At 38.6% G+C, this 117,997-nt stretch overlaps 2 protein-coding genes across 7 annotated transcripts; one reads left to right on the top strand and one right to left on the bottom strand.

Moving 5' to 3' along the window:
- The first annotated feature begins 469 nt into the window (after positions 1-469).
- On the top strand, positions 470-57,661 carry Abcb4 (ATP binding cassette subfamily B member 4). 3 transcript variants are annotated; one of them, XM_090332870.1, is made up of 28 exons: positions 470-540; positions 771-856; positions 3,822-3,876; positions 7,656-7,806; positions 11,776-11,833; positions 13,203-13,394; positions 14,802-14,973; positions 15,878-16,002; positions 18,751-18,922; positions 20,632-20,745; positions 22,195-22,305; positions 22,417-22,542; positions 24,590-24,793; positions 25,256-25,426; positions 30,428-30,589; positions 31,153-31,329; positions 35,651-35,797; positions 36,685-36,789; positions 38,762-38,839; positions 39,488-39,571; positions 40,568-40,771; positions 44,382-44,482; positions 45,569-45,709; positions 48,319-48,475; positions 50,964-51,161; positions 52,395-52,601; positions 55,961-56,107; positions 57,409-57,661. In XM_090332870.1, the coding sequence occupies exons 2-28, from the start codon at positions 777-779 to the stop codon at positions 57,613-57,615; spliced, it is 3,846 nt and encodes a 1,281-aa protein (XP_090188996.1). In that variant the 5' UTR covers positions 470-540; positions 771-776; the 3' UTR covers positions 57,616-57,661. The 3 variants fall into 3 exon arrangements, with proteins under 3 accessions (XP_090188996.1, XP_090188995.1, XP_090188997.1); XM_090332869.1 differs by having other exon boundaries at positions 473-547; XM_090332871.1 differs by lacking the exons at positions 470-540; positions 771-856; positions 3,822-3,876; positions 7,656-7,806; positions 11,776-11,833 and having other exon boundaries at positions 13,324-13,394; positions 14,879-14,973.
- A 5,432-nt stretch (positions 57,662-63,093) lies between these two features.
- Crot (carnitine O-octanoyltransferase) lies at positions 63,094-94,062 on the bottom strand. 4 transcript variants are annotated; one of them, XM_090332872.1, is made up of 18 exons: positions 93,977-94,062; positions 93,314-93,406; positions 89,208-89,343; positions 86,567-86,691; positions 84,117-84,298; positions 83,863-83,987; positions 81,741-81,849; positions 80,879-80,972; positions 79,673-79,798; positions 77,683-77,784; positions 75,772-75,855; positions 75,587-75,694; positions 74,841-74,971; positions 71,718-71,841; positions 70,544-70,622; positions 70,365-70,458; positions 70,118-70,237; positions 63,094-64,494 (listed from the first exon to the last, which is right to left on the bottom strand). In XM_090332872.1, the coding sequence occupies exons 3-18, from the start codon at positions 89,320-89,322 to the stop codon at positions 64,374-64,376; spliced, it is 1,839 nt and encodes a 612-aa protein (XP_090188998.1). In that variant the 5' UTR covers positions 89,323-89,343; positions 93,314-93,406; positions 93,977-94,062; the 3' UTR covers positions 63,094-64,373. The 4 variants fall into 4 exon arrangements, with proteins under 4 accessions (XP_090188998.1, XP_090189001.1, XP_090188999.1 ...); XM_090332875.1 differs by lacking the exon at positions 93,977-94,062 and adding an exon at positions 93,787-93,860; XM_090332873.1 differs by lacking the exon at positions 93,977-94,062 and having other exon boundaries at positions 93,239-93,325.
- Between the last annotated feature and the right edge of the window lie 23,935 nt (positions 94,063-117,997).

Here is a 117,997-nt window from a genome sequence, read left to right on the forward strand (position 1 = left end):
ATGGACCACAACAGAGGATGCAGAAGGGATGCATGCGTGTGCAGGGCAAGCCTGGCGCTCTCTGTCCTAGCCCTGGGGGCCCGGGGTTGCTGAGGGTCTGGGAACCGTGCCCCACGTGGGTTACCAAGATCACACTGCACAGGCAGCCTGACTGTGCCCAGCAGGGGCTCAGAGGATCAGCCAGGGCGGACTAAACTCACTGGCGGCCCTGCACTGGTGGCTAGCTTATCGTTAGCCTCAGCTGGGGCACCCAGGCCGGCGCTGGCAGCGAGCCCAGGTGGGCGGCAGCCCAGGCCGGGCGGCCCTGGAGGCGAGGGCGGCGCTCGGAGCGGAGCCCCTGGGCGCTCCAGGCCTGCGGAGCGAGCCCCGCGCGCGGGCGGGCCGGAGCTGCTCCTGCGGGTCCGGACCCTCGCCCCCGCGGCGGCGGGAGGGGGCGGCCTCGCGGGGACCCGACGCGTTTGGGGGGCGGGGACGAAGCCCAAGGAGCAAAGTCCAGGTCGCAGCAATCAACAGCTCTGCCCCCGAAGAGAGAGGAGCGAGGTCGGAGGTGTGGGAGGCCGCAGCCGGGACCCGGCGCGGGGCAGGGGGCGCGGGCGGCCGCCGCGGGAATCTGTCCTGGAACCTCCCCGGGTGTGGGTCTCAGACCCGGGCCCCAACCTGGGGAACCCCCGGGCGGGTACGGGAGGAGGCTGGTTGTACCCCCAGTCCACCCCTCCGCCCCCTACCCCGTCCGGGCTCTGGACCTAACTAAGCTGGTGGTTTCTCTCCAGGAGGAGATGGATGTCGAGGCAGCAAGGAATGGAACAGCCCGGCGCCCCCGGACAGTGGAGGGCGACTTTGAACTCGGCAGCCCCCGGTACAGCTCCAGAAGCCACCTGCCTCTCCCTTCCACGGGAACCGACAGTCAAGTTCAGTCCTGAAAAGAAGTTTAGAGAGAGAGAGAGGGAGAGGGAGAGAAAATCCGTGGCTCTGATACCTGTGGTCTTTCAGAAGTGTCTTTGGAAATTTGTGTGAGAATCTGAGATTCTGACCTTGAAGCAGAAGTTTCAAGTGGCCTGGAGGAATGCCAGCAAGGCTCCCGTTTATTTATTTATTGAAGAGGGGCAGAGCCAAGAGGAAGGGGCTCCCTTTACAAGTACCCCCTTCCCTCTCTTCAGGGCTGATCCCATGACTGTAGATGCTGTATAATATTCTTTGTCTTACACAACTGTCACATGGACACATGATTTTCATTGCTCATCAGCTAACTATTCATGTTTACAGGCATCTGCTGCTAACAGTTGTGACTAACACTTCTCTTTCAATTATTTCTCTTCCTCTTTGTCTCACCCTTCCTTCCCCTCCTCCCCTGTAGGCCAGTTCCTTATTTCTGCTTTTGTGGGGGGGGGGGGTTAGGTAAAGAGAGGGAGCCTGACTAGGGTCAGCCTAAATCTTCCCTAACTTGTGTTTCCAAGTCAGTCAGTGTTGACAAGTGAACGCTTTGCTCTGCTGGTGAGTCTTTCTCCAGGCCTGGATCTGGCTCTGGGTTTGGCTCATTACAGGCTTCAAGACAGAGGGGCCCCATGTGTGCCTGTTTCTTCTTCAATGGTGGCAGTAATGAATCATTTTTTGTCCTTGTCCTAATTATGATGCTATTATAGTTCATATTAGGCCACCCAGAGCTAATTGACCCTGTGTCGTGAGTTGTCACCCAGAGACAAATTTATCAGGTTCTGTATTCTCTCCTCAAGGTGCAAGGGGCATGATAGGCTAACTGAAAATATGCCTATCTGATGCTTAAACTGAAGCATCGTTTTAGTCGGTTAACTTTTTTGGATAATGACATTGCTCTGTTTCTTCTGAGAATCATAGTATTTATTTCCAGAAAAAAATTAGTTTGGGCCATATTGAACTGGGAGAAAAAAATGGAAGAATTGTGTTAGTTCTCATTTTAAAAATGTGGCTTTTATCAGCTGGAAATTGAGGGTCAGGAGGACTGGGGATCTATAAATAAATGGCATGAAGAAGGCTATTTCTGGGTTGCACTGGCTGAACATTTGATGAGGGTATAAAGGAGCTGTCCCTGCAAGTGGAGGCAAGGCCTAGGAGTGGAGCTCTCCGGCTTCTGTTGAAAAGAAGAAAGCAGCTGAAGAGGGAAACACAGAAAGATACAAACAGGTTCCACTGTCAGGTGATGAAATTAAATACAATGAGACAAATTTTATGAAACCAGGGGAGGATTATGCACTCAAAGAAAGCTCACTTGAATATCTAGACAAATAGATTGTCTGTTACATGCTGCTGAAGCCTGTTTCTGGTTCTTTACCATGCTTAGTGATGGCTATTCATCTAGTGATTGTAAAATATATTGTATATAATTTAGGATTGAGTCATACAGTGTAGTGGTGTCAAACCTTTTATTGCCAAGGACAATGGTATGCATGTTGTTAGCTTACTGATGTTTATGTTGCGATGAGAAAAGCTCCTGGATTTACTGAATTTCAAGTCCTGCAGATGATTGCCTTGGCAGGGCTAGAAAAAATGAGTTCTTTTGTCTTATGCAGTCCACTGGCTGGATGTTGCCCACCCCTGATTTACCTGAATAAATGTATCCTAGGCAAAAAATAACAAGAGTTTACATTTTTGCAGAGAGATCAAATATGAATAATATATATGCTAACTAAGCAATCGATTGCTTGTTAGAAGGTAATGAATCTTGTAGAAAACATAGCACTAGGAAATCAGCAGTGTCGTCAAAAGTTCTTAGCAATTTTAATGAGAGTGGTTGAGTTGGCCTTTTTCTGAGGCCCGTATTTGAACAAAGACTACCAAGAAATGAGAGGCTAGAGTAGAGCAGATGTCTGAAAAGAGAGCCTGCTTGGCAGGGGTGAGAGACAAAGACCCTGTGATGGGAACATGGTTCCTTTGGGTTGGTTTGCTCACAAGACCACAGAAAGGCCACTGTGACCAGAACAGTGGACCAAAAATGGGAGTAAGAGATGTGGTCAGAAGGGAATAAGGAAATGGAGAATCCAGGGCTGTAGAGGCCAAATATAAAGAGCCTTGACTTTCACCCCAAGAAAAAATGGAAGTCTTTGTGATTTAGCAGAAAAATTACATCATAAGAGTTGAATTGGTACATTATCGCTATTGGATGTGGATAGACTTATGGGGGAGCAGGTGCAATTGAAGAGACCAGGCCAGTTCTGTGGATAACAAGAAAAGTAAATTCTAGATGTAGTTTGTATGCAGAACAACATTTCTCAGCACTACTCTCCATAATTTTTAGAAAAGTGGTCTTTACTAATTTTTGATTAACTAGTACTGTTTAAAGAATTGTCCTGGCAAGCAGTGCGAATGTGTTCATATGGAAGTATGAACCTGCTTGCAGGTTCTGTGAGGCAGGTAATGATTTCTCATCCTCCAGAGGTGCTTATAGTACCTTGGACAGTTACCCGTGGACATTAGCATGAATGGCTGTCTTGCACAACCAGTTAAACTGGTTACTTTTTTTTTTTTTTTTTTTTTTTGCCAGTCCTGGGCTTGAGCTCAGGGCCTGAGCACTGTCCTTGGACTCTTTCAAGGCTAGAGCTCTACCACTTGAGCCTAAGCACCACTTTTGGCTTTTTTCTATGTATGTGGTACCAAGGAATTGAACCCGGGTCTTCATGCATGCTAGGCAAGCATTCTACCACTAGGCCAAACTCCCGGCCCCTAAACTGGATACTTTTAACAATGTTGGGTATCACATTTTTGAATTGAAAAATACTATATTTAACTAGTAGAACTATTTAGGCATGTTTGAACCATTTCCTAACCAGTTATATGTAAATATTTTACAGCAATCAAGACAGGAGAAAAACAAAGAAAGTCAGTTTGACTGGATCATTAACCCTGGTAAGTTATGAAATATTAAATGGAAATAATCCTACTTTTCATTCAAATTTGGAGTTTGAATTTATTGTGATAGAGCAAGTACCTAAAGAATGGAAGTCATGATGGTTGTCCCTACTGTCCCTTTTAGCTCCTTGTACACAATGGCCCAAGATCCCAAGATGGATGATAAAGGAGTCAGGGGGTATCTGGCTGAGATATGGGCAGAAATTAAAAATATGAAGTTTGATTCAGGTGCCAGTGGCCTATATCCCTGATCCTAGCTAGTCCAGAGGATGAGATCTGAGGATCACAGTTTAAAGCAAGCCTGGGCAACAAAGTCTGTGAGACTCTTATCTCCAGTGAACTACCCCCCAAAAGGCCAAAATGGAGTTCTAGATCAAGTGGTAGACCACTAGCCTTGAGTGAAAGAAACTAAGGACAGCATCCAGACACTGAGTTCATGCTCTAAGACTGGCACAGGCACACACACACACACACAGCATGTTTGTCATAATGTGGAAACTTTCCCATTTCAGAAAGCAAATTTCTGCTTTGTTTCACACTCCTATGCCCCGCAAATCTCAAAGTTATCTATCAATAAGCTTACATTTAAAGAAGATATTTTAAAATAAGAAATCTATGTTCATATTTGATTTGCAGGTAGGTTGGTTAAATACAGAATACCTATTAGGAATTCTGATTCTTCTTTAGACCATTTTTCATGTTTATTACTGATATATGAAAGAGAAATTCTTTGGGAAGAAGTCTGATGCAGTTTTATCTTCTTCTCTATTTGGGGGAAGTACTGGGATTTGAATTTAGGGCCTTGCACCTGGATGTTTGCTTTTTGTTTTCTTGCTGCTTTTGTGATGTTCCAGGTGACTCTTGAATGTTTGTAAAGAATGGCCTCAGATTTTCCTTCTCCCTAACCCTCTCATGAAGCTGACATACCACCTTAAGGTGCATACCACCTTAATGGTCTTACTGATTGAGAAGAGGCCCCACTGACTCTTTGCTCAGTTTGGGCTCAAACCATAAGCTTCTCAATCTATCTCTGGGATTACCAAGTGTGAGCCCCACAACTGGCCTAAATTCTTTTTCATTTGTAATATATCTCAGAGAGGCAGCCAACCAGGTGTTTGTCTACTTTTGGTAAATGCAATGTGTTTCAAACTGACAATATTTACTATCAAAGAAATTAGAATTAAGTCAGTTGAAATCTCTTACTATGTCCAACATAGTAAGTTAACAGATAAAAAGACATATCTACTATTGCACACTTTTTAGGTCACTTCAAAGCCATATTCATTCTCTTCTTCCTTGTTTTAATTAGAGCCTTGGAAAATATACTGGTTGTAATCAAAATCTTGTTATTATACAAAAATTTAAAATCTGTGCCTTGTAGACAATATAATAGTACATGCACACTATAACATTGAAATTTTCATTTGTACTTAAATTTTAGTTTAAATTGAAATTTAATTTAATCTTCATTCCACTTATAAAGATATGTGTGTATATTTATAAATGTCCTCAAAGATTTTATGACAAAGCTGTGCAATCATAAAATTTTTAAATAGCTTAATTTTTTAAAAAATCACTGAACACACATCTAGGCTTACTAAAGATGTTGCTATGAAATTCACCTAATGCAACCTTAACCTTAGAAACTGATTTGATTAATTTGCAAAATATTAAATCTATCCTCAATATCATGCAAGGCCACTAAACACAGCCATATGAAATAGTCTGACTCTATGCTTTGAGCCATGGCTTACAGAACAAAGTACTCTCTATCCCTCTTTCCTTGAAACCACTAAAAATGAGCCTTGGTGACACTGTTTCCTTTTGTAGCAATTTTTGGAGTCTTTCCCCATTTCCTCTTATTTTACCTGCTCCTTTTGTTTCTTTCTGTCTGGCTCAGATCCTAGTCTCTGTTGATACTCGTGCTTGCCCTATGTGATTGATGATGGAATTTGACCCTAGGATCACAGTGAACTTTTGGAACTCTTTGAGAACAGTTTGCACACATACTCAGTTCCTACCATGAGCTTCCAAACTGAGACTCACCTGGGTATTGACCCTGTGTGACTCAACTTTAGCCTTCAAAAATGCCATTCCACTATCATGACTCATTCTGTATTCTCCTGAGAACTATTGTCTCCAAAAGTGGACAACAGTGTCAGGGAAAATAGGCAGAGTAAAAAGTACAAAAACTGAAGAAAAATGCAAAAACAAAAAAATGGAAGCATAAAAGTAAGATTTTGACAGAACGAATCATATGTCAATCAGAACAGTTGAGGAAGTGGGGGAGCCTGTGGCTCTCACCTGCCATTCTAGCTACTCAATAGGCTGAGATCTGAAGACTGAGATTCAAAGTCAACCCAATTAACTACCAGAAAACTGGAATTGGCACTGGGGCTCAAAATAGTAGAGAACTAATCTTGAGTGAAAAAACTCAGTCAGGAGACTGAGATCTAGAGATCATGGTTCAAAGCTAGTACAGGAAGGAAGGTCTCTTATCTCCAAGTGACGATCAAGAGAGGCAGAAGTACAGATGTTGCTCAAGTGGCAGAACACCAGCCTTGAGTATAAAGCTAAGCAACAGCACCCAACACCCAGGCCTTGAGTATAATATGGAGAATTGGCATGTGTATGCACATTAATACACGTCACACACATACACACACACACACACATACACACAGAGGCATGCAAATCTTGAGGAAAGATGCAGATTAGAGAGGATTATAAAGATACTGAGAGCCAGGCAACATGGAACATGCAAATGTAATCCCAGCTACTTGACAGGTAAGAAGGAGGAGGATCATGAGTTCAAGACCAGACTGAAAACTTGTGGATACCATGTCTCAGAAACAAAATGTAAACAAAAGGGTTTGGGGCGTGGCCCAGGTGGTAGAGAGCTTTACAGGCAAGAGCAAAGCCATGAGTTTAATACTTACTTAAAAAATAAAATAAAACAATGAGTAACAAATACTTTTAAGAGTCACAGGGTTAGTTCTTGGGAGTTGTGTACTTCTCAAGACATGTCCATGTCTTCTTTGTAGATATCTTGAATTCAAATGTTTGTTATAGTCCAATAGGCTCTGTATTATCTAATCTCTAAATCCTTTCCCCACCTCTCATTGGGTTCTTCAGGAATTCTACTTCATAGAATCACTTAAACACTTTATGTATCTTTTAGTGACTTGATATTCTACGCCCATCTCCCACCCTCAATTTTCCTCTCTCAGTCTTCAAGATTCTACATGAGCTATCATGATTAAGACTTTCTCAAAGTCAACAGTTCCCAACAATGGTATCTTTGTTGCTCTTTACTACTGAAAGAGAACTAGTCTTCAAAAATCACACTGCTGCCTTTTGAAATTCTGTCTCTGAAATACTCTGAAGGCTATGTGGGTCTATCTGTGTGTGTGTGTATGAGTATATTAATATCTGCCTAGGTGCTTGTTATTCCCTATGCTCAGAAGTTCTGAAAGATCAAACAGTATTTCATAATGAAACTAAACATTTATCCTTTCTTATATTGAAATTATTCACCCAAATCAAATATTTTTAAACATAAATAACAAGATTGAATTCATCACAAAAGCACCAAATAGAATAACAAAATTGATTTGCAAATGATTTATATTGGAAATATCTTTCTCTTCAATATATTTATTTGCAAAAAAATGGTGCTGACATCAGATGAATTGCATTGCAGAAAAAGAGAAATGCCACATAACAAGCTAAGTGTTATTTTATTTCCCTATTCTTTCCTTCTTTCTTTCTTTTAGTTCCGTTACTCTGACTGGAAAGATAAATTATTTATGTTCCTGGGCACTATCATGGCCATTGCTCATGGATCAGGGCTTCCCCTCATGATGATAGTATTTGGAGAAATGACGGATAAATTTGTTAAGGATGCTGGAAATTTCTCCTTCCCAGGTAAGCAAGTCTCCTGGATTTTTCAAACACGAAATGTATGTAGTTGGGTAAAAGATTAAAATTTTATTTTTTAATATTCATTATTTACTTGTTGATTGATTAGACATGTGAATGATCCCAAACAGAACAGTAACAATTGTGAGATGTCAAAATAAATCTTTATTTTCTCATTTAAATGTTAGGAAATATCCTGTACAAGATTACCCATGTATGTCTGGGCACAGGAAACTGCATCTGAATAAAACAGGGAAGTTATTTTCCATAAGAACAAAGAAACTGTGGAAATGTATTTCATAGTGTCCATCCTGTTATGATTACTACTGAGTTTTGAAGCACATTGGTTACCTTAGACTATATTTCTTACATGTTTCTCCTACATAGTTGAGATGACAGTCACCAGTCACTATATTCTTATGTGCTTACATGTTAAGATAGGGCCTGGCTCACTTTTGCCTGGGTTGGCATCACACTGTGATTCTCTTGATTCTACTTTCTGAATAGCTGGGATTAGACTGTATGCTACCATGCCCAAAACAAATTAAAATTTTTAAAAAATCAGATTAAAACAATATGACTTGACTCATTTACAATTAGTAAGTTTGCTTTCAGATCAATTTCTAGGGTCCTCTTTTTGCTTTTCCAACAACTAGATAATTCTATAACTTACTTATTTGAAGCAGCTTTTATCTTGTTGCTTATCATGCAATTGAATAGTTTTTTAGCTAGACACATTAAGCAGGTACTATGTGTTATGCCCAGGGCCAAATTCAAGGTCTCCCTGGGGAACACATAAGCAGTGATTTCTCAGGAGAGCTGCCAGCTTGGTCTGTGTAGTCTTCAAATTAGATACACTTTGAGACATGACACCTGATTCTCTATGGCCACATTGTTAATAGGCCTGGAGGATTGGAGTAGGAAGCTCCACAAATGTTGTGAGTATCCAATATTCATTCTTTGGTAGCATTTGGGAATAGTATCATCATACCTTTTAGAAAACATAAAATATTTAAGGGATACACACTCTAAATTCAAACTTATCCAAACTCCTGGGGGCAGGAGATAGAGTTCTTACTGAGGTCCTAGCTCATCAAATAGAGATGATTTTTTTTTTCTGAGTCTGTTGGATTCTTGGGTAACTAGATCACATGGAAGCCAAGGGAGAATGGAATGTTAGAAGGGAAATAGATTTAAATTACAAGAGGGTCTAGACAATGACTTACTGTGAGTACAATAAGCTCATCCTTGTCAGCAGAATGAAGCTACTCCATGACAGAATTTTTCCTCACAATGATTCAGTTGTGTGGATCCATTATGTGCAAAGTATTTTGTATCCAAAATCTTAAGGACAGAGTGATAGAAAACAGTTCATCTGCACAATATCAAAGGACTTGCTATCTTTATGCCAAGTCAGTTGGCCTATATTAATCTAGAAAATTCTATGGGGAAATTGCCACCCCCATCCCACATGTACTGATATTGCCTTGTGGTTGAAGGGAAACGGTATATTTGATCCCCAAGTTTCATTGATATAAATAATACCTGAACTTCCTGTACAAACACTAATTCTTTAATGTGTGCTGAATAGCTCTATATAATAAAAAAACGGCCCAATTCATAATCAGACAAAGCAGGTATTGATTTATTTAAATACATCAACATGACCTTGAGGACTGTTTCTCTAATCCTGAATTTATGCCTTTATTACTCCCATCTCCATTTACCAAGTGTATGAACATGGGCCAGCTAGTTAATCAGTATTGTCATTTTGGGTCTCATTTTTGAAAGGTAATCATGTATTTACTGATACTATCAAATTGGTGATTTATGTAACATATGTAGAACATAATAAATGATCAGAAATTATCGAGGAAAACTGAGAGCTTGGAAATGAAATAAACAGTCTAAGATCAGAACCACAGACCCAAAAGTAGTTGAAGTTTTAAATAAATCTGGCCTTATCTCCCACTGGAAGGAGATAAGGAGAATTCACTGAATTCAGAGATGGGTCTCCCAGGTCATTTACACATGACAAAGCAACAAAGCAGATCAATTTCCCTCGTGGGGAACTCTCAACCTTGGGCATGGGATTTTCCATCCTACCATTTCCTGAGTGCAGTCTCCATAAACCATTTCCCTTTTTCATTTTTAACAGTGAAAAGAACTGATTTTTAAACAAGTAGTATGGTAGTTTTAGATCACAGGCCATACCTGCTGGGCTGACTTTCAGCTCTGCCGCTTACTAGCTTAGTGATTGGGATAAGTTTCTCCCTTCCTCAGTTTTCTCTGAGAAACAAAAGAAGTTTCTTCTGTAAAATGAGGTTTTATAGAAAAGTGAGGGAAGGGTTGAGTAGGGGAGGAATAAGTAACAATGGTGAACAGGGTGACATATTGAATTCATAAACTGCTTTGTTGAATGGCAGCCCCATTTGTACTACTTAAATAAAGATTAGAAGAATGTTTTCACAGATGTCTCATAGTCCTTACTGATGTACATACAAAGTGAATTCTTACATTTGGAGCAGAGCATGCTGGCTAGCAAATTTCAATGACTGTTAGCTATGATTAAAACGTAAAGCTGAGTGTGAGACACACCCCTGTAATCCAGCACTTGACAGGCTAAGTCAGACTGAACTGAGGCCAGCTTGGCATACACGGCTAGATCCTGCCTCAAAATAAACAATAATTTTTTAAACCATGAGAACTGGGAAAGGCTCACTGATATTATCAAATTCGCTCAAATGAGTAGATAATATGTGCCATTTTGCTTCTTCCTGCTTTAAATCTAGCGGATTTACTACTCTTAGTAAACAGGGTATGGAATGTAGAAATGGACACTGACAGCAGCCCCTTGGCTTCTCTCTGAGCAACTCAATCATCTCCTTTTCTTCCTTTTCAGTGAATGTCATTTGGCCTTTCTCTTGCTTATGTTGTAAGGAAGTATATAAGAGAAAAATTTTAAAAAAAAGTACAGACTTGGGTATTTGTAAGGTGTTTTGAACCACCAAAAAAAAAGTGCCCATTTAATCTTGGGTTTTCAGCTTCCATCATTTCATCATTCCTCTGCCCTCTGTTTTGTCACTTCCTGTCCCTCTGCACTTCATCATCCCCTCTATTTTATGTTAGGCTTTCTTGAAGGCCCAGGAGTGCTGAGAAAGGAGAGATTGGGAGAGCTCATCTTCTTACCTGGGCCTGCCATATATACCCTGCTCAAAACCCTTGGGTTCTGTGCTTGAGTAAGTGAACAGTGGGCATGAGTATGAAAAAAAAAGATATAGAGACTTTCCTTAAACAAAATGTTAGCATCTTTTATATAGTGTTCTCCTCCTCCTCCTCCTCCTCCTCCTCCTCCTCCTCCTCCTCTGCCTCCTCCTCCTCCTCCTCCTCCTCTTCTTCTTCTTCTTCTTCTTCTTCTTCTTCTTCTTCTTCTTCTTCTTCTTCTTCTTCGTTCCTCCTCCTCCTCCTCCTCCTCCTCCTCCTTCTTCTTCTTCTTCTTGCCACACACCTGGCCCAACATATTTCTTTTTTTTTTTGGCCAGTCCTGGGCTTGAGCTCAGGGCCTGAGCACTGTCCTTGGACTTTCTCAAGGCTAGAGCTCTAACACTTGAGCCTCAGCACCACTTCTAGCTTTTTTCTATTTATGTAATACTGAGGAATTGAACCCAGGTCTTTGTGCATGCTAGGCAAGCACTCTATCATTAGGCCAAACTCCCGGCCCCATATTTCTTTATTATTATCTTCAAGTAGATGCACTGAGGGGATTCAATTCAACATATCAGTTTATGAACAATCTTGATCAGTATCACTCCTTTTATAATTTTCCCTTATTTTTTCCAAACCATCCTATGTAGTTCTATATTTTGATATTTAATATATAGGTTGCATATTTACATAGTTACATTTTCAAGAAAGTTTTAAAATATGGCAATGTCTATTCAAACTTAAATGTTATTTTCCTTTTCCTTTATTTAGTGAATTTTTCCCTGTCCATGCTAAATCCAGGCAGAATTCTGGAAGAAGAAATGACTAGGTATATGAATATATATACATGTATGTATATTTGTGTGTGTATAGATCAGTGGCAAGTTCTTTTTAACATTTTACTGAAAAATAATCTTAACTATGGAGCTGTAAAAATGCATACAGGTCAGCTGTAATTCATATCCCCTCTCCTCATTTATGCCCTAACTCCCATTGAAAAAGTTACATACATCAAATCTTTCACTTCAATGGTACTCGTAGAAATAAAGTATTTTCCTACTTAACCATGATACAGTTACCAACTTAAGTAAATTTAATATTGATACAGTACCCTGATCCAGTGTTATCTGTAATGTAATTTTATTATTTGAAATAACAGGGTCATTTATGCATTCCTTCCCCTGACAATCTTCTAATAGAAGTCCCAAAAGCCTGTAACATGATGTTTATATGGCTGCATATTAGTTAGCTTTGCTGATTAAAATGAGGACAGTCTGCTTTTTGAAGTAAGCCTGAAAGATGTCTATCTGGAATCAGTTTGAAACATTAGGTTGAAAAATGTGTCTGAAATAAAGAAACTCATGAGAATGTTGTTCTTGGGTAGTGTGAGACAAGTATTGAAATTACATTTTTTAAGATAATTTTTAGTTAGTTGCTTAAGTTTTCACTCCAAATTGACCTGGATCATTCATATTTAAAATATTTTCAAGCTATAAAATCTAGAGTTTCTGAGGTCTTGTATAAAACTATTATGAGAAGCTGATGGCTCGTACTAGCTGCTAATGAGGCTGAGATCTGAGGATTGTGGTACAAAGCCATCCCAGTCAGCAAAGTCTGTGAGAGACTTGGCTCCAATTAAGCATCGAAAAGCTGGAAGTAGAACTGTGGCTCATGTGGCAGAGTCCTAGTTTTGAGCAAATAAGCTTAGGGATAGTTCCCAGACCCTGAGTTTAAGCCCCAGAGTGGGCACAAAAAGAGGGTTAGGGAGGATTATACTGAGAACCATTTTATTTGTTCTGTTTACTCCTATATTTTCAGTATGAAAATAGTTGTGAACTTTTTCAGCACAACAAGATATGAATCTAAGATCCAGTTATGTAAGAAGAGTCAGATAACAAGTTGACATCAGTTTAAAATAAATTGGCATCTTTTTTTTGCCATTTTAACCACAAGCATGCATCTGTTTTCATGGAAGGATAGTTCAAGTCCGTAGATTTGCCATTGTCATGAGCTCATCATCTTGTCATTTAAAAAAAGAACAAATTCAAAGTGTATTTGTTACAGTGTCCTTCACAGTCTTTGTATTACACTGCTTAATTACACTTATTATACTGCTTAATTTATAATTCTGAAATAATCCCCCAGAAAGAAAAGAACAAGAGATGGTAGTAAAAAGAGCCTTTCCAATTCTTTTCCAGGTATGCCTACTACTATTCAGGATTAGGAGCTGGAGTTCTTGTTGCTGCCTACATACAAGTTTCATTTTGGACTTTGGCAGCTAGCCGGCAGATTAAGAAAATCAGGCAAAAGTTTTTTCATGCAATTCTACGACAGGAAATAGGCTGGTTTGACATCAATGGCACCACTGAACTCAATACACGGCTAACAGAGTAAGTGAGTTACTGTTAATATCACATTTTTGTTAAAAATGAAGCTCTGTGTGAACATTTGTTAGGGGAAGGAAGATTTTTAAACCAAAAGAATTTTGCCAGATTAAGTGCTTGATATAAATTGGAACTATAACAAGAGGTTTTCTAAATCTGTGAGTCTTTTCTTCAATTATGTAGTAGAGAACTTAAGTGTACATTTTATACCTATTTATTTTTCATAGAGCTTACTGTAATGTCTGACAGGCATTTGACCTGTTGGTGGTTGAGGGAATTAATAAATGATTGCCTGATTACACAGAGCCTTGCCTTAATTAGGTGTTGACACTTCTCTTAATAAATATTTAAAGGCCCATTATATGCTAAGCATTGCTCTATGGGGGCAGTGGTGGGGCTGAGGGGATGGGATCTGTCCAGGAACAAAGCAGGTGTGTTTGTCCTTTTAGTCTTAACAGGACATCAGGGGGAGAAAAGATGCTAGACTCTTCTTGACAGGAAGTTCTGGCAAGAGCAGGGTGAGCAAATGAGGTCAAGAAAGGAGGGAAGATCAAGGGATTCAGGGCTGTAAAGGCCTTGGTAAGGACTTAGTGTTCACACTGAAAGAAACAGAGGTTTTTTTCTCAGACTTCCATTTTCAGAAGATCACACAGTTGTCATAAAAATAAGAGCAAGGGTAGAAGGCTGGAGTTCTTTCCTATTACCTTGCCATTTAGGTTGACCACCCCTTGTCTCAAACACATGTGACCAGAAGTGTTTTCCATTTGGGAGGGTTTTAGATTTTGTACTATATACATAGACTTTACTTACTGAGAATCTTCTTTCCAAAAACTTGAAGTTTGTTGAGCACCAATGTAATGGTCAAAAAGATTACATGTTGATAATAGTGTTGAACTAAAGTCCAAGCTTTCTGGAGACTGGCAGGGGAAGGTTGAGGCAGAGAGGCCAGCCTATGTTATATAACAAGATTCTATCTAAACATAAAACAATAGCAAATTAAAAGAAGAGAAAGGGGATAAATTTTGACCTTTTTGGATTAGGAAGACTATGTATTAGGAAATGAGACTCACCTAATAACATTCTCAGTTATTATTGCTCAGCTCTTCCTAACTCCTGCTTTTAAACAGAATGATTCATTTGTTCAAAATGCTAATGCTTCCCTAGTAGAATTAACTAATTTCAAAGTGTCAACTTTAATAGAATTAGCCTCTTAGAAATGTGAATTAATCCTGATTTCCTTCCTTTGTGCAGAATTTAGGTGGGGAAAATATCATTCACAAGACTAAGACTCTGAAAGAGGTTTACAGTAGTGTGAACATATCTTTTATTTATCTATGTTTTTGTTGAATATCTACTTCACCTTTCTAACTGAAGACCTCCTGCCTGTAACCATGTAGGTGTGATCTTTTTTAGTGACATCTCCAAAATCAGTGAAGGAATTGGTGACAAGGTTGGAATGTTCTTTCAAGCAATAGCCACGTTTTTTGCAGGATTCATAGTGGGATTCATCAGAGGATGGAAGCTTACCCTTGTGATAATGGCCATTAGCCCTCTCCTGGGGCTCTCTACAGCTGTTTGGGCAAAGGTCTGTGAAACATGAGCATTTTCATGAGGGTTAACCCGCCCCATTTAAAGTTCTTTTTAACATCCAGAGGGTTGGTATTTGTTCAGTGCTAAATGTCAGCAGAAAACCACATTCAGAAATGTGTTGCTCATATGAAGGACATTAATTTCAATGGACTCAAAAAGTCAATTTTAACCACAGTTACAGAATATTGAGGACTTTTTGATGTTGTTCTTTTAGGGGGATTTTGTGAGGGTTTTTGCCTTGTCATGTTACATGTTTGGTTAAATCTCATGGCACGGTAGTTTAAATGATGCATATGGATATGTCTTTAAGGAAGCACATCTTAAATGATACATTTTGTTTATTTTCAATTGTTACTCATGAGAGTTTTGTGGCATTCCAGCAGTTTTGCTTTGTAATTACATACATACACACACACACACACACACACACATCTTTTACTTCAGTCAATACTTCAGTGTAGCATAATTTTATTTGTAATATTTATCTGTTCTGAGGTTGATGATTTACTAGGTGAACTTTTTGTTACTTGTGTCTTTTCATGGTTGCCTCTTGGTTCCTTTCAGGAAGCATCTTATTTAGATATCCCATTATTTAGTAGAATGCCCTCGAATAAGTCTGAAGGTATTCTTCTCATATTTCCAAATCATGACACAACAGAGGAAAGCAAGTGAATCTTCTTAAAGAAACACTTAGATATGAATGATGAGAGAATTCTGTATGGATTTCCTTTTCCTGACTATGGCTAGGCTATCAGCCTACGAGCACCATTGGATCTAGTATATGGAATGTCGTTTGCTACATGACTTTGATTTGGAAACAAAAAGTAGGTTAAGGAGCTACCCAGCCTTTTAATTTTTCTCCCCATGTGAAAGTCATGACTGTTTCTCCTTCTGTCCAGATTCTCTCTACATTCAGTGATAAAGAACTAGCTGCCTATGCAAAAGCAGGTGCCGTGGCAGAAGAGGCTCTGGGGGCGATCAGGACCGTGATAGCTTTCGGGGGCCAGAACAAAGAGCTGGAAAGGTCAGGAAGGTTCTTTGTCCACCGGTTCAAAGAACCCTCTTTTACATTTTGTTGTTCCTTTGTCTGTGGTTTCTGTTTATTCCTTCTCTTTTCTACTATTATCCCTTTCATCACAAAGTGAAAGCACCCTTTACTGCTGGCTGTGGGGATGCAGGCTCTGCATAGGAGCCTCCCCAGGTTCTCAGTCTCCTGCATTCAGACTCCCTTAGCAGCCTGCCGATCTCTAGGGATTTCCTTCCTGGAATCGTTTGTAAGTGCATGATGAGTAGTGTGTTGGGTTATAGAGGACACAACATACATTGAGATCATTTATCAAAATGTCTATTTTCTCACCTCCTTAAAGACCGTATGTTAGAATACAGAAGGGGGAAAAAAGAATCCTAAGGAGATATGGATCTTTATGTTGTAGCCTAGGAATTTTTAAGGGCCATATGAAGTCTTCCATAGAACAAGGCAAAGCTTCAAACAAAAGAAAAACATCTGATTGCGGTACAACTGATACATAAAGAGTGGATCTATTTAATATATACATTCTGACCAGTTTGGTAATAAATATATATATCTATGGAAAATAATTTCTGCTTTATCTAAATCTATATTTCCTTTTGGTAACAATAGTCCTTAATATAGTCAGAATATGGGCCCCTGAAAGTACTTCTTTTGCTATAAAATTCTTGATAATTTAGCTCTTTCAAATAAAAACTCTCTGGAAAGTCTCCAAAGTTAAAGCAAGGCTTTACCCAATCCCTTCCATTTCAATTCTATTTTTTCTATTCTTTATGCCCTCTTCCCATCAACATGTTTCTGGTTCTCTAACATCTTCCTTTTTTCTCTCTCACTGCTGCTTGCTGTACACAATAGTCCACACAGACCACACTAACCCTCAGTTGGACCTCAGGATGTCAGTGTAATCTTGCTGCTCCATTAGCCTTGGTAAGCAAGCCACCTAAGTGAAGGTAACGATGGCACTCTGTCATTGGCTCTCTGTGTCACAGTGGGGCAGGTAGAAATCTTTGCTGCATGCACCTGGAGACTTGGCTACACAGAGTGGTTCAAGTCCTGGATGTCTCATGTTGACTGTCTTCCCAGAAACAGAGCTCTGCTCAAAGAATGCAGGGGAAACACACACACACACACACACACACATACACACACACACACACACATAGGAAAGTACCCTGAAGAGTTGGGTGCTTTTAGTCATTAAAATGTCAAAATTTTTGAGGGCAGCACACACTTCTAAGCGTGGATCAGGTTGTATCAGTGAAAAAAGCCAAGTAAGAGCATGAGGCCCTGAATACAAGCTCTACTACTGGCACAAAGTAAACATTAAACCGATTATAATTTTAAAATAAAACCTAACCATTATTTTCTGTAAATAAAAAAAGAAAATAATAAATTTATATGTTACATTTGGTTAACTAGAAGTGAATGGTGTTGCTGGACTATTTGTTTAAAAAGAGAAATCCTCAGCCAGGCCCAGTGGCTCATGCCTGTAACTCCTAGCTACTCAAGGCTGAGACCTAAGAATCGTTGTACAAAGCCAGCCTGGGCAGGAAAACCCATGAGACTCATCTCCAGTTATCCACTAAAAAGCCAGAAGTGAAGCTCACCAGCTTTGAGTACCAAAGTTCAGGGACAATTCCAGGCCCTAGTTCAGGTTCCCAAATGGAAACACATTTTTTAAAAAAGAGGGTAGACTTGTGAAAATGACCCCTACCCCTTCATAACTAATATAAGTCAGTCATTAATTTTGATCTTGTAATTTAACAGAATCGTTTTAACGATTTATACCTTTAATCTGTAATTGTATAAGTTAGTAATAGTGATAGTAAGTGATAAAATGAGCAAAAATTAGGAAGAAATAATATTCTAATACAGATGTATAATAATAGGAATTAACAGATTGCCAACTATGTACACTTACTACCTTTACAATTATCTATGAGCTTCACAATTGCCTTGCTAAGTAGGCATTCTTCACTTTACATAGTTCCACGAAATGAAACAAAACAGAAAAATTAAGAAGAAACTTATATCCTATAGTGACCACTTAATAACTTGTGCCTAACTTGTCAGTCAAAGGTGAGACTGATTAAACCGCCACCAACAAAATCAAGACAGGCCTGCCTAGTGGTGCATGCTTATAACCCCAGCATGTGACTGAGTCCAGATCAAGGGGAGCTTCCAGCTATGCAATCTAGGCTGTGAAGAAAAATCCTCTTTCCCAAGGAACAACAAAAAAGATCCAAACAAGAAGTCCCAAGTTTCCACAAATAAATCTCTGCTCCTCAGACAATAGGGCAGTCAAAGGAAGATTTTTTTTTTCCCTCTAGAAAAGAGAAATGCACATAAGTTTAGGATCTGTTTAGGAGTCTAGAATAGTATTGGTATTTTGGTGCTATTGTTTGGCTTCTCTCCTTCTTGATCCTGATTTGTGATATTGGGCAGGAAGGTGATGGAAAATGACTCATATCCCAGTGGTGAGACTTAAATTCTAAAACAGCCACAGGAATTCTGGTTGCCTTGTAGGAACTAAGTGAATTGGGTCCAGGCCAGCAAGGAGCAGACTTGAATCTGTGCAAGGACAGGCTGACCCTGAATTGAGTCAGGTCCCAGGAAACTGGGTCTCACAAAGGGGTTATTTCCTTGCTGGCTTTGTTCCACAAACCTCCAACTACACAGGAGGGGAATACAGCTCACATTTTGTTATTCTTCTAATAACCTTCCCCCCTCATTTTCTGGTAGGTACCAGAAACATTTAGAAAATGCCAAACAAATTGGAATTAAAAAAGCTATTTCAGCCAACATTTCCATGGGCATTGCCTTCCTGTTAATATACGCATCCTATGCACTGGCCTTCTGGTATGGATCCTCTCTAGTTATATCAAAAGAATACACTATTGGAAATGCAATGACAGTAAGTAACTTTCCTCGTATTTGTGAAGAATCTGAAATTTTTATTCTCCACCTACGTTGTCTTTCCTTTCATATTCCTCCTTTTGGGAGATGAGCCATTTCCTTAGGTTTTTGACTTTTAGTTCATCTTTGCTATCCTATGGACAGAGCTAGCTTTCTGAAACACAAGTTATAATTAGGAGTGGGAACAAAATAATATCCTGAGGTTAGGCCACTGGAGAAATACAGACAAAGCAAATAAAAGTGGAACATGTTCATGAATGAATACATTTGAATGGAAAGCTTATGCAGCCTGAACTTCTCTGTCATCCTAAACATAAGATCTTGAATATGATTTGGTCCTATGATGATGATAATGATGTGGAGTAATTTGACAGTTGGCATTTTCAAAATGCTTCTTACAGTGGAGTTATATAGCTTCACAGAGGGGTTCAAAGCTGTTGTGTTCGATGGGTGTCTCCTTTTTCTCACTTCCATTTCTTCTTTAGCATCTAGAATAGCAGTTCACCCCCCTTTTTCAATTCCTCATTCCTATTGAAATGCTATAAGAAAGGGAGGTTGAGTCCCTTCTCTCCCATTCACCCTTTATGAGTATGTCCTCTTAATTTCGTCATTTTTAGCCTGTGGATGATGTTGGGCTGAAAATAATAACTACCATGGAGGAACATAAGCAAAGCCCACCACAAGGAGGGCAAGGCCTCTGTCACAGTAATTTATGACACTGAATTTGGTAGAGACATTTTTCTTACTGGTCCTTATCAATAATTGCACATAAAGGGTTAGATGTGTGACTGATTTAGGTTCTGAATACATGAATATTACTTACTATATAATAGGTGGATATTTCATCAGATCTGAAAAGAAAGAAGTAATTTCTCTTCATTGATAATTTTCTCTGCTCAATTATGTTATTAATCTGAATTTCTAAAGCTGTATTCTGGATCTTTTCATTTTAGCTATTTTCCTAATTTAAAAAAATATAAAAGGAAATATGCCATAGTATAGTACAGATTAGCCATGTGAAGGAATTATTAAGCATTGCACTCAGGAGAGGTTTACTGTTTTATAAATGCGTGAACTCCTATTTTTATGTTAAAAAATCTTACCTGTCTGTCCATTTGTATATCTATCCATGTTCCATATTTAATATTTTATGAGTAGCTATGTATAAATTGTATAGGATTTAATAATAACACTGATGATAATGTTAGAGTCAAATAGTCCTAAAAACCCCTTATGTTATACAATAGGAAAAGACCAACTGGTAAATTGGGAACCTAGATAAAAAAAAAATTACCTTTGAGTCTGGAGAAACTCATTGGGGCAGTAAAATACTATAGTAATCTTGTCAATTTTTCACCTTACTAAAAGCTTTTTTATTTTTAATGTTCACTTTTGAAGCAATAAAAGTGCTTATTCTCACCATTTGTTCATTACATATTTTGTATCAAGCTATTATAATCTATCTGTTCCACAAGATGTACACCCCCCCCCCAAAATTGAAAGTTTTTAAGAAAACTTTAGTGGTTCTTTCTAGAGATAAAACTCAGATTCTTGAGTATGGTAAGCAACTTCTTTACCACCAAACTATATCCCTAGTTCTAAAACTACCTGAAATTTTTGAAAGGACAAACTTAAATGTAATCATTTTGATTATACGTTTCAAATGCCAGAGGGTAGCATGATTTTTCCTTGTGTTCTTTTTCTCAGGTCTTTTTTTCAATTCTAATCGGGGCGTTCAACATTGGGCAGGCAGCCCCCTGTATTGATGCTTTTGCCAATGCCAGAGGAGCAGCATATGTGGTCTTTAACATTATTGATAATGTGAGTCTTTTTTATTTATTACTTTAATGCTCAAACATTTCTTGATACTTTAGAATACACACTTCGAATCAAGTATATAGTATATTCAATACATTATACTGAATACAGTTAAACATTTCTTTGGATGTATGTCAGTACTGGAGATTGAACTCAGAATGGAGACCCTGTCCCTTAGCTTTTTTTGCTCAATGGGTGACACTTGAGCCACAGCCCTATTTCTAAATTTTTGGTAATTCATTGGAGATCAGAATCTCATGGACTTTTCTGCCTGGCTGGCTTTGAACCTTGATCCTCAGATCTCTGCCTCCTGAGTACCTAAGATTCTAGACATATGCCACTGGCATCTGGCCTAGCGTAAGACTTAATAGCATGAAATTAATGACATTTTCATAGGAATTGATGACACAAATTCATTTTCAGAAAGCACATTTGTACTTGTGTATTTTTATTCATGCTAGATACCCTTTTTCCATTTTTTCCTCTTTTTTATATTATGTCCAGATTAAGCAATTATGGTTACTGTGCATGATGGTTAGGTAGAAAGCATACAAATTATAGGTAGAACCAAAATTAATAACATGTTTTACTGTGTATGGTCCCATAGATCATTAGGGCATTTTAAATTTCCCCTTCAGACTTTCATTTTGAATCTGTTATATTGAATGACTTTTAACTACAAGTAAAAAGAAAATACTTTAGACATATCAAAGTATATCACTGCGTTTTTCACAAATAAAGTACATAGATCATTATTAAAATTTAATAATTTGGGCTGGGAATTTGGAATAGTAGTAGAATGCTGCCAAAGACCTTGGTTCGATACCTCGGTACCACATACATAGAAAAAGCCGGAAATGGTTTTGCGGCTCAAGTGAGAGAGCTCTAACCTTGAGAAAGCCCAAGGACAGTGCATGGCCCTGAGTATAAGCCCTGAGAGTGGCAAAAAATTAATAATTTGATCTAAGTAATACCTCTGTTTTGTTGGTTGAAGTCATGAGAAATTTTCTCAGCTTATGAATATGTTGAAAGTCTGTATTATACCTGAATATTGTGCTAATCATTCAATCAAATCCATTACATTTACTATTCGTGAATAAGCCAAAGTTCCCCAAATGCTGAAATACTGAAACATCAATATTAGTTTATTAAAGTTATGTGTGTGTGTGTGTATATATATATATGACCCTTTGGAAAACTTATAATGATATATAAAAAACTTAAAGCAAAATATTTCATGGGATGGCATGAATATTCCTTATGTACTTTTCAGAAAAGCCTATTTATTTTTGAAAAGGGATGTTTCCTTAAATACCGCACACATTACACATTCAATTGTCACCTTCAGTTCTATGTAGCAGAGTCTATTTTGGGAGTTTGCTGAATCATATTCTTTTATCATGTAATTGTTCATGCAGTGATAAAATAGTCATTGAATTTTGTTTTATTTAGAATCCTCAGATTGACAGTTTTTCAGAAAGAGGACACAAACCAAACAACATCAAAGGGAATCTGGAGTTCAGTGATGTTCACTTTTCTTATCCATCACGAGCTAATATCAAGGTACTGTAAAGTAATATCTATAGATTTCCTAACTCAGATAAAGATGACTATGCTGAAAATATTCTTTGTCATCTTTCTTTTTCTGTTTTTTTTTATGCTTTCCCCTTATAGGTCTTGAAGGGACTCAACCTGAAGGTGCAGAGTGGGCAGACAGTGGCCCTGGTTGGCAACAGTGGCTGTGGGAAAAGCACGGCAGTGCAGCTGATCCAGAGGCTGTATGACCCTGATGAGGGTACGGTAAGTGGGAAGAAGCAAGTTCTTCAAGGTGGGATGCAAAGAGGGTACAAATTGCTCCTTAGAAACTGATTTTTTGCTTCATTTTGTTTTTTAGTGATAAATGTGTGTGCACATTTAATTTCGGTAAAGGGGATATTACAGTGCAACACATCTGAATTAACCCCCACCTCCACACACACAATTGAGCCAATTTAACAAATGTATGCAATAAAAGCTATAAAATTCACAGAAGCTAGACAGTGCTAGCTTTTCTCAACATTGAGAAAATTGTTTCTAATGAGTCATTACACACATCAAGTATATTCCAAGTAACAATTATTGACAATATGGATACCAGTTTATTTTAGAATAGAAATTAAACTCAGCAAGATGTTTAGTTTTCTTCAATATTGGAATATCTAAGGAAAAACTGGGTAAGAAATGTACAGTAACATGCTTGGACTACTTTATCTACCCTTTAAAGTTCCATAATAAATTGAAAAATTGAAATTAGCTGGACATGTGTGGTGGTTCAGTCCCATAAGCCTAACTATGTAGAAGACAAATACAGGAAGCTCCTCATCTGAGATCAGATGAGACATTTAATATTACATAAATGTAATAACATTTAAGAATTAAGTGTAATATTTTAGAAAATAATGCCTGTTTGAAGATGCTGCTGGTCATCTTCTATAAAGAGATATTAGCTTGAAAATTTTTATATTTTAATAATGCTGGGATTGGAAATCAAGGTTTTGTATTTGGTTGTCAGGCACTCTACCACTCCAGCCACTCCACCAATCCCTTTTTGTGCTGATAGTTTTGGGGATAGATCTTACTTTATGCCCTGACTAAGCTGGACTGTGATCTTCCAATTTGTGTTACTCCCTTGTGCTTTTTTTCTGTCCCTGTGCTGGGTTTGAACTCAGGACTTTTTGCTCTTGCTTGGCTTATTCAGTTAAAACTGATGCTCTACCACTTGAAATATGCCTCCACATTTTTGAGCTTCCCTTTGTTGCTGGGGTGAGAGGCATACTCTACTTCACCTAGTCATTGTGCTTCCCTCATAACTTAGAGTGCTCTCGTATGCCAGGCATTGGTTAAGTAAGGCACAGGAACTTTTTTATTCCTCAGGCTGGCCTCAAATCATGATCCCCCACAATATCTGCTTTCCAAGCAGGTACAACTACAGGCTTAAGACTCCATACCTGGCTGAGCATGCAAAACTTTTCAGAACAAATAGAATTCTATAAAATGTTTCAAGAAATGGAACATTTATGTACAAATATATGCAACATATATGTGTAATATATGCAAATGAAAGCAGATATAGGCTATTGCCACACAATTATCAATTAGAAAACAAAATGTAAATCCCAGTATTTTAAAATTATAATAAAGAAAATGTGTGTGTGTATTCTTTTGCCATAGTGAATTTTTTTAAAATAGTTTGAAGAGTTTACTTAGTCTTCATTCATCAATAACTACCCTGAAAACCCCAATCACTGTACCAGTTAGCAACCATTGCCAAAAGGGAAAAGTAAATCATTCTTCAACTTGGTAGTTCCTGCTTTCACAATGAATTTTGAAAGAAGCCAAATGTCCAAAAAGTAAAAAATGCTAAAGTTGAAGAAGGTATGTTAAGTATGGCAAAACACCATATGCTGGAAATCAAGCCAGGGTCTACCCTAGTTATGTGTTTTTACTATGGCTTTATTTCTGCTGACAATGTTAAAACAACAACTTATCTACCTAGTCTATATATATTTGTGAAGGGGCTATCGTGTCTGTCTAAGGATACCATGACCCTGGTTTGATCTCCAGCATCATAAAGAGAAGGAAACATAGAACCAAAAATAACTTCTGGAGAATAACTATATGGAAAAACTATAAATCAGATATCAAAATGTATGAACATTTTTAAATTTTTGCATATTACTGATTTTCATTTGTATGTTCAATATAAACTAAATTTTCGAAAAAACCCACAACTTTTCATAACAAAGAATCCTGATACTTAGAGGTCATGTAGTTTAAAATATTGAATGGGGTACTTTTTTCCTTTCAGGTTAGCATTGATGGGCAGGATATTAGGAACTTTAATGTAAGGCATCTGAGGGAAATCATTGGCGTGGTGAGTCAGGAGCCAGTGCTGTTTTCTACCACAATTGCTGAAAATATCCGTTATGGTCGTGGCAATGTCACCATGGAAGAGATAAAGAAGGCTGTCAAAGAAGCCAACGCCTATGAGTTTATCATGAAGTTACCACAGGTAAAGATTCTGATAATGGAGTTCTGAAAATTAGAATTGTACCTCATGGAACTGAGTTCTTCAAAGTTATGCTAATATTTGGCTTGCAATATTGTCCAACTTTGTTAGCTAAGTCTGGAATTATTCAGGTTTTAGGAAAATATTCTGTAAATAAACTATATACAATGTCACATAAAGAATATACATTAGTAATTTTAAGTAATTCATCATTTGTTTATTTTGTTGTAATTTAGGATACAATGGGATAGTCAAGATCACCCCCTAGGGGTCTTCATGTATTTGTACTCAACTCCTTCATTATTCTTCTGTATTTAAAAGTACTTGAAGGGAGACTGAAGATATAGCTCAATGCTCCAGTACTTGACAAGCATGTATAAGACCCTGGGTTTGAACAACAGTACAGTAAATTAAAAAGTGAAATAACATGAAATACTTCATAAAATACACTCCCACATTTTGTAGAAATTTGAAACCCTGGTTGGAGAGAGAGGGGCCCAGCTGAGTGGTGGACAGAAGCAGAGAATTGCCATAGCACGTGCCTTGGTTCGCAACCCTAAGATCCTCCTGCTGGACGAGGCCACGTCGGCCTTGGACACAGAAAGTGAAGCTGAAGTACAGGCGGCTCTGGATAAGGTCAGTGCATCCAAACACCTGGGGTCTAGTGAACTAAAACTTTATTGCAAGTTCTTGCCAATTCTTTGAGGGTCTAGATTAAGAAATAGGTACACAGGGTCAGATGAGGCTATTACATGGGACCTTATTGATTTCTCCTTTCTGTCACTTCACATTATCTGACAGAGGTAAATGGTCCTGGCTTGTTTTGATCAAGGTGCAGTGATCCCAGATCCAGTTTCGTGCAATTGTTTGCCCTTTCCCCCACTTTTTGGACATGGTCTGTGGTTTAATTCAAAAGTAATTGGGTTAAACTGGGCACTACAGTGATTCATACCTGTGATCCTAGCTACTTAGGATGCTAAGATCGGGAGGACTGAAGTTCCAGGATAGCCCAGGAAAAAAATTCATGAGACTTCAGCTGAACTGCGGGCAGAGAATGGAAGGCATGCACCTGATACCCTGCTAAATCAGGAAGCCTAATAAAGGCAGATCACATACCAAGAAGGAAGGAAGGAAGGAAGGAAGGAAGGAAGGAAGGAAGGAAGGAAGGAAGGAAGGAAGGAAGGAAGGAAGCCCCTGTCATAGAAATAACTGGAGTTTTGAGTTTCAACTCTAGTACTGGTGGGGAAAGAAAAAACTTACTTATGGTAATCTTAGTTACTTGGGAGTTGACCCGAGAGTCCCAGTTTAAATCCTTTCCAGGATTCAATCAATGAGTAAATACTCTCACGGTGCTAGAAGAATAGAGATGTTGTTTTTCTGATATGAGCTCCACTAGAGAACCAACAGCCTTGTAACTTCACTTAAAATTCACACGAATCACATCATTTAGTTTCAGCAATGTCTCTGTGTTCTGTAGGATTATGCCACCTTTGCTTGAGAGAATCTTTCATGTCTCTACTTTAAAAGTAACCCACTGTCTAGAGATGCTTGGAATCTCTGTAGCCAGATTTACAAGATCACTAAATGAATTCTCTTTCCTCCAAGGAATCACAGGACACGAGGTTGCGCTTTTTCCAAGGTTTCTCATTAAATGACTCCCTATCCAGCCTCCATTGGCAATTTCCTCAGGTGTGATTCAGTACCGAGTGATAGTGCCAGTGGTAATTAACAGCATGATCATCTCCTTCCAGCCATTACCTGCCACTCAAGCCCAACACTAACGTCCCATCTGTCTGGTGTTACTGTGATTACTATAGCTATTTTGTTCTAGTTACATCCCAATTCCTAATATCATTTCGTCATGGCTTCAAACACAATTCTCCATTCTCACAAACCTGTGAGTTGGCAGGGTCGATCCTCAGTTTTGTCTACTCTCACTTCGTATCAGAATCAGCTAGGATCAAATATTCAAGACAGCCTCATTCCCATATCTGGAAGTTGGTTATGGCTGCTTCTTATTTCCTAAAATTAATACACATGGTTATGTTTTGTTTCCATAGCTCTTATCCTAGGGCCTTGCATATAGTTGGAACTAAATAGTAAGTATTTCCTCATTTGAATCTGATGATCTGGCTCATTGATATAACACGTATCTACATTATAATAGTAACAATAAACTGGCCACTGGGGGCTCATGTTTTTAATCCTAGTTACTTAGGAGGCTGAGATCCAGAGGATCAGAGTTCATTCAAGGCCAAAAGTTCTCTGGACTTGTCCCTAAAATAAGCAGCAAAAAGCAAGGTGAGAGATGTCACTTAAGAACTAGAAAACCGCATCCAATCAAGAAAGCTGAGAATGTGCAAGAACCTGAATTCAAACACCAATACTGGAAATACCCCCTAGAAAACAGAAGCAATGATTATATCATATAATATTTTGTTCCATATAAGCTTTGAAGAAAATACCACAGCAGCTTTGCAATTTGTGTCTATTAAAGAAAACCAACAACAGTTTCATACCTATGTACACACTTATTCTCAGTGTCAACATCCTAGAAGCGCATGTAAACAAGAACCAAAAGTTAGCTTCTGTGATGAGTTGTACAAAAAGACTCCAAGAGGTTTCATTCTAGTGCTGTTTTGCCAACACTGCAGAAAGACTAGTGGATTTGTACTCTCTTTGTGTAGGCCTATCTTTCATCCTGTGCATACAAATTAACAGAAGGTCCAAATTTTTTAACAGTTGGCCTTCGAATCTGGAACATTTAACTGCCAATGTCTTGTTATCATTGCGATATCTGAGAACTTTGAAAAGAACTTTATTTGAAAAGTCGTATCTTTACTTTGGCCAATTTTTCTTTGAAAAGGGTGTCAGTTCCTAACTTTTAAATTCACAGGTACTTTATTCCTCTCTCATACCAGTCATTCACTCACAAGACTTATCAACACAGTCATTGCTAACAATCTGTTCATTAGTCATGGTAGTATGAATATAATTTTATTAGTCAAATTGTTTTTATATGTATTATATATAGACCAAGTCCTTTAACTTCCAAATCAGTAAGTACTCATGAATGCAAAATTCTTATAAAAAACTTGGAGCTTATATGCTAAAAATCAAATAATAGTCTTAACTGTTGCCCATGTTCTAGCATTTGTTTGTTTGTTTGTCTGTTTATTTTGCTGCCAGTCCTGCAGCTAGATCTTCTTTTTTTTTTTTTTTTTTTTTTTTTTGCCAGTCCTAGGCTTGAACTCAGGGCCTGAGCACTGTCCTTGGACTTTCTCAAGGCTAGAGCTCTACCACTTCAGCCTCAGCATAACTTCTGGCTTTTTTCTATGTATGTGGTATAGAGGAATAGAACCTGGGTCTTTGTGCATATTAGGCAAGTACTCTACCACTAGGCCAAACTCCCAGCCCCTCCTGATCTTGTTTTGCACAAGACGACCACTTTAGCTACAACTCCACTTCTGACTTTTTAAAGATAAAAAGTCTCATGGACTTTCCTGCCTGGCTGGTTTTCAAATTATAATCCTCAAGTCTCACCCCTTCTGAGTAGCTAGGATTATAGACATGAGCCACTGATGCCCAATCTAGTATTTTTTATGGTGTTGCTCTTTCAAACTTACCTCAACACGACTAATTCATTTGAATTTTAGTGTTAGTATTAAGGTCCAAATGCCATGGGTTTTTTTTTGGGGGGGGGTTGTTTTTTACAGATTTTTACATAGCTTTCCCATGCTATGTATTATATAATGCACACTTCCCAGTGTGATAAATAATATTTTTCACAGATTAAATTCTTAAATATTTGTTGCCTGTTTCTGGATTCCTCATTTTGGTCAATTAACTAGTTACCTATTAATGTGCTAGATTACATTCAATTTTAATATTTCAATCACTGTAGATTTTTATGTTTTACTGCCTGGTTAAGGTATTCCCTTTTCATTATTTTCTTTTGCAGACTTTACATGACGATTGATTTTTTATCTTGAAATATAAATCATATGCCACAAAATTTACTCCTTGAGAATACATAATTCATTGGATTTTAGTATATTCATGAATCATGCATTCATCACCACTATTTTTTTGGGGGGTCAGGGTAATGTATAGAGAGGTTATAGTTACAGTCATCAGGTAGTAGGTGCATTACTTCTCATATACTGATACCCCTTCTCATGTTTTTGTCCCCATTTCCCTTCCCCCACCCCTCCCAATCAACTTGTTTTCCCCCTTCCCTTTTCTATTTCAAATAAACAAATAAACGTATATATAATATACCAGGTAGCAAAGTCAGATACAGTAAGAATATGAGCTTCACCATAAGGGCAAAAAAAAGAGAAGAGAAATAACATAGTACATTAAGAACAACAATCACACAAGATAAAGCTCTTGTTTCCATATCCTAGACACCCTTTCATTTAGTCTCACCCTATATGACCTTATGTATCTAAGTTTTGAGCTGTTGTAATCCTCTGCTAGGAGAGTCCTAGATGTGTACTAATTATTACAAATGAGGGAAACCATTGAGCCTATGTTCCTTTGTGTCTGGCTTACTTCACTTGATATGATTTTTTCCAGGTTTTCCATTTCCTTACAAATGGGGCGATGCCATTCTTTCTGATGGCAGCATCACCACAATTTAATTCCACAACATTTTTACTACTTCATTATCCCTTTGTGCCCTCAAACCCAGGGCACAAAGTTCCTGTCAGTTTTCTTTAGCATAGTTTCATCAATATTGTATACTTTCATCCCTTATTATGACCCTATGATAGTCCATTCATATAGCTATATTTTTGGTTAATTATTCTTCAACTGATAAACATTTAAATTGGTCATACTTTTTGGTTATTATGAATCTATCCTTTCATTGTTATTTACATCTTGACTACTTGGGTGATGTTTAATAAGTGCATCCTAATGATATGGATTTATTGCTTCAGAGTAGACACTGGTTTTCAGAAGCTGTTAGAAAAATAGATTACATAGTATCCATTGTTAATGACATTAATAATTTAAGGAACATTGCCCAAGAAGTCAATGGTCATTAAATTTACCAATTAGTTTGGGGAGGCTCTTAGACTACTTAGAGGACAGATCTACAGATTGTAACATATATGAAAATACCTAGAGAAACTTAAGGAGTAAAGGTACCAGTCTTTCTCTAGAACTTGGCATCTAATAATCTTGAAGCAATATTTTGTATTCTCATAATCCTGGTACATTTTCAACTAAACTTTGGCCTTCCCGTGAGAATTACAATTAAAATAAAGCTCTGGCAAAAGCAGATACTTGCCAATAACTTCCCTATTTTTGCTAAAGTCTCTAGCAAGCCATACAACTCAGGTCCAGGGCTCTCAAACAACTGGGAAAATATCTGGCGAGTAAATGTTGTTGTTTTTCTTGAGTAATACTGACACTGCTCTTGAACGTTCTATGTTCATACAAAAGGTTGACCTTAATGTTTTTGAAGCTTGATGCCTGTGTCCTTATCATACTGAAATGTAGAGTATAAACAGTTTTTTCATCAACCATAAACACTATCTATTCAAGGGCTTCATTGTGCATGGTAGCTGACAGTACACCAGTACTGCAACCCTGATGAACCACAATCTTGTCCTTTTGCCCTTGAAGGCCAGAGAAGGTCGAACCACCATTGTGATAGCTCATCGACTGTCTACAATTCGAACTGCAGATGTCATTGCTGGGTTTGAGAATGGAGTCATTGTAGAGCAAGGAAGCCATAGTGAACTGATGAAAAAGGAAGGGGTCTACTTCAAGCTTGTCAATATGCAGGTATCTGTTTCCCACGATGTTGTCTGCTGTTTGGCATATAGTATTTTGATATGATATTTTTAAGTGATTAAACTAGGATATAGAGAAGTAAGAATCATGAAGAGGTTTAAGAGTGATGTGTACATATGACCTCAGTTCAGAATCTTTGCTAAGCAGAAAAGGCTGGGTAAAATAAAAGAAAGTGACAAAAGCATTGTCAATGTCTTCTTAACTTAAACATTCTTAATTTTTAATTGCATGTGGAAATCTTTCCAATCTAACAGAGAGAAGATTAGGGATCCTATCACCATAAAATTTGGGATGCTCTAAGTGATAGGAATGAGATCATGATGTCAGGATCTCTAGTGGGAGGGGGAGATCCCACATGATTTTAAAAAGCTTCATAGATGAACATAACGAGACCAGCAGCAAGATTTGTAATTCTGGAAAGTGAATAGCTTTTCTGTTTTATTGATAATTAATAGTGTTATCTTATGCAGTGTAATATAAATTACTGTATGATTTTTAAACATTTTATTCACCTGGAAATGTATACACAATTTAATGTCTTGTTGTTCTTATAGATATCAGGAAAGCAAATCCAGTCAGAAGAATTTGAAATGGAACTAAGTGGAGACAAAGATGCTACTCTCATGGCCCCAAATGGCTTAAAATCTCGCTTATTCAGGAATTCTACTAACAAAAGCCTTAAGAATTCACGAGTACATCAAAATAGGCTTGATACAGAAACCAATGAGCTTGTAAGTTATCTTCTAGTTAAGTTCTTTACTATTTAATTTTGTTGCTGAACTTCTTAGCCTTACAAATATGTTTCTGATGTACTATTAGCCATACCTTTCCTTTTAAAAAAATGAAATTCCATATTTAAAATGATCTTGTCAATGAATTAAAATAAATTCCAATTTAAAGTAGATTTACAATATGGGCACCAGTGGCACTAGCTACTCAGGAGGCTGAGATCCGAGAATCAAGGTTCAAAGTCAACAGTAGCAGGTAAGTCTAAGAGACTTTTATCTCCAATTAGCTAGTAAAAGGCTAAAAATGGAAGTGTGGTACAAGTTGTAGAGTGCCAAACTTAAATGAAAAAAAGCCAAGCAAGAGCAGAAGGCCCTGACTTTAAGCCCCAGTACCCACACATAAAATTGGAGTCTAGGGCTGGTGATGTAGCTCAGTGGGAGGGCACTTTTCTGGCATGCCTGAGGTCCTGGTTCAATCCTCAGCACTACAAAAAAAAAAAAAAAGAAAAGAAAAGAAAAGAAAAAAATGGAATCTACTTTTTCCAAAGGGAAAAAAAATATTTAAATTTTACACTGTGTGTTGAGATGCTTCATACTAAGTTAAATGGTCTATTCATCATTTTGGTCTAAAGCTAATAAAACTAATGTAAAATGAGAAATTTTGATATTGCAAAGCTCAATTAGATAGGATCCCATGATTGAAACTCAGAACAACATAATTTTAAACAAATGAACTTTTTTTGTTTCTCCTTCAATCAAAACAGTCTTAGATGAGAAAAGCTCAGGTCTAGAATGGTGGTTTTATAATCACTAGGGACTTGGATTCCCTTCATGGTTCTTCCTCTTCCAGTAGGTAGCATCCATCCTCAGGTCACTTCATGGTCTAAGATACTACCTGAAGCCTAGCAATCAAACCCATGTTCCAAACAGCAGGAAGGAACGAATGGTTTTCCAGAATTACCAACCAAGTCTTTTATTTTAAAGTCATGTGCCTCAGCTTAAGCAGATAGCCATACCTACGTGCAAGGAAGTATGGGAAATTACATCATTTTTGCTACATGCACTGATACTCTAAACCTAATAGGAATCCCCTTACTGAGTAAAAGGAAACTTTGGTATGGCAGATTAAGTTTAAAATCCTAGCTACTTTGGAAGCTGAGATCTAGAGAACTATGGTTCAAGACCAGCTGAAGCAAAAAGAAGTTCACAAGATATCAGAACCAATGACTATATGCGGTGGTTATATGCTTTTTATCCCTGCCATAGTGGAAGCACAATGACTGGACCCAATGTCTCAAACCTGTCATACGAAGTAACATAATTATGTACCGGTGGGAGGATGGCAGCTCTGGCTAAAAGAAGACATGGTATCAAAAAATAAATGAGTGGGGTTGGGAGAAGTGAGAGAGAACAATATATGGGGTGACAATGATCAAGATATATTGTACTTATAAACTGACTTGTGGAATTGAAACCCCTCTGAAAAACTACTTAAAGAACCCTCCCAAAGCCTTTCCAATAAAAGAAATTAACCAATGTAAAAAGAGGCTGGAAGTGTGGCTCAAGTGAAAGAGTGCTTTTCTGTCTATTTTGAGGTCCTGAGTTCGATTTCCAGTATGTCCTCCCCCCCTCAAAAAATGAGGAATGAAGTATATCCAAAAGTAGCAAAATTATCTATTCTTTGAAATTCTTCACCTGAAGACATAGGATATTATTAATTCAAATAAAATGAGTTTATAATAGAAAATGCATCCCTCCAAATACATATTTTCTTATCCCAAGGCATAGTTTTGGTACACTTTAATTCTTTTTAATGGCCAAGACTAAATTCTGTTTTATTCTTATTTTGGCAGGAAGACACTAATCAATTGCTTTCTATATCTCTTTCTTTATATTATTTACTGCATATTATTATTTACTGCTTAAATTACAATAATTTTCTTAACACTTATTTTTTGTTTATAGAGAAAATCACTATGTCTATTGCTGTGGAGCTTTACTATCATAAGGAAGGCAAATAATTTCTTCTTTTTTCAGCTATGTAATTATCTGTTTTTCATTTCTTCATTTATTTTAAGAAGTATTTTGATAAATATTTGGAATCTACTTTTTTGGAAGGGAAGGCTGTCCTGGGGTGAAATCAGGGCTGGGGGGGAGGGTTGTTCCTGAGTGTTTTTGCCAAAGGCTAGTGCTCTACCACTTCAGCCACAACTCTGCTTCTCTATTTGGGGGTAGTTAATTGGAGATTAAGAGTCTCGTGGACTTTCTTGCCCAGGCTCGATTCAAACGTTAATCCTCAGATCTCAGTGTCCTAAGTAGCTAAGGATTATAAGTGTGAGCCACTGGCACCCCACTAGAGTCCACTATTTTAAAGAACACTTTCCTTGAAAAAATACACAAAGAAGAAGAGAGGAATAAAATGATAAAAAAAACAACAGTATTGTTCAAAACACAGGGATAAATAATGGGCTAAAACAGAGAAAGAAGTTGTGCCTGAGTAGAGGGGACTGGGAAGTTCATCTTTTGTGAATTGAAGGACAGTCATCTGAGGAAGCATCTCACTCATCATGTTGGGGACCACTGCTTAATGATAATGTTAACTAGTGAGGAAAATACCCAAAATTCAGTGAAAACAAGTGGTTTAAAGGGAGAGGGCAATATGGTAATATAGAACTTCTTCCTTCCTTTCTTTCTTTGCCAGTCCTGGGGCTTGAACCCAGAGCCTGGGCACTGTCCTTGATTTTTCTCAAGGCTAGTGCTCTACCACTTGAGCCACAGCACCACTTCCAGCTTTTTCTGTTTATGGGGTACTGAGGAATCGAGCCCAGGCCTTCGTGCATTCTTGACAAGCACTCTACCACTACGCCACACTTCCAGCCTGGAGAACTACGTTTACTGTTTCAAAGACGTGAATGAATGCTTTAAAATTCATATTTCATAAAGCAAATTATGGATGAAGAAATTGAGACCTAGAAGTGGCACTGTGGCTCAAGGGATAGGGTAGCCTTGAGCTGAAGGACTCAGGGACAACGCCCAGGCCCAGAGTTCAAGTCCCACAACCAACATATATATATATATATATATATATATATATATATATATATATACTTTAAAAAATAAAAGAAAGAAACAGAGACCTGAGAAGACAATCACACAGCCAGTCTGAAACTGGAAACAAGTTCTCATCATTCCAGTTTACCATACTTCACAACTAAATTCTAACAATCACCTTCAATCGTAAAACAAAATACTGCTCTCGTATTTTAGACTATCAATTGATGAAATTATTCAATTTAAAGGAAGAGGGCAATATGGTAATATAGAACTTCTTCTTTCCTTTTTTTCTTTGCCAGTCCTGGGGCTTGAACTCAGAGCCTGGGCACTGTCCTTGAGTTTTCTCAAGGCTAGAGCAATACCACTTGAGCCACAGCACCACTTTCAGTTTTCTCTATGTATGTGGTACTGAGGACTCAACCCCTGGTCTTCGTGCATGCTAGGCAAGCACTCTACCACTAGGCCAAACTCCCAGCCCTGAAATTATCCAATTCTTTAACTGTACATGAACTCCTACAAATCAAGGTGTGAGCAAAATGTTTCAGGCACAATGGTCATTCTGTCATGCTGATATCCTGATCTTCAAAATGAATAAAGGGTATGTGCAAGAAAAATAAATTTTTATAAACCCACAAAACACGCTAAGTTGTGTTAAAAAAGAAAAAGGAGTCTTCTCTGGGTTCTATGGTAAAAGAAAAAAAAAGGTATAATTCCAGTGACAGAGAAAAAGGTAGCACTGGGCAGGATCTAAGGGCAAGGAGGTCAAACCCTTATTCTTTAATAATGCTGTTCCATACTGTGGACATTGGCCATCTGTTCACATTTACTGCCTCATTTGACCTCAAGATCATTGCTGATGGAGAGATATAGGCAGGATTATTATACTATGATGAAAAAGCCACAGCTCAGCTAACATAGCCCAACCATAACTTTCATAAGGAGCAAACATTGAGTCCAGATCTAAAACTTAGATTCCAGGGCATTTTGTGCCCAAATCTTACCCTTAATTTCCTAAGGCTAAACAGAAATACTGGCTTCACCATGAAGATTGCCTCTTCGGTGACCAGTTCCTACTTAAGCTTGTGCCATGTCACTGGTGGATGGGTTGTAAACAGTGTGACATGTTGTCTTTCTCACTAGTGTTTACTGGTCATTCCTAGAGCTTCTGTGAAGATTCTTGAGGGCAATTGTCATGTCTTTTCTGTGTACAAACTCTAACAGGGTTTCCAAGGGTCATGTTATCACTTGTCCTGATGTCTGTATGTTCTAGGATGCCAGTGTGCCACCCGTGTCTTTTCTGAAGGTCTTGAAACTGAATAAAACTGAATGGCCCTACTTTGTGGTAGGGACACTCTGTGCCATTGCCAATGGAGCACTGCAGCCTGCAATTTCCATCATACTTTCAGAGATGATAGCAGTAAGTTGTAAAATGTCACCCAGCAGCATAGATTACATGAGTTCATCTGTTTCTCATCCTTGTTGGCTCCATTCCAGGTTATATAGCTTCTTCAAAGTTAAATTGACCCTAAGTCCTTAATGCCTTTTGGGGGGACATTTCCCTTATGGAAGGAGAGCAGGGGAAATTGTATAACACAAGTTATAAAATTAATGCACATATAAATTCAATAAGGAAGAAATTTAGTGAGCTGAAGCTGGTATGTGAAGCTGGTGTCAGACAAAGGTCTTCATCTGTGTGCAGAAAGGGTGGATACATAATGGAATGGGGAGGAGGAGGGAAAAGAGAGCACAAGTTATAGTATTTGATGAGACCAGGCTCTAAGAGAAGACAGATCTCAACACCAAGTATATGGGGCACCCCAAAACAGGTACTTTACCATTCTGTAATTCCATTTCTTCATGTATGGGACAAATGTACTAAAGGAAACCTGAAAGGATGGCTGAGGGTTCCAAGAAATTATATGAGAAGGATCTAAGAGTATCTGCCTGCTGGTAAGAATTCAGAGATAGCTGCTGAATCTGCTTTAGCAGTCCTTCTGAAATGGAGGGGGGAGGGAAGGTTCATGAGAATAGGAAAGAAAGCTCATATTATCCAATCATCACATTCATTGGAGGGAGATTTGAAGAAGTTATCCTTGTGTCAAATACAGAATGTATGTTGTCTAGCCACCTTAAGTCAACTTCTGGTGTTACTGAAGAGACTTTGGTTCAAGGATGGAGTATCTTCTGTAATGGTAGGATACTTGAAAGGTAGTTCCAAAATTAGGATCCTCACACTCTTCTTTGGGAGAAGATAAGCAAGGGTGGGAGCAAATGTGAAGTGGAAATTTCAATGTTCTTTCGTAGATTTTTGGACCAGGGGATGATGCGGTGAAGCAGCAGAAGTGCAACCTGTTCTCCTTGGTTTTCTTGTGTCTGGGAATTATTTCTTTTTTTACTTTCTTCCTTCAGGTGAGAATCCATGGTTTGCCTCTCTCATGAAGTCTCTAGTCTTATTAAAGAAACTAATTAAGACCAACTGGAACTTTCACATCCTTAGATGGAAGTGAGTTGCACAGATGATTAGCACAAGATGTGACTTCTTGTGTGCAAATTACAAGTTTTCTCTCAGCAGTTAATTTCACCAAAGAAGAACGCTTCAATTTACATCACACAATATAAACTTAGCTGTTTGCAGATTAGGAAAATGTACTACAATGATATGGGTCCTTTTTTTGTCTTGGTTCTTTTTACAGAGTATAAAGTAACTTTTTTTTTTGCAATACTGGGGAATGAACTCAAAGCAAGCCTTGTACATGCTAGACAAATGTACCTCTTGATCCACACCTCTAACTCTTTTGATTTGAAAGTAGAGTCCTGCTAACTTTGACTGGGCCTACTAGAGTTATAGGGATGAACCACTATGCCTGACAATATACATTAACTTTGACCTTGTTCTGTTTAATTGACGAACCACTGGGAAAAATACACATTTTATATTCAGACATTATACACCTGGCCAAAAAGAACTCATCAAAGCTAGATTTATGGTACATACCTATAATACCAATACTCAGAGGCAGAAGGATGACATATTTGGGATGACCTTGGGCTAGATTGTCACAATCAAACAAAAACTGGCCAAACATTCCAATTGATTTGTACCCAGTTAGACTTTTACTACAACTCTTTAGTCTCATTCAATCCAGTAGACATCACATAGGTGTTTCAAATGCAATCCATGAAGTTGAAAAAGTAATATTCCCTAGTCCTATCCAGCAGGTTTCTCTTCTATCATTGTGGAACCCATGATAAAAATAGCCAAGTTGTTTTACCTGGGCACTAGTGGCTCATACCTATAATCCTAGCTACTCAGAAGGCTGAGATATGCGGATCGTGGTTCAAAGCCAGCCCAGGCATGGAAGTCAATGAGACTCTTATCTCCAATTAAGCACCAGAAAATCGGAAGTGGTGCTGTGGCTCAATGTGGTAGAGCCTTAGCCTTGAGCTGAAGAGCTGAGGGACAGTGCCCAGGCCCAGAGTTCAAGCCCCACAACCGCAAAAAAAAAAAAAGGAAAAAAAGAAATTGTTTTTCTTGTAATATCTGAGTGAGTGATGTGATGCAGCCCCAAATCCAGACACATCAGGGAGTGGAGATTAGGGGGCTGCAACATCAGTGAGTTACCAATCAAGGCTCTGGATAAGGAAAGTGGGGCTACCCCACCCACACACTAATCTCTGGTTGGCAAAATGTTTTTGGTGTATGCCACCAGAATACTTGCGTGTGTTTACCCACACTTATGAACTGGCTGGAGGCCACCCACCTCATATGCCCACAAGCCAGCCCAGCTAGACATCCTGGCTGCTATACAGTTTGGATGAAAGAAGGAGGGGAGAGAGAATTGTCTGGTAAGAAAGGGTAGGAAGGAAGTGCAGCCTGCTGGTTCACAAGTTAGGGCTGCAGTGAGACCAGAAACCTCATTAGAGATTAACATTAAGAACATCTTTCCTCTGCAACACCTGAGCCAAGATGTTTTCCTAAAGACGATTTTGTCACTTTTGTTTTCTTGTTTCATTGAAATACTAGGAACACACGGACACTGTAACTAAACATGCATTTTTTTTTTTTTTTTTTTTTTTTTTTTTAGCCAGGGAGATGTGGCCCTTGAAAGTTAGTTGTTTTTTTTTTAAGGCTTTTTAGAACCGAACAATGGGCCAAACTTGACACTTGAAAAGTTTTCAGTTTTACAATTGCAATGCATACTAACAATTCTATGCATAGAACTCATATTTGAAGTTGGGACTTTGAATTCGGCTTTTGCTATGTGAGGAGCTCATTAGCATGTAAATGTAAAATCAGTGTGAATATAAGCACTTGGGATTCGGGGTACCTAGTGGCAATCAAGAGGAACAAGAGTTTTTTTTTTTTTTTTTTCTCACCCAGGGCTTCACTTTTGGAAAAGCTGGTGAAATCCTCACTACCAGGTTGCGGTCCATGGCTTTTAAAGCAATGCTAAGACAGGTGGGTGTTTGTGCTCAGTACCCTAGGTTTACAGATGTCCCATTAAGCTTGTCTGTTTTTATTGGTGTGCTTTGTTTCCCCACCAAGATGTCCATGCATGCATGGAAAATGTAGGAAGATTCATTCTCTATTTCTGAAGAGACCTAAGAAAGTAGTAGAATGTCATTTATCCAGTTGATGGAAATGTATTACCTTCCTGCTCACATAGGTCACACAGAGGATATTATATTTAAGCTTGTAGATATATCTTTTTTTCTTATACTTGAATCCTTCTCTAAACAAGACAACAGCAAAGGCATGGTAGGGGAAGCCAAGGCTTCCTTTCTCCTGCCTGAAATTTACAAGAAAGGCTTGTAAATTTTTGCCACCCTTGCAAAGAAACCACACTGGATTGAGGTGGAGTTGTCTGCAGGGCAGGTTGTGATGGTGGGTGCATAAAATGCTCACAGGTACCCTCATGGTGCCCTGGAACCAGGATGAGAGCTGTCTTCTTGGTCACCAGGGAGTCAGCATGAAAGCTAGGGCTCCACTCTACACAGCCCAAGATCAGGGCAGATATTCCCACCCCCCACCCATTGAAACTTCAGGGAGGTTTATCTGATTGCCTTGAATTCTGGCTAAGTTAAAAAGATGTATTTTGTGCCGTAGGACATGAGCTGGTTTGATGATCCTAAAAACAGTACGGGTGCACTTTCCACAAGACTTGCTATGGATGCTGCTCAAGTCCAAGGAGTATGTAGACTACACTCTATTACTGTTCCTTTTTGCACAAACAAACACATGACCTAGCTTTGTCTGTTCAAACATTTTCAGTTGGATGCCGCAGAAAACTCAATCTGAAACTGACCTAAAAGGGAAGAAGACAATTAGACCTCAGAATGATTGAGCCCCCTGCTTAAAAGCTGTCATCAAAACTGGCTGTAGCTCAGAAATAGAGCTCTTGCCTAACATGCTCAAGACCCAAGTTCCCGTCCCCAATATTAGACACTTGCAAGTATGTGTGCACGCGCACACACATGGGCCCAGGCTCCTTCTCTCTGTATGGTCTGAGTTTCTTCTTTAATATCAGCATCTTCCCCAGGGTTCATTCCTAAGTGTCATAGGTTGGTCACCAAAAGCAATTTTAGCTGCAAAAAAAAAAAATCTACTGGGAGTTAATGTAGCCCAACCTTGCACCAATAACTGTCACAAGGAAGGCTGCACCTTGACTGGCTCACATGCCTAGCCAGAAGGTTGCTTCTGCCACACAGTGGAGGGGAGGAGAAGTGCATGTCAGGACTGATTTCAGTGTCTTTAACTGTAGTCCTAGTTTTCTGAATGGTACAGACACTCCTGATTCCGATGTGTGTGCTGTGCTAGATGGTCTCCTTGGAAGTGTACACTTTGTATCATAGTTTCTAGCACTGTGTTTTGGATTTGAAGCAAATGCTCTTAAAAATTGCTGGAGTGTATTGGGGTTGGTTTCCTCTTTGAATGAGGACGTCTTGAAAATTGGGTGTGCCCTTAAAGCCAATCCCCAGAGAAGTGGTGTGAGTTGCTTGGTTCTGCTGTTAGTGATGAGAGCAGAGAGGAACAAGTACAACAAAGCAAATCTGCGGAGCCTCAAGAGTTAAGCATAGTCACCTGGGGTTTATAATAATATCACACTCTTCCATCATTGTGACCAGGAAACCTATAGCTAGAGCTCAGGAACTTGGAACTTCATACACACTACTTTTTCTCTTACAGGCCACAGGAACGAGGTTGGCTTTAATTGCCCAGAATACAGCCAATCTCGGAACTGGTATTATCATTTCATTTATCTACGGTTGGCAATTAACTCTTTTACTGTTATCCGTTGTTCCATTTATTGCTGTATCAGGAATTGTTGAAATGAAAATGCTGGCTGGAAATGCCAAAAGAGATAAAAAAGAATTGGAAGCTGCTGGAAAGGTAAGTTAGATAAAGATCTAGTGTTACCAGTATGCATACTTTATTTGAATTGTCACCGTATACCTATTTTAAGGATTTTTGCTTAGTACAACTAATAATTATCAACACTTTATGAAATATTATGCCCAGAACTTAAAAACAATGTGATTACTGTAAAGGTTTAAGTCTTCATAACGTACTTAGCATGTGGTTATTATAAAGAGCTCATGTATTTATTTTTCTGTTGTTGTTGTTTTGTTTTGTTTTGTTTTGTCATCAGTTGTGGGGCTTGACCTCAGGGTCTGGGCCCTATCACTTTGAGCTATAGCACCACTTTTGTTTTTCTGGTGATAAAGTGGAGATAAGCATCTCATTGACTTTCCTGCCAGAGCTGGCTTTGAACTGAGATTCTCTGATCTCAGCCTCCTGAGAAGCTAGGATTATAGAAGTAAGCCACCAGTTCCTTACAAGAGCTCATGTATTTTAAAATTACTTTTCATATTTTCTTCATATCCGGACTCCATGCTTAGAACAGATATCATCCTGTTTTATTGAAAACAGTGACTCTAAGGCAGAGAATAAAAGTGAATTGTTCAAGATCAGATATTCACTTGCACTTTTTTTCTGACTGTAATTTCTACCATTATTAGCCACCAGAGGGCAATAATGCCTTGACTTTTTTGTTTAACCTCTTTACAATAATCCAATGAGGCAGGTGATAGTGTTACCCCATTTTTGCAAGAATGGAACTTGAGACTCAAACAAAAGTTTGAGGTGTGGAGCTAGCTGTGTACTGCAGTGGTAATATGATTACATAATATCTGCATGGCTCCAGGTTTGAGCCCCAGCATAGTGAAAGAAGAGAAAAACAAAGATGTAGCTTTCAAAGTTCTTATTTCTGTTTCTTTACAGATGTTTAAATGTATATAAATCTACATATTAACACCCATATATACATTACTACATCCTAGTGTAGATTATAGTATGAAATTTTTTATTATTTATTTTATTTATTTATTATTTTTGCCAGTCCTGGGCTTGAGCTCAGGGCCTGAGCCCTGTCCTTGGACTTTCTCAAGGCTAGAGCTCTACCACTTGAGCCTCAGCACCACTTCTAGCTTTTTTCTATATATGTGGTACGGAGGAATAGAACCTGGGTCCTCGTGCATGCTAGGCAAGCACTCTACCACTAGGCCAAACTCTTGGCCAAGTATGAAACATTTTTACACTTGTGGATGTACTGAACTATGAGGAAGTAAACAAGATACATGTTGTGATAACTTCTATAGCACCACACTTAAAACCCATTCTCAAACATGATGACAAATTGATCTTTTCACTATACTTAAGTGAGATGAGAGACAGTAGTCTCCTCCTCCAGGGTGAAATCCTTTGAGTTTGACTTGTCCCTCATCTATGGAGTTTAAGGGTTTGATACAAATGACAGTTTATTTCCAGGAAATCCATCCATGTCCTGTGAAACTCTTGTCCCTCCTCCCCCTTAACTGGCATCAGAGACAGCTCTGTGAAATACAGATAACATCCCCAGAATTAGAATACTGTTTTTCACCCCATCTTCCCTCCTGAAGTCAGAGCTGTCTGGGAGCAAGTGTGAGTCCTGGACTGGTGAGTGCTCTAGGGCATTCACTCCATTCTTGAGCATCACAGCATACTGCTGAGAAATACCCTCCTCACCAAACTTGATTCTTTCCACACTCCAGGAAAATTGCCAGAATAAAAACAAAACACAAAAGAGCTATCTTGAATCTAGTTAATGTAGTAGTCATAACTCTCTTTAAAAATGATTGTAACAGGATTAGACAGCCTGAAACTTTTGGCTTCTTGTTTCTTGGCCTTGTGATTCAGAGTGTTCTCTGGTAGAGACAGCCCTTACTTCTGCCAGCCCTCACTTTCCACCTCAGTGAAATGAGTGTGAGGCATTGTGCCATGCTCCTTCCCAAACTCCTGCTCCAGGGATCAGAGAATGAAGAATTCCACTGGCCCAAATCTTCATAGCTACTTCAGCCTAACAGGTTTTTGGTTCTTTGGGTTTTTTTAAATACATGTATGAAAGATTGGAACCTTTCATCATTAATTACACATAATTCTATTTTTGCTTACTTTGTTAATTAGGACAATTAGAGGTCTGGAAAGAAGGTTCTGGAAAAAAAACCCTAATCACAGTAAATGTTCTCCATTTGTTCAGTACAGATTTAAGGGTGGTTAAAGTATATTGGCATTTAGGGTATTCTGATTTTAGTTTTCCAGAAAGGGCTTGGCAGTATAGGAGGAGATAGAGTACAGTACTAAAAATCATTACATCCACAATGAAATGTGTGCCTGAAACATCATGCACTATAAATATAATCTGAGTTAATACATCTGTACACAGCCTACTATTTTACCAGCCTGTACTCCTTGTAATCTAATTTGGCATACAGAACATTTAACTTTTTCATTCCTACCTAGGCAAGGCTCTATCAACTGAAATTAGAAGCCTGTATGCCGGAGCTAACCCACAAAGCAGTTAATTCATGACCAGAAAATCAAAGGTTGAGTGTAAAGTTGTTTACAGATTTTTTTTCCTTGTGTAAACTACAAAATAGGGGAACAATATAGCAAGGACACTGATTTGGCATCTAGAACCCTGACAGCAGCCTCTGTCCTCCTACTTTTTAATTTAAGATGTATGCTAGCCATCAAGGAAACTTTCTATACCTTGATTCCCTCCTTCCTAAAAGTAGGAGTAATGTTTACTCCATAGGACTGTAGACCTTGTCAATGAATGATGCAACATCATTGCTCTCATCTGTTAGGTTTTGAATATATATAATAAAGATATAAAGCTATTTAGACTATATACAGTATCTAATAACTTTTACCTGGTTATAGAAATGAACTTAGATTCTATCGGTAAGTCACAAACATTATTTATCAAGGTTGGCTACATGACTGTGAAAACTACTCTGGATAATTTGGTTTAAGACTTGATACTAGGACACCCAGAAGTGCAGAAACAGTTTATGTTCTTTGTCTTTGAGTCTCTCTACATATCTGTTCTATTCTCGATGCTCTCTACTCAGATGAGCTTCCCATTCCCAGCATGCTCTTCTAACTCAATAGGGTTCAGCTCCAGGAAACCAAATCTGAATGACCCACAGTCAAGTGAGCTTGGCTTAACTAGAGATTTAAAGCAGTGTTGTGCTTGTGTTAATGTCACTTAGAATCTCTTCCTTTCTGAGGGGTGGGAAACTTGGCTAAGAAGGGGTGTAGTCAAGAAGAAAGGAACTGACTTCTGCAGTGGACCCCCAAAACCACAACTTAATTTTTTCTTATGAAGAACCTAGGTCCTCAGAGGATTATGACTAAGGTCAGTTATGTTACTCTTGGTGGCTGGAACATAAATCCTGCCCTGGACTGCAAGCCTCCTGAGCATACAAAGATTTATCCACTGTACTTAGCACACAGCCTTTACCAAGGCCTAGTCTCATGGAATTCCCTCTTTTAATTGAGGGGACCTAAAACCCATCCACATTATCTTCAGTGTACTTTTTACAGAACCCTTCAAGTCTTACATGTTTCATTTACAAAATAAAAGTGCAACTTCTAATGAAGGTCAATTGTGTTACAGATTGCAACAGAAGCAATAGAAAATATTAGAACTGTTGTATCCTTAACCCAAGAAAGAAAATTTGAATCAATGTATGTGGAAAAACTGTATGGACCTTACAGGTAATGAAAACCAGCTTGCTGAAACCTGTTGCTTTGTCGTCCTCACCCCACCAAAAATAAAAAATAATAGTAGAAGCTCTACTTCCAAACAATAATCCAGTGATTGTCTCACTGGAAACAAGAGGCCTTTTGATAGGGCTACGTAACTGAGGTTTTTATGTCTCTTGTAAAAACAGTAAGATTAGGTCTCTAAGACCAAAAAGATTCAGAAGTTGCATAAGACCTTGGTCACTGGTGCAAGAAATATTATCCATCCTCTTAAGGAAAAGCTCAAACCTTGGTTTTCTTTAGAGTTCTTATACTGATCCAAAGATGAAGGTATTTGTTGCATTCCAGAGGGACTTTATTCTCTGAAATGAGGACCAGATCCAACCTGCTGTAAAGCCACCTCTTTTGGTGGCTAGTATTGCACAATTCAAAAAGTCCCAGTGCTCTGTTTACCACTTGTCTCTGCCATGGACTGATTTTTATAAACAAATGCATTTTTTCACTGATAATATGCAATACAACTTGAATTAAAACTTATAGAATGGAGTACAAATTCAGATGAGGATCCTTAAAATTCTGAGTTTGTTACATTTCTATAATAACCCACACACTTCATATGAAACTCAAGACCATGAGATTATATTGTTTCAGTATATTTCATTGTAGACATACACATGTATGGATGAATGCACACTAGTATTACTACTTTATGGTTTACTTTGACTTCAAGTAATTAAGAAGGAAAAATATAGCTGAGTCAAATTACTAATTTGGTTAGAACTGAACGACATACTAGCTTAGGGAATTGCATTCAGATAACCAAAAGTTTAGTCCTAACTTTGATGTGCTAGGTTTGATATCATATCACAGGACTTGAGCACTATTTGAGCAACAACTGTAGCTAGGCACTGTGATATATATATATATATATATATATATATATATATATAATGCCCTGCATTATATCATTCCAGTGAAGAAGTCAAAAATCAGATGCTTATAGAGATTGAATCATTTGCCCAAATTAAGATCAGGTTGTGCAGGCCAGAAGCTGTGCTCCTCATAGACTGACTGTGAAGACATTACTTTGTTTTTCAGAAATTCAGTGAAGAAGGCACACATCTATGGGATCACGTTTAGTATCTCACAAGCGTTTATGTACTTCTCCTATGCTGGTTGTTTTCGATTTGGTGCCTATCTCATTGTGAATGGACATATGCGTTTTCGAGACGTTATTCTGTAAGTAGTCTTAAAAATATTAAGATTATTCTTACGATGACCACATTCAGAGGCTTATGTAAAAGTTTGAACTCAACAAAACCCTTCTGTCCATGAACTAAGAAAGTTAAACTATTTATTAGTAGTAATAGTAGTATTTTAAAGTAGTTGTACAAAGGTATTTCAGTTTAACACGCCAATTTATAAGAACAATGAATCTTGATCAATGTCCACTTAAAGATGTCTCCATTCTGGCTGGCCCAGAATTCTGATCTAGTAATTGTTCCCAGGTGCATTTTCTTCTTGCCAGTGAACCAAAATTAATCATACCATAAAGTATATTTTCAGTTATACATATAATCCAAGTCAAAAGGACTACGGATTTATTTTTTCATTATAGCACATAGGCAGAAACAAATCATAATCAGAAACTTACTGACAGAGGGTTAAATCGTTTGCTATTTATCTGCTACCAAAACATGGCCTTGTTAATAGACAGGAATTTCTCGACAGAGGCTGACAAAGTTGCTGCTTTCTCTCCTTGCCAGGTCTAAGAGAGCTCTGCCAACATTTTTTTCTTAGCCTCTTCTTTTTTCTTGGTTTCCAAAGCTAACCAGAGGCTGTTCCAATTAACACATTCTTTTTTTTTTTTTGAGAATACACTAAATACATTCAATTATGTTGTAGTTTATGTGTGAAAGGAGGAAGCAACTCTTTGTTTTTAGTCTTTGGATTTATAAGAATAGTTGATCTACAAGTCAAAACCCTCTTCCTTTAGAACTGTTTCTGTATTTTGTTTTACTGAGAGAATTTGAAAGCAGTGCTGAATAATCTTTTCTGAAATGAGATAAAGACAAGAGAATTGAAAGTGTTTTAGCACACTTTCTGTTTTTAATCAAAATAAACATAGCATGAAAATAGTACTCATAATATTTGTAGCATTCTAGACCCTAGCAGGAGACAAATGGAATTTCAAAAGGAGTAATTAAGAACTGCTAAAGAATCTGTTTACAAAGGCTGGGAAGTGTTTTGGGGAAACAGGCCCCAGACAAACTTCTCAGCAGTGTCTAGTTAGGAACAGCTACCACCAGAGCCTGACCCAAAGAACCCAGACTGGGGGCCATCTATGACTGCCACAAGACAGCAACATGAAGAGAAAGGAGTCAAATGCCATGGCCCTTTTCTCTCTTCCAGCCCCCATGCCCTGATAGTACCAACCCCATTGGGTTTTGTTGCCTTTGTCAAAGTTTTTTTGTTTGTGGGGGGTTTGTTGTTGTTGTTGGTGGTGGTGTTTAAATAGGTTTTATTAGCCAGGCTGGTCTATAACAGAGTGTGTAACCCAGACTGGCTTCAAACTTGCAGTCTTCCTGCCTCAAACTCCTGAGCCTTGTGAGTACAGGCATGTGCACCATACCCGACTAGGAAAATCACTTAATGCTGTTCATGAATCACCTTGATAACCCAAGATGAGAGACGGGGATCTGGATAGAGACTAGAGAATTGAGAAAGACAAAGGGAGTATCAGATAAGAGTAGTATTCTAGAGATTAACTTTATTGTCTGGAAAAATACTGAAAAAGACAGGCCCTTCCTTTACAAAAAAATAAAAATAGTACAAATGTTGAATTTTAGCTATTGACAATTTTTTGATATTTTATTTTGGAACTAGGTAACAGCCTATGTAGGGAAATTAGCAGCTAGGTGTGGATCATTGGGGCTTCATATATGATCTATTCTAAAAGTTTCAGGTACTCAGGAAAGTTCCATGAATTTTGAGGTGTTTGTATAAAATGTTCTGTAAATGTCTGACTAATCAGGAAATAGTCCAATATTTGGTTCATATTTTCACTTTTGTGTTGTTGATTTGTGTTTTAAAATAAACATTTATGCTTTTTTTTAAAATGTCTTGGGCCAGGAGTTTGGCCTAGTGGTAGAGTGCTTGCCTAGCATGCACTGACTCAAGTTTGATTCCTCGGTACCACATACACAGAAAAAAAAGTCAGAAGTGGTGCTGTGGCTCAAGTGGTAGAGCTCTAGCCTTGAGAAAACCCAAGGACAGTGCTCACACCCTGAGTGCAAGCCCTATGACTGGCAAAAAAAAGTAAGAAATAAAAATTTAAAAATGTCTGACTAAAAAACTTAAGTCTAGTGCTGTTAGCAGTTGTGCTGTAGCATGAAATAAAGCACAAACTAGGAATCCAGCCATAGATTTACTAGAAAGTATCACTTAGTCTGAAACTCAAGGAGCCCCATAAGTACTTTGTACTTTGATTTTGTTCACCCTTAAAAGGGTTGTAAATGGACACTAAAATTAGTTGAGATCACAAGTCAGACTCGATCATAAATCACTTTCTGGAAATGAAAAATCAGAAGTCTACATTAACTCAAGAGCATCAGAAGCTCCTGGAAGCTGGAAATTGAATGCAGACAAAATAAAATAAAAATCCCTAAGAGAATGGATCTTAATTCCATTGGAGATTTCTTTGGTTATGGGGATTTCGTGGAAATATGTGTCATTTGAGGGGAAAGGTGACAGAGGGAGTAAAAAAGTAAATATTTGCCAGCAGTTTGCCTTTGGACTTTGGAATTATTTTTATAAGCTAACTGTTTAATTCCTCTGCTTTGGTCCAGGGTGTTTTCAGCAATCGTGTTTGGTGCAGTGGCTCTGGGACACGCTAGTTCATTTGCTCCAGACTATGCTAAAGCCAAGCTCTCCGCTGCCCACTTATTCAACCTGTTTGAGAGACAACCTTTAATTGACAGCTACAGTAGAGAGGGGTTATGGCCTGTGAGTTTTCCTCTGCCTGGTGAATGTTTAATTATGTTTTTCCCCTAAAGGTCTACTATCTGCTAAACAGTAACTATATAAATAAGTTGGTGGCAATTACACCAATATGCACTCAAAATTATTTTGTGTCACTTATATAGTATTTGACTAATCATCTTCACAGAAAAAAATTTTATATGAAGTCTTAAGGATTTTGAATTTTAGTACTTCAATATTTCACCAAAAGTGGGGCTGGGAGCATGGCCTGGAGGTAGAATGCTTGCCTAGGATACACAAAGCCCTGGGTTCAATTACTCAGTACCACATACACAGAAAAAGCCAGAAGTGGTTCACGTGGTAGAGCGCTAGCCTTGGGAAAGACCAAGGACAGTACTCAGGCACTGAGTTCAAGCCCAGGACTGGCAAAAAAAAAAAATCAGCAAAACTAAAACCATATACTAGCACCGAATGATTTCAACAACAATTTGTTTCTGACTGATGGTATCTGAGTACAATTTAGTCATATCAATGAAATTAGTAATTTGACTTTAATCACTTCAGTGTTTTTCCTTTTAAAATTTTTATTGTTATTTTTAAGGAATATTACAAAGAGGCTACAATTTCATAAGTCAGGTCATGAGTTCTCTCCCATTTGCTGTGCTCCTGAGACTTCAAAAAGTTCTTGCCTAGATCACTGTTGTTTTTTAAAGTTTTGCTATGTAGCTCAAAATAATTGTATAGCCTCAAACTTGAGATCCTTCTGCGTTAGCTTCCTCTACTCCTTGGGATTTCAAGTATAGACTACCATGCCTGATCCCTAAGTCATATTTTGTAATGGCTGAGTTATAACTGGAAGAAGGCTGTCCTATCCACAATTAGAGTCCTAAGCCCATATTTTAAAGTTAACTGAAATTAAACTTGGATCCAGGTGATCTTTGTATTTTATAAGCAACTGCACAATTTGATACCCCAAAGACAATGTGTATAAAAAAATCAGAACTTGCCCAGTCCTTCTAGGATTTTCCAGGTATTTCAGTTACAGTGCAAGGAGACCAAGATGCAGAAGCTGCTAGGGTTTGAGGCATGGCTGGCCACTGAAACTAGACGGTTTCATTTTGTAAATCTGTCAGACTTTGTCCACTGGCTTGTCTCCAGCCTTAGAATCAGAAAATGGGAAAGAAAAATGTTTGTCTACAAGAGCCAGAAACTGGGTCTACAAAACATATCTTTGTAATAACTTTTTAACTTTTTTGTGGTCAGTTGTAGGGCTTCAACTCAGGACCTAAGTGCTGTTCTTGAGTTCTTTTGCTCAAAACAAGCACTCTACCACTTTTAGCCCCAGCTCCACTTCCAGCTTTTGGTCCTTCAATGGAGATAAGAGTCTTAAGGGGACTTTTCTGCCCAGGGCTGGCTTCGAAGCATGATTCTCGGATCTCCGCTTCCTGAGTAGCTAGGGTTGCAGGTGTGAACCACCGTGCCCAGGTGTAATGACTTTTTGTCTTATATAACCTATACCCCATCTCTTCCTCTTCTCCTTTTGTTCTTCAATACTGGGATTTGAACACATGGCTTCACATTTGCTTACCAGGGGCTTTACCACTTGAGTCATGCCTCCAGTCCTTTTTGTTCCAGTTATTTTGAGATAGGCATTCTTTTTGTCCCAGGCTTCTAAGAACTACAACACTCCTATTTGATGCTTCTTGCATCAAATAGGCTAGGATGGCAGGTACATGTCACCACCCACAGCTTTTTATCTGTTGAGATGAGGTCTCTTAAAAGGTACATTTTGTCCAGGCTGGACTGGAACCCAGTCTTCCTAAGCTCGGCTTCCTGAGCAGCTAGGATAATAAAAGCTGCACTCAGCTATTCATTGTTTGAGATTGGGGTATCCCATACTTTTCTTTTCTTTTTTCTTTTCTTTTTTTTTTTTTTGCCAGTCCTGGGCTTGAGCTCAGGGCCTGAGCCCTGTCCTTGGGATTTCTCAAGGCTAGGGCTCTACCAATTGAGCCTCAGCACTACTTCCAGCTTTTTTTCTATGTATGTGGTACCAAGGAATCGAACCCGGGTCTTCGTGCATGCTAGGCAGGCACTCTACCACTAGGCCAACTCCTGGCCCCTCTCCCATACTTTGCTTTGCCTTGGATCGTTTTGTCTTGGATTGTTTAGTCTTTCTGATTGCTTCCCAAGTACCTAGGATTATAGGCCTGAGCTGCCAGCATCCAACTTTATAGTAACAATATGCACACTGCCAACTTATGCCAGCACTGTCTGGAATATACATTTCATGTTTCTCTTATACAGTTTTGGGGCAATCATGGTGGCCTAGGCCCATCACACATTGCTCGAAGACAGAAGTAGGTAGACTGTGATCTCAGTCATGGCCAGCCCAGGTACATAGAGATACTATCTCTAAACAAATAAAACATACATATATATAATGATTTTAGTAAAGTATCCTTGAAATAACAGTTCTTATTCCAATAATTAATAATAATATGATAATGTCCAGGATAAGTTTGAAGGAAATGTGACATTTAAGGACGTGAAGTTCAACTATCCCACCCGGCCAGACATCCCAGTGCTTCAGGGACTGAGTGTCCAGGTGAAGAAGGGCCAGACGCTGGCTCTGGTGGGCAGCAGCGGCTGTGGGAAGAGCACGGTGGTGCAGCTCCTGGAGCGCTTCTATGACCCCTTGGCCGGCACAGTGGTGAGCACGCTCTCTTGATAAACTGTTGGAAAACTGCATTTTACTTGGCCAAATAATATTGTCATTATGGAAGAAAGAAAAGATGTTTCATTCTGTTTGTTGGGATGATCACGGGGTTCTACAGACCCCATAGGAGCCCCTGTCTCTGACCAATATATGGGCACAATAGAGCAAGGTATTTGAAACAATGTAACTAAAAAGTTACTCTAACTGCTGAGGAAAGACTAACCTCTAGCTTTCCGTGGGCCTTTTAAGCCACCCTGAGGTGCCTAAGGGGTTGGAGGTGGCAGGGAGAGGAATCACTTATAATCAGGTTATAAAGCCAATAAGGAGAATCACACTTCTTATTCAGAACATGAAAAACAAGACTACTTCTACCAAATATAATACTGCCTTTTGTAGCTTCCCATTCTCTAGTGAATTCTTATCCTTAATCCTGTGAGTAAAGGGGAATGGGAAAACTGAAAGGCTGGCACCTCTCAGGGAAAAAACAAAAGAGACAGGAACAGAGTTCATCATAGACTTTCAACGTAGACTGCTAGGCCACACAGATTCACAGGTGCTGCTGTTCTGCCCCACCACCTTCTGCTTTGCCTTATCTGTCTAAACCTGAACTTCAGCCTAAATCCTCCAGCAATTTCATCATCAATATCTGGCATAAAGTTCCCTCACTCTCTCCTTGCAGTACGCTAATATGTCTACACTTGTCATTATTGCAAGATGTACCAGTGACAGCATAGGACTGTGTTCTCAATCACCCACAGTGGGAAAAGTGAAGACTAGGAGGTCTCGGGGCAGCTCTCAGGGAAGCAGAGAGAGTAGGGTCAGCTACCCAGCGCTACTGATCATCTGATTTCCCTAGAGAGGAGTTGGTAAAGCCAAGCGGAATAGTTGGAATCATTCTATGGGAGCAGCCGTGAGTGGCACACCTTGATGGGAACTTTCTAAAAGGCAGGGGCAGATAGAAATGCTCCAAGGCAAACAGATAGGCACAGAAGCTTGTGTTATCACATGCCAAATGTGTCATCACTGAGCTGAATGTGCCATGAGATGGATGGCCTAATTTCCACTAAAAAGAAAACATGAGCTGCCACGAGGCCTGAAAGGCATGGCCGTTCCCATCCTCCAAAGTCCAATTGCAATAACCATGTAGGCAATTTAGTAACTTACTCTTCAGAGTTTTCGTTTGCTTTTTTTCAAGTTTCCTTATTGTCTATGGAATTTGTTTTTCAGCTCTTAGATGGCCAAGAAGCAAAGAAACTCAACATCCAATGGCTTAGAGCCCAACTTGGAATTGTGTCCCAGGAGCCCATCCTGTTTGACTGCAGCATCGCTGAGAACATCGCCTATGGAGACAATAGCCGAGTTGTGTCCCAGGACGAGATTGTGAGCGCAGCCAAAGCAGCCAACATACATCCTTTCATTGAAACATTACCTCATGTTAGTGAACATGCTTGTTTTTGTGGTAAAGTTGATAGAATGTTTATTTGAAAAGAAATATGGTGGGCTGGGAGTTTAGCCTAGTGGTAGAGTGTTTGCCTAGCATGCACAAAGACCCAGGTTTGATTCCTCGGTACCACATACATAGAAAAAAAATAGCCGGAAGTGGTACTGAGGCTCAAGTGGTAGAGCTCTAGCCTTGAGAAAGTCCAAAGACAGTGCTCAGGCCCTGAGCTCAAGCCCAGGACTGGCAAAAATTAAAAAGAAAAAGAAATATGGTAGAGAAAGAGATTATATGGCATAGACCTGTCACATCTGCCATGTTGTCTGCTTTCCTCCATTATCCTCATTACAGAGCTTGGATTTGGGTTCACAAGTAAGAATTGGATGGCTTTCTGATTAGTAGGATCCTTTGTATTTCCTGTAAAACTGTGATGCCAAAGTTAACACATTTTTTTATCTCCCAAACAATACTCCAAAGTTATACCAACAGTCTTATAGCAAACTGGATCTAGTGACTAACACTGTAACTGTGTCGAAAAGACACAGACCTAAAAGATAACAAGTTTCCTTGAAGGCAAATGTACTAAGAAGTGAAGGGGGTAAGGTGAGGTGAAGTTCAAAGCACCATACTGGTGGATGTAGACCACCACTGGACTGTACTCATATTTGGCTTTGCCCCTGGACTCATTTTTTTGCACATAAACTTTTTTCACACGATTATAAATTCACATGCAATTGTAAGGAATACAAAGATCTTGGGTAATCTTTATCTAGTTTCCTCTAATGCTATCATGTTTTCAAATTGTAGTATGTTATGCCCAATATATAAACATTAGTTCTATCTGTTATTCACACCTGTTTACTCCTACTTATTTACCTACTTTTACTTGTTCTTACTTGTATAGGTGCATATATAGCTCTGGGCAATTTCAGTGCAGTTATACACAGATAGATTCCCATATCAACCATACACAAGATACAAAACATAGCCAAACCTGGTGTTATATGTCTACAACTCCAGATACTCAGGAAGTGGAAGCAAAAGTATTTGAAGTTTAAGACCATCCAGGACAAAGTTCATGAAATCCTGTCTCAAAAACAAGCAATACCCCAAAGGACTTGGAGCTGTAGCTCAGGTGGTAGAGTGCTCACTTAAGTACAGGCCTTTGGTTTGATCACCTGTGAACAACATTCCCTGAGAAAACAGAAACAACCAAAGTAATGGAGAACACTTCCACCACCATAGGAATCTTCACTGTCCTTTCCAGTAGCTTCCTCCCTCTTTTACTCTTCCTCACCTTAATTTCTAGGAATCATTCCTCTGTTTTCCATTTATACAGTTATTCTGTTTTAAGAATATCTTTATAAAAATATGTATATTGTGTAAACTTAGCATTTCTTATTCAGCATAATCATCTGAAGTTGTATGTACTTCTTAGTCATTCCTTCCCTTACAAAATGGCATTTCATATTATGAATGAATCCCAGTTTCGTCTTTCCCTTGTTGAAAGGCTTCTTCCTTATTTCTCAGTTTGAAGTTTTTGTGTGAATCTCAGTTTTCATGGAAGAGTAAAATTGTTGGGCTCTATAGTCATTGTATGGTTGGTTCTACTTATTTTTTCAAAAACAAACTAATCTTTTTTTCTGAATAACATTCAGCAATGTATGAGGAGGGCAGCATTTTGTGTTGCCACTATTTTTTAGTTTTGATAGGAGTGTAATGATATGGCATTGTGAAGTTTATTTGTATTTCTTTAAAAAAAATAGAAAGAAAGAAAGAAAGAAAGAAAAGCCAGGCCATTCTTTTATATGGTGCTCATCTTTTTATTCTTTAGTAAAAAGGCCTTTTATTTTTCTTTAACCAGTTTTCACTATGGTTGTTTTATCCCTGCTGAGCTTTGAGATTTTTGTGTATTCTAGTTAATACAGGTAGATATTTGGTAAATATTTCTTCCATTTCATAGCTTGTCTTTCTAGTCATGGAACAGGTCTTTTGTACAACACAAGTTTTAACTTTGTTGAGGTCTAATTTATTCTAATTTTTTGCTTTTGATGGCAAGCCTATGAACTCAGTGTAATGCTGAGGTAGAAAGGCTTGTTTTATTCTACTTAAATTTTTCTCTTTTACATTGTACATTTAAGAATGTAGAAGAAAAAGTAAGCATTTATTTTATTTTAAGGAACCATAAAGTTTGATTCTGGGGCAAATATATTATATATATTATATATATATAATATATTGCAGTCTTGAGAACCCTAAGAATGATAGCATACAAATCATTTTATTATCTTCATCCAACATTCAAGGGTCAACTGAAGTGGAGCTTAACTGGTTTGGTTTTCATTGTGTGCCATAATTAGAAATTATTCCTACTCACAAATTCTTAAGAAACTAATTGTGATGTTAGCTTGCCATTCTTTCATCACTTAAGCATTGACTTGAAAGAAACATTGGGATTTGCCTTTGAACAGAAAACCTTGAGGCTTCAACTTTTAGTATAAATGATATGGAAATTATTTCACAAAATTTGCACTTTATGGAAGCTCTACAACTGAACTGACTCAATCTACATCTCTATTGGTCGATCTTCCTCAATGTTCTCCCACAGCTGAGCTTCCCAACTTCTCTACAAATATTCCTTTCCCTTCATTTCTCACTTCTTTTCTCTCCTAATTCTTCCTGTCCCACAAATTCTGGCTTCCCCCTTTGATCCTTCGTAGCATGTTGTATACACTACTAATTTAGAACTTCCTTAATGTTGAGCACCTGCTGTATATCTGTTCTCTATAAATTCATTCATCACAGGATCAAAACTGAATTAATTGTTGTAATCCCTCAAATTCTAGGCCTGGCAGATACTTGGTATTTATGTACTCATTTATTAAAGTTTAAAGAGAGAATAGGCTAGTCTCCACATAGGTCATATGAATAATTTGATTTTTAAAATGAAAAATATTCACACAAAACACTTTTAGGACAACAGTGATCTCAGATCCATTGCTATTTATAGTGATTGTAAAAACTCAAGAACTTATTGCTTGAATTTCTGTAACATAATGCCATTAAACAACTAGATTCCTAGTTCAATTTTCAAAACATTTTAAGTTGAAAATACATTATTGAAAAAAGAGGAAATATATTAGTGAATGAGCAGATATCTTTTTTCATATATTTTTTATTATAATTAATAGAAGAGTTACATTATATTCATCAGATAGATGAACGGGTATCTTATACAAACATTTGGTTCTAAATGTTTGCATTGTAAATACAACTGTAAATATTGAGTAATATATCTTCAGTGGTTTTTTTCTGGGTTAGAACTTTATTACCTTTATTAATGGCTGACTTTCAGAAATATGAAACTAGAGTGGGAGATAAAGGGACTCAACTCTCAGGAGGTCAGAAACAGAGGATTGCGATTGCCCGCGCGCTCATCCGACAACCTCAGATCCTGCTACTGGATGAAGCTACATCAGCCCTAGACACTGAAAGTGAAAAGGTCTGGCCTTCCACTTTACAGCTTTTTAAATTAATATAATGGATTTTGTTTGTTTGCATTCTCAACCACAAAATAAAATAAATGAACACAGAAGAAAAAAGTAAGCACTTATTTTAAGGGACCACCATTGCAGTTCAAATTTTCTAAAATGAATGCCTATTTTCTAAATAGAAAACAAGTATTCTTAACTCACAATTCTGGTATATGTACTATAATGTTAAACTGAAAAATATTGAGAAGGGAGCTAAAATCAAGTGCTGTGATTAGTTTGAAATTTTAAATATTTGTGAATATTATTTATATTGTGGAATTCTGTTTTTATTATAGCTAAAAAGCTGAACAAAGCTATTTGTAGTTTCTCAGGTCAATAACATAATAGAAACATGCATAAAGGCAGAGATTCAAGATTAGAAATTACTAACTGATTTACTACAGTGATAATTTAAAAAAATTTCCTTAATGGTAAAACTTAGGAGTATAATGTTTATTATAAAAACCCTTGGGCTGGGAGTTTGGTCTAGTGGTAGAGTGCTTGACTAGGATGCACGAAGACCCGGGTTCAATTCCTTGGTACCACATGCATAGAAAAAAGCTGGAAGTGGTGCTGAGGCTCAAATAGTAGAGCTCTAGCCTTGAGAAAGTCCAAGGACAGGGCTCAGGCCCTGAGCTCAAGCCCAGGACTGGCAAAAAAAAAGAAAAGAAAAATTCTGTTGGATAATGGAATTCTGTGCTGCTATCAGAAAGACCGACATGGCCCCATTTGTAAGGAAATGGAAAGACTTAGAAAAAATCATATTAAGTGAAGTAAGCCAGACTCAAAGGAACAAAGGCTCAATGATTTCCCTAATTTGTCATAATCAGTAGAAACCTTGGGCTCTCCTAGCAGAGATTTACAATAGAGCAAAACCTAGATACATAAGGCCATATAGTATGACACTAAATGAAAGGATCTCCAGGATATAGAAACAAAAGCCATATAATGAGTGATTGTTGTCCTCAATGAACTATGTTATCTCTCATCTCTTTTGCTGTCCCTTATTTTTCTCATATGGTTACAGTGTTTTACCTTGTTATCTGATATATTATATATGTGTGTGCGTGTATATTTGGTTATTTGAAATTGGATAGGGAAGGAGGAAAACAAGATGAGTGGGGGTGGGGGGAGGGAAATGGGGACCAAGATATGAGAAAGGGTATCAATGTTTGTGAAGTAATGCACCTTCTATCTAGTGAATATAATGTAACCCTTCTATGAATTACAATAAAAATATATGAAAAAATTCTGTTGGATTTATTAACAGATTGTGCAGGAAGCCCTGGACAAAGCCAGAGAAGGCCGCACGTGCATTGTGATCGCTCACCGCCTGTCCACCATCCAGAACGCAGACTTGATCGTGGTGATCCAAAATGGCACAGTCAAGGAGTATGGCACCCACCAACAGCTGCTGGCACAGAAAGGCATCTACTTCTCAATGGTCAATATCCAGGCTGGCACACAGAACTTATGAACTTTTGTTACAGTTTATGTTGAAATAAATTTAAGTCATTCTACAACTTCCTGACCTGTAAAGTACATTCCTAGTTTAAGATATAAAAATACAGACTCATTTTATTCCACAAAAAAACATCCAGTTTGGTACCTGGTATTGTAACATGTAGAACTTGAAAGTTAAAAGTGATGCCTCTCTTCAAAGCCATCAGTTATCAGTAACACTCAGAGAGAAGAGCAAAAGTTCAAGAATATTTAGGTATAGGAGTAACAGAATTTACAGAGGTAGGGGAAATTCCTATGCTCTTTAGTAGGTGGGTTGATAATACAATTATTTGGTAACAAGATTACTAAGTACCAAGGTAAAATAAATTGTTCAGTAGTCTAATATCTCCCTTTGTAAGTTTCTGAATTATATAATTATGGAATAGAAGTTTTTAAACTTTTATTAACATGTATCTATTGGACATGTTAATAGGGTTCATTCAGTGTGATAATCCCATGCATACATCTAGCATAAATGATCAGACCCAATAGTCCTGTCCCTTCCCTACACAAACCTTTCACCATCTCTAGTCATTCAGCTTCTGCTTTCAGGTTGACTCTTTTAGTCTCCACATGGAAGTAAGAATTTACCTAAACTGTTTTTCTGTTCTTGGCTAACTTCGCCTAAAATAGCATTCTCTACTTCCTTTCATTCTGGTGCAAATGACATGATTTCATTCTTCACAGGTTTCTTTTCTAGCAGTGTTGGGGGTTGAATTCAAGGTTTCCCACATGCAGGAAAGTGCTCTGCTATTGAGAAACATCCATAGGCTGGTTTCATTTTTCTTTATAGCTAAAGAGTACTCAATTGTATATATAAACATATATGTATGTGTATACATATATATGTGTGTATGTCTGTAGATACACCATGTTTTCTTTATCTTTTCATCTACTGATAGACATCTAAGCTGGGATATCAACTCTTAGTAGTGGTTAATAGTGCCTAGATAAACATAGGACTATAAGGAACTCTTTTGTGTATGGATATTGTTTGCTTGGGTTTACACCCAGAACTAAGGTAGCTGGATGACATGGCAGATCTGTTTTTGATGAATGTCTCTACTGTTATCTATAATTTCATACTCATTTTCACTCCTACTAACAGTGCAAGCAAGAGTTCTTTTTCACCATATCCTTAACAGCACTTGGAATTTTTGTTTTTTCAAATAGACATTCCAGTTGGGTTGAGTTAGGGAATATCTCACTGTAGTTTAGATTTGCATTTCTTGATGACTAATGATATTGAATAGTTTCTTAGGTTTTTTTCTTCTTTTGAAAAACGGCTACTATAGAGACCATTTGCATTATTTATTAAGTTAAAAAATGTTTTACATGTTCTCTATGCTAACCATCTGTTGAATGAGCAGCTGAAAAATATCCTGATATAACCTATAGCATGATGTGATCCCATTTAGGGGTCCTGTCTAGCAAATCATTACTAAGGCCTCAAAATGTTTCCCTTAGATCTTCCTTCAGTAGTTTATGAGAGTCAGGTTTTACATTTAGGCCTTTGATCCATTGTGAGTTGAACTTTTTATAGGGTGAGACTAAAGAGTCACATTTCAAGCTTTTGCATGTAGATATTCAGTTTTCCCAGCACCAGAAGCTGTCCTTTCTACAGTATATTAATGAGTGTGTGTGTGTGTTTGTGTGTGTGTATCTGTGTCTGTGTAGTCATTTATCTGTATTAATTTGGACTCTGTTGAGCTATTTTATCAATCTTAAAAAATCTTTCTCTGGTATTTATCTTTATTGGGCTCTGTTGCTAGTTCTGTGTCTGTGCTGTTTTCCTCACTCCTTGTATCGTAGCTTTGAGGTTTATGCATCTGGCAGATATACACATCATCTACTTTAATGGTGCCATCTTCTTAATAAGCAGCCTTCTCCTGCAGATGTGTCTTGGGTTTTAGTTTGTATTAGAATACTAGCTTTATTCCTGGGTAGGCATCATAGTCTCCCTATAGCTTCTCTGGTTGTGATTCATGACTTGGGACAAACTGCAAACCATAATGGAGTTGGAGAGATCTTCTGTCTCTACAGGACATGAAAAAGTAGAGACACAAAAGCAGTTGAGAGCCAGGCAGAGTGGCTCACACCTGTAATCCTAGCTACTCAGGAGGCTGAGATCTGAGGATCAAGGTTTAAAGCCAGCCTGGACACAAAAGGGCCTGAGACTCTTATCTCCAATTAACCACTAGAAAACGTGAAGTGGGGCTGTGGCTCAAGGGTAGGGCCATAGCCTTGAGCTAAAGAGCTCAGGATCAATGCCCAGGCCCAAAGTTCAAGCCCCATGACCAAAAAAAGAAAAAAAATAATTTGGGGCCAGGCGTACACTCCTAGTGGTAGAGTGCTTGCCTAGCACGCACAGACTTTTTGATTCCTCGGTACCACATACATAGAAAAAAAAAAAAGCCAGAAGTGGTGCTGAGGTTCAAGTCGTAGAGCTCTAGCCTTGAGAAAGTCCAAGGACAGTGCTCAGGCCCTGAGCTCAAGCTCAGGACTGGCCAAAAAAAAAGGCAGTTGAGGTAAGTGTAGCTCACCTAACACTGATTCCTACAATGGGAGTGATGGTCTCCACTAGGAACTGGTGTTTCTTCTGGTATTATTGTTGGCCAGCTTTGACAATGGCTGGCCAAAACCACTTCTCCTCTGGCTAGTACAGTGGTACAGTTTTAGAGGCTGTGTGGAAAGAGGTGGGAATGGGAGCCACTGCCCCTCCCCTGTGGTCTCAGCAGTTCTGACTGCAGTGTATAGTCAGACAAGGTGTTATTTTAAGGCACAGACAGAGGAACTGAATAGGTGGAATGGCAAGAACTACGGTGTTTCTGCTAGTGCCACTGCATGCCCAGGCAAAGTTCTGACCATTTCGGGGAGGGAGGAAGGGCATGGGGGTCTAGGGACAGTGTGAGGACTGGATTTGAGGTTTTTCTCCACCTTTGACTCCTTCACCTGTATTTAACATACACTGTCAGGAGACAGGCAGAGCCACAGTGTTGTTCAAGGACCCTTCAACAGGAACCTCTCCACGTTGTCAATAACCAGTCCAAGTTCCAATAAAGATGCCTCCTCACTACAACAGTCAGGTGGTGAGATCCTTTTCCAAAGCAAACTGCTGAGCAGATTTCAGATAACTTATCTGAGTGGCCTCCAAGCCTGTGAGGATTGTGAAACTTTCCCTGTCTAGAATTACTAGCATTGGCACTGATAGATGTTTATTGTAAAGCTCAGGAGGGAGATGCCAGGATAGTTTCTTGTTCTGCTGTTTTCTTTGAATCTTACAAGGTTATTATCTCCCTTGTTGATTTCCATATTCTCCTTTAAAAATCACTCTTCACAACATAGCTACAAAGCCGGGTGCAGTGGCTAACGCCTATAATACTAGCTACTCAGGAGGCTGAGATCTGAGGATCAAGATTCAAAGCCAGCCTAGGCACTCAATAAGGAACATCAAACTTTTATCTCCAATTAACCTCTAGAAAAATGGGAAGTGGGGCTGTGGCTCATGGGTAGGGGGGTAGCCTTGAACTGAAGAGCTCAGGGACAGCGCCCAGGCCCAGAGTTCAAGGCCTATGACCCAAAAATAAAGTAAAATAAAATAAATGCAGCTACACACTCCATTCTTTGGTTCTTCATACATCTTAAATCTCTTTTTATTTATTTGTTTATTTAACATATTCCCAGGTTTATCATTCACAGCCAAGGGAAAATGAAAACTAGTTTTTCTTAGACTAGCCAAATTTGCAAGGACATACTTGCTTCAGAAAGCAAGAAAGAACCAGCTCACTGAGTACTTTTAATATACCTAAAACTTAATAAGCTCAAATACACATGATCATAATATAATTTGAAACACTGGCAATAACTGATAAAAATGCTGAATTTTTTAGAGCAATTGTTTCTTAAAAAAAAATCCAGTGATGGAGCTTTGAACTCTGGGCCTGGGCACTATCTCTGAGCTTTTCAGCTTAAGCATACTGACCTACCTGAGCCACAGCCCTACTTCCTGTTTTCTAGTGATTAATTGAAGAGTCTAATGTTCTTTAGTTCCAGGGTAGGCTTTGAACCACCATCCTCAGATCTCAGCCTCTTGAGTAGCTAGGATAACAGGTGTGAACCACCATGCCCAGCCAAAATCCTCTTTTACTCAGGAAATGGATCTATTTTTCTGCAGCCAGGAAAAGGTGCGGTTAGAAGGAGAGTAGGAAGTACTTTGAATAACCACTGGAAGCTCTTTACAATGAAATGGGTTTTCCTCCATAATTTTCCATTTCCCCCCATTTAAAAAAATTTTTATATAATGTTTTTTATTTTAATTAATAGAAGGGTTACATTATATTCTCCAGATAGAGGGTGCATTACTTCACAAACACTGATGCCCCTTCTCATGTTTTTGTCCCCATTTCCCTCCCTCCCTCATCTTGTTTCCCCCTTCCCTGTCCTATTTCAAATAAACATATATACAATATACCAGATAACAAGGTGAGATACTGTAACAATATGAGATAACCAAGGGACAACAAGAGAGATGAGAAATAACATAGTACATTAAGAACAACAATCACACATTATATGGCTCTTGTTTCCATATCTTGGAGGTCTTTTCATTTAGCCTCATCCTATATGGCCTTATGTATCTAGGTTTTGCCCTATTGTAAACCTCTGCTAAGAGAGTCCAAGGTTTATACTAATTATGACAAATGAAGGAAACCACTGAGCCTATGTTCCTTAACTTAATATGATTTTTTTCCAAGTTTTTCCATTTCCTTACAATTTTGCCCCAATTTTTGACAGTAATATCAATTCACATTAACATGTCTTCCTGTTAGTCAACTATAAAACATAGTTGATTTTTTTAACAATTGTATTTTATTGTTGGAGTGATATATAGAGGGGCTACAGTTAATTTGTCAGGTAGTGGGTACATTACTTTTTGAATACTGACAACTCATTTATTGATAGAAAAGCTAGATCTTCTATTAATAAATCAGATATTACCTAGGAACTTTATAAAAGTAACAATGTACATAAGTAGGCAGAATTTCAGAACAGACCTCATGGGGAAAGGAGTACACTACTACTACTACACAGAGTCCAAGTATCCCTATGGGACTATTGTCAGACCTGCCTAAGAATGATCAGGAAAACAAATCTGCTTTCTGACACAAGACGTGGGTCTGGACTAAGGCCTGGGACTCTTTATTTTGTAGGAGTAACCCAGGTGATTTTTAACTTTAGGACAACTAATGAACCATGTTAGGACATACATAAAAGTCTATTTACAGGGATACAGCTTCCAAAATGCCCAACTTACTAGACATTATTTCAACCAACCAAATTATTGTAAATTTCCTGGATAACTAATCTATAAAACTTCGAAGTAAAAAAGATTCCATCTTTTAGTCTATTTCAACTGAGAAAGATGTATCAGAATGCGCTAGAAGCCAGTGATGAATAGTGTCACCAAGCATAAGCATGAGAAACATTGCAGTTTTCATCTTTCCCTGCCAGAAGACTCTCACTACCAATACAGATACACCACCTTGAGTAACTAAATGAATGTGCAACCACATAGGGAGAAAGAATCCCACTCAAGAAGTCCCAGTATGTGAGCCCAATCTAGATTTTCCAACCTCAGTCCTAACAGCAATATGCTATCAGATGTATAAACAAATCTAGGCAAGGCCAGCTGAAAAACTGTGTAGCCGAACACAATGAATTGACAAATGATGAGAAAGACAAAGTTGTAAGATTCTAAATTTTGAGTGGTTTATTAAACAATAATATTTAATTAAAACAAAGACATACAAAGAAAGCAACCAGGAATCACTTTTTCAAGCACCATATATATATGTATATATATATATATAATGTAAGTATAGCTTCACACACATATGATTTGGGATTTTATTTTCTGAGAATACAATCTACACAGCTGAACAGCATGAAGAAAACAACTTTAAAGTCCTGAGAATTCGATTCAAAATTTAATCTTTTAAAAAATTATTTTTAAGTGTCAGTGATATTGTTACACTCACAAAAACTAATCACAAGAACATAATAGCTTTTTGATTTTTCGTGTGTGTGTGTGTGTGTGTGTGTGTGTGTGTGTGAGAGAGAGAGAGAGAGAGAGAGAGAGAGAGAGAGAGAGAGAGAGAGAGAGAGAGAGAGAGAGAGGGAGGGCAGGTATAAATCCCTCTGTTACAATCTAATTATCTGTCCATAAACCATTTTAGAACATCACTGAATTACAGTAGTTTCCCATCAAACCTAATAGGCTTATATTTGCATGGCAAATGTGGAAGGCACTGGTTGTCAGGGAAATTAGCATCCATTCATGTACTTGTACTTCATACCCTTTGGCAATTAGGAAATGTTAAAGTGCTTGATAGACAGACATTACAATGATAATGAGGTTCTGAGATCATTTACAACCTACACAAGTACCAAGAAAATTATTTAAAAGTTAAAAATTGCATTGTTAAAATTCATAGATTTGCATTGTTGAGGCTTATCTTAAACATTGCATAGTTCTCTATTTGCTATAACGGTCTTGCATTGCTGCTACACTGAGAAGCTTTAAAAATATTTCTACTTTCCGTGGCAGAAATTAGCGTGATTCTAATCATTTCTCCATATGACAAATTTACATCTACATGTGACATTCCCTCCATCCACAGTCACCACCGACTTCCAGTACCCAGTTTGGTGCACAGCTGGTAAGTGCGGACTCTAGAGATGTGCAGCGTTTGTCAGGTGTATCATATCATGGAAAGAATGAAAAATCAGTTGAACGAGCTTTTCTGCATCGGTCTCTGGACATGATTTCCATGCTGTACAAGCCACAACAAACCTATGAAGCGCAGATGATAAATGAGGAGTGATGACACAATAGGCTTCAAATCTGGAGAGTGAATACAGCTAGCTGGTACATTTATTCAATCCTGCTGTTCAGACATGAACTGTGATTCCTGATGATGTTAGTGTCATCCGACACCACTGAAAGTAAGATCATATTTACACAAAATGCTAAGGAATCCCAACTCACTAGATGGCTAGAGCCTAAGGACAAAAGGAAACAACAACAACAAAAAAAACCCAAGAGGGCTCTAGAAAGTGTCTTATTGTGTTCAAAATAGAACATCAACAAAATCATCTTCCATCCTCAGATGTGCTATTGGAATAAATGAAATATGAAATTCATGCTATCAATATAATTTGAATGTTAAGTGTAGCAATTTAAAGGCAAAAACAGTGACAGACAAATGTGGGAAAAATTATTTCTAAAAGAACAGAGAGAAGCTGGCTTGAGACACTTGTCTTCTCTGTACTATACCAGGACAAGCTTTCTGGATGGAGAATCCTAGATGTGACAAGTAAGAAAAGTGGCTGAAGTAAATGGGAGAAGTCTGGATTCTCTGCACTCAAGGAAGAAATAGTTTTTCCTACTTCTTATCTGTCACTAATTTTGCTTTTTAAGCATGTACAAAACATCATCTTGGATTTTTTCTCTTTTTGAAAAAATTACATTTTACTGTCAAAGTCATGTATAGAGAGAGGGGTTACAATTACATTCATCAGGTTGTAGGTGCATTATTTCTTGAACACTGATAACTCTTCTCATGTTTTTGTCCCTGTTTCCCTCCCCTCACCCCTTCCCAATCATCTTGTTTTTCCCCTTCCCTTTATTATTTCAAATAAGCAAATAGATGTATGTACAATATACCAAGTAACAAAGTCAGATACAGTAAAAACATGAGATAAACCATAGGGAGAAAAAAAGAGAAAAGAAATAACTTTACATAGTATATTAAGAAAATCACAAAGATAAACCTCTTGATTCCCTATCCTAGAGTTCTTTTGTTTAGCCTCATCCTATGTGGTCATATGTACAGAACTTTTGAAGTATTGTGATCTTCTGCTAGGAGAATCTTAGATATATACTAATTATTACAAATGAGGGAAACCAGCAGGGTGTAATGGCTCATGCCTGCAATCCTAGATACTTAGGAGGGTAAGATCTGATTATCACCTCTCAAAGCCCAGGCACTAAAGTCCAGAAGACTTATCTCCAATTAACCAGTAGAAAACTGAAAATGGCGCTGTGGCTCAAGTGGCAGAGCACTAACCTTGAGCTGAAGAGCTCAGGGACAACACCCAGGTCCAAAGTTGGAGCCCCACAACTGACTCCCCCCCTTACGAAAAAAAGAGGGAAACCATGGAACCTATGTTTCTTTGGGTCTGGCTTACTTAATACAATTTTTCCAAGTCTTTCCATTTTCTTATAAATGGGGCAATGTCATTCATTCTAATGGCAGCATAAAATACCACTGTGGATAAATACCACATCTTCTTGATCCATTCATCTACTGAGGGACATCTGGGTTGGTTCTATATCTTAGCTATCTGGAATAATGCTGCAATGAACATGCTTGTGCTGGTAGGTTTAGTATAACCTTGTTTAAGGACATTTAAGTAAAGGCCCAGGAGTGGGATTACTGGGTCATAGGGGAATGCTATCTTTAGTCTTTTGAGGAATCGCCATACCGCTTTCTATAGTGGTTGAACAAGTTTACACTCCAACCAACAGTGTAATAGTGGTCCTTTCTAGCCATATCCCCACCAACATCTGTTATTAGATTTCTTGCTAATGGCCATTCTAACCAGAGTGAGGTAGAATCTCAAAGTTGTTTTAATTTGCATTTCTTTTATGGCCAGAGATGTCGAGCATTTCTTCATGTGTCTATTGTCCACTCTTCAAAACATCACTCATGACTCTATCATGACATGCCTCGAAAATCTCCTGCCCTAATTTTTCCCATCTGTGTAAATGCCACCATCATAAATAGCAATCTATCAGTATACTGGTTCTAAGTCCAAAATATAACTCAACCCTTCCACTTCCTTCTACTTCCTTTACCAACATTGTTTAAGTCGTCTTCATCCCTGCTTCCTGCTATGGTCTGGATGTGTATTATCCCTGCCTTAATTCATGAAGCAATTTCATCTCTAATGTCACTGTTGAGGTTTGGTGTAATCTTTAAGAGGTGCTTGGGATAAAAGGGATTAATGCCATTCTTAAAGATTTTCATAAAGTGGGGCCACCCCTTTCTTCTCATGTTCCCCTTAGCCTTTCTATTTCTGCCACAAATTGAAGCCATATAAGGCCCTCATCAAATGTGTGGTATGATCTGGGACTTCACAGACTACAAAATTATGAGCAAATGAAACCTATTTCCTTTATAAATCACAAGGTTTCAGTTATTCTTTCATGTCAACAGAAAAAAAGAAAGACACTTCCTAATACCTTCATTTCATTCTTCTCCATGCTTCTGCACTGTCCCTTTACTTTCTTCTTCAAGGATGATGATTTACCACTTATGACACATCTCCACTTTCAGATTTTTGTTGTCTAATCAAAGATAAGACTCTAACAGACTTTCTTGTTTGGACAGGCTTCCAACTGACCATAATCTTCAGATCTCAAGCCTCCTGAGCAATTAGCCTGTTATACTAGGCTTCCAGGTCTTATCTAGAACTGTACACTTATGTTCAACCACTTATTCTGAAACAATTGCCGACAGCATCATATTTACAAAGTTGAGGATATAAAACTCTGTTCTTGTGGAACTTATATTCTAAGCAAGCAAAATATATATTACATATGCAAAACTTTATATAATATAATGAGTCTATACACATAAACATATTGGGTATTTTTAGTAAAGGAAAAGCAGTAGATGTGGTTAGGGGAAATGAGATACTCTTTTAGATAGTCACAGAAGACCTCTCAGATGAGAGGACAATGAGCACATATATAAGAGATAATCATTGTATGTGTGTCAAGGAAAAGAACACTACACAGAGGAAATTAACAGTGAATACCTTGAGAAGGAAGCTTGTATGGGGCATTCAAGGTATAAGAAGGCCAGAGTGGCTACAGTAAAAGAGTAGGTAAGTTACCAGGCATAAAGAAAGACTAAAGCCAGTGCTGGTGGCTCACGCCTGTAATCCTAACTACTCAGGAGGCAGAGATCTGAGGACTGTGGTTCAAAGCCAGCAGGCACAAAAAGTCTGTGAGACTCTTATCTCCAATTAACCACCAGAAAACCACAAGTGGTTCTTATGGCTCAAGTGGTAGAGCACTAGCCTTGAGGTGAAAAGTTCAAGGACAGCACACAGATCCAGAGTTCAAGCCCCACGACTGACCCAGAGAAACAAAATAAAAAAGGAAGACTCAGAAACTGAGAGTAAGATCACATAGATCTTATAGGGGAATTTTAGATTTTACTTTGAATGAAATGAGAAGGTCTTGGAGCATTTGAGCAAAAGAGTCACATGACCTGAGCTATATTTTTAGGACAATGGGACGTCATTATAGAGTAGAAGTACAGGTAGAGGCAAGACAACTGTACAAGAACCTGTTGAATAGACTAAAAGAAAGAAAATGGTGGCTTGGATGGTAGCACTGGATATGGTAAGTAAGCACTAGTCAGACTCCACAGTTGTTTTCTTGTTTAAACATATGATTCATTCACTTATCTTTATTTAACATCTCAGTTTTATTCTCCAGACATGTTCCCAACCACATTGAATGAAGCCCTGCTTCACTTAGCAGTTAACCTCTATTACCACAGCTTGCTCCTTTCTCACACAGCAGTGTTTAAAGTTGCATTTGTTTATTAGTTTGCTGCTGAATATCTCTAAGTAGAAAATTAAAAATGCATAAAGGAAGATCTTGTCTGTCTGTTGTTCTTGTACTCAAAACAGCATAATACCTGGCATGCTGTAAGATCCCACTAAATAGTTCCTAAAAGAGTGAACAGGAGTTCTGCTCTGGGGATATTAAAAATAAAGTTTTCTATCACCTTGTTTTCTGTTAAATTTAATTCACTTGTTTGTTATACAGTTTAAATGTATAATTTATTTACACATAATTGATGTAACATTATATATTGCTTGTTTGGGAAAATCTTAGCTCCTCAAGTTATACAGATCTTCCAAATATTACCACTTGTATTGGATTATGAGCTCATGGAGATTAGACTATCTAATATTAATATAATATTGTACAACATACTACAGTATATTGTAGTACATTAACTACACATAACTACTAATAACTTGAACTGTGACTAGATCTAGTTGAGATATACTCTAAATGTAAAATACATAATGAAATTAAAAGTTCTCGTATGGAAAAGAGAATATATAGCCTGAACTTACATTACACAGAATTATCTAAGAATGTATTAGAATGTTTACTAATGCTCTCCAAAGGACTTAGTTCTGACTATTCTCTTTCATTTGAAAACAACTAAGATCTTTCTCCAGTCTTTATCATTTAGCTTTAATGAGTATACAGAGGTGTGCCAAGTGATACTATGGGAACGCAGAGGCCAACAATAACAAGTACTAACTGAGCAACACTCGACATGAAACCTGATAATAACATTTTGAAAAGGTGCCAAATATAAAATCTTTTATTTTTAATATTTGTTTGTTTATTACCAGTCCTGAGGATTGAACTCAGGGCCAGGACACTGTCCCCGAGCCTCTCTGTGCTAAAGGTTACCACTTGAGCCACAGCACCACTTCAAGCTCTTTCTGTCTATGTGGTACTGAAGAACTGAACCCAGTGCTTCATGCATGCTAGGCAAGCACTCTACCACTAAGCCACATTTCTAGCCCCAATATAAAAGGAGAACATATAAAAACAATATACAAGTTGGGAGGGGTGAGGGAGGGAAATGGGCACAAAAACATGAGAAGGGGCATCAATGTCCGAGAATGTACCTACTACCTGACAAATATAACTGTAACCCCTCTATTCATTATGCCAACAATTATACATATATATATATACAAGTAACTATAATAGGCGAAATAGGTGACACATCCTTCATTTCAGTTCTCTACACTGCAGCTGAAGTATGTCCAAGTCTACCACTGTCTTCAGACAAGGCAGGCTGAGTATAGTTACAAATTTTAACTGAACTTGCTATAAAATACCGAGTGTTGGACAAATGTGACAAGTAAGGCACTGATTCTGAGGATGAGTACATGATCACTGAAATAACTTGAAACAACAACAAAAATCTCTAAAAGAGGGGTTGGGAGTGTTGTCTAGTAGTATAGTGCTTGCCTAGCATGAATGAAGCCCTGAGTTCAATTCCTCAGTACTGCATACACAGAAAAAGGTGAAAGTGATGCTATGGCTCAAGTGGCAGAGAACCAGCCTTAAAAAAAGCTCAAAGACAGTGCCCAGGTCCTGAGTTCAAGTCCTAGGACTGTTGAAAAAAAATCTCTAAAACACTAGTTTCATGTGTATCTCAAAAGCAGGAATGAGATAGAGAAGCATACAGAAAATGCCTATCTGGCAAAAAAAAAGTTAATGATGTAACATGTGACAAATGACTACATAATCAGTATCATACTATAAGAAAAATATTCAAATAACAAATGGGATATTTTACCTGTCATCTCTGATGTGGTAGAAAAATCCATATCCATTGTGTACCATGGGAACCACCACTCCTTGAACTCGTAAATAACCAACCAGACTGGTTGAGAGAACAAAGTTTCCACCTCCTCCACTGTATGGCACAAAGAAAGGATGTTTGACTAGGCCTACAGATTCTTCTCGTGTTTCTCTTTTTAAATTTTTTTTTATAAAAGTGGATCCTGATTATTGCAAGTTATAAAACATGACACTATTGATACCTTCGAGAGAATAGTGGGTCGGTATAAAGGTCCGGAAGAGGGAGGCCTTCCTCTTTGGCTATGAGTAAAAGCCCGAGAAGGTGCCGGTCAAATCCTGCAGTGAAACCACGAGTCTGAAGTTAGAAGAGTTTTCAATTCAAAAGGTATTTTAAAAGTCATAACAATTTCAACACAAGTACCTTTTCCAGTTGAGCAATCTTTCATCATTTTATCATGCTTTGCAAATGCTTTTAACATGTTTTGCCGTTGTTCAACAAGCTGTGTTAAAGAATAGGATGAGATAATATCAATCAAGAATCAAGTCTTTAAAACAACTCATATAAAACCTAATTAAACAAAAACACCCTACATTTGTTGAAAATCAGAATTCTGGTACTCTGGAAGAGAAAAGCTTTCTAGGTGGAGCTAAAACACATGTGCCTGTCTTTTCGTAACAGTTCCATTGCCAGCCAGGCATCAGTGGCTCACGCCTGATGTCAGGAGGCTGACATCAAAAGATCACAGTTTGAAGCCAACAGGAAAGTCGGAAATTCTTCTCTCCAATTAACCATCAAAAAAACAAAAGTGGCACTATGGCTCAAAGTAGTAGAGTGCTAGCCTTGAGCAAAAAAGCTCCAGAACAGCATCCAGGCACAGAGTCCAAGCCCCATCATAACACACACACACACACACACACACACACACACACACACACACACACACACACAAAAGTTCCATTGCCTTTCTTCACATTAGCCCTCAGGGTTTTTTGTTTGTTTGCTTATTTGTTTTTATTACTTCTCTCCTGGGAGAGGGAAACAGGAACTTATAAGTGACATTAACAAATACAAAAATAGTAACTATTGGATTAATTTGAAAGTGAAAGCATAACTAAAAATTCTTGATAACCAAGAATGTCTATGAAACATCTATGATGTTTAACAAAACTGAAGAATCAAGGTAAAACACCAAAATAAAAGTAGAAATGCAGTATTTTCTAAGTACTTAACAATATACATACATACATGCCTATTCTGGTTCTAGGGATTTGAGACAAGATTAGAATCCATGACGTCAAAAACATTTAATAATGTTTCCTTCCAAAAAAGTGTTGTGGGAGAAGGCATTCATAGTGAAGATACTTGCTTAGAAAATGGCACAAACAAAGCCTCTTTTCTGGTCTGTGCTTCTTAGTCCTTTCTATGTGCACACTCTGTTTGAAAATGAACAGATGCTTTGAACACCTCAGAGAAAAATGTCTCAAAATAATTTTAATGACCCAGGGAAACTGAAGCAAAGAAGTTAAATTATTTTAGGGTCTTCATTCCTCTAGAATAATTAAACAAACCCTCCCAACCCTTTCCCAGTACTCACACTGGCAGAAGGATCCTGCATGGACTGACACCAGTTGATGGCCTCTACAGTGCATGACCTCACTGTCTCTGTGCGGCCATGATAGAAGTACCTTGTCATGGCTGTTTCATAGCAGCAACCAGGACTACCAAAAAAATTTAAAAAATACCATTACAAAATATTATTACAAATACAGCTACTTAAAGCTAGCTTTGTTTAGAAACTAAGCCCTACAATCCAAACTTCTAAAAAAAACCAGCTATTTTTCAAAACCATTGTGTTTAAACATGGACTGTTTTAAATATTGTCAGGTTATCTATAATGAAGCCTGTGGTATCCAGGAACAACCCGTGTTTCTTGCTGTTTATATTCTGGTACACACTTAGTCTAGACTACATTTAGTGACTCGCATCTAGGGGAGAGAATATAAAGAAAAGTGATAACACATCATGTTTGAAATCAGGCTCAAAAAGAGCTCTGTGTTGGGCCAGAAGTTTTGCCTAGTGGTCAGAGTACTTGCCTAGCATGCACAGAGACCAGAGTTCAATTCCTTGGTACCACATACATAGAAATGCCGGAAGTGGTGGAGTAGCTCAAGTGGTAGAGCACTAGCCGTGAGGAAAAGCCCAAGGACAGTGCTCAGCCCTGAGTTCAGTCCCCAGGACTAGCAAAACCAAAGCTCTGTGTTCTGTGTTCCTACTATTCCTTCCTCTAAGGAAAGCCAGTGCCATACTAGGAACTACCCTATGGAGAGGATGAGGTAGAAACCTGTGCATAAACTTGGGCACAGATCCTGCCTCGAGAGTTTGCAGATGAAAACATTGCTCTGGCCAATATTCTGACCACATTCCACAAGACAAGTACCTAGCCAAACTTCACTTAGATCACTGACCTGTAGAAAATGTACATAATAAATATTGCAGTCTAAGCCATTCAGCTCTAAGGATGATTAGTCATAGAAATAGATTATAGAAAGCCTTTGCTTTTTCATACAGAAGACAAATGAATAGAATTAAGTATATGTCTGTCCTCTCAGCTGATGAGTGACATAAAATTTCAGATACAAAGTACTCTTATTTTCCCAAGGGTTAAATCATGGTAAATGACATCACATTAAGAACCGTGAGACTGAAAGGTCTGAGAGAAGCCCTTGGAAGTTCTTATGTTGCTAAGCCTCATTAGTGTCTGTCTCAATTTCCTCCCAAAGCGTAGAGAAAGCATTCATCAAAGTTTTGAGCAGTGGTAAAGTAACATTCTTCTTAAAATCATAAGTCACAGCAAACACTGGAAATAGTGGGGCAGAGATGCATCACTGATGGGAAGGCTAAGGCTAGAGGATTGCTTGAGCCCAGGATTTTAAGATTAGCCTTAGCCTGGGAAATGTAGCAAGATCTTGTCTCAAAATAAAGAAAAAAAACTAAAATGAAAAGCAGTAAAAGTGAATGATAAAGCATCATCACTGTATAAATAATAGATGAGGGCAACAATCCATTTCTGGTGGACATGAGTCTCACAAATGACTTTCTCGCTTGGGCTATCTTTGAACTGTGAGCCTCAAATCCCAGCCTCCTGAGTAGCTAGGATTACAAGCATGAGTTACCAGCATCCAGCTGATTCTTATTCTTAATTCTCTAATTCTAACTATTTGTTTACAGAAATTACAAGGGGACTGTGCATATAGTCAGGAAAATTCAGGAAACTCTATAGCATGAATGACCTAGTTTTTTCATCAAACAAAACACAAATGTAAGGGGAAGGGTTCTTAAAGTTAAAGGGGGGGGGGAAGAGGTAGGATACATAGTAATCAAATGCAACTAGTGAAGTTTACAATAGATATGATGTGAATTTCCCATGCTGCCTATGCTGGGCTATCTTGTAGCAAAATAATCCTACTACTAATAACAGTTTAAAAAAATAGAAATTTAAAAAAACTGGGTGGAAAGAAAAATATATTTGAAGGCTTTTCAAAACTGTTAAAATCTGACTAAAATCTGGAGAGAACAAACCTTAAAATGTGATAACTTATTTACTGCTAATTCTCCTGCCTCAGCAATCTGACCTTTTATAAAAGGAATGAGCAGAAAGTTTATACACTAAACAGAAATTGCTGAGAGTGATAAAGAAACTGAACAGGGTTTTTAATAGTTTTATGAGACTTGTGAAACAGCAGTGAAGTTTGGGGTTAACAAGCTGCCCAAGATGTGAGAAATCAAGATCACAAATAAAAAGGCAAGTACTACCCGGACACCTGTAAGTCTAGCTACTCAGGAGTCTGAGATCTGAGGATCGGGGTCAAAGCCTGCCTGGGCACTAACGTCCGTGAGACTCTTATCTCCAATTAATCATCAGAAAACTGAAAGTGGCACTCTGGCTCAAGTGTTAGAGAGATAGCCTTGAGCTGAAGAGCACAGTGACAGCTCCCAGGCCCAGAGTTCAAGGCTCACAACCAACAGCAACAAAAACAAAGATAAGTCCAGAAATAGGAGGCTGACAGCTTGTGTCTCTCTACTCTTGAAGAATTTTCTGTTGATAAATAGTACAGGAAGAAAGGTGAAGAAACCAGGAGGCTTCTTGTGAACCTATAAACAGGTCACAAGAAAACCAAATAATCTGAATTACACTGACTGATAAGCCATTCTCTCTTTAAAAAAAATAAAAAGCAATATTATAAGAAACGAAGTTAGACAGGTAGCAGTGGCTCATGCCTGTAATCCTACTCAGGAGACTGACATCTAAAGATCACAATTTGAAGCCAGCCTAGGCAGGAAAGTCCATGAGACTTTTATCTTCAATTAATCACCAAAAATATCACAAGTGCAGTTGTGGCCCAAGTGGTAAAATGGCATGTAGGGATAGTGCTCAGACTCAGAGTTCAAGCCCGAGGATGAGTTGGGGGGGGGGGGGTAAGAAATAGCACCAAGTGAATACTGTGATAAATTTTAAGGGGCAAACATGAAACTGCCACAACTTTAATGAATACACCACTGATGGGAGCACAAAGGAAAAAAAAATACTGAAAGGAGCATTGTGGGGACAAAAAAAGTGAGCAAGAGCACCTAAGGGGTTCAAATGGAATTGCAATGAGAGATACACATATACCCTAGGACCACAAGATTCTAAAAATGGAAAATGAATGGACCTTACCGTCCATGCAGCCTATAATAGGCTAACTGAAGTGCCAGCTGAATAAATGTATCAGGATGAAGCATCTTCTTCTTGGTTAGCCTTTTGCCAAAAGATGTAAAGGCATATGATGCAATTTGTAGATCAGATCCCTAATAAACATGATAGTAAGAGTGAAAAATAACCCAAGGAAAATATCCCAAAGAAACTGAGCTATTATTTGGATGAAAGAAACTGTTAGACATAAAGCATTATAAATATTAAAGTCAGGCTGGGAATGTGGCTCAGTGACAGAATACTTGTGTAACATGTATGAAGCCCTGGGTTTGATTCCTCAGTTCCACATACATAGAAAAAGCCAGAAGTGGCACTGTGGCTCAAGTGGTAGAGCACTGGCCTTAAACAAAATAAGTTAGGGGCAATGCTTAGGACCTGAGTTCAAGCCCCAGGTCTGAATTTAAAAAAATTAAAGTTGGGGCTGAGAGTTTGGACTAGTGGTAGAGTGCTTGCCTAGCATACACAAAGACCTGGAACCACATACAAAGAAAAAAGCTGCAAATGGTGCTATGGCTCAGGTGGTAAAGCTCACCTTGAGAAAGCCCAAGGAAAGCACTCAGGCCCAGAGGTTCAAGCCTCAGAACTGGCAAAAAAAAATTAAAATCATTACTAGTAAAATATATTATGCTACACTACCATGCTAATAGCCACATTTTTATATGTGGAAGTTAAAAATAGCAAGTATTACTACTGAAAAGGAAAAAATCTACCTCTTTGAAATACTGCACTTTTGCTTGGTTGATGTCATTCAATATTTTCTCATCCACGGTGAATACAAGCTCCTCTGGAAGTGGTATAGCCCGTTCTTTCTCTGAACCCTAAAAATTTAAAACATTGTATCTATAAAAATCTTATGGGGGGAGGGGACAGGATGAAATGTTTGTTGCTGACCTACCTTCCATCTTCCTTCCGTCTCTAAAATTTTCTCATCCACATAATAGCCAACATTCACCATAACCATTGCATCAAAAGGAGCATGCTAAAATGAAAGCCCAGGATTATTTTGAATCTTTTGTGTCAAAACTTGAGCTACTATTTTATTTGAACTTTCATAGGTAAAACAGATGTCTGAGTGAGTATGGGAAAGGATAACAGCCTCTCACCTACCAGTCCACTCACTTGTGAATAGCTACTTTATTACTCTTTTGGCAACTACCACTCCCCTGGGCAATGAGTTCAATAAGGCTGCTTCTTCTACTCTCCAGGTTCCAAGGTTTTGTTTCTGATGCAGCCCAAGCAAATGAGAATAACTGATTTCCAGGAACAAGTCAATTACAACCAGTAAGAATTATTTTAGCACTTTTTGCTGGAACCATTAGAAAAAAAGAAGCTGGCTATTTATGAAGGAATTGATATTCTAAGAGAGGAATGAAAATAGAAAACTGTAGGTATGACAATCACTTTGGGTATTCCAGCAAAATCAAGTCAAATTTTTTTGTAAAAAATGGGAAAAGAGAGTGATGAATAATTTGGAACCTAGGTATACACCTATGCCAACAATTCTCAAGCTAATGCCAGACTAAATTTCCATCACTTAACATTGAATATATGATAAATAAAACCACTGAATAGGGCTGGGCTGTAGCTCAATAGTAAAGGGCTTGGCTAACATACAAGAGGTACAAAGCTCAATCTCAGTAGTGGGGAAACAAAACAAAACAAAACAAAACAATAACAGATTAAAGCAATATACTTTTTTTCCACTTTATTTAGCGGGTGCCGAAATGGAATACAGGAAAAAGGCAAAAGAGAAAAATTTTAAATGTTTTACATTTCATGAAGGTCAAAAGTGACAGCATTTCTCTTCCTTTTTTCCCATTTATTTAATATTCATAGGCTAGGGTCCCAAAGATTATGTGTCACTTTAAAAAAATTGTTACCTAGGTTCTAGAAAAACCTGGAAATCTAGAAATGCATCTGTATACATTTCCCTATGCATAGGGAACATACGCACCCTGCCATATAACATCTTTTAAAACACAGAAAACAGATTCTTAGCAATTATAATACATGAAAATTATAGGAAAATTCATTTTGCAGCTATATATTATAGGCTTTACTATATGAAAAATTCCCTTTACCTCTGCTCATTCACTGAGAATTCATAATTAAAAAAATGACTACTCCACAGTACAGCATTCGTATTTGTGGTTTGTTGCTATTAAGTTAAACTAAAAGATGAAAAATAATTTATCACTGAAGGTAGTGATAGAAACTTAAATTGCACATATAATTTAAATTTTGAATGTATACTTTTAATTGTTAATATAAAAGTGATATACAGAGGGGTTAACCCACGTAATGAATACATTTCTTTTGAAATCATGTCACCCCTTTCTCTCTCTCCACATAGATACTTTTAAATGTTTTTTCTTATGCCAATTCAGTGCACTGTACTCTCACTCAGCTTACTTGTTCATACTCATAGCTAGCACTCTATCACTGAAACCATGTCTGCCTCCAAGCCCAGATGGTTAAGTGAAGATGGAACCTTGCACACTTCTTTTTTTTTTTTTTTTTTTTTGCCAGTCCTGGGCTTGGGCTCACCTCTTGAGCACTGTCCCTGGGTTTTTTCTCAAGGCTAGCACCACTTCTGGCTTTTTGCTACATATGTGGTACCGAGGAATTGAACCCGGGTCTTCGTGCATGCTAGGCAAGCACTCTACCACTAGGCCAAACTCCCCGCCCAAGCTTGCAGACTTCTGCTTGGACTACCATCAAACCTTGATCCTCTGATCTCAGGTTCCTAAGTGCCAAGGCAAAAGCCACAACCCGAGCAGCATGATAGCTTAAACAGGGTACTTACATCACAATTAGTGCCAAATACTCCATTAGTAAAGGAAATCATGTTATAGGATTTGTCACCCCAGCGTACTGTTGGATCTCCAACGAGAAGTTTTTCAAGTACCTAAAATAAAGTTTATTTTTTCCAAATTAAAAAGGCATTTTTAAAGTTAGTTTGTAAGTATTTAACTTAAACACATATATTCATTTCACCTCCTTTCAGGTCAACCACATTTAATGAAGTGGTAATACAGTTATACTTCAAAAAAAAATTCTGGCCCTGACTTCAGCTATTTCTCAAAACTCAAGAAAATCCAACCAAAAATCAGAAGTCTCATGCATCATTAATGAATATTTACAGAACACAGGTTTGAAAATAGCAGACTTTCTAGCTTATATATAAAAGTAACCCTGTTATGCTTAATCACTAAAATGTTATAATAAAAGTGTCTTAAGGGCCGGGAGTTTGGCCTAGTGGTTAAAGTGCTTGCCTAGCATGCACGAAGACCCGGGTTCGATTCCTCGGTACCACATATATAGAAAAAAGCTGGAAGTGGTGCTGAGGCTCAAGTGGCATAGCTCTAGCCTTGAGAAAGTCCAAGGACAGTGCTCAGGCCCTGAGCTCAAGCCCAGGACTGGCAAAAAATAAAATAAAAGTGTCTTAATTCATAACCCACTAAAAACTTATCCTGTAAGGGATTTTGGCCCATTGCTGAGTTAACAAATTATAAAATGGAAGGGAAATAATAGTATATCATAGACAGTAAAAGTAGTTACTGGGCTTTTTTTTTTTTACTGTTATTTTGGTGCCAGTCCTGGGGCTTGAACCCAGTACCTGCGAGCTATCCCTGAAATTTTTTGTTCAAAGCTAGTACTCTAAGACTAGAACCACAGCTCTACTTTCAATTTTGGGTAATTAACTGAAGAATCCCATGGACTGTCCTGTAAAATTACTAGGTCTTAAAAAAAAACCTTTCTATCATATGTGTGGACAAGCATGCTTTTTTTTTTTTTTTTTTTTTTTTTGCCAGTCCTGGGCTTGAGCTCAGGGCCTGAGCACTGTCCTTGGACTTTCTCACGGCTAGAGCTCTACCACTTGAGCCTGAGCACCACTTCCGGCTTTTTTCTATGTATGTGGTACCGAGGAATCGAACCCGGGTCTTCATGCATGCTAGGCAAGCACTCTAACCACTAGGCCAAACTCCCGGCCTGACAAGCATGCTTATATAAGTTTATAGAGTAGACTGTGAACTAATTGTATTTCTTAAGAATAGACTATGGTCCAAAAAGTTTGAATAGCATCGCATTAAAACATATTCCTTCATAAGTAGTTTGGTAGTATATTCTCCCTCTCTGTCTCTCTCTCTGTCTCTGTCTCTCTCTCTGTCTCTCTGTCTCTCTCTCTCTGTCGCTCTCTCTCTCTCTCTCTCTCTCTCACACTCACACACACACACACACACACACACACACACACACAAAAAAAATACCTAGCTAAAAATGTTGTCTAGCTACAAGATGTACTATCTATTTATTTATACAGTACTAATACTGAAGCTTGAACTTAGTCTCTAGTGCTTGTTTGGCTTTTTAACCTACAGCTATCCTACCACTTAAGTCACACTTCCACTTCTGGCTCTTTGCAGTCTAACTGGAGATAAAAATCTCTCCACTTTTCCTTGTGGGCTTGGGCTGATATCTTCAGTTCTCAAATCTCAGCCTTCAAAGTATCTAGGATTACAGGTGTGAGTCTCTGGGGCACTTCGTGCACTCTACCACTAGGCAAAACTCCCCACCCCCCGCCATACTTTCCTAAATAAAGTTTAAAACATATCTAAATACCTTTAAACCATGTGTCAAGAATTTACAATGCATTGTATAAGATTTGGCACATGTATATTTCATAGTAGAGAAAATTTCTACGAGCTTAATAATAAAAAAAGGAACCATTAATCTTCTGTGGTTCAGTATACATCCTCCAGAAAAGGAGGCAACAGATCAAGGCAGTCAGTTACCTCAGAATAATCTTCCGGTGTAACATATGGACAGCCATCCTCTAAGGAATACACCAATAAACTGCTCTGAATTTTTTCTAACAAAGCCAAGTTTTCTGGATCAAGACTTATCAAATGTTCTCGTGCCTAAAGACAAGGAGATAAATTCAATTATCCACAAGGCATTGAAGAGGCAGAGATCAAGTTTATCAAGAGTAACATAGTGGTCAAGCCTGAACTATCATAGTAGTGCTGTGAAACACCTCCAGAACTACAAAGGGGAGTGTGGCTGGGCCATTGAGGGAGGAGGGGGGTTATAAATTATGGGGGGCACTGAGATTGATTTGAACCCACAGAGTAACTCCTGCCCCTGTATTTGGGCTGCCAGAGAAAGGGAGTACCAGGTCTCAGCTCAACTGGGCCTGAAGCAGCAAAGTGCTCTACAGGATGATAACATCATCCAAAAACCAGTCCAGCTCAACAAGACAATGACCCACACCTTCCTCACTGATGAAAACCTACCAAGACATCCCTGGAATTGAGAAGGCTGTTTTTAGAAATGGTCAAATTGAAAGGGAAGGGAAAAAAAAAAAACAAGATGACACAAAGCACAAAGGGTGAAACAATGTAATAGTGATATTCATAAAACAATATGTGGGAAATGAACTTTGCAACTTGGGAAAGGTGGGTAGGGAAAAAACATGGGAAGGGGTAACAATGTTCAAGAAGTAATGTACTCACTACCTTACGAATGTAACTGTAATCCCTCTATATATCACCACGACAATAAAATTTTAAAAAATTAGGATTATTTTTTAAAAAAGCAATTATCAACTTGAAAGCAAGCTAAAAGTTAAGCAAGGAAACAGCTGATGAAACATGGCCATGGCAAGCCCGGGAGATACCAGATACCTAGAGGTGCAAATTGTTGCTTCGACTCTCAAGACCTGCAATTATGAAGAACACATTGAAACTATGGAAAGGACAAAGTCCACAAATGCTCTCTGCTGATGAACATGGCCAGAGGAAAAAGATGTTTCATAAGAGCAACTAGGATGTCTCTGAGAAGATAGGCAAGGTGTTGTGGGTTGACTATACCTGTCCCTTTCTACATTACAGAAAGCCTGCTGATGCTTCATGACCGAGAAGGTCTGTGCATCCGGGTTTTGTGTCAGGTACAAATGCTTAAGCAGCAAGCAAGCAAGAAAGGAAGACCATAAATATTACCTTAGCCCATCGAGTCCGCTCCTCAGTCGTTAATGCTGCTACTCCAGGCCCCCTGGGTTCACTGTGGCACTTCTTATAGACATATGTCAGTTGTCTTATGGAAGATCAAAGAGGGTTCAAAAGGAACACTGAACTAGAGAGGTCTTCAACAGGTCATGATACTGATTAATATTTAAATTTCTGACATATTATCCCATGAAACAGATTGTAACATTAATAGAATGTTATATCCAAATAACAGAATGGTATATCCAAATAATTACTCCGCTATAACCAAGGAATACTCATGCTACAATACAAAAGAACCTTGCAAACATGCTAAATGACACATTAAGTAGTGGGAATCGACAGAGGTAAGAGGAACAGAAAGGGAGGGGAGAAGCATGAGAGGGAATGACAGAAAGACTTAGTAACTTGAAAACAAAAATAAAATATTTCCATACATTTTAATCAACATTATAGAGATATAAAAAGCTACACAAAAACCCTTAGAGAGGCTAAGGTTGGCAGAGAGGAAAAGAAAAAGGAAATTAGGAAAACTTTTGACTTTGTGGTGATGTAAAACAGGAACAAGGATAAAAATCTAGTCAGGAGAGAGCATTCCAAATAGAAAGCACAAGCTCTACTAAAGTCAGATAATCTATCACTGGGAGGAGACTGCAAGTAGACCAAGAAGGTAGGAGCAGAGGATGCACAAGAAGCCAGGAATATGGGAAGGAAAGAAACATAGGGGATGAAATTAATTCTATGAACACAGTGTATTTGTGTTCTTGTTATCCTCCTGAGAAGCAGGAATAGAGAAATATTTCTTTACTGAGAAAATTAAGGAACAACAACAAAGAAGCAAAATGCAGACAAATACCTGAGAAGCTCTGGGGGGGTGACCAAACTTCCTTCATGCATTATATCAAAGGCAAACAATCGGCCTCGACATAATACAACAATGTGAACTGGAGAAAAACCTTCAGTCTCTGAAAAAATAAACAGAAAACACAAAGCTTAGATCTCCTAAAGTTAAACAAGGATAAAGCTGCATGTTTCCACTAGCAGGTAAGGATTATTCTTCCAGTAACTGATGTATCGTGTATTGTGGAATAACTAGAGTTCTTTCTTTTCTCTTTTTTCCTCCTCATGGTTAATCTCATGTGATTACTGTATCTGATTTTGTTACCTGGTATACTGTATACACATTTATTTGAAATAGGGAAATGGAGGACGAAAAAAAGATGATTAGGGGCATGGAGGAAAGGATAGGAGGACAGAAACATGAGAAGGGGTATCAATGTTTGAGAAGTAATGCACCTACTACCTGACGAATGTAACTATAACCCCTCTTACATTAGGGACTTTGAAGGGAGGGTCTGGGAGGGAGTGAGGGAACAGAAGACACTGTACAAAAGGAAATGTACTCATTACCTGACTCATGTAATTGTAATCCTTTTGTATATCACCTTTATAATAACAATTAGAAAATTAATCTAAAAATATAAAGAGGTCAATGAAGAGTTTATGCATGAGTCATATTCTACTTATGTTTTATATTTATTAAGTATATGAAAAAGCTCACTATCTGAAAATGAGGAAAAAAACACAAAAGCAGTCATCTCCAGCAGTGAAAAAATAAACTGACAAAAGAGAATAGCATAATAGTTACATGCTTTGGCCCATTTAAGGATTAACTGAAATTAGTAGTTAAGATTTTCTTTCCCCCATCTGGCTAAGTAAGCTGCTAGGGGAAGTATATTTTATATAACTGAATTTTAAATATTATTAAAGTTTTATTGGATTAATGAGGAAGCAAAGAGATTAACATTTTTTCAATTGTGTCCTGAAGCTTGAAGTCAGGGACCAGGCATTGCCTCTGAGCTTCTTTTACTTAAGGCCAGTGCTCTTTCATGTTAGCCATAGCTCTACTTGCAACTTTCTGGGGGCATTTTACTAGAGATAGGAATCTCATGGACTTTTATGCCTAGTATTGCTTCAAACCAGGATATTCAAATTTTGACTTCTTGAGTAGCTAGGATTACAGGCATGAACTACCCACCCCTGGTGATTTCAATGGCTTTTAATAATTTTTTGCCAGTCCTTGGCCTTGAATTCAGGGACTGGGCACTGTCCTTGGGTTTTCTCAAGGCTAGTGCTCTACCACTTGAGCCAAAGCACCACTTCCAGGTTTTTCTATGTATGTGGGTACTGATGACTCGAACTCAAGAACTTTGTGCATGATGAGCAAGCACTCTACCAGTAAGCCATGCTCCCCGTCCGTGGCTTTTAATATTTTATAGGCCTTTATTTCCTCTGAGATCTAAATGTGTCTATTTTTGCTGTAAAAAGATGAAAAAGAGACCAATGTGTGTTTTCTGTCTTGTCAGACGATGTGGGAGTTGAAGGGTGGGGTCATCTGGTGAGGTAGTGAGTAATAAAGTTTTTTGAGTCTCTTGTTTTGTTTGTAGTAATTACAATGATTTATTCTTGTCAGTTTTATTCTTCCTTGGAGTAGGATGGAAAGTTGACCTGTCAGAATGCCAATGTCATGCTGAAGCCAAAGCTCCTTGTAAAGTTCAGCATCACTCTTCTCTAGTGTTGCTTTTTCTCCTAATCTAAATGACTGATCACAAATTTTTACTTTGTATTCAAGGGAGGGATTATAGTCCATGCATTGTATTACTAAGGATAACTCAAAGAAGAAATGAGGGTAGAAAAGAATTGTGTTTAAATTAGTAATTCAACTCTTCAATGAAATAGTTTAAGCTGTAAATAACACAACATGCGCATCCAGTTTGTCTTGAATCAGGCAAGACAGTTCAGTAAATCTATTCCCATACATTACATTACATCTAAACTATGAAGATAAAGGTCCACAGAAAACCTTTGATTTGTCAAAGGCAAACTTTTAAAATGTGTGTCCCTCACTAAGATGTGTTACAACAAAATATCAAAATTTCAATGCTTTTACTTAAAAGAATCCTCATGTTTTTACTCACCAGTCCTAAAATAATTCACTATCGAATCTCTAGTAACTCCTGGAATCTTGCAAGTGGAAAATAGCATTCGGAATTGATTCATATCTAGAGGAGTATTTCCAACCTTATGAACAGGTACTTTTTCTCTATTAAAAAAAAGCACTTTGATTAAGAAGACATCATTAAGCTTATAAATCATTTTTTCCCAGGCAAATACATTAAGCTTCTCAAAGTTTTGACTTTATCGCTACAAAATTCATATTAAGTGTCCTTACGTTATTAGTAACTGCCAGTAGTTCAAGATATGCCAAAGTATTATGCTTCCTCTTTCTAGCTGAGTGCCTTCCTTTGGAGGCCAGCAGTGCTCAAAATGGGGGCAAGGCCCCGCAAAGTTGACATTCAATTGGGATGGTATACGGACATCCAGGTAGGCAACGTTCAACCACCACTCTTCCAGCTGAAAGAAATGAAGGCCATCAATCTCCACAGTTGCTGGAAACAGACAGCTACATTTGTTCTTTATTCTTCAAAACCCAAAAACATGTTTTCGTGTTTTAATGTCATCGGTTTGAAAAATGCTACTGTGATCATTTTTGACTCTCTTGGCACTGTAAGATCCTAAATATTACTTAAGTATTCTATCAAAAACATAAAAAAGGGCCAGAGTCTGGGAAGTAGCGCTGTGGCTCAAGTGCTATAGCACTAGCCTTAAAGAAAGCCCGAGGACAGTGCTCAGGCCCTGAGCCCAAGCCGCAGGACTGGCAAAACAAAACACAAGAAATGTTTTAAAAGATACCTTTAGACAGTCATATTGAAATCACAAATATCCTTATGGTATTCCTTGAAATAGTTAGGGTACATTTACTAAATTTCTTTTTTGTTTGTTTGGTTTGGACAGTAATGGGGGCAGGTAAGCCAGAGGAGATACCCAGCTTGTTCTCTGAGACAGGGTTTCACAAACTGTTTTGGCATCAATCCACAATCCTCCTATATCTGTTCCCCAATTCTGATGGTTCAGAGACATTCAAATTCTCTGAAGTTCTTTTTTAAGAAACTGATGTCATTAACTAGGCAGAACAGCTGTTCTCAAGTTCTTTATCTTTACCCCCACTTTAATTAAAATCATCTTATGTGGGAGATGTAGCTTATCAGCAAAGCACCTGATGGGCAAGCAACAGGCCCTAACCTAGTTTCTTAAGAAAAATCAAAACAAAAAGGGTCAAAATTGTCCGGAAGCAGAATATTGTATTATTCATTGTAGGTATTAAAATGGCTCATAAAACAGTTTCTTCGTGAAAGTATATGATAGTTACTATTATTTGCGGACCAACCAATGCCTTTTTTATTTGTGTGTCAGTATTAGGCCTTAAACTCAGGCTTCACGCTCTTAACTTTTTTGCTCAAGGGTAGCACTCTACCACTAGAGCTATACTTTTAACTCCCTGCATTTTGTTGGTTAACTGGAGAGAAAGTGTTTTATAATTGTCTGCCTGAACTGGCTTCAAACTGAAATCTTCATCAGCTTTCTGAGTAACTAGTTACAGGCGTAAACCACCAGAGCCCAAATAAAGCAATGGTTTTGTTTGTTTGGGGTATGTGTGTTTTGGTTCTGGGGTTTGAATGCTGCCCAAGTTTTTCACTTAATTCCCAGTTCCACTCTGGTTTTTTGGTGGTTAATTGGAGATAAAGAGTCTCGTGGACTTTCTTGCCCAGGCCGGCTTCCAAGTACAGTCCTCAGACCTCAGTCTCCTAGTAGCCAGGATTATAGGCATGAGCCACTGAATTTTGTAATGGCCCCTTTTCTCCCATGTACTATTTAAATAAATCTATGCCAAATGCTACTTTGATGTTTGTGTGGTTTTATTTTCCAAGCTTTAAAAATGTTTCTCTCCAGGAGTTTGGTCTAGTGGTAGAGTGCTTGTCTAGCATGCATAAAGCCACAGATTCGATTCCTTGGCACCACATACATAGAATAGGCCAGAAGTGGTGCTATGACTCGAGTGGTAGAGCTCTAGCCTTGAGAAAGCCCAAAGACAATGCTCAGGCCCTGAGTTCAAGCCCTGGGACTGACGACAAAATAAATGCTTCTCTCCAATACAGATTGCCTGCTTTAGAACTACATGTAGTAACTGAAAGAGCTTTACTTTGTGTGATTGTTGTTCTTAATGAACTATGTTATTTCTCTTCTTTTTGGCTGCCCTTTGGTTAATCTCATATTGTTTCAGTATCTGACTTTGTTCCCTGGCATATTATATATATACGTTTATTTGTTTATTTGAAATAGGGAAGGGAAGGGGGGAAAAGAAGATGATTGGGAGGGAGTAGAGGGATGGAAATGGGGATTAAAAACATAAGAAGGGGTATCAATGTATGAGAATACACCTACAAACATAACTGTAACGCCTCTATACATTACAATAAAACAAAACAACAACAAAAAAAGAACTACATGTAGCAGTTGAGAGAAATCAGGACTTCTAGACCCCCTTCTAGACCTATGGAAACAGAATTACTGAGTCTACCAAATTTTATTTCAACCAGTTTCCACACAATAAGAAGCCCATTAACACTCAAAAATTCCCCAGTTAAAACATTCATTCATTTTTTCATATAATGTAATGGCAAGAACAGCAAAGATTTTCATAGCAATACTTTACAAATGAATAGGTATTTTCTCCCCTAAACATCCTGTTTTTCAATAAGAAGTATATTAAAATAAAAATACCCAATTTCTTTTTGCTTTTGCCCTTTCGAGTAATTTCTGGTGTAATTTTTCTCCAATTCCATTTTTAAATTTTTGAACTATTTCTTCAGTTTTCTTATATTCTTCTCCATTTGCAAATGGCTTTACTAAAGAAAAATAAACATGATGAATGGTACTTAGACATCAAGGAATTCCAAATTTCCAAGTATTTTTATACCTTAATGACTCAAAGTACAAGTTGCAATAAAGTTACGATGTGAAAATGGCTAAACAAATGCAGAATACTCTTAAAAAGAGAAGATAGTAATATTATATATGGAATTAGGTATGGAAATGCTAGGTCTTTTCTCTACCTAACAAGTCAACTAATGGACAAGCCACGAAACAGTGGCTAAGCCCACCATAGTTTATTAGTCACTAAGCCCAAGACTTGTACCCAGAGTCTCCAGTTCACTCATACTTAAAATGAAAGCATAAGGATAAGCAGATGGTTGAAGAAAGATTCAAACAGGAGAAAAATAAAGGAGTGGTGATATTAAGTAAGAAATAGACCAAAACAGGAATGTGCTACACTAATTTAAATACATGTAGTGTATTTAAAGGCCTTGTTTCCAGGGTGAAATCTGAGGATATGCTGTGGTTCTTCATGGGGAGGGGCTTCAAAATCAGAATGACATGGTATTGTACCAAAGGAAGGAACAAACACCACCTTCAAAATTCTTGGCTATTTTATGGGCTTTTTTTTATTGGTGGTAGTAGTGGATTTTGTTCTTTGTTGTTGATGATGTTTATTTACAGTTTGGCAGCCTGAACTCAGAGCTTGATACACTTCCTTAGCTTTTTCACTCAAGGCTAGCATTCTGCCTCTTGAGCCATACTTCGGCTTCTGGTGTTTTGCTGGTTACATGCAGATAAGATTCTCACCCTTTCTGCCTAGGTTGATTTCAAACCTCTATCCTACTCCTGAATAGCTAGGATTACAGGTGTGAGCTACCAGCTCTGACCTCATCTTTAAAGTTTGTAAGAAAAAAACACTTCCAACTCAGAAATCTACACTCAGTTCAAAGATCAAGGAAGTATTCTCCCTTCTTTTTCCTTCAAATTTTCCTTTTTTCAGGAAGCTACAAAAAAATTAAAACAAAGAAGTAAATCAATAAAAGAGAAAGAAACAAACTCAGACTACAAGACAAGAGGGAAATATGAACAGAATTGCCATGAAGATGGCAAAGGAAAGCCCCAAGATAACAGCTGTCCAGCAAGTTCAAGAACATTTACTAGTGCATTCTAGAAAGAATGTCTAAAAAGAAATAAAATCAACACGCTATTTCATGTATTTCAATGTAGTCAGAAATTTTCAGTTTTGAAGTGTTTGGGGGATAAATTATTACTTTATACAAAGTAGACTAAGCAAATGAAAAGTAAGGGGGGAAACACAGCTTTAAAAAGGAAAGCTGGCCAGACTCAATGGCTCACTCCTATAATTCCAGCCACTCAGGGAGTGGGGACTGGGTGGCTTAGCAAAAAGTTTACAAGATGCCATCTCAACAAAACAAGGGGAATACACACCTGTAATACAAAGGCAGGAAGAGGCTGCTCTACAGGGCCATGGTTAAAAACAAGAGATGCTATTTTAAAAATAAACAGAAAAGGGCTGGAGGTGTTAGAATTTTTGCCTGACAGGCTGCTCAAACACTGAGTACTGACAAAAGAAAATAAAAGGAATGAAATGTATGGTTCATTTATAAATAATTATATGACTACAATGACAGGTGAATGCTTATTAGAACCCAACAAAATCCTGAATTAACCAGATGACTGCTGGTTTAAAATAGTGATTTTTTTGGTGCCAGTCCTGGGCCTTGAAGTCAGGGCCTGAGCACTGACCTTGGGCTTTCTCAAGGCTACAGCTCTACCACTTGAGGCACAGCACCACTTCTGTTTTTTTCTATGTATTTGGTACTGAGGAATTGAACCCAGGTCTTCGTGCATGCTAGGCAAGCATTCTACCACGAGGCCAAACTCCTGGCCCCTACAATGGCGATTTTTATAATCCATATTTTTAAAAATGACAGAGGAGATGTGACTATTTGGGTTATGTATGTTACAACAGGTTACATTGGAGACATATTCACGTGTCTTTTAGGCATTAATTTATAATATCTATGGTAAGAAGACCCAAAAATATTTTAAGCATATTAGTTCCAATGGAATAATATGATAGATAAGAGAGTTGAAGATCTTTGCCCTAGACCACAGAGAGAAAGGAAGACATAGGTAAGACTGAACTTTACACTGTAAACCTATTAATACTAGTTGCCTGTTAACCATGGAGGAAACAAGAGTTTTCAGTGTTTGAAGGATACTTTAATTCAGAACTGGAGCTGTGGCTCAAGTGTTAAAGCACTAGCCCTGAGCAAAAGACCTGAGGGCCCAGGAGTGTGGCCTTGTAATCGAGTGCTTGCCTACCATGCACAAAGCCCTGAGTTCATTTCCTTGGTCACAGGAAAAAAGCTGGAAGTGGTTCTGTGGTTCAAGTGGTAGAGTGCAATACCCAGGACTAACAAAAAAAATATAGCAGCTCAGAGACAGTGCTCAGGTCCTGAGTTCAAGTCCCAGAGCCAGACGCCTCCCCACACCAAAAAAAAAAAGATTATGAACATACCTGATTCAAGGTATTTTTTCAGTGACTCTTCAAGTGAAGGAACAGGCAGTGGTGGAAGAGAATCCTGGTATTGAAATGTTTGTTCTTCAATTGATTTAGCCAACTGATTTTCCATGATATAATCACAATAAGACAACTAAAGAAAGAAAGAAACATTCATTATACCTTCAATCTCATAACTACACACACACACACCCACACACACACACACACACACACACACACACACAAACACAACTACTTCCAATTCACTAAACCATATATCCAGTATATACATGGTCTTGGTTTTCACAGAATTTACAAACTTGTCAGATAAATAAAAGTATCTTAATAAGGAAATGCAGACTCAATATCCTACAAGTCAGAATGCTCTAGGAAACAGTATAACCATTATGGATTGAATACCTCTATATGCTTGATACTGTAGCACGTTACAGAAAAAACACTCCTTCTCATATTGTCTCTGAGAGGTAGTACTTCTTCACCATATTAAAAAATGAAACTCTGAATGATTTAATAATTTGCCTAAGAGTTCAAACTTGGCATGGGAATCCGTACACAAAGAAACATGATAGAAGTTAAGAAACCTGGAAAATTAGTAGGTAGGATTTGATGTACAAAAAAGGATTATGAGATGACAGAACTTGAGGAACACATGAAGAGGTATGGAAGGCTTGCTCAATACAGAGTTACAAAATACAGAATATATGAAGTATGTGATAAGCTGGTATAGTTTAACTGTACTGATGGTGTGGAACTTAATCAGATTGGTGGCAAGAATCTCCAAGTAATTTTTTAATATTTTCCACATGCTAATTTTTGCTAAAATCAAACTAACCAAAACATAGGAATAAATTTATTAGGTACTAATCAAAAATTAGATTTCTTGAGCAGGGAATGTGGTTTTGTGGTAAAGTGTCTTCCTAGCATGCACAAAGCCCCAGGTTAAATTTCTCGGTACCATATAAACAGAAGTGGCACTGTGACTCAAGTGGTAGGGTCCTTGTCTTGAGCAAAAAGCAACTTAGGGACAGTGCCCATGCCCTGAGTTCAAGACCCATGATTACCAAAAGAAAAAGAAAAAGAAAAAAATTTCTAAAAGAAGCCTTTGTAAATTAAAGTATGTTAAAACAGAAACTGAGAAAACAAGAAATATCAATACTGAATAAGAATCTTCCCCAACTTTTTAAAATAGCAAAGTAATGTACTCATAAATTGACATGCTGAAGTGAGACCCTTTTTATATAAATACTTACTTTTTTTTGCCAGTCCTGGAACTTGAACTCAGGGCCTGGGCACTGTCCTTGGACACTTTCTGCTCAAGACTAGTGCTCTACTACTTGAACCACAGTGCCACTTCTGGCTTTTTCTGTGCATACGGTTCAGAGGAAATGAACCTAGGACTCTGTGCATGCTAGATGAGCATACTACCAGTAGGCCATGCTCCTGGCCCCAACTACTTAATTTTTAACAATTAAAAAAATTAGCAAAGCCAAACAAAATATTCTACTCACAGGTTACAAAATTAAACAGTATTGAAAACAAGGGCAGAGCAGAGATTAACTTTTTTTCCCCTGTTTTAATGGAATTCTGAGTTACATTAACTCAGGTACATAGCTACCCAGCTCTATTTCTCCTAGCCCTACCCCTTGGAGCTCAATGTGACTTCATGATTGGTTATTTCACCTCTAGGTCCTTACTAAGGACTTTCTCTCTCTCAGTGATTATCAGGCGGGATAGCACTCATTTATGGGAGCTATTTTCTGAGGTTATTATCAGAATCACCTACTTGCAGACATATTTTTATTTACTTTTTAATATATTCAGGATTTTTTGAGCAGTACTGGGAATTGAACTCAGGGCCTCATGTTTAATAGGAAAGCACTCTACCACTGAACCAATCCTAAAAGTTTTTACAAATAAATTATTAATATTATTATTATTACTAGTGTTGGGCCCAAAGACACACATTCCTGTAATTTTACCTAGTCAGGAGGCTGAGGCAGAATAATCACTTTAAACCCAGGAACTCAATTTGAAATAAGCTTGGGCCAACACAGTGAGACCTTATCTCTCTCTCTCTCTCTCTCTCTCTCTCTCTCTCTCTCTCTCTCTCTCTCTCTCTCTCTCTCTCTCTCTCTCTCCCTCCCTCCCTCCCTCCCTCCCTCCCTCCCTTCCTCTCTCCCTCTCTCCCTCTCTCTCCCTCCCTCCCTCTCTCCCTCTTTCTTTCTCTCTCTCTCTCAACACAGTGAGACCTCTCTCTCTCTCTCAACACAGAGAGACCTCTCCCCCCCCCCTCTCTCTCTCTCTCTCTCTCTCACACACACACACACACACACACACACACACACACACACACAAACATAACTCACATTTAGCTGGGCGTGGTGGCTCACGCCTATAATCCTAGCTACTCAGGAGGTTGAGATCTGAGGATCTCAGTTCAAAGCCAGCCCAGGCACTAAAGTCCCTGAGACTCTTTATCTTTGATTAACAACTAGAAAACCAGAAGTGGCACTGTGGCTCAAGGGATAGGCAGTAGCCCTGAGCTGAAGAGTTCAGGTACAATGCCCAGGCCCAGGGGCAGGATAGTAACCTTGAGGTGAAGAGCTCTGGGATAGCGCCCAGGCCGAGAGTACAAGCCCCAAGACCGACCAAAAAAAGAAAACGACAAGAAAAAAACCTCACATTTCTATTCATGTCTCTGTATTTTGGGCTTACTATTTTATGGAGAAGAATTAAGTCCATACCATTCTCGTAAAGAGAAAATCTAAAAACGGGCATCACGAAGATCTGATTGTTCTTCAGCTTCCTCCTTTCTAATGTCTTCAGGTGCACTTAACTGTGAACATTCAAAATCACAGCTTTGGACCAAACGGCAGTAGTAGCCTGGGTCCAAATTCAGACTCACCCATGACCTAACCACGTCGATAGTACAAGAAACTTTGAATTCCTTACTTTCAAATGTATAGTCATTATAATTTAAATGTCTGAAAAGCAGGTTATAAAAATAACAGATTCTTATGTAACTAACCTCTCTGTACATCACCTTTATAATAACAATAAAAAAAATTCTACTGAGACTGCTCAATAAAGGAAAGGCATTAAATCCTCCCCCTCCCCAAAGCAGTAATATTATGTTAGGCAAATTTCTATGAATAGCCTCAAATTCCACACCCCTCATCTCCGGAATTTGTAAATATGATATCATTTATCTATGATTGAGTTATTGTCTACCTGACCTTACTGTAGAGATACTGAATCTAATGTAATCATCTGATCACTATAGAGTTGCTTTGGAGCCATTTCTGACCTTGAACATGCAGGTATGACTTAATAAACTGAGGGGTGGGGCCAGGAGTTTGGCCTAGTGGTGGAATGCTTGCCTAGTATGCTCCAAGTCCAGGGTTCGATTCCTCGGTACTACATAGACAGAAAAAAGCTGGAAGTGGTGCTGTGGCTCAAGTGGTAGAGCTCTAGCCTTGAGAAAGCCCAAGGACAGTGCTCAGGTCCTGAGTTCAAGCCCCAGGACTGACAAAAAAAAAACTGAGAGGTGCAAAGGACTTTACAGGTGCATGTTGGGCCTCATTCTACAGACGCACAGGGACCGAACTCTCTTGCAACCTGAATCAACCTGAAGTGGATACTTCTCACAGCCTTGGAAAATAACCTACACTTTCAGAAACCATGACTTCAGCTTTGTGCAATTCTATGAATAGTCTCCAGCTAAACTCACTCAGATTTCAGCTGAATAGTAGCTGAGATGATAAATTTCTGTTTTGTTCATGGGAATTTGTGTTGCCTGCAACAGGAAACTAATACAAATATGCAGAGAAGATTAGCTATTCTCTAGTAGGAACAAGAATACTAATTTCATGTCTACCACTGCACGTAATTCACTAAGAGGTATCAGTTCTCAGGATCTTTCTTGAAGAGTTGTAGTGAGTGCTCAGTTACAAAATTAAGTTAAACAGCATCGTATCAATAGCATAAGAGGATGATGACAGTGAATTTAACTAGAGTGTACTTACTGCAGGCACTATGATGTGAACTCACCAACCGTAGGAAGACAACAAGGAAAAGTAGAGGAATAGAACATCACATACCAGTATACCAAGGTGAACTGTTTTAGGACTGCCAGAAGCTTTTGCAACAATTCTGATTTGAGACCACAGAAATCTGAACAAAGCTGATGCTGACTGTGGGAAGGAAGACAGAAGCTTAACAAAAATAGACAAAAATTTAAAAATAATAATAATAAAAACAAACAACTGGCGAATGCAGGTGGAGACAATCGAGGAAATGGAAGGCCCAAAGAGACTCAAAACTTTCACGAATCACTGCAAATACGCTCAGGAAGTTGCTCTGCTGAAGAGCAGGATTAAATGACCACCCGACCGATTAGGGTTTCAGGCAGTTACTGGACCCCAGGTGCCCAGGATTCGGTGCCAGCAGGCTGCTGCGGAGCGACAAGGGGCCAAAGAAACAGAGGGCAAGGAAAGCTCGAGTCCTCCCACGGACCCCAGGACAAGTCAGCTGCTCAAGAGGACCCTGTAGAAAAATCCAAACTAGCACCAACTTGCAAAGGCGCCTCACTCCGCCCAGCGGCCCAACAGTCTGTGGTGCCTCCGAGCCCCCGCGGGCAAGATGACAGAAGACACTGGGCCTCGGCGGGTCACCTGGACGGCCCTTCCCCTCGACTGCTCCCGCCCCCGGTGGAAAGGGAGGGCGCGGGCCGAGCGCCGGCCCCGCCGCCAGCAGATGCTCACCGCCGGCGCCGAGCCCCGCCGCGACGCACTCTAACCCGGCGGGCCCGCCCGATTCGCTCTGGGAAGCAGGGGGCGGGGAGGATGGGGGAACGCGCGCTGCCCGGAAAGCCCGAGGAGGGTCCTACCTACCCCCTTGCGCATCCGGGAACCGGATTGGACGGAGAATCCCGAGGATCCCACCCCGCGTGCGCCGCCGGGGCACGGGATTGGACGGAAGGCCCGGAGGGTCCCGATTGAACCCCGCCTGCGCTCTGGCTACAGCCAGGCTCCGCCCCCCGCCGTGCCCCGCTCCCCCTCCTGGCCTTCCTGGGCCTGCAGGCCTAGGGAAAGCTTGCGGGGCTTCCCCCGCACGGGGGTGGATGGGTTCTGCGGGTCCGCGGCGGCTTGCTGCGTGGTGCTGCGGGATCCGGGGGCCATCCGGGGTGGTGTCGTGGGTGTGGAAGGCCCCCGCTCTGCCCTCGCAGGTGCCCCACCCTCTGGAGTGAACTCCGGAACCCGCGGCTCGCACCCCTTTGCAGGCATCCCGGGCGGGATTCGGTCACCTCTGTGGGGGCCCAGCCACCCCCGACCTCCCCAGTGCCGGCGCCCGGAGCGTCGTCCACGCAAGAATGCACATCGGAAGTGTGGGACGGAAACTTGGTGTCCACCCCGGGTACCGTGACCGCTCGGATCCCTACTTGGCCTCGTTCCCTGCTTCTCTGATGCCAAGGGTGAGACACGGTGCCAGGCCAGCCTCCCCCTCTCCGCAGCCATTCAGGCCACTCCCGGGCCTTGGCTGAACTCTCACCATGCAAACCGATTTGGATTATCATTATTATTAATAATTATTATTTAAATATCGCGACAACATGTGAAACTTCTTTATTAAACCAGGGGAGTTGGGCAACGACTCATCTAGACTCTCTAGATGATGTGGCTAATTGTCAAAGGGTGGTAATCTATTTCCATTTACCTCCAGAAACAAAGATACACTGTTTCGTTTTGACCTTAAATACATTGCTTCTTTTTGTTTTCCTTCGTTTGTGAACATTTGTGTGTGCGTGTGTGTGTGTGTGTGTGTGTGTGTGTGTGGAAGGAAAGACAAAATTTTTACACTGGCTTTGAACTAGTTGTCTATGGAAACATATATTTGATAGGGCAGTTTGCTGATGATGCTGCATATTAAACAGCAGACCCAACTGTTAGAAGAAGAAAAAAATCGACCTACCCAATAATAATAATAATAATAATGAAAAAGTTGAATTTGCAGTGACTATTTCTGACGGTGGGACAACGAAGGTTTTTTTTTGTTTTTTTCATGGTTTATGTGTCATGTTAAAAATCTGCTTCCAATATAGAATTCTTAAATTGAATAATAAAACCCTACTGAAAAACAATGAAGTACTTATTCTTTTTTTTTCTAGTGAATTTTTACATCTCTTAAGTTTATGCAATATTTAATGCCAGTTGATGGCATGGAATTGGGGTCACTTACCTTTTTTCTTTCTTTCTCTCAGCACTAAGGGTCAAAGCCAAAGACTTGAAGTTGTGCCCCGAGCTACGTCCTCAGCCCCACATACCTTTACTGTTCTACTTGATTTCTAAACTGAATTTATCCAAAATTAACAAGTTGAAGGAATTCATAAATAATATACTTTCTTGTTTTTAATGAGAATGGTGATGGGAGAAGTGTGGTAATTCTAGGAAGCACCCAAGATCAAACTAAAATATCTTTAATACCAAGGTTATATTCAATATTAATAATTAAAAATACTTTCTCACTAAGCCTCTAAAATGTATCCGTTACCAACAACGTATAAATACTGTTTAATAGAGACTCTTTTACACTAATGATTGAAATTTCCATACATATTTATATTATGTGAAAGTTTACCTCCAACAAACCTAGAGCAAGTGTTATTTTAATTATGATGTTTTATACCTGAAAGAATTTCTTAACCAAGTCTAATGCCTGCAGTCCTAGTTACTCATGAGAATGTTGTTTGCAATTAACCATGAAGGGGGGGTGGAGAGAAGAGAGGAAAGAAAAAGAAAGAGAGAGGAAAAGAGGGAGAGAGGAAGGAAGAAAGCAAGCAAGCAAGCAAGCAGGCCAGCCACAAATGAAGATGTGGCTCAAAAGGTTGAACACCAACCTGAGTGGAAAAAGCCAAAGGAGAGAATACTGTCCAGCCTTCAGTCCCCACATGCATGTAAACACACACACACACAAGTTCTTACTACTAAACAATAGAACACTTATTTTTATTTTGTTCTTTTAAAAAAAAATATTTTGCCAGACCTACAGCTTGAACTCAGGGCCTGAGGGCTGTCCCTGAGCTTCTTTGTGCTCAAGGCCAGCACTTTACCACTTTCCTGCCTGTGCTGGCTTCCAGTCTATCGTCAGATCTCAGCCTCCTGAGCAACTGGGATTACTGACATGAGGTCCTGGCACCCAGCAACAGTTAAAGATTTAACTGCTTTATTTCTACACCAGGAAGATCACATTTTGATTCACCTATATGTCTGTCCATCTTCAGTGCCACACAGTCTTGATAAATTCAGGTTTCTACTACTTATATTTGTAAACTTAGCCCTATACATTTATTTTTATTTTTTGTCAGGGTAATGTATAGAGGAATTACAATTACATTCGCCAGGTAGTAGGTGCATTACTTCTCACACATTGATACCACTTCTCATGTTTTTGTCCCCATTTCCTTCCTAATCATCTTGTTTTCCCCCCTTCCCTTTCCTATTTCAAATAAACAAATAAACATATATACCAGATAACAAAGTCACATACAGTAACAATATGGGATTAACCAAAAGGCAACAAAAGAGAAATAACATAGTACATTAAGAACAACAATCACATAAGAAAAAACTCTTGTTGTCATATCCTAGAGATCCTTTCATGATCCCACATGGCCTTATGTATCTAGGTTTTGGGCTATTGTAATCCTCTAATAAGAGAGTTCTAGATGTGTACTAATTATTACAAATGAGGGAAACCCTATACATTTTTAATAAATACTTTTGATTATGGATATTTTTGTTATTGATTTTATGGTTATATTTTGGTTCTTGCTTTTCTAAGAATATAACATTCCACAACATAGACACTTAGAATATAATATGTATTTTTCATTTAATATAAAATATCAACATTTCATGTATTTTATTCCTTTGAAAAGTCAATCTAACCAACTTAGTGAGTCAGAAATGACAGTTCTTGCTCTTTTTTTCATATATTTTTATTGTAATTAATAGAAGGGTTACATTATATTTGCCAGCTAGAAGGTACATTAATTCACGTACGTTGATACCCTTTCTCATGTCTTGGTCCCCATTTCCGTCCCCCCCACCCCTACCCCTCATCTTGTTTTCCCCGCTTCCTTATCCAATTTCAAATAACCAAATACAAATATATCCAATATATCAGATAACAAAGTAAGATACTGTAACAATATGAGATAATCAAGGGATAGCAAAAGAGATGAGAGATAACATAGTACATTAAGGACAACAATCACTCATTATATGGCTTTTATTTCTATATCCTAGAGGTCCTTTCATTTAGAGTTATATTATATGGCCTTATGTATCTAGGTTTTGCTCTATTTCTTGCTCTTTTTTTTTTCTTTTTCTTTTTGGCCACGCCTAGGGCTTGAACTCAGGGCCCGAGCACTGTCCCTGAGCTTTTACTCAAGGCTAGTGCTCTACCATTTGAGCTATAGCACCACTTCGGGCTTTTTCTATGTATGTGGTACTGAGAAATCAAACCTGGGTCTTTGCGCACGCTAGGCAAGCACTCTACCACTACGCCAAACTCCCGCCCCTTGTTGCCCTTTTTCTAATCACAAACTTTATCTTCATTTACACAGGAGAAATAAAATATTCACAAATATGAAGTTCAATATGAATATTACTAAGAACATTAGTCTTGTGTGCATAATATGTGTGTCATTAACCTGGGAACTTTTCTAATATGAGTGGCTTTTCAAGAAAATAACTTTTTTTTTTGCCAGTCCTGGGGCTTAACTCAGGTCCTGAGCACTGTCCTTGGGTTTTCTCTAGGCTAATGTTCTACCACTTGAGCCACAGCGCCATTTCCAGCTTTTTCTATGTATGTGGTACCAAGGAATCGAACCTGGTACAAGCTATTCAAGCAAACACTCTACTAGTAGGCCAAACTCTCAATCCCAAGAAACTTTAATTCTCCAAGGGAAATGCAATTTTATTCCATTTAAGTAGCAAATCTGTAACTCATTCCTGTCTACAATGCATAATTAGCCCTGCAGTGAAGTAAGTGGAGCCTAACCAATGGGTTCTTTTTTTTTTGTTATTGTGATTAATAGCAGGGTTACATTATATTCACCAGACAGAAGGTGCATTACTTCACAAACAATAACATCCTTTCTTTTTTTCTTTTTTTTTATTGTAATTAATAAAAGGGTTACATGATATTTGCCACATAGAAGGTACATTAATTCACATATATTGATACCCTTTCACATGTCTTGGAATGACACCCTTTCTTATGACATGTTCTCCATTTCCCTCCCACCCTCCCCTCACTTATCTTGAGTCCCCCCTTCCCTATCCAATTTCAAATAACCAATTAAGCACATATAAAATATATCAGATGATAAGGTGAAATATTGTAACAATATGAGATAACCAAGGGATGGCAAAAGAGATGAGAGATAACATAGTACATTAAGGACAACAGTCACTTATTATAAGGCTTTTGTTTCCTTCTCCTGGAGGTCCCTATACTTAGTGTCAAAATATTTGGCCTAATGTCTCTAGATTTTGTTCTATTGTAAATCTCTGCTAGGAGAGCCCAAGGTATCTGCTGATTATGACAAATGAGGGAGACTATTGGGCCTATGTTCCTTTGAGTCTGGCTTACTTCACTTAATATGATTTTTTCTAAGTCTTTCCATTTCCTTACAAATGGGGCAATGTTGTTCTTTATAACAGCAGCATAGAATTCAACTGTGTATAAATAACACATCTTGTTGATCCACTCATCAACTGAGGGACATCTGGGTTGGTTCCATATCTTTGCTATGGTAAATAGTGCTGCAATGAACATCATTGTGCTGGTGGATTTAGTACACCCTTGTTTCTGGACGGTTGGGTAAATGCCAAGTAGTGGAATTGCTGGGTCATAGGAGAGCTCTATGTTTAGTCTTTTGAGGAATTGCCATACTGCTTTCCATAGTGGTTGAAGGAATTTTCACTCCCACCAACAGTGTAGTAGTGATCCCTCCTGGCCACATCCCCTCCAGCATCTGTTGTTATTAGTTTTCTTGATCCTGGCCATTCTAACTGGAGTGAGGTGGAATCTTAGAGTTGTTTTGATTTGCATTTCATTTATGACCAGAGATGTTGAGCATTTCTTCATGTGTCTATTGGCCATTTTTGTTTCTTCTTCAGAGAAGACTCTCTTTAAGTCTTTGGCCCATTTTTTAATGGGAAGGCAAAGTAATTGATGTTAAAGTACTCTTGGTGACACATGACTGTGCTATTTCATTGTGAAAGAATGCATATGAAAATAGTATCTAGATGGAGAAAATATAGGACTTCCCGAAAAATTTACTAGCTAGTCTATATTAATTATAAAATGTTAGCAGAAGACTTATTAAATGTCTTTCAGCTTTCTCAATAAAAAAAATAAATGTTTAGTCAAGCACCAGTGATGTACACCTATAACCCTATCTACTCAGGAGGCTAGGATCTGACTGAGGATTGCAGTCTGATTGCAATTTATCTCAATTAACCATTCAAAAACCAGAAGTGGCACTGTAGCTCAAGTGGCAGAATGAGCACAAACAGGCTCAGAGACAGTGCCCACCCACACCCTGAGGTCAAGCCCCACAACAACAATAACAAAAAAATCCCCATCCCATAGGCAAGTGAAAGTTTGTGTCCTGTGTCCCACCCATTCATTCAATACAGTTGTTGCCAGTGATGACTCCATAGTCTCTTACACACTTCAAAATAGATGAAGAAACAGCCACAAAAGTGAGTGAAATCATAAGTAAATATAAAACTTAAATGCAGAGGAGGTGTGTTGGTATCCAAGGAGCTGAGGAACACGTTCAGGCAGGACCACTTAACACAGTCCTAGCCATTGAAACAGTCTTACCCATGGCTTCTGCTGAAAATACCTGTTCTACCTGTCCATACATGCCTTTTGAAGAGAGGAACAGATCAAACCAGAACATTTTTGAATAATATTTCCTCAAGAGAGGTTGGTTGTTTGTCTTGGTTAGGCAAGTTTTCACTTCCATGTATGCCTCTTAAATTCAATATGTTCTAGATTTAGACAATATAAAAAAATTAACACACTAGGGGCCAGGAGTTTGGCCTAGTGGTAAAATGCTTGCCTAGCATGCATGAAGACCCAGGTTCAATTCCTCAGTACCACATACATAGAAAAAGCCAGAAGTGGTGCTGTGGCTCAAGTGGTAGAACTTTAAACTTGAGGTAAGCCCAAGGACAGTGCTCAAGCCCTGAGTTCAATCCCTAGGACTGGCAAAAGGATATAGCAAGTGAAATTAAGGAATTGAGACAGGGAGGATTTTCTGGATGTCCCTAGGAAAGCTGAACATGATCACAACCAGCATCACTGGAGGGAAAAGAGCAGGTCAGCAAAGAACATGTGCAGGCAGAAACTGGCTGCAGTGATGTGACTGCTGGCTCTGAAGATGAAGAGAGGCCAAACGTCAAACCATGCATGTGACTGCTAGACTTAAACTTGAAGACACTGGTTAGTGGTAGCTAGAAGACTCACATTAGCAGTGGTTCATGAGAACAGCAACAGGAAATTAATACAAGATCAATATCACAGCTCCATGCCAAAGGTCACGTCATTAGTCGATGATGGGTCATAAGTCACATTCTAGACCTCTCTAACTCCTTATTTTGCACTTAGTCACTGTGTAGCAATATGACCTATATATAAATAAGAAAAGAAATAGACATGAAATTATACTGGCAGGAATTTAGTGTAAGTCTGAAGTGTTTGAGGAAAGCATATGTCAGCAAAGAGTATTTTAATTCTGGTATCAAAACAGTCTTCTATGTATTACCCTTTCCTGTAACTATTTGGCAAGATCAAGATAAGAGAAACCTTGACTGAGAAGAAAACATTCTTTTTGTAAACACTTCTTCTGTCCCATGCCTACCTTCACCATGGCCTACTTGTTTTCAGTTCTTTCATGATTGCACTCATAGGTGATATACATGACATACATAAAGTTCAGAAGTCTTTTCTCACTTTACCGTCTTCATAATGACCTTTGGCATACTTTATTATCATTCAGGCTTTGTGATATGTAACTAGAATGACTGTTGAGCCTAGGGACAGCTACCTTCTATGTAGCTGAAAGTACAAATAAGCTAAAGCATATTTTATTTCATCTTATTGGTTTTATTTTATTTTGTATTATTGGAGTTTGAACTCAAAGGCCCTCTACCATTTAAACACAGCTCTTGCCTCTCTCCCTTTCTGCACTGATTATTTTGAGATAGGGTCTCACTATTTTGCCCAGGACCTTGACTAGATCATCCTGCTCCTCTTTTAGGCTTCTTGCCATAGCTAGAATGACAAGTATATGCCACCAGGTCCACCTTCAGCGTTGCAAGCTCTTGTCCTGGCTGATCTGGAATTGTGATCCTACTGACCTCAGTCTCCTGTGCCAGCAAGGATACTGGCATGAGCCACCATACCAAGCTTCTGAGTAGTTTTTAAAGTAGCTCAACAGAAGGGTAAAAGCCAGATGATGAGAGATAGGACAAATGGTAAATGAGTGTAATTGTGATATTCACAAGACAGTATATTGGAAATGAACTTTACAGTTTGGGAGGAGGTGGGGGGTGAGGAAATAGGAGAAAAACATAGGAAAGGGTAACAATTTTCAAGAAGTTATGTACTCACTACCTTTTGAATGTAATTGTAACCCCTCTATAAATCACCCTGATAATAAAATAATGAGAAAAAATTTAAAAACAAAAACAACAAAAAAAGAAAGACTACATCAGGAGCAAGTTAAGTAAGTCCATCTCCCTAGAAAAAAAATAAATTAGGGGCTGGGAGTTTGGCCTAGTGGTTAAAGTACTTGCCTAGCATGCATGAAGACCCGGGTTCGATTCCTCGGTACCACATACATAGAAAAAAGCCAGAAGTGCTGAGGCTCAAGTGGTAGAGGTCTATCCTTGAGAAAGTCCAAGGACAGTGCTCAGGCCCTGAGCTCAAGCCCAGGACTGGCAAAAAAAAAAAAAAAAGAAAGAAAAAAAATTAATAAAGTCCCCAACAAAGGGCCAGAATTTTACTTAAAAAAGTAAGCTTTTAGTGATCTTAACTAACTTAGAAATTAGAACCTAGATTCTTTCTTACCATAGCAAAAAAAGGAGAAAACAAGTAAATAGTGTTAATGTAAAGTAATATCCATTGGATACAAAGCAACTTACTATGTTCTGGCTGTCTGTATTGAGTAGACCACACTCAGTTATGATCATTGTAAAGTTTAATATTTATTTTCCTTTCTTCCTTGGCTTGAAACATTTCAATAATATAAGTTCTATTATTAGTGTAATTCACATCTTGAGTTGTAAGCTGCTCTAAACTTCTTGATTAGAAAAGACAGCAAAAATTCACTTAAAATACACAAATGACTGGACCATCTATTTCATAAATCTGAAACTTAAAAGGGAAATCAATTCTCATTGTGAGTTCTCAGTGTAAACATTGCCTTTTATGTCACATTGTAAATCATTGACTTCATATTTACTATTTACTCATCCTTTCTCAATTTCAATCCCTTTCTTCCTATCCCCACCCCTACCCTTCAGTTGTGGGCTTGAACTAAGGGTCTGGGTGCTGTCCCTGAGCTTTCCTGTTCAGGGCTAATGCTCTGCCCCTTGAGCCACAGCTCTCCTTCCAGTTTTCTGGTGGTTAATTGGAGATGAGTGTCTCACGGACTGTTCTGCCTTATGTAACCCAGAGGTGGGCATTGTCAGCCACAAGCGGGAGGTTACAGAGAAAGGCAAAACAAGTGTCATTAATTTGATCCGGCTTGTCATCTATTGAGTTCACATTGTCTTCCTCATAAACCACTTGGAAGGCTATCTTTCTTTTTGTTTCATTTTATGTCATATCTGGTTTTCTGCACACAGGAAATGAGCATAGGTCAAATGAACCAAACTGTGGAAAGGATGGTGGTTAAGAATGTGGGAATCACATTTCTCAATATTTTCAGGGGGAAAAGGAGGAAAAGATGAAAGTGAAGAAACAAGGGGGAAATGGGCAATTATCTATTTGTAATCCTTGGATTTGAGTCATGATATAATTATCTGTTTTATATATTGCTAATATTCTGTTGAGGATTTCCCCGTATATGTTCATGAGTACATGTACTAGAATGTGGGTATCTAGGAATGTCCTTGTAAGAACTGGATCTCAAGATTATGTTATCCTCATAAAATGAGATGGATGTTTCTCCAGTGAACCAGAGAAGCCCTCTGGACCTACAGTTACTATTTTATATAGTGCTGCTTTAGCAGATCTTGATGGCAAATTTAAAGATGATTAAACTGTTGTATTTATTAGTATATAACCACTCTCTTCCTCCTTCCTTTTTTTTTATTCCTTTCCTCTTTCCCTCTCCTTCCATCTCCTCCCTCTATTCCTCTCTTTTTCTCTCTCTTTCTGTACCATTTTACTATGTAGCCCAGGTTAACTCAAACTGGCAATACCTCTGCCTCCACCCACTGAGTGCTGAGATTACAGATATGCATCACCAAACTTTTTAAGATTCTTAGTTTGAAAGAACTATAGATTCCTATGAGACTGCAAAAGAGAACAGAATGGTTCCATGTACCTTTCATCTAGTGTCACCCATTGGTTGCATAAAACACACCTGTAGTCAACACCAGGAAACTACCCACAAAATAATATATTATACTCCTTGTCCCTTTGTCAATGTATACTTGAATAACTACAATTGTAAACAACACACAGAGCTAGTCTATTGCCATAAGAATGCCCTTTCACTATACCCTGCCATTCTGCTTCTTTCCTCATCATCCTTAAGCTCTGGCAATCTCTAATCTGCTCTTTATAACATCAAAATATTGAATAATTGGAATCACACATGGTACATTAAGACTGACTTATTTCACTCATCAAGATGCTTTTGAAATCTATCCAAGTTGTAAATTTTGAAAGTGCAATTAAGTAATAGTTTGTTACATAGGTATAGCAGTTTGTTCAGCAGTTTACCTACTGAGATATGTTTTGATTTCTGTTTGGGGACATTACATATAAAATTGCTATAAGCTTGGTGCTAAGGATTAAATAATTGGTCCAATATACTCATACACACATACATACATGCATGCGTATGTGTGTGTCAGATATATGGCCTAGAAATTTTTCTCATTCTATTGGATATGATATTAATCCACCTCCCCGGTTTTTTTTCACTATAACTTTAAAATACATGAATTTGAGTACTTTGTAAAGAAAAGAGCTTGGCACTAGTTGGTAAATTCCTCATTGTTGTGTCATATCCAAGAGCATGGCATCGTGGCAGAGGTGTGTGAGAGAGGAGGAGATGAGTCAAGATCAGGAAACCAGAGCATGGGAAAGGCCAACCTTCCTCCTTTAAAATCTGTTGTTAAAACCTAACCAGAGTCTCGTAAGAACCACTTAATTCCTTCTGTGGGCAGTGGCTCTAATGGCATTCCCACTCTTAAAAGTCCCATCTCATCCTAATGTCATCAAACTCCCATTCTTAAACATTTGGAGTGCACATTCAAACCATAGCTAAACCATGGCACATGTCTTTTGACTATTTATGCACTAACCTTGAGTGTGAAAAGTTCTTAATTTTGAAGTTTTACTTTATCTTTAATTTTGTTGCTTGAGCTTGCAGTGTCAGATCTAACAATGTTTCATTCACTAATGCCAAGTTGGTAAGTTTGTTCTTGTTCTTTTGTGCATTTCTATTCTTATACTTAGGTTATTTGATGCATTTTTTATTTTTATATTTATAAAATAAAGTTTAGTGTTTTGACTTTTGGTTGTTGTTGTTTCTGTAGGGCTTGATCTCTGAGTCTGGGCACTGTTCTTGAACTCCTTTTTTTTTTTTTTTTTTTTTTTTTTGCCAGTCCTGGGCGTGAGCTGAGTCTGAGCACTGTCCTTGGACTTTATTTTGCTCAAGGCTAGCACTCTACCACTTGAGCCTCAGCGACACTTCCAGCTTTATTTCTATGTATGTGGTACTGAGGAATCGAACCCGGGTCTTTGTGCATGCTAGAAAAGCACTCTACCAGTAGGCCAAACTTCCAGCCCCTCCTGAACTCCTTTATCTCAAGGGTAGCACTCTACCACTTTGTGCCACAGTTCCACTTCTGATAGTTAATTGTAGATAAGAGTCTCACAGTCGAAGTGTGGCAGTTCCTCAAAAGACTAAACATAGAGCTCCCCTATGACCCAGCAATTCCACTACTTGGCATTTACCCAATCCCAATTGTCCAGAAACAAGGACATACTAAATCCACTAGCACAATGATGTTCATTGCAGAACTATTTACCATAGCAAAAATATGGGACCAACCCAGATGCCCCTGAGTTGATGAGTGGATCAACAAGATGTGGTATTTATACACAATGGAATTCTATGCTGCTACCAGAAAGAATGACATCACCCCATTTGAAAGGAAATATAAAGACTTGGAAAAAATCATATTAAGTGAAGTAAGCCAGACTCAAAGGAACTTAGGCTCAATGGTTTCCCTCATTTGTCATAATCAGTAGAAGACTTGGACTCTCCTAGCAGAGATTTACAATAGAGCAAAACCTTGATACATAAGGCCATATAGTATGATGCTAAATGAAAGGACCTCCAGGATATAGAAACAAAAGCCATATAATGAGTGATTGTTGTTCTTAATGTGCTATGTTATCTCTCATGTCTTTTGCTGTCCCTTGGTTATCTCATATTGTTACAGTATTTCACCTTGTTATCTGATATATTGTATATTTGTTTATTTGAAATCGGATAGGGAAGGGGGAAAACAAGATGAGGGGCAGGGGTGGGGGGAGGGAAATGGGGACCAAGACATGAGAAAGGGTATCAATGTATGTGAAGTAATGCACCTTCTATCTGGTGAATATAATGTAACCCTCCTATTAATTACAATAAAAATATATGAAAAAAAAGAAAGGGAGGGAGGCAGGTTAAAAAGAGGAAAGACTGTGGAGCCTGTGTTATATGAGTGTGGAGTTCTAAAACATTGTGAACAGCAAGGGAAAAAAAGGAGTCTCACAGTCTTTCCTGCATGGGCTGGCTTTGAACCATGATTCTCAGATGGCAGCCTCCTGAGTAGCTAGGATTACAGGTGTGAGCTACCAGTGCTCTGCCATTTTGACCGCTTTTAACTGTGCAGCAGTACTTATGCTTACAATCATCATCACCATCCAGCTATAGATTTTCATCTTCCTATACAGAAACTGTGCATCCATTGAACATTCGCTCATCAATCTTCCCCCTGCCTCATCTCCTGATAACCACATTCCTTCCCCTGCCTTCTCATCTGAATGTTTGTTTTACTGTTTTTGAGATTTTCCTTGTGGAGCCTTGTGTAAGCTATACACACAGTCTACCAGGGAGCCACAACCTTGACTCCTCCTTCTTCCTCCCTCCCCTCACTTTCATTATTTGCTTCTTTCCTTCCTCCTTTTTCTCTTCTTTTCCCTTCTCTATTCCTCTTCCCCCTCTTCCTCTTTTTCCTTTCTTCCCTCTCTTTCACACACACACACACACACACACACACACACATACACACACACACACACACACACACACAGAGTTGTAAACCAAGACTGACAACATAAAATTAAATTAACAAAAATAAATGTTAATTTTCTTATTAATAATTTCATGTTGTTCTCTACTGTTTCCTGAATCATATATCCATGTTTTCTTTTAGCTTCCTAAGCATATTATACAATTTATTTTATTTTTATTTTAGGGGTACAGTTACATTTGTCAGGCAGTGGGTGCATTACAGTTTTTTTTCCAAACACGTTAGTCCAATGAGTTCAGCTCCCTCAAAGATGGTTTTTATCAATTTCCAGACCCTGAGCCCAAACTTGAGGAGTTCTGAATGCCAGGTCTGGCGGCTTATCCTTTTCACCAAATAAAAGGTGAAGGGCAGAGAAAGGAGTTTTATTACTGGAGGTTCAAAACTGGTTTTTGCTGAGAAATACTGACTCCTTACTTCACAAGTAAAGTGAAGTAAAAGTGGCAGAAAAGCTGGCATCCATGTGTCTGCACTCAGCCATTTGCCTGGCACTTTACAGTCTCTCTGGAATCCAGCCAGGACAGGACTTACCTCTCATCACTAACTTTTTTTTATGGGTCTCAGACTACCCAGGCATAGGTGTGGCTGGTCTGACCGTTATCTCTGGCTGTGGAGGAGATTCAAAGAAGTTGTTTTGGAGTCGTTATCAAGACAAGTACTCCTTACAGGGGGTGGTCTGCTGCCTGAGCATTCCTTCCAAGCAAAAACTTTATTCCTCAGTGACAAGTCCTGCCATCCCCAGATTCCACAGTGATAGATCAATTCAATTGAAGAACCTTTACCTCGATGAGATATTTATTCTGTGTGTACTATGGGTGCATATAGACCCAATTTTGAGTTTATAATCTTATGGAGCTTCCTAATTGTCTTTCACCTTCTGGGTTTTTCTGCCTTTTTGTTTTGGATTTTTATATTCTTTCTTTTATACTATCTTGAAGGCAGTATGTTTTATTCACATAATTTTAGTTGTCATTCTAGAAATTTAAATGTACATTTATTCACTATATCATGTGAAGACCCCTCTGGGAGTCATCTTACTGTAGTCTATTTGTCAAATTCATTTTAGTTCCAACACACACAGTCATATCAGAGCTGTTAAAGTTCAATAGTATCCAAAGTCCAGAGGAAATGTTTTGAAATGAAAAATACATTTTGGTCCTTTTCCTAATCTTTTGCCAAAGAAGAGAAAGGAGCAAGAAAACATGGGTCATTAGCCTTGAAAAGAATAAATATACACTTTGGTATTACCAATATTGTAATTATCTTCAAGTGAACTTGGATAGTGATCCCACTATATGAATTAGTATTTTAGGACAGAATAAATTGACAAACCAAAATCTGCCTGACAAGGAAATGAGGAAAGAAGATACAGAAAAATGAGGAAATAAGACACCTGCTAAGTTAGGATAAGGATAAGACACTATGTATTTGGTACCAGAACCTTATGTGAAACAAAAAGGAGACATATAGATTAGAAATTTCTCTTCAAAGCCTCCAGTTCTCCCTCAATGCCACATGCTCTCTTTCTTTCTTATATTTATTTCCTATTGAAATCCCTATGACCTTATAAACAGTTGGAAAAAGACTGAGCAAGAAGATTGAGTGCTTGAGGCCAGCCTAGCCTACATAGCAAGTGTCGCTGCCCATGGCAACGACACGTCACTTCGGAGTAGTACTGGGAATGATCACAGACTCAAATCACTGCAAGCAGAGGTCGTTTATTTCTCTATCCTTTCTCCTCTGCCTCTCTCCTGTCTCCTCTCTCTTCTCCGTTTTTTCTCCCTTCTTTGTCTTCTCTCCTCTTCGTCTTCTTCTGTCCTCTCTCTGTTCTCTCTCTTCTCTCTCCGCAAACCCCACACTATTTTTATCCTTAAGCAGCCAATCACAGTAAAGGTCATCTGCAAAGCAGCAAACAAACCTGGAAGCAATCCACTCTATTCACCTAGCAATCCACTCTATTCACAAGCATGGAAAAAACAAATCAACGAATGCAAAGAAACTTCCTGGTCAACAAGTACTGACTCATTAGCGAGCTGCCAGGTGCCAACTTATAATCTTACTTCCTCAGGAGGCTGAAAGCAATGGTCTCCAACAAGCAAGACCTTACCTCATTAAAAAACAAACAAACAAAACAAAACAAAACAAAAAGCCAGGAACAGTGGCTCATACCTATAATCCTAGCTACTCAGGAGGCTGAGGTCTGAGGATTGTGGCTGAAACCCATCTGGGGCACTAAAAATGGTTAAGACTCTTATCTCCAATTAACCACTAGAAAACAGGAAGTGGGGCTGTGGCTCCAGGGGTAGGGTGGTACCTTGAGGTGAAGAGCTCAGGGACAGTGCCCAAGCCCATAGTTCAAGCCCCATGACCAACAAAACAACAAAGAACAACAACAACAACAAAAAAGTAAAAAGAGATCAAAATCTTGGTTGCTCATTTATCTTCCTTTGGGAAGGTAAGGAAGGCATAGAAATAAAGGGATAACAGGTGAACAATGCAGGGATAACAGGTGCAGTGGTGGTACTCACTAGATGCCATGTGGAAAATGAACTACACAACTTGTGGGTGGGAACAGGAGGGAAAAACTAGAACTCTGTTATACAGAACTCAAACAGCAAGATATGAGAAACTACATTGTAAAAGGTTGAATCTTGAAGTATGCCAGTAGACTCTTGCCACCCCCACCCCCCAGGCCAAAAAATTGCAATTTCAAATGCAGTTATTTCAAAGCATATACAGGCAAAATCACATGACTGGTATAATGAACTAAGCCTAACAAAAATATGTTATACATACATCTAGGGGAAATACTCAGGAGGAATCAAGGGCCAGTTATTTTTTTTTTTTTTTGGTGGGGGGGATCAATTAAAGGCAAGTGTTTTCTGAAGCAAGTCTTTCCTGGAGCTGACTGACTCAGACCCAACCCATGACACATCTTCAATGCAAAGAAGTACCTATATCACCTCTAGAGGTCTCAGAGTCATAGATTGTTCAGCCTGTTTCAGTAGAACAAGCTTTGTTAGGCCTCCTAGCTCGTGACATCTTCCTGGATGTGGTTTTTGACCTTACAAGTTTTGTAACAACCACATATGAGGCTGCAGGCTATTTAGGATGCTTGTCTGCCTGCAGTCACCTGTTTTCTCATAAAGAATCCCTATTTGACCTTTCAAAATGTGGCTTCTCTGTATCTGGCTGATCAAGTCCTTTTATAACAACATCATCTTTTCCCCCATTTTGTTGATGCTAGAATTCGAACTCAAGACCTTATCCTTTTCAGGCCAACTCTCTGCCACTTGAACTATGTTTCCAGCCCTGGTTTTAGTAGAATCCTGACTCTACTTTCCTGAATCATTCATTATTCTATGAACTTCCTTCAAGAATTCTCTTCTCTGAGCTCAGAAATTCCTTACCTCAACCTGAAGGGGTCTTTCTTGACTTCAGGAACTCACTAAGACACAACTTCGAAATATTCTTTTAAGATTTTGTTTTGTTTTAGGATGCTGGAGTTTGAGGTTAGGATCGAGTTTTCTAGACAAGAATTCTACCATTTAAGTCATACTCCTGGCTCTTAGGGTGTGTGTGTGTGTGTGTGTGTGTGTGTGTGTGTGTGTGTGTGTGTGTGTGTGTTTCTTTTGTTTTGTTTCATTTTGTTTTTGACTCTTAGAGCCTTACTGACTCTATGTATCCCAGACTAGTCTAGAATTCACTATATGACTTAGTTGGATCTTGGATCTTGAACTCACAATCATTTTGGCCTCTTGAGTGCTAGGATTACAGGTACATGCTGCCACAACTTGGCTCCTTTGTGATGTTAAAGTCAAGTGGTAATTTTTTATTATGTTGTATTTGTACATGTTAATTTTATATGTTGACATGACTTGTGACATGGTGCTCAGATTAAATGTCACTTTGAGTTATCTGAGGATATTTCCAGATACGATTATCATTTTAGCCAGTATACTCAGTAAAGTAGACAGACAGAATCCAATTCATTAGTGGCCCAACAGAAGCACAGAAAATTGCCTGAATAGACTGGGTAGGGAAGGAGGAACTTTCACCTTCCTGCCTGTTGGACTGAGCTGAACATTGGCCTTCTGCTCTGGGATTGCAATTTATGTTATTAACTCCTCTGAAAACTCTGAGGTCCTTTGGCTTTAAAGCTCAGACTACAATAACATCACTAGCTTCTTTGTGCCTCTAGCCTACAGATAGCAGATCCTGTGACTTTTAAGCTCCATTCTCATGTGAGCCAATTGCTTATAGTATCTTTCTCTCCCTATCTCTATGTGTGAACACACATTCTTCTTTATCTTTAACCTCTATCCTTCTATCCTTTTCTGTTTTGTCAGTTAATTGCCTCATATGAACTCATAAATGACTTTTATCCTCTAAACAGTGGGACACAGATCAAAAACTTTGTGGATTCTGCCTTATCCCTTAGATGAGAGAGGAGGGGAAAAAGGGGAAGTCTAGAAAGAGTATTTTGGAGATGGCAACACTCTGGCCTCAAAGCACAAGAAGGAGGAGGAAAAGGAAACACAGAAATAATAGCTGTCAAGTTGAATGAGTGCCAAAGCAGGTAAGGAGGACCAGTGTGAACCCCAAATGCTAGTTATCTAGAGACTCCTGAAGAAGAACCAGTCTTTCCTTTTTCCTTCCTAGGGGAATGATTTGATCATACTTGGCTTTGGGGAAGGTATGTCTGTAAGTGGTGAAGAGAGTTGGATAGATGGTCGCTGAGAGTAAGGAGGAGCAAAGGGGCACAGAACAAGTGAATGGACTTGGATCTTATCCATGGCAGTGAACAGGGAGGAAGAGATGTTTCTGAAAGACATTTCAGATGTTGAGTGACAGGATTTTGTGAGGGCTTCAGTGTGAAAAGTAGGGAGAAGAGTCAAGAGTCCACACAAAAGTGGAAAATCCGAAGTAGAGTATGAAGATGAGAGAGGAAGAATGCAGGAGACAGCAGGGCTGTAGCAGATGAAAAGAAACCAGAGGTATGGTGTGTATAAGTGTCACACTATGCAGAGAGGTACCATAAGAGGACTAGCTGGGGGAAGGGATATAGAAGCCCATTAACCTCAGTAAGAATAATGATGCCTGGCAGGCCACTGACCTCCAGGCTTCTCAATAGCAGGAAGGTTAATACATAAAGAACAGCTTCCTTCATCCCTGGCCATTAAGGAAATGCAAATCAAAATATCTAAGATTGCATCTCACCCCAGTAAGATTGGTCAACATTGTGAACTCAAACAGCAACAAATGTTGGTGGAGCTAGGGGGGGAAAAGGAACCCCTACTGCACTGTTGGTGAGAATGTGAACTAATATAACCATTCTGGATAGCAGTCCGGAGTTTCCTGAAAAAACTTGACATAGACCTTCCCTATGACTCATGCCTTGCACCTTCCCTGTGACCTTTGTCACTCCTGGACATCTCTGCTGACCACCTGAGCCAGGATACCATAAAGACACCTGCATACCCATGTCCATCGCTGCACTAGTCACAACTGTCAAGTTACAGAAAAAGCCCAGATGCCCCCAAACAGATGAGTGAATCCAAAAAATGTAGTACCTATCCATAATGGAATTTTATGCAGCAATTAGAAAGTACAGTGCTGTGTCTTTTGCAAGGAAATGTATGAGCCTAGAACAAATCATGTTAAGTGAGGTAAGCCAAGCTCAGAGAGACAAGTGACTTGTTTTTTTTTCTCATACATGGAAGTTAGATTTAAAATATACTGGGATATGGTAAATTATACAGGTCCATAAGCATTCACACACAGTGAGACCAAAAGAAGATATTCTTGGGAAGAAAAAAAAGGCAGAATGCCTGTGTGCCTCTTTATATAAAATGAAATATATACATATATTGCAATGAACTCCATGAAACCAAGAAATCCTCAGTTTCCAAATTTTTATATAATTGTATTTTTATTATCCTTAAATAGTTTATAAAGGTTTATCATTCAACAAATCAGTCTATATTACAATGCATTTTGATCGATTCATCATTTTCCACTATCCCTTCCAATCCAACTCCCCCATTATTTTTTTTAATTTCATAGGCTATGAATTGAATATTGTGACTGTATTCTTCCTCTCTAACTTTTTGTCCTGTCCCCCATATACCTTTTGAGTACCTAAGAAATTACACAGTTTGAATTTTCTACTGTAATATCATACTTGGGTCAATACTTTTGTATACCCTTGCCTACAATTCTGTATGTGTTACTTGTACATTTGTAGATTATTATCTAGCCCCAGTGAACAATCTTGATCTTCACTAAGTGTGCTAAGATTCAAAAGCAAGGAGTATATTTGCAGATGGCTTTCCCAGCTCTTCATGTCCATGATTGTTTTCCTTGTCTCTGGACCTTCTTCCTAGGGACACTCACTAGAACAGAATGTATATTTGTATCACTGGACTCCTTCAAAGCCCTAGGGCAGCCCCCACCCAATGTAGGAATAATTCCTCCACTAATAACGAGGCATCATAGGATCCACTCTCAACAGTTCCATTTGCAGTAAGTTCTTGGGCCAGTTAGTCCTTTGAACTTTTGGTGATTGCATAAAATGTTGAAGGTCTGCTTAGTTTCATATGGTAAACCAGAACATCTGAGATTTTTTTTTAAAATACAAAAGAAAATAAGGCAATATTTGGTCAAAATATGTAGCTAAAGTCCAAAGAAATAAGAAAAATCTTTTGGAGAACAAAAAAAAGAAAAAAGAAAAGAAAGTAAGAGAGTACAGTAAGAATTTTTATTAGGTGACAAAACCAAAGTTGCTGTAGGGACATATGAAGACATTTGAAGCTTTGTGTCTTCAAAAAGTAGAAGTTCTAAAGACATTTATTACAGCTCTACAGGGTAAGTTAGATATCCAAAGGGCTACCTGTACTTTTCAGGAAATGGTACAGTAAAAAGCAGAACCAAACTATGCCACTACACAAAGGCAGAGCCAAGACATTGTGTAAAAACCAGAGGCAGCCTGCTCTAAGACTCTAAGAATCTGTAACAACAAGGCAACCTGTACTCATTAACTTATTCATCCATCCTTCACATAATTATTGAATACCCACTATGCACTAGGCTGAATTCTAGACATGGGTATAAATGTTAATGAACACAAGACCTATCATTGCTTTGAAAGAGCCTGGCTATTCTCAAATTCTTTAATGCATATACATCATGCTTATTTTGAAATAAAAGGGGTATGCCAAATGATTAAAGTCTTCCCCATGCTTAAAACTCAGATTGACTCTAAGAAGGCAAGGGAACAGGTGACATTGTCCAAAAAGAAATGTACTCTCTGTGTAACTGTACTCTTATGTAACTGGAATCCCTTTGTATATCACCTTTATAATAATAAAAGATTAAAAACAACTCAGCAAAAAAAAGCAAGGAATAACCATATTCATTTTATTTCTTCCATGTCATGAATGCCAATTAAATGTGAGTAAAACAGACAAGATTTACTATACAAGATTTACTATTTTGTCTTAAACAAATATCCCAGATTGTGAGGCCAATCATATTTTGTTTAAAAATAGTTACATAACATTGATGAAAAAAATCAGTTTCCGAAATGGGGACCACGACATGTGAAAGGGTATCAATGTGTGGGAAATAAGGCACCATTTATCTGGCAAATACCATGTAACCCTTCTATTAATTACAATAAAAATATATTTAAAAAATCAGTTTCCAAATTTTGTTGATGGTTCTGTTTTCCTTTTCTCCTGTATAGCTTATCCATGTATCTGTCTTTCAGAGGATGGGAGAAGGGCTTAGAACTCAAAGGAAAAGGGTGGAAAAGTGCAGCAGTGGAGCTCACTGGACAGTGTTGAAAGTAAACTAGACAACCCGTGGGTGGAGATGGGAGGGAGAGACTGGGAGAGAACAAGGGAACAGATGGCACTGTAGGAAAGGAAATGTGCTCATTACCTGACTCATGTCCTTGTAATCCCTCTGTACATCACCTTTATAATAACTTAACAGAAAACATTTCTAAAAAGAGTCGCTTCCATATGTGAATACTTGATGGCATTTCATATGAATACAAAGAGAAGCTGCCTTGTCCCTCCATGGCTGATTCTGTTACAAATATCATTTCCCCAAATCCTCTGAACAGTGCTGGGTGAAAGATGATTAAACTCATGGTACAAGTTCAGCCAAGGAAGTAACTTGCCTAAATTCCTTTCTCCTGTGGTCTTGTCCCATTTCTCTTCTCTTACCCTCCACACAGGGCTTTGTCTGCTGTGTCCAACTGCCAGCATATGAAACCCACCCAGAGGCAGTGACTGACCATCCACTGCTATCTCAGCCTCAACAGAGAGTAAAAGAAGGTCAGGAATTTCAATGAGCCCCACTCTGCCAGCCCTAGCAAGTCCCATATCTAATCAGGTTGCCTGAGAAGAAAAACACTCACCTGCTTCCTCATATCATTCTCTTCCTTTTCTAATTAATTGTATGTGATGTCGTCAGAAAAATATGTCTTCTCTGAAACTGTCTACTAATTTCTCATGTGTTTATACCCTTGATATAAGCCCTGTGCCTCTCCTGGAGGTGAATGAATCAATAAGGTCTTATTATTTTAACTTCTTCTTCATGAGCCAAACAAATATGCTCTACTTCTGGGTAAATTCTTCAGCTGTCATAACTCTGTGGCTATTAAAGAAAGCTCAGTGTTAAATTTGTGTTCTGTCATGCCAAAGACTTCAAAACCGGAGCTAACTTAACTCCAGGACAAATTGGCAATGAATAACATAATTATGTTCTGCCACTTGTTTAAGAGGCTGAACTCCATGATAAGAGGAGAGTCAAGTAAATGGAGCAGAATTAACTGAATCTGACCCATAGGGCCAAAAAAAAAAAAAGAGCCTGAAACATTTCTCCTCTAGAACCTTGGTAAAAGATAGCACAAGTAATAAAAACTAATGTTCAAAGATAGTTGCTGATATTAACACAAAACTTTCTCCAGTTTATAATATTGTCTTTGGGGTGTTTTCAATGGTTTGGGAATAACATCTCTTGGCTTGTTTTGTTTCTTTTACTACTTGATTTTTTCTTTTTAAAGCCACAAACAACCCATTTCAGAAAATGCTGCTCTATGGGCCGGGAGTTTGGCCTAGTGGTTAAAGTGCTTGCCTAGCATGCATGAAGACCTGGGTTCGATTCCTCGCTACCACATACACAGAAAAAAAGCTGGAAGTGGTGCTGAGGCTCAAGTGGTAGAGCTCTAGCCTTGAGAAAGTCCAAGGACAGTGCTCAGGCCCTGAGCTCAAGCCCAGGACTGGCAAAAAAAAAAAGAAAGAAAATGCTGCTCTAACCTTTGGTTTTCCAAGTGTGGCCTCATTATGTGTAGCAGAGCTGGCCGTAGTTCCCCAATTGGAAGCACATGTCCTCAGGTGACATCTCAGACAAACCAGGCCAGAATCACCTTTTAAGCCGGATCTTCTGGTGATTGCTGTGCAGTCATTGAAAATAGTCAGTGGTGAAAGCAGCTGAGGGAGGGGTAGAGGGGAGTGGCAGGTGTAGGTGAAAGGCTAAAGTGATAGCCAGCTTCATCCAGACCTAGCTGAAATACACCTGCATGTGGGAGTGGGTTCAGATAGGATGTGACAGCAGGTGGACTTCCTGATTTGGGGCAGGACACATGACCTGGCTTCTACTGCCAAGCTGATGACTCATATCTGGGGTTAACAAAGCTTCTCCCCACTCCCTCTCTTCTTCTCTCCCTCCCTCCCTCCCTCCCTCCGCCCCCCCCCTCTCTTTCCCTTAACTGAGTGCAATGTACCTGGGTAGGTGTTTAGTGAAACTGTGAAGCTAGTTCTTGTACACTTAAGGGCCCCTATGCTCTCATACCCTGTGATTCTCAGAGTTCAGGAGGTTTTTCGTGATTAAGTTCCTGCCCTATGTTGAATCACAGGCAGTAATTGAATAGTAATCAACTGTCTGCTGACTGACCCATTCTGCTTCATGTGTTGTAGAATTTCCTAAATGCCTCTGGCCTACTAACAAAACCTTTCATTTTCCAGTGCTGCTACAGATTTCATTTGAGTTTCTATGTACATATGGATCTAGAGGTAATTGAAGGTGTGTCCTCAAAAGGACACTTGGCCTCTGGCCCCTCTGGCCCTCATTTTGCTTCCTTAGTGCTACAATGTAAACAGCTTCCCTGGCACTGCTAAACACACCCGCCACAAATCTACCAGTGTCCACTCCCTCCCCAGAGGCCCAGAGCACTGCCCAACCACCATGGATTGAATCTTCTGAAACTTTGACCCCAAACAAATATTTCCACTCTTAAGTTGGCTATCCCAGCTATTAGTTATAGTCAAAGACAGCAGAATAACACATTCACCATCATTAAACCCAAGCTGGACCCAAGGTAGAGTGTCTCTACCTTGCCCTGCCAGCCAAAGGTTATTTTAAAAATTTAGATCCAAGTCCATCCCAGGCCCATTTCTCCTTATTATAAGGTAGATCAAGAGCTGGATCCTCACCTCTCCCTCCACCCAAGTGGTTCACATAGCAAGGTTCCTGTAACTTATTATTATTACAAGTATTGTTTCTCATGGGCTTGTAATTTGGTTGTGCTTTTCTGGATACCCTTATTTTCCAGATTGAGTTTTGTGGGGTTTTATTTTTGTTGTTGTTTTTCTTGAACAGAGATATTTGATCTTAGTGCTTTGTAGCAGTTTACTTCTTACCTGTTCTGAATTTTTGAGGCAGTATAATGTAATCAATAAAAGATGGCTCATGTAATCAAGTATATTAGAGACATTAAGGGTTAGGATAAATTTCAACGTGGGGGTAAACCTTATTACTTGTTAATTATAACTTTCCATATTATAAATTTAAAGATAATCAAGTCCTTCCTTCCCCAAAACAATCTGTTTCTCTGCTTTGATATAACACCTTTTCGAAAGGAAGTTTCATCAATATCTCAGAACAAATCACTTCCTAGTCCTCAAGATGACTGGGTCAGAGCACAGCTAAAGTTCTATTTCCTATTACTTCTCTTAAAACAATAATCTTCTGTAAATGAGACAGTTCTCAAAGTTGAACATATAGTGAGGGAAGGAGCTTTGTCAGATTGGCCTGAAGTGGATCTTGACACTCAGCCCTCCGATCTGTATGAAGGAGTCAGTACAGGTG

Source organism: Megascapheus bottae, chromosome 5 (genome assembly GCF_031878675.1).
Source record: "Megascapheus bottae isolate mThoBot1 chromosome 5, mThoBot2.hap1, whole genome shotgun sequence".
Taxonomy (NCBI): Eukaryota; Metazoa; Chordata; class Mammalia; order Rodentia; family Geomyidae; genus Megascapheus; species Megascapheus bottae.

What these genes read in the sequence shown, in the direction of transcription:
- Crot (XM_090332872.1), bottom strand. Translation starts at nt 89,322, where the DNA reads ATGGAAAATCAGTTGGCTAAATCAATTGAAGAACAAACATTTCAATAC. An exon ending in AGACGGAAGGAAGATGGAAG is followed by an intron (nt 75,695 to 75,771) that starts GTAGGTCAGCAA and finishes TTAAATTTTTAG; the next exon opens with GGTTCAGAGAAAGAACGGGC. An exon ending in GACCCACTATTCTCTCGAAG is followed by an intron (nt 70,238 to 70,364) that starts GTATCAATAGTG and finishes TGTGCCATACAG; the next exon opens with TGGAGGAGGTGGAAACTTTG.
- Abcb4 (XM_090332870.1), top strand. Translation starts at nt 777, where the DNA reads ATGGATGTCGAGGCAGCAAGGAATGGAACAGCCCGGCGCCCCCGGACA. An exon ending in CTCAATACACGGCTAACAGA is followed by an intron (nt 13,395 to 14,801) that starts GTAAGTGAGTTA and finishes GATCTTTTTTAG; the next exon opens with TGACATCTCCAAAATCAGTG. An exon ending in ATACAGAAACCAATGAGCTT is followed by an intron (nt 31,330 to 35,650) that starts GTAAGTTATCTT and finishes TGTATGTTCTAG; the next exon opens with GATGCCAGTGTGCCACCCGT.